At 36.8% G+C, this 121,896-nt stretch overlaps 4 protein-coding genes and 1 long non-coding RNA gene across 7 annotated transcripts; 4 read left to right on the top strand and 1 right to left on the bottom strand.

The window, feature by feature from the left end:
* Window positions 1-933: 933 nt before the first annotated feature.
* Window positions 934-22,858, top strand: LOC126812597 (transmembrane 9 superfamily member 3). The gene is made up of 15 exons (XM_050539065.2): window positions 934-1,131; window positions 3,890-4,085; window positions 7,087-7,209; window positions 7,638-7,798; window positions 9,932-10,009; window positions 10,737-10,868; window positions 11,305-11,471; window positions 14,609-14,703; window positions 15,202-15,332; window positions 16,553-16,692; window positions 17,216-17,284; window positions 17,955-18,101; window positions 18,475-18,558; window positions 18,730-18,806; window positions 19,624-22,858. The coding sequence occupies exons 1-15, from the start codon at window positions 1,051-1,053 to the stop codon at window positions 19,689-19,691; spliced, it is 1,749 nt and encodes a 582-aa protein (XP_050395022.1). The 5' UTR covers window positions 934-1,050; the 3' UTR covers window positions 19,692-22,858.
* Window positions 22,859-26,254: 3,396 nt separating this feature from the next.
* Window positions 26,255-32,544, bottom strand: LOC126812598 (deformed epidermal autoregulatory factor 1 homolog). 2 transcript variants are annotated; one of them, XM_050539066.2, is made up of 7 exons: window positions 31,917-32,544; window positions 31,172-31,377; window positions 30,683-30,830; window positions 29,830-29,973; window positions 29,245-29,345; window positions 28,598-28,729; window positions 26,255-28,288 (listed from the first exon to the last, which is right to left on the bottom strand). In XM_050539066.2, exons 1-7 carry the CDS (start codon window positions 32,347-32,349, stop codon window positions 28,016-28,018), a joined length of 1,437 nt encoding a protein of 478 aa, XP_050395023.1. In that variant the 5' UTR covers window positions 32,350-32,544; the 3' UTR covers window positions 26,255-28,015. The 2 variants fall into 2 exon arrangements, with proteins under 2 accessions (XP_050395023.1, XP_050395024.1); XM_050539067.2 differs by lacking the exons at window positions 30,683-30,830; window positions 31,172-31,377; window positions 31,917-32,544 and adding an exon at window positions 30,478-30,655.
* A 226-nt stretch (window positions 32,545-32,770) lies between these two features.
* LOC126811402 (protein PAT1 homolog 1) lies at window positions 32,771-61,962 on the top strand. 2 transcript variants are annotated; one of them, XM_050536989.2, is made up of 19 exons: window positions 32,771-32,855; window positions 36,585-36,699; window positions 37,822-37,955; window positions 38,688-38,789; window positions 39,338-39,499; window positions 41,310-41,588; window positions 44,139-44,271; window positions 45,871-46,008; window positions 46,932-47,025; window positions 48,007-48,078; window positions 48,652-48,838; window positions 49,337-49,463; window positions 50,254-50,414; window positions 51,510-51,577; window positions 52,116-52,263; window positions 55,113-55,184; window positions 56,552-56,686; window positions 57,573-57,670; window positions 58,414-61,962. In XM_050536989.2, the coding sequence occupies exons 1-19, from the start codon at window positions 32,817-32,819 to the stop codon at window positions 58,586-58,588; spliced, it is 2,439 nt and encodes an 812-aa protein (XP_050392946.2). In that variant the 5' UTR covers window positions 32,771-32,816; the 3' UTR covers window positions 58,589-61,962. The 2 variants fall into 2 exon arrangements, with proteins under 2 accessions (XP_050392946.2, XP_050392947.2); XM_050536990.2 differs by lacking the exon at window positions 45,871-46,008.
* A 2,153-nt stretch (window positions 61,963-64,115) lies between these two features.
* On the top strand, window positions 64,116-71,635 carry LOC126811403 (spermatogenesis-associated serine-rich protein 1). Its single transcript, XM_050536992.2, has 7 exons — window positions 64,116-64,289; window positions 66,086-66,239; window positions 66,612-66,724; window positions 67,716-67,865; window positions 68,531-68,654; window positions 69,218-69,283; window positions 70,128-71,635. The coding sequence occupies exons 1-7, from the start codon at window positions 64,247-64,249 to the stop codon at window positions 70,258-70,260; spliced, it is 783 nt and encodes a 260-aa protein (XP_050392949.1). The 5' UTR covers window positions 64,116-64,246; the 3' UTR covers window positions 70,261-71,635.
* Window positions 71,636-120,401: 48,766 nt separating this feature from the next.
* Window positions 120,402-121,674, top strand: LOC126811424 (uncharacterized). The gene is made up of 2 exons (XR_007675592.2): window positions 120,402-120,622; window positions 120,999-121,674. It is a non-coding gene; the product is annotated as an uncharacterized LOC126811424 (long non-coding RNA).
* The last annotated feature ends 222 nt before the right edge of the window (window positions 121,675-121,896 follow it).

The following is a 121,896-nucleotide window of genomic DNA, read 5'->3' as shown; positions in this document are numbered from 1 at the left end:
GCGCTATCCCAATGTTCTTCGCGAGCAAATGGGGAGCGCTTTAATTCTCCGATTCGGGGTCCGTTTTGGGAATAGGGCCAGAAAATGAACCTACATAACTTTACCTTGAAAAAATAACGGCAAGTAGCGTGTAGCGGAGCGAATTTTCTGGAACTGCAGTTTGAGTTTGAGAACTAGACACCCTGAATCAAAATCAGAATTGAGTGATTTTCTGAAACCCTGAACTCCGGTTGAGAATTGCATCACCCAACCCAATGGTCAGTAAAAGTCACGGAATTCAGGCACTTCATTTTGCAGGATGGATTGATTTTCATATTTTTCCTTTAATATCCAATAAATTTTTTTTTTTTTCATCATTTTGCCACTGTCCGAAAAATTGATGATCTACAAAACACGATTTCGTGTTGGTTGGATGCTGTCGCCTCCGTTATTACTCGCTTCTGTTTGTCGTTAAACAAAGGTTAAAATAACCCGTACCTGACGGCTATCGTAACGGGTCCGATACTTATATGGCTACATTGTACGTATATTTTTACCCGTTGAGAACGAATAACAATTACAAATGTGGATTTTTTTTTTATTTAGGAGTATATTATATGTCCGACCATATCTTTTGAAGTCATATGCTTATTGCTTCTTTGACATAACGATACCGGTACTTAATTATCATGTGGACGTCGATTGAAGTCTTAAAATGGGAATTTGAACGCTGTCTCTCACTGTAGTCCTACTTTTTGGTCGCTGTTGTGAACTTTGGCCCTGAAGGGAGAGCAAGAAAGATAAAGCACAGTTTATTATCTTTTTTCCGAACCCCTCCATTGCTATGGAAACCTAATTAGTAATTAACACGGCTTGGGGGATCGATTAACTTGTCCACACATGTCACTATAGAGCTACCTTTGGAAAGTGTATCGGAGTTGTCCCCCTTGAGATCGGTCTACGTGGCCAATGGAGGCAGCCATATTTGTTTATTTCTTGATTGAAGTTACCTTTTAAATCCGAATTTATCTCCCATCAAGAAGAACATCGTATATCCTAACGTACTTCAAAATGTTTTTGAAACATTTAAGCATATTTTTTATTCTTTTAGTGTCGTTCCAGACAGTAGGAGGCGATGAACACACGCATACAGTAAGTTGACTTGCGCTGAAGATTTCATTTTGAGATAAATTTATGACGTCCAGCTTGTTTATTATGATGTGGCAAGGGTGATTACCGTCTTGAAGTAATGATCATATATCAGTGATACAAAAGTGAATCTTAAATTTAGAATCAATAATTAGATATGTGTAAAATATATAGTTGATTGAGAGAGGGTGTCTAAGAGACATGAATGGCTATTCATTTTTGCTTTACAAAAATCTTTGTCAATCATCGATGTCGAAATGACATATTATAATTATGTTAACGAATATGCCATCCATAATGCCATTTCTTCATACATTCTATTTAGAATTCGGTTAGTACAATAATACACCAGGTCACGATACGATTTGCATCACGATTCATACCTCGGGATAAGATTAGCCAAACCCTTTTTTTAGGGGGCAATTTTCCCCAACTGCTGAGCTACTGTCACTGTGGGGAATTTATTTTAGTGCATCCATTTTCACCCGAGATCAAACCTAAAATCGTTATATCATCAATGCAACTATGTGCTAATAGCAGCTATCAAAAATCACGAAACTTGGTCAGACATATTCACATAATATATGCCTTTAACTTTAAGGGTTAAGCTTTTTCCGGTTTCCCCCCACTGCTAAAGACCCCTACGCTCAAGCGAATTATTGAAATAAAATTAAACCATATGTTAGTCCCGAAATGACCTAGTTTGTGTCGAGTGGACGTTAAACTCCATTTCTCTCTCTCTCTCTTTAAGCTTTTAAAAGACACCACAATACCTGCAAATGCAAAAACTTTGTAATTAGAACCATTTTACCCAGGTAAATACACTGTACAGGTGTGGCCAGGTAAAAATTATAAAGCAAGATAAATACAATTTTATTAATTTTAGTAAAAATTTGAAAACAAACATAATTGAATATCATGGGTGGAAATAGGGCCTACAGGTAAATTGAGGTGTAGGCCTACTGAGAAATACTTGACAGGCCTCTCATGTGACTAGTCTCAGGAATCCATACAGGACCAGATTCGGCAGTAAAATTGGGGGCCTGTCATTCTGCCTATAGGCCTAGATCCAAGTTATCTCTCCAAATGTCTTCTATCTAATTCTAATCGGTCTTCTGTAGCATTATTATCAACTTGATGTGCTAGTGAGCATACTGACAGTTTGACGTCACTGTCATTAAAGTTTGTTGCCGTGCATCATTGTTTTGTTTACATTTCATTCTTTCTAGACTCATAAATTTAGGAAGTTCATTAATATGAATGTCACTATAGTATTACTATTAGATGACCAATTGTCTTCATCACTATTAGATGACCAATTGTCTTCATCAGAAATATTTAACAAGTTAACAACACATTGTTTAAATTGAACGCATACTGGCGAGGATGCTTAGGGGTGTTCGTGGCAAACGTCATGCTGTTGATAGTCCCCAGCCCTCTGTTTATGTTATCGATTAGTAACAGTAATATCCGGCTTCAAAGCAAGACAATGAGAGTTACCGTTCTTACAAATTAGATCAAATATTCCTTTCACCTGTTAGTTGATAAAAATAGAATTATCTCATACAGCCAATGGTGTACATTGTTGCTTTGGCATGTGTGTAAGAAAACATTAATGTCATTATCCCCGTAAAAGGCATCTTAATAGAAGGCTTGATCTTTCTTTAACTCTGTATAACAAGCCCTGCACATTTCGGCACTAATTTCGATTGGCTACTGGGGGTCACGCTGGCTAAGTGGGTAAGACGCTGGCTCGCTAGCCTGGAGGTCAGGTGTTCGATCCCTGCATTGGCCGAGAAAGCTAATCCAGATTTTCCGGTGTGGTTCCCCCTTGTTAGTGATGCGTAAAAGGGTTAATATCGCGGTATACATGTAGGAAATAAATTTTAAAATTGTTAAATTTTACTTTAAACATAATATTATGACATTTTTCAAAGGTGTGCATAGTTTTAAATGTGTGTGATAAACCCTTTATCACATACATGTACTTGTATTTTACATATATTATAATAATTATTAACTTTGGCACAGGAATCTTCTCTACTTTCATTCTTTCAATAACAAAGTTCAAATCTTTGACTGTGAGAATTCGAAGGCTTATTTTTATGATTTACTTTAAATGATTATTGATTACTGGGTATATAGTGACGGTGTCGACTTCAATGTGTTGCTATGTACGTAGTGTTGCCAGTATATTTGATTTTTTGATACCGTGACATTGTTTGTATATTGTATTTTCTCGGTCAACTGAACGAATTTCATTGCTGTCATACTTAACCGGAAATCAAAAAAACCCTATTCAAGTGTGTTATTTGAAAGCAACTTAATACCACACAAACGACATTCAAACGATATTTAAACGACACAATATCGGTTTATTTTTGGATAGCGAATTGCGACACAGAACTTGGTTGTATCATGCATCAGCCCTATCGTTATCTGATATGGATCACATTTTTTTTATAGGAAGTTTCAGGTAGTCTAGCAACTGGAAGGCTAATTCATACACATACCGTGCAGTACTTAATGCAAATTTTACTCTTCGATTACTTGAATGTACATGTAGGTCGACAGAACAGAGAAGTATTTAAACTTGACAGTTAAGCCTGACCAAGTCGAGTCAACCCCTAGACGGTTCGTAAGAGCTTGATTCTAAAGCAACTCAACTCGCCTACTAGATATGTCGTACATTGCAATTGAAAAATTCTGAATCAATATTTTTTTCCACAAATCTAAGTTTTTTTATTTTGTTTATTTACAGTACGTTGATGCTGAAGAAGTAGTTCTGTGGATGAATACAGTCGGTCCTTATCACAACCGTCAAGAAACCTACGAATATTTTTCCCTACCGTTTTGCCGCGGTCCTAAAGAAAATATTGGCCATTACCATGAAACTCTTGGAGAGGCTCTATTGGGTGTTGAACTCGAATTCAGTGGTATTGATATCGACTTTAAAGGTGAGATTTTGTAAATTGTCACCATAATATTATTACAGATATCCATCTGTGGGGATTTGAGGATTTAAAGGACAATGTTGGTGTCCACCAATATTACAATATGTGATAAAACTGGTTAAAAGACATTCCACTCACAGGTCTTTGCTACAGTTAATCGGTAACAATGATTTAAAGAATCAGGAAATGACGCAAAAAAGGAAAACACAAGTTATCCTTACTGGCTGAAGTAGAGAGCGATACTGGTAACAGATTGTTGATTTTCAGCTGGGAGGTTACAAGTACTTTGCATTGACAGAGTTGTCCCAACAGATCTTACTGTAGGCCTACCTGTTTGCTCATTAAAAATGTGATCATTTAGATACATGTAGCTAAATTTCACTCAATAAGTTTTCTTCCAAGTGCTTTGAATTTCTTGTCTTGTGCAGCAACTGCATGTGATGGGCGACTCTTTTCTTACATGTGTGACATCCTGACTTACCCTCTAATCTTATGACATGCATTAAAGATACATTAGTTAAGAGTTTTATAAAGAGTTGGACATTCTTGCTATAATAATTCAAAAATAGATGATAAAAAAAAGAGAAAATGTTGAAAATTTCAGTCAAATTACTCTGTTCTGAACGGAATTGTCACTGGTGGAAATTTGGACTAGAAATAGGCATCAGTTGTGTCTGCACCGTCTGTGAGAATTGGTAATCGTTAGATTGACAGACGATAACTCCACCCACATATTCTCATTTGCTAGGGTAGCCTCTCTTGGCAGGCCTTTCATCACCAGTTTCCGGTAGTGACATCAGCGACTAATGGTAAACATTAGCTTTATCCGCCATTTAATGATTAAATTTTAAATGGACGACTGTTTAAATCCAAACTGTATCCATGCCATCCGTGGATCTACAGAGTTGATTTTGAGCTTGTCGTGTAAATAAAGGTCTAATTAATAATTCCTATATAACATCTGAAGCCTAAATAAAGACTTGCAAAAGGCAGATTTAGCTCAAGTGCATAATGTATGTTTAAGTTTCATAAAATTTTGGTTAATATCATTATTCAAGTAGACACAGTTTTAATAGATAAAGTTATTATAATGCAATGTTATTACAATGCGACATTTTTGTGTACAGTGACAGTGTAATATGTACATGTATTCATAAATATTAGAAAAATCGTTTCATGTAATACAATCTCTAGCTTATAACGATCCTCTGTATTGACTGATTTTACCAACAAATAATTTTAATGATTCAGCCTGCAGTCCATAAATATATTTATGTTGTTGTATGATACACCAGCTGCAGACTCTTCCTAAGTTGGATATTATAAATATAAATACGAGTTTTATTTTATATGATTGTACTATAACAAAATGATGATTAATCCTGTTTTTCTTGGGCTATACGTGTATCTGAAAGTGAAACTAATGATTCATTTTCTCAGCTGTTACTACATGTACATGTATGTACCATTTTTGCCATTTGCTGTATAAGTGAATTTGAGTTTTCTAACTAATTATACCGCCAGCAGGCCAAGAATTAATGGTTTATACCTAACAAAATTTCAGCCGCTAATATAGTACCTGACATTTTTTATCCCCCACCTAATTGGTGTAGGTGTGTACCAGGCAAGCCTGGATGTAATTCCAGAATTTGTGCCAGACATGACACAGATTGTGCCTGACAAACATATGGCAATGAAGTATGCAATATCTGGCCAGGTTGTGACTTGGAATTGTGTCAAAGATGTGCTTGTATCTTTAGAAAAATGTTCATTTACCTTTAAATGACATTGTGTTTCAGTGTGGACCATCAGATTTGACAAATGAAAGTTACATGAACTATTTATCCACCCGACCGAGAAGTCACGCCTGTATTTATTTTCTGCAATATGAGTATTTAAATTTGACACAAACTTTGTATTTTAAATGAAGTGACAGGACCCCTTTGTTCTTCAAATGATAACCATACATCAGTATCATACTTTTATATTTTCAAAGTGCGACTTTTATTAGAATTAGAAGAATGTCATTTAGTGAGACAACCTTGACCCTCAACCTCATGGTTTCACCTTTTAAAGAATTATCAGATGCACTGGCTATCAAATTATCGTTAGTTAAAGATCTAATTGGAAGCCCTACATATATCCTACATGTTTTTTGACAAAAGATATTTTTGGCAAAGTTGTATTAAAGTTGGGCTGTTCAATGTTCATATTAATACAAATGCATGGTGATTTAAGTGGAATTTACCGTCGCACTAGGCTAATAATAGTAACGAGGAATCACTGGCTGGGATGATCAAGGCATTGATTTTCAGGGTGTTTTCATATGAGCACATGGAACGAACGTTGAACTGGCTTAATGTACGTCAGTTACTGTAAAATAATGATCTGAATTTCTTTCAAAATTTTGTTTCGAACAAATGGACAGGCATAATACAATTTGGGCCTGACATGGCGTAAAATTGTTACGGACACATCCGTGTCCAATGGCTTGTGTTCAGGCTTGCTACCAGGTGAATGCCTTGACAGTGGTCAATGATGCACATTTTCCACAAAGGCTAAGCAGTTTAAATGCTTGATACTTTTCAAAAAGATGATTTGCAATTAATAGATATGTGTCATCGTGGGACATCAGCCTTACTTTTGGCTTGTTCAATTTGTGCCATACTTGAATAATTATATCAATATAATAAATAAAAAATCAGTGCCAGACATAATGACAGGTTTTATCTATAACACTATGACACTGACAGGAACCTTATTTCCAGGCTTGTACCAGTGCTAATACATGTATGAAGCGGTACAATTTTTGAATGATTTCATTTATTTTGGATAAACATGAAGCCATGGTTCTGTTTTTTTTGATTGATTTTGTTTTTCTGATATAGATATAACGTGAAGCCATTATTTTTGAATGGTTCTGGTTTTTTGTTTGATTTTGTTTATTTTCTAATATAGATAAAACGTGAAGCTATGATTTTTAAATGGTTGTGTTTATTTTCAGGTGATATGAGTAAAACAGAGTATTGTAGCGTTGATTTATCAGAAGAAAAATATCAAGCATTTGTTTATGCAGTTAAAAGCCATTACTGGTACCAGATGTATATTGATGATCTGCCAATTTGGGGTAAGTTTCTTTAGTCTAAGGGGGGTTATGGGTGGTGGTGGCTGACCAAATGGTTTAACACATGCGTTTAGATCATAAGGTCTGTCATAGTGATGTGATTTTGATTCCTAACTTCACTTGTTTGTGACCAGGAGTAGGGTCGTCTGTCCAACCTCGTGGGATTTTTGCAGGTTCTTGGGTTTCCTCCCACTGCTAAAGACCCATCTACGCAAGCAGGTCATTGAAAGAAAATTAAACTATTTCAACCATGTTAGTCCTGAAATGTCTCTCATCGCGTTGTCCAGGTAAAATTTCCCTCATAAAACAATTCATGGGGGTATACGAGTCTTCATTAGCCCTGTCGGTCCTGAACAGTAGGATGTTAAACCGTATTTCATCTCATTTATCAACAACTATATTATTAATTGTCTGCTGATGAATAATTTCAGGTATTGTGGGAGAAATTGATGAGCACGGTGATGGACATTATATCTGGACCCACAAGAAGTTTGATATTGGTTATAACGGTCAACAGATCGTTGATGTTAATTTGACAAGCGAGGCCAAGGTCAAACTGACGTCAGGAGCTAAACTATCTTTTACATATGAGGTAAGTTAAAATATTGGAACGCTTCTTTTTAAAATAATGGAACAGTATACGCCCACATTTTGATTTTGACGTATATTATTGTCGCCCCTGTCTGAACATCCGAAATGCAAAATTTATGTTAATTTCCGAAAGATCTTGGTTCCTTTTCATATTGACGCATGTCGGACCATAACGCTTCTTTTTAAAATAATGGAACAGCATACGCCCACATTTTGATTTGGATGTATATTATTGTCGCCCCTGTCTGAACATCCGAAATGCAAAATTTATGTTAATTTCCGAAAGATCTTGGTTCCTTTTCATATTGACGCATGTCGGACCATAACATCCTGGATTATGGCACCTTATTGTACAAAAATCAGTTTTTTTGGCTTGTTCTCTGTCCATCTCTTGCAAAATTTGGGCACATCTTGCATGGCAAACACTTGTTTAAATTCTGGAAGAAAACAGAAATTGCAAACATAAAGCTTAGTCAATCTGCATCAACCCTGGTTGGTTGCTCAGACAATTTGGCTGCTGTTGGTGCATATTTCGTTGCCTGGCAGCCTGTTTTTATACGCCCACATTCATCCAATTGTTTTAAAATTGATATATGTTGTTTACATTAGTGAAATGAAGAAGCCTATTTAATTTCAATAATTTTCGTTTATTACGTTTAGAGTTATGGCCCCTGTTTCACATTGTTGAACCTTTTGAACGCTCTACTGCCAAAAGTTAACATACGATCTTTGTGAAATTTATATGCAATATTTGAGTTAGTGAAACGAAGAAGCCTATTGAATTTCAACAATTTCTGTTTATTACATCTAGAGTTATGGCCCTTGTTACACTTTATTGAACCTTGTGAACGCTCTAACTCCAAAAGTTATCATCCGATCTTTCTGACATTTATATGCATTATTTAAATTAGTAAAACGAAGAAGCCTATTGAATTTCATCAATTTCTGTTTACTACATCTAGAGTTATGGCCCTTGTTTCACTTTACTGCACCTTGTGAACGCTGTTAACGCCAAAAGTCATCACCCAATCTTTGTAAAATTGATATGCATGATTTAAATTAGTGAAACGAAGAATCCTATTGAATTTCGGCAATTTCCGTTTATTACATCTAGAGTTATGGCCCTTGTTTCACTTTATTGAACCTTGTGAATGCTCTAACGCCAAAAGTTATCATCCGATCTTTCTGAAAATTATATGCATTATTTAAATTAGTGAGACGAAGAAGCCTATTGAATTTCAGCAATTTCCGTTCATTATGTCTAGAGTTATGGCCCTTGTTTCACTTTATTGAACCTTGTGAAAGCTCCAACCCCAAAAGTTATCACACAATCTTTCTGAAATTTATATGCATTAGATTAGTGAAACGAAGAAGCCTATTGAATTTCGACAATTTCCGTGTATTAGATTTAGAGTTATGGCCCTTGTTTCACTTTATTGATCCTTGTGAACGATCTAACGCCAAAAGTTATCACCCGATCTTTATGAAATTTATATGCATGATTTAAATTAGTGAAACGTAAAAGCCTATTGAATTTCAGCAATTTACAATAATTACTTCTAGAGTTATTTCCCTTGTTTCACTTTGTTAAACCTTGTTAATGCTCGATTGTTGACAGTTATCATCCGATATGTATGAAATTTATATGCATCATTTAAATTTGTGAAACAGGTCTATTGAATTTCTGCAATTTCCGTCAATAATTTCTAGAGTTATGGCGATTGTGAACGTTTGAATGACAAAAGTGATCATGTGATCTGTATGAAATGTATATGCATTATTTAAATTAGTAAAACCCATGTTGACCGCTCGGACGATTTAGCTGCTGTGGGCGTATGTTTTGTTGCCTGGCAGCCTACCTTTAAAATTCTGGAAGAAAAGAAAAATAACAGACGTAAAACCTACAGTCGCAACCAGTTCAAAAATATTGATTCACAACAGTGAATGTTATCTGTCTTTTTATACCTACCAGCCCAGTCTTCATAAATGTATATTTATACTCAAATATACACGATTACAGAATAACTGGAGTCGTTTATTTGAAATAGTACATATTTTTGTTGTCTATATATATGTGAGCGTCTGAATATTTTTAATGATTTAACTGTCATGTCTCTCTTGTATTAATTTTCAGGTGAAGTGGCATACATCCAAAGTCAAGTATGAAGATAGATTTGATAAATATTTAGATCCAAATTTCTTTCAACATAGGGTAGGTTATATTAAAATTTCTGGTTTTGTCAGACCTGCCCTTAGAGATGCTGTGGAAAAGATAAATCTCTATACAGCCAACTTGACGAGTGAAAGGTAATGTCAAGTATTCCAATACATGTGATGGATAATCTAGACTGTCTCTGGTCAAACTGATTAATCTGAAAATTAAATGATTAGTGTACTATTTTATGGGGATTTGGGTTGCCGAATGGTTAGCGTGTGTGTGCTGCATCATAAGGTCTGTCATTGATTCTACTGACATGATTTGATTCCCCGGTTGTACGTGACAAGAAGTAGTGTCGCCTGTCTAACATTGTGGGTTTTCTCCGGGTCCTCCGGTTTCCTTCCACTGCTAAAGACCCCTACACGCAAGCGAATTATTGAAATGAAATTGAACTATATTTTTGTCCCGAAACAACCAAGTTTGTGCCGAGTGGACGGTAAACCCAATTTCTCTATCTCTGTACTATTTTGTTATGCAGCATTACTCCATTTTAGGTCTTCATACACACAAAAACTAAACACTTTCAATTTCATTAAATATGAAAATGAAAGGAAAATAAGTATTTGAAGTTCTCGACTAAAGTCGACCATGTAAGAATTAGAATATTGGTCAGCCAGCTTCTTAGACAAACCCCAGTCTTGGCCCCGGGAATATCGTACTCTTGTATTTATCGGAATGAAAATAAAAAATAAAGTTAATTTCTGATGGATTTTAATTTCAGATTCACTGGTTTAGTATCTTCAACTCGTTTATGATGGTGATATTTTTAGTGGGTTTAGTCAGTATGATATTGATGAGAACTTTACGTAAAGATTACGCTAGATATAGTAAAGAAGAAGATCTTGATGATATGGTAAGATTCATTATAGCAGAACAATCAAACTGTAACTATTCTTAGTAGGGTTGCCTGTCCAACCTTGTAGGTTTTCTCCAGGTCCTCGGTTTCCTCCCACTGCTAAAGACCGCTACGCTCATGTGCGTTATCAAATAAAATTGAAGCATATGTTAGTCCTGTAATGACCCAGTTTGTGTCGAGTGGATGTTAAACCCCATTTCTCTTCTCTTTATCTCAAGATGTTGAGTTGTTCCCCCATAAAACAAATCCACAAATAAAATCCAATGGAATGGAATTGATAATGATGTTTAATTTTCTACAAAAACAAATCGCAAAATTCTTTTTCTATCTTTATATCAGGACGTAAAATTGACCCCACACAAAACAAATCAACATATAAAATCCATTAGTAATGATTCTCATTTTAAATTTTCTAAAACAATTTGTTTTACAGGAGAAAGACTTGGGAGATGAATATGGTTGGAAACAAGTCCATGGAGATGTATTCCGTCCTGCTTCACAACCGTTATTATTCTCAGCTCTTATCGGAACTGGTTATCATATTGGTATTGTATCACTATGTGTCATCCTGTTTGCTATAATTGGAGAACTTTACACTGAGTAAGTTATTGATGAATTGTTTGTAAAGATTGTAGGGGGGATTGGATGGGCCGAATGGTTAGCATGTGCACGCTGAATCATTAGGTCTGTCATTGAGTCAACTGGCGTGGTTTCTATTCCCCGGTTGTATGTGACAAGGAGTAAGGTCGTCTGTCCAACCTCGTGGGTTTCCTACCACTGCTAAAGACCCCTACGCGCAAGCAAATTATTGAAATAAAATAGTACTATATGTTAGTCTCGAAATGACCTAGTTTGTGTCGAGTGGACATTAATCCCTTGTGAACTACATGGCTAAATGAGTCATTAATCAGTTGGCCTTAAGGTAAGACGCGGGTCGAAAATGTCTAAAAATATTCCAAATTATGAGTTTTGACATTTTCTGATTTTCGGCAGGTTAAATATGTTTATTATCGTATTACGAAAAAATTAAATTGACAAAATAAAAAATAAGTACCTAATTTCATGTTTTAAAAATGCCTAGGTCAATTAAAATCAATTTTTTTGTAAAGAGAATCGCAAAATATGCCACCGTCTTCGGCTTGCGTGCCGTCGACAGCATTGTTATGGTCGCCATGTTTGATATATCGATGGAAAGAGGAAGTTCCGCTGCGTTTTATGGTCGTAAAATATTCTATTTATAACCGTTACATATTTGGCAATTGCCGGTTCTTTCCGTTAAAAAATATCACGGAAACTGCCTTTTATGGGTTTTTGAATACATAATAAGGGTCAATCGGTTGTGAACTTTTCTGGCGCATGCGCAGTACATTATAATCGAAACGTAGCCTAGTTACGGAGATGCGCGATCAAACACGACTCACCATTTAGTTACTATTACTTATAAATGACAATCGCGACTACCGGGACGTTCTTTTACTCATTTTTATATCCTAGTAAAAGTTTACGCATGTTTTACGGGGTTTTTTTAACGAACAAATTAATTATTTTCCATTACATATATATGGACATTATGGCTGCCAGGAACATTTCTAAGAAAAAATAAAGATTTTAAAAAAGCAACCAATTTTCGAAGGATTTTAGTAGTGAAACAAAAATAAAATCCATTAGTACTATTATACTATAGTAAGTAGTAGCAATACAAGTATTACTATCAGCACTGCTAATATAAATAAGACAAATAAGAGACACATTTTCTATTGATATTATGTATGGCTGCCTGTACAAAAAAAAAAAAATATAGACCTAATTTTATTTGATTTTTCTTATAGTAATTTTTTATTAGTTAACTAAATCACACCATGATAGATAGATGCTTAGTAGCTTGTTGTTACAATAACACCAAGTCAATAGAACAAGTTGCCCACTATTTTATTGATTTTAACTTAAAAGCAGAAATATTTTAAAACGAGTTTCAAAAAGAAATTGACACAGAATGTTTGTTGGAAATATTAAAGATGTGTTTGTTTCCAAAGACTGGTGTTGTAGTGATGGCCGTATAAAAACGGAATCAGAGAAGTGTGTGAAATGTTAACTATTGCTGCTATTCAGCCAAATAATCAATTCTATTAAAACTGTAGAAATTCAGCCAAATTAGGTTGCAAAAAAAAACAGACAAAGCATCAACAATTTTAACTAAAATGGGAGAGAAAGTCTCTGTCAATTTCCAAGATCGCTGATTAGGATGCGTGGTTGCACGAGTGGGTGGGCTACTGTATGATACAGGCACAGACAACATCAACCCTAGAAAATATCAGAATAAAGCCTACAATTATTACTACTAAGTTTTTATATGATTCTGTAAGTGTTTAGCACTATCTATAAGCCGGTCTTCTACGGATCGCATGTGTTTGTGTTGTTTTTATTTGAAGATCGCGACAAAATCGACGTTTTCTCAGAATGCATATTTTGCCCCTTAGGAAAGCCATAAAATGAAAACTATTATACCTAGAACAATGAAATTTGGCATGATATTAGCCCTATACTTACTGTACAGGAATATCTATAAATCATTTATGTATGTTATATTCATATTTCACAATTGGTCTTTGTAAAATGGAAAAAAGTGGAAATTTTCAAGTGATGAAGTCAACCAACACCCATTTGCTAAAATGAAGGTTGTAATTAATTTTGTATAGATAATCCTGTACAATGGTTCTTTTGGAATTCAGAAATAGGTTGTTTTATGATATATATTAGGTTTCCCGGGAAAACTACTTTTCCTAAAAATTGTATAATATTTCACCGTTTGCCTCCAATAAAATGTTCATAACTTAGTACCTAATATACCTAGGCATTTCATACTTTGCACATAAACTCATAATAACCATATCCAAACACCTGCCAAATTTCAATAAAATCCATACAGTAGTTTAGAAAATAGATTTTTCCTGCCACGTCTTACCTTAAATCGGTGTAACTTGTAAGTCTGGCAAAGCTAATCTACTTTACAAGTCTGTGTAAAATGCAGTTAAATTTGTTTTTTTGTATAAACATGTAATAATATATTCAGAAAAAATTGGATAATACTAAAAAATAGTTTTAAAAATGTATCTTGCTAACGTGTTGTAAACAAATTCGTCAAAAATAGAAAGTCCTGTTAAGTACCACAAGAAATATGTTTTTTACCCTTATTATTGAGGGAGCCATGGTGGCTAAGGTAAGGCCCTGTCTTGCTAGTCTGGAGGGTGCGTGTTCGCTCCCAGCGTTGGTCAAGAAAGTTCCTCGGGATTTTCCGACGTTGTTTCCCCTTGTCAGTGGTGCATGATGGGGGGCCTGATCACATGGACAGCCGTTTAGCCATTCAGATGAGATGAAAAACAGACACTGCCATATATACGAAATTAATCATACTTTTATTGGAAATATTATAACTGCGTTATACTTTCCTGGCAATGTATCTTCAGCTAGTGGTAAAATTTAGATTTCATTGATAATTAAACATTGAAATGCTGTATTTCGGATTATGAATTTTTCAAACTATTTTAATAATGAATAATACAGGAGGTCTTACGTTAACTGACTACCTGTGTTGATATTGCATAGTGAATAATGTAGGCAGTGGCTGGACTTCTCTGTTAAATAATTTAGTTCCTGTGAGGACCATTCGTTTTTATGTACAATGTTCTATTGTAGGAGGGGCTAATTATAAGTACATCTATGTCCGTCTTTTATTGTAGAAGGGGCTCATTATTAAGTACATCTATATTCGTATTTGCTGCTACTGCCCCTGTTAATGGTTATTTTGGCGGAGGATTGTATGCTAGAATGGGAGGTAAGTCAAATGGTTTAATGTTTTATGGTTGCTGTTGGCTATTGTGGTTAAAATTGAAATTCAAATTATTGCCACCATTAATTATAAGCATTCAGTAGTGTATTCTTTCTCTAATCTAGAAGCCATGGTAGGTCAGTGAGTAAAGCGCTGGCTCACTAAGAGGTCCTTGGTTTGATCCTAATAATAGCTGAGATAGTTCCTCTGGATTTTATAGCCTGGTCCCCACTTGTCAGTGGTGCAGGATAGGGAGCTAGGCTCGACAAGGAAAATGTCTGAGATACTTTGTACACATTGGTATTAAGACAATTGAACATAATGAAGATTTTGCCGAAATAAAGAGTAGGCTGTAGTGTGGCTGCCTTAGCAAAATTTCCCTCATAGCACACTAAATAATGTAAGCCCATTTTCATAAGCTGAGATGGTACAGAAAACTAAATGGTTTAACCCCACCCCATTTCATTTAATAATTTAGTGAAAGGTAAAAATTGATATTTTCAGGTAAACTGTGGATTAAACAGATGATGGCTAGTGCCTTCTTGTTGCCAGCTTTAACTTGTGGTCTTGCCTTCTTTATTAACTTTATAGCTATTTATTATCACGCTTCTAGAGCTATTCCATTTGGTACTATGGTGAGTACATTAATTTATTTACAAGTTTTCAAATTTTTCATACTGCCGATACAAGTTCAACAAGGAGTCTTACGTATAAGGTCTGTCATTTAGTCATGTGGTTTTGATCCCAAGTTTGTATGTGACAAGGATTAGGGTTGCCCTGCTATCAAGCAAATTATTGAAATCGCAAGATCTTGTTTGTGTTAAGTTAATGTCAGACCCCCATCTCTCTTTGGATTGGTTCTGTTAGAGTTTTGTCAATATTGACAGTTGGAATATTGAACAAGGGTCGGCATAAATAATGCTGCACAGGCAAAGTTCTCTCCCTCATAGAGATTACCATAATATGGTAATCTCTATGATCTTCTCCCTCATAGAGATTACCATAATATGGTAATCTCTATGAGGGAGAAGAACTTTGCCTGTGCAGCATGTTTGTTTCAAAATGACTGAAGTATATTGTCGCATAGTGCTTAATTCTGGTCCCCCTAGCCCCTCCCTTTTCTCATTTGCTGAGAAGACCATATTTTGGTGAGGACTGATGACACATTAAACCGTCTTCTGTTATTGAGGGGTTGGGTGACAATGGTTTTAAGTGTATGCATGGTTTTGTTTCCCCATTTGCATCAACGCCTGTCCAACCCTGTGTGTTTTCTCCGGTTCCATCTGGTTTCCTTTAACTGCTAAAGTCCCCTACGCGAAAGCGAATTATTATAAAAAGTTGAAAAATGTCTTAGTCTCAAAATTACCTAGTTTGTTTGTAGTGGACGTTAACCCCATTACGGATGCTGGCTCGCTAGCCTGGAGGTCAGGTGTTCGATCCCTGCATTGCCCGAGAAAAGTTCATCTGGATTTTCCGATGTGGTTTCCCCTTGTCAGTGGTGCAGAATGGAGGGCCTGACAAGGACAGCTGTCTAGTCCTTCGGATGAGACAAAAAACCGAGGTCCTGTGTATACATTGGAATGCACGTAAAAGATCCCTTGGCAGTTGGAATTCGATATAAGAGTAGGTGATAGTGCCGCTGCCCGGGCAAAATTTCCCTCATAGCACACTGTATGGCGTTTGCCCGTCTTCATTAGCCCAGTATAGGAGCAGAACAGTTGGACGTTAAACCCCATTTCATTTCAACTCCATTACTCTCTTTCACCTCATATATTTTGTATAATTTGTATAATTTCAAGACTTATGATTTCTTAAACCCTGTCCTTTCATCTCTATGTATTTTGTATTATTTCAGGTTGCTGTCACCTGTATTTGTATATTTGTTATATTACCACTGACCCTGGTTGGAACAGTATTAGGTAGAAATTTAGCCGGACAACCAAACTATCCATGTCGTATTAATGCTGTACCCAGACCTATTCCAGAGAAAAAATGGTAGGTTACCCTCCATAGATTCTATCTTGGGAATATTTTAAATAAATTTCAAAATATCTTCACAAAACTTACTGTTATAATTTATTCTGAAAATTGTGAAGATATCTACATATAACGCAGAAATCCAGAAATAAGTTTACTAAATTCTTGTATATTTCATTCAATTTATATTGGAAATCTTGATTTAAAATTGACATAAACCTAAAGCCGAGGACTGTCATTATGAAAGTTGAATCTCTAAAATCTTTCATTTCCATTCAGTATATTACAAAGATATGAATTTAAAATTATGCGTCATTGGGCTTCCTTTATAAGCCAGTGTAATCTACAAGTGTTGGATATAATCTTTTGATGGGCCTCTTTTTAATCCGATGGAATATAAGCCAAGAGATTACCTTTAAAACTTTGGTTTTGTTTTCTCAATTGGATGTCAAATGATCAGTTTGAATTATTCTACAGGATGTTTAGGCATCATAAAATGTAATCCTTTTACAGGAATCATATTTCTATTTTCTATTTATAGGTTTATGGAGCCTGCTGTGATTGTTGTTCTTGGTGGAATTCTACCGTTTGGTTCCATCTTCATTGAAATGTAAGTTAGGTTTAAGTGGGAAATTTCAGTTAGGTCCAAGAGCAGGACTAGTTGAGTCTGCAGTTTGGCTAGAAAGTCCTGTTAGTCAATCAAGGAGCAGGAATATAGAGGTAGTCCGAGTATAGAGCTTGGTCAGTCAATCCAGGAGCAGGGGTACTACTGGGATAGTCAATCCAGGAGCAGGGGTACTACTGGGATAGTCAATCCAGGAGCAGGGGTACTACTGGAATAGTCAGTCAGATAGTTTGGCTGATCATTTTATGGTCCAATTGGGAACCAGGGAGCTGGTCAATCCATCTTTCTGGAGAAGTTGTCTGGTTTTCCCCAAAACCTATCTTTGACCATCAGCATGTGTTCACATTTCTATGGAATACAATTACTGCTTATTACTGAGCAACGTTTAGTCTCGTCTTTTCTAGTCTTGATCATCATTGCTAGATATATACCAGAGAATCCCAGTAAATAACAGTAATTGTATTCCATAGATATTGTGACCTGTATAACTCAAATTCAATTACTAAATCTCATTGAAACAATTCATCACCAGAGGGACTAAGATCTTTCTGGGTTGTCCCACAATACAGAGATATGTTTTGTTTATATTTGAGGTGTCGGCTGTATTTTGTTTATATTTGTGGTATAATGAGATATATTTTGTTTTTAATTGTAGGTATTTTATATTCACATCGTTCTGGGCATACAAGATATATTATGTATATGGTTTCATGCTACTGGTGTTTGTAATATTGACTATTGTTACTGTGTGTGTAACTATTGTATGTACTTACTTCCTACTCAATGCAGAGGATTATAGATGGTAAGTTGCAATCATTTTCTTGTTTAGATGGGATGAATTACCAAGATATAGAGGAGGCGAATGGTTAGTGCGTGCGTGTTGTATCATAGGGTCTGTCATTGAGTCAACTCGCGTGGTTTCGATTCCCTGGTTGTACGTGACAAGGAGTAGGGTCGTCTGCCCAGTCTCGTGGGTTTTCTCTGGGTCCTCCCAATGCTAAAGACCCCTACGGGCAAGTAAATTATTGAAATAAAATTGAACCATATGTTAGTGCCGAAATGATCTAGTTTGTGTCAAGTGGATGTTAAACCCCATCTCTCCAATCCTAGAATTATTTTGACGATACTTGTATTGTACTGGTAAATGTTATAATATTTTTATATTTATTTTTCAGGCAATGGACTAGTTTCTTAGCTGCAGCTTCAACATCAGGCTATGTCTATCTCTATTCATTTTATTATTTCTTCTTCAAAACAAAGTAAGTTATCCAACATCAGATTGTCCCGGCTTCTAATTAAAATAGATATAGATGGAAATCAAGCTCTCTGGACATAATTATTTGCCCTGGCCATTATTCCTGCTGATAATATAGTTAGTTCTTCTGGTAGTTCATCCAGCAATAGTGATTATATTATTTGTTTCATTTCAGAATGTATGGCTTTTTCCAAACAACGTTTTACTTTGGTTATATGGCTTTATTTAGTGCAGCTTTGGGAATCATGTGTGGTAAGTCTCTCTTTTAAATTTTGTGTATTTTTACTCTTGTTCAAAGTAAACCATACAAGTCTCTGTGAAATGCAGTTAAATTTATGTTTTTTTGTATAAACATGTAATAATATATTAAGAAAAAATTGGATAATACTAAAAATAGTTTTAAAAATGTATGTTGCTAACGTGTTGTAAACAAATTCGTCAAAAATAGAAAGTCCTGGTAAGTGCCACAACAACAAATACAATTTTTGCCCCTTGTCAGTGGCACAAAACCCTGTGGGTCTAGCAATGATCAGTGTCCAGTTGTTTGGATGGGATGAAAAAATGAGTAGATTTTCAGACAAATTTTCCATATAGTGCACCGCTTGGTGTTGGCCCATTTTCATTAGCTCAGTCGGTGCAACAAATGAAAATCCTTAAAGTTAAAATTTCATATTTTTAAGTTATATTTTAAAAATGTATTAAAATAAAGCCCTAAAATAGATGGTATCTATAAACAGTCCTACCTTGTTAAAGAATAATCCTATTAATCCTATAATTCACTATTGCCAGTTGAGAAATTGGCAAAAATATCATTTTAAACTTCAAATTCAAACGTTTGAAGATAGCTATTCCATTGTGGGGAATAGGAAAACAAGGGAGGTAATTGTGTTATTATTTCCGGTGTGAAGATTTTTAAATGTGGGAAAGATAACCTATGATCGTATAATAGTGAGTTGACAACCTATTGAGCAAAAAACATAGAAATAATTATGTTTTGACTTTCTTAGAAAATATGAAATTGTAACTTTAAATATAACATACTTTAATTCATATAATAATTGTTTTTCAGGAACGTTTGGTTACATGGGAACTAGTCTGTTTATTCGTAAAATCTACTCCACAGTGAAAATTGATTGATGAATTGATATTGTGTGCAAGGGAGAGAGCGAGAGAGAACAGAAAGAGAAAAAATTCTGCTTTATAAATAACTTATGGTGAAAATATATGTCACTGTGGTGAAACTAAACTATAAAAACAGTTTGTTAAATATTGTTATATTTGTGATGGTGTGAATGAAAAAGTCGGAAGATAGATAATAGTTCAACTGGACCTGAGTTCTTATGATTTGTTACAGTTATCGAGAGAAGTGAACAAAATTAATTAAATGTGAAAAGTCGTACTTGAGGATGGATTGGTCAACATCTTTTACGTACGGAACTTGGTCAACGACTTTTGACTGAACTGTGGATATATTGTTTTTGTTTTCGTATATATATATTTTGGGATATTTCTTTATCATTTGTTCTTAGTTCATTGTTTCAGTTTAAAATTCACAATGAGCAAAACTCGTTTTAAATAAACGATTAGTTTAACAGATTTCCTCAAGAGCTCATTGTGAATGGTTGTCATGGTTACCTTTATTTCGATTCATCAACATCAGTTGGAGCACAGTTGTAAATGCATCACACCTTGATCTCTTGTTAAAATGGTACATGGAAACTCTTGCCTTGATCTTAAAAGGACTTAATCAAGATTTAGTCCAAGCTCCAATGTGTTCTTGAACAGTTTGTATCCGTGGAAATTACATCAATCAAGGACATAATGGATGGATATAAGCCATGTTCCTCGACTGGTCTAAAGCTGATAGAATAAAATAATTGATAATAGATGTCCTAGACTTCAGTAGATGGTTTGATAATAAATGAAATCCTTTGAATGGACACAATTTGCAATTGTTAAGCGGTAAGGATAAGAAAACCTTGTTCATTCATCTGCCACACCCCATTCTCAAACGATCGTTACCATGTAGGAATGGCAACAAGATCTTGAGACACCTACTGTTTCTGTTGACAAATCTACATTAAAATGTTTAAACCTGGAATTGACCTTATTCTTCTCGTTCTTGAGACAACGCTCTTCAAAAAGTGCCTGGCCCTAAGTTAACAAAGAATTTCTCAGTGTTAAGTTAATAATTTGATCAAAATTGTTCACCTTGTTTTAACTAAAATATAATCTTTTATAAAACTTTTCTTCTTTTAATGTATCAAATACATCAATATGAAACTATGTGCAAAGTTTTGTGTTTCTGGATCAAAGATATTTCTCATAAACAGTGATTAAAAGTTGAGTAAATTCCTAACTTATGTCTGAGAATGCTTTGTTGACTTGGGGTCTGAGGATTCGTTAATTTGTGTATGATTGATATGAAACTAAATATGTTCTGTGGACAATTTTGCATTGCTTGAAGGATTTTGATTTTTTTAAGTCGCAATTCCGAGATGACTGCGATGATGTCTTGGACCATAATTTTTTGGTTCCTGGTTCATGTAATGTTCATAATCTGCTGGTTTACGTGGAGAAGAGAATGATTGTTTCATATTGAGCTTGTAAATACTACCCTTCTCGAACATGCCCGCATTGACCACAAAGCTGTAAAAAAAATATTGTATTATGTAAAGCTAGTTCTGAAACTTAAGAGGGTATTAATTACATGACACAGTAAGTCCTCGTCTGAAATACAGATCATGCTGTTGTTTTGTAATAATTTAATTTAGTTCATACTACATTCTATAAAATCTAGGATATTATTCTTCATTCCTGAAGATTTTGTGTACATATATATATATATATATATAGATTATAAAAAGGACCACAAATATTGATGTCAGAAGTTGACCCTAATGAATAAAAACACCAAGCCTGTCAACATTTTTCAAATAATGCTGATCATCAGGCTTCCGAGATTCATATTGTTGCCATGAATATCGATGTCAGAAGTTAACCCCTATTTAATAAAAACACTAGCTTGCTAATCGGCAGGCTTCTTGGAAATTAAACAGAGAAGTCAGCAGATATCAACACTAGTACACGTTGATAACTGTTGATTATTTTAAAATGGCTTTATGGTAGGTGATGATACCCTGTATACATGTATTAATGGGGTTATTGCCCAGTACTTTTGTTATAGTATGTTGGCAACAGAAATTCGGTTTAAAATCGGCGTTACTTAAGGTCATGTTTAATTAGTTTCATCCTGTATATGACCTCTTGTGTTTTGGGTAAAAAAATTTAGTTGTTCACGTTTGATGTGTTGATTTGTTTTGTGAAGTAGGGATCTGATTACATTAAGATTTTATATCTGCAGATTAAGCCAATGTTGAGATAACTCTGATTAGATGTTGCAACAGGTGCTTATCACTATGGATACCTGTCATTTAACACAGGTGTTAATACGTCAGAAGTCATCAAGGTAGGAATACTACCAAGTTAGGGCTAGTTGGGTACTTTACACATCGCAAACGCATACACAGGGGCCGAGTTGTGAGTAGTATACACCTCCTGAAAGCTTGTGTCTACATAGACCGAGTCGTAGTACTCACAGGTAGGGTACATGTCTCAAGAGCATACATGTACTTAGTAGTGTACATGTCTGAAGAGCATACATGTACTTAGTGAGTAGTGTACCATCCTGAAGCATATTATCTACTTAACAGGGTTGATTCCATCAAATCTACATCTTGTTCTACCGAGAATGATTGTTGTATCCTCCTTTCACAGATGAAATCAACACATCAAATCAGTGTTAATTGAAGTGAATTTGCTCCTGAAGGCCACACCATTTTGATGATCTGTTCTTCTGGAACACGTTAACATTTGTTTTATTATTTCTGCAGGAAAAAGGCTAATTAAAAACCCCAAAAATACTTGGTTGCACTGTTTAAAAGCTTTTAGTTCTGAAAATGTAAACAAAACCTTTTTCACCTGATTCAAGTGGCTATTTAATTATCAAGACCCCTGTAGAACAGAAAATCAAATTAGTGTGGCCTAAATTTAAAGTTTGTACATGTATATATATATATATGACTTGAAGAAGTCAAAATTAATCCTTTGTACTTCAGTCAGTACTCTGCCTGTGATTGCTGGGTTTTTGTGTTACTATAAATATCTATATGGAGGGATAACGTATCGTTTGGGATAGTAAAATAGTTTTTATTTTAACTTATTATTTACATGTATTGTACATATATCATATTTTCACATGTATATTTATATGCAATCTGAATCTGATTAAAACGTTGAAAATATCCTCTTCTTAATTTCTATCTTATAAACTGGAGCCATGGCGGCTCAGTAAGGCACTGGCTCACTAACCAGACGGTCACGATATTTGCGGAGAAAATTTGTCTAGATGTTTCTAGCTAGGTTTCCACTTGTCAGTAGTGCTGGTCTGCGAACAGGCTAGGAACGGCGCCTTATTGTTAGGTTGACACTGGGTCATTGAAGACGATCATGATTAATGCACTGTTCTAGGAGGGAAATTTGGCCTTCACTTTTCATTGAATTCTAACTTAAATACACAGGATCTCGTTTCTGTCCCATCCACACAACTAGGAAATGTTGCTTGCAAGACTCCAGTCCTGCACCACCATCAATTGGGAAACCATACTGAAAAATCGTGAGGAACATCCTGGTTTGTAAGACAAGGACTTCCTCACGGAGCCACCTTTACTTTCACACTATTTGGGTGTAAAGTAGGGCTTTCACTTCAAAATTTTCATTGTTGGTCAATTTTAATAACGCACAAAACATTTGTAAATTGAATTTTCCATAGCCCTTGGTCTTGACCGGCATATACGTCCGCTAAGGAACCCATGGTGTAAAGATTGCAGTCAATCAGGACTAATGGTTTGTTGATTGTTCATCGGTTGGGTACATGTATCTTGGTTTTCTTACAAACTGTGGTAATAAGAAGTACTAGTGCATAGTATCTTCCAGTCGAATTAAGTTTATATTTATACCAATAGTTTGTTCTATTTAACTTTACGGTTATTTAATTCACTTCATCTCAATCTGAAGACACCTTCTTCCAGTACAGGTTGTGATTGTCCGACTCCACATCAACCTATCTATCGAAATCTGCCAGATCTTTTGAAAGACGAGCGCTGCAGTGACTCAGTGTGTTAGCCATTGGCCCACTAACCTGGAGGTCCTGTGTTAGATCCCGGTATGGGCCGAGAAAGTTCATCAGGATTTTCTGACGTGGCCCTTATCAGTGATACAGATTGGATGGGATGAAAAACCAAGGTCGCGTGTACACATTGGCATACATGTAAAAGAATCCCCTGACAGAAATCAAAATACGTGTAGGCTGTAGTGCCGCAGTCTGGGCAAATTTCCCTCATATCACAATGTATGGAATATGCCTAGTCGGTGAAGAACAGTAGGATGTTCAATTTATTATTTTTTTTTGAAAGACATGGATTATCCAGAGGTTTGGAGTGAACAACCAAATGCGAAGTGGAAAGGAGTTTATGGTCTATGGTTACCTGTGCAATGCTAGGAGCAGAATTTTGCCCAGATAGTGGTATTGTCCAGCCTTCTACATCAAATTCCAACTGCAAAGTGTTCATTTTACTATTTTCTCACTTCCGGAGAGAGAGAGAGAGAGAGAGAGAGAAATGGGGTTTTACGTCCACTTGACACAAACTAGGTCATTTAGGGACTAACATAATATGATTCAATTTTATTTCAATAATTTGCATGCGCGTATTGGTTTCAGCTCTGGGAGGGGTTCATGAGGTGGGACAGGCGACCCAACTCCTTGCCACTTCAAGCGAGGAGAGAGAGAGAGAGAGAGAGAGAGAGAAATGGGATTTAATGTCCACTCGACACAAACTAGTTCATTTCTGGACTAACATATGGGTTAATTTTGATTTCAATAATTCGCTTGCGCATAGGGGTCTTTAGCAGTGGGAGGAAACCGGAGGACCCGGAGAAGACCCACGAGGTTGGACAGGCGATTCAAGCGAGGAATTGAAACCATGTCACTTGACACACATGAGTTAAACCACTTGACACACATGAGTTAAACCACTAGACCCCCATCTCCGGGGTTCTTTTCAGCCCATATCAGGACTGAAACTTTAAGTCAATGGACCAGTGCACTCGAGCTTTGCTACTCCCCCAGCCCACACTGAGTGTCTTAAAGTATTCCACACAACTCTTTTTCTTCAATTATTATTGATTTAAATAGAAATTCTATTTAAAGATACAGATATATACAAATTGGTTTCATATTAAACTTTAAATTCAAATAACAGTTAGTGCTTTATCCAATCTGATTAAAATACAGATCTATATTTCGTTTCGTTTTTTTAATATACTTTCGATGGCCTACACTACATGAAGATCTGACCAGTTGTACTGGGGGGTCGCGTCTTAGGTCATCCGAGCGGCTTTTGACCCTATGACACCAAACATTGATTAATCAATCAATGTTGACGTTCCTAGGGGTTTACCCACAGTTCTGTACAGAGAACGCCAAGAACTCGCTGTAAAAGACTGTTTCATTGGCTAATTCATCACATCAACTAGAATACCTGTTATATAATAACTCTTCTAGATCCTAGTGTTGTGAAGACAAGTAAAATGAAATTTTGAACTATAAAAAAACGAAACGAAATAGGATCTGTGTTTTAATTAGATTGTGCTTAATCAGATTAGGTCATCCGAGCGGCTTTTGACCCTATGACACCAAACATTGATTAATCAATCAATGTTGACGTTCCTAGGGGTTTACCCACAGTTCTGTACAGAGAACGCCAAGAACTCGCTGTAAAAGACTGTTTCATTGGCTAATTCATCACATCAACTAGAATACCTGTTATATAATAACTCTTCTAGATCCTAGTGTTGTGAAGACAAGTAAAATGAAATTTTGAACTATAAAAAAACGAAACGAAATAGGATCTGTGTTTTAATTAGATTGTGCTTAATCAGATTTGGCACTTCTAAATTTTATGTGAAGTCTAAAAATTAAAGCATTAAGATATTAATACAATTCCCACTAGACCAAAAATCCAGACAAATGGGCTTGTCTGTCGCTAAAACCAAATCAGTCTGTGTTTTGTTAAGTCTATAGACAGGATAACCTGTTCTAAGAAGGCTGCCCAGTCTCAAGTCAGAAAAGTGTCTTGAGTCGGAACAAGCTGGATTTAATTAAGAGTAGGTTATCCAGTCTATTTAAGGCCAGTAACTTTATTTATCTTATCCTATATAAGTATATTGTTTAATATAAACAATATTGTATACATGCAATCTCTGTTATATATATGGTCTATAACAAACGTTTCCGACGTGGTTTCCCCTTGACAGTGGTGCAGGACGGAGGGCCTGACAAGAACAGTTGTCTAGTCGTTTGGATGGGACGAAAAACAGAGGTCCAGTGTATACATTGGCGTGCACGTAAAAGATCCCTTTGCAGTTGGAATTTGATATAACAGTAGGCCATAGTGCTGCTGCCCGAGCAAAATTTCCCTTATAGCACACTGTATGGCGTATACCCGTCTTCATTAGCCCAGTCTGAGCAGAATAGTAGGACGTTAAACCCCATTTCATATCATTTCATTTTATTTCTATAACAAACAAATCAATATGGACAACCCAGTTTGATCTCTACATGTGGTTCTTTGGAATCTTGGTAAATAGGCCCATGTGAGTGATTTTTTTTTCTTAAATTTTCAAATCTTTACATATTTGGAGCTATTGAAAACCAAGCACCTCTAGAAAAAAGAAGCTAAATTTCAACAGATCTTTTAGAAGAACTAAATCTCATTACTGATGACCATCATTTGAGAGATTTGACATTATCTTTTTAACCACCGAAAAAAAATTGAACCATATTGGGACTGCTATTCTTTTAAGAAATTTCAACTATTACAATATTGTATTTGCAAGGGATTCAAGATCAAGAGATGAGGGGGTGTGTGTGTGCGTGTGGGGTGGGGGGTGGGGGGTGGTGGATGTGGTGTTGGCCAAATGGTTAAGGCGTGCGCGTTGTATCATAAGGTGTCAATGAGTCAAATGGCGCGGTTTTGATTACCCACTTGTAGTGATAAGGATCGCCTGTCCAACCCCCACCCACTGTTAAATACCCCCTACGCATGGGAATTAATGAAATTCTCTAACTCTAAATTACCTAAAAACTAAAAAGGGTTGTACATGTAGCTTCCCAATGCAATGTATTAAAAATTGATAGTAGGTCAATTAAAATTTATTCTAAGTATGGCCTTGGTAGATGGGTATCACATTGCTACTTTGTCCTTTAATTAAAGTTTTTACAATTTTATACAAAGGCAAAAAAGAAAAGTTCATTATGTGTGCAAATTATGTATCTTCAGTGATTTAGTTATAGAAATTCACAATAGCAGTAGAGATATAGTAGGGTTCACTGACTAGAGTCGTTTAATGGTCGAAACAGAGAAATTAAGTAATATATTGATAATACACAAGGCCATTACATGTAGTCTGAGTGTTGTTTCAATATATTACGCTCAAGACAGTTAAACAACTTTAAATACAGACACTCCACTAACCTCTGGGTCCATCCATGGGAGAGACATAGTCAAATTATACTTCTGCTATTTTTATCATCCAATCGAGTGCTGAGTGGGCGAAGGGAAGTAACTCACATTTTATTGCAACTAAGATTATTGTGGTGAACGTAAACAATGACGACACCAAGACTGGTATGTAAACTGTTTGTTGATTGGTTCGTAAAATAACGCTACGATCAAGGGTAGATAATTTAGATTTGTGAAAACCCTGTGGATGGACCCAGAGGTTAGTGGAGTAAATGAAGGATACCGAAAATGACAAGACACTATCCTGCACATGCAGTTCAATGTAATCGTCACACGAGTCCGATGTTCCCTTTATCAAATATAAATAATGTACGATTAGCACGTTGTCGGTACCATTATTTAAAATAATGGTACACCAGCATCAAAGGATGATGTCACATCTGTATTTCAAAAACCCTTAATGTCACTTCTCAGGCACAAATTCATACTATATCAGGCATGCTTTCACTGATGCCTGTCATTCTGTCCGGAATATATTGATCTCCTTATTTTGTACTGATATTTATGATAAATCTGCAGCACAATGTTAAAATTTAAAAAATACAGGCTTGTACACAAGGGCTACACTATAAAGCTACACCCCCTCACCCTCCACATGTCTTATAGCAACGCTCGGTATAATAATGTTCCAATGTAAAAACTTTGTAATAATGAAGCTGAAATATTCATTATCTTAATGAAGCTGAAATATTCATTATCTTTGTCATTGTGTTCATTTTCTATGTCTTAATGAAAAATTCATTATCTCAAAACATCTCATCAAACATGATTGAAATTAAGGATGTCGCCTTGGTGACAAGTGAACTCCTTTCTGACATATTACTCCTTTTCTTTATCAGAGTCTGATTCTTCACCGTCCATGATTTTATCAATGGTTGTGTTCGTTTGATTATTCTGATGTGACCACGTCACATTGTAAGTCACTTTATCGTCAGAAACCACAGTCACCGATTCTACTTTATCCTGTAATTCCGAGCGAGCATGGGCCAACGCCTGCTGAATAGCAATGTCTCTCTGGGCACGCTCCTCCATCACGACTCGTGACAAGTTCATCTGGGCCTCGATACGCTGTGCATTTATAGCTTTGATAGCCTGTAAATAGAAGACAAAAATACATTTATATGGGTATAAGTAAAACGGGAGAGAAAGAGGGTTTAACAGATTGGACATTCAACCCCATTTCTCTCTGTCTCTCTTTCTGTGTTGTTAATTATCCCTTTAGTCCCTCCCAATTGTAAAATATTCCTCCAGTCCCTCCCAGTTGTAAAATATTACTCTAGTCCCTCCCAATTGTAAAATATCCCTCCAGTCCCTCCCAATTGTAAAATATTCCTCCAGTCCCTCCCAATTGTAAAATATTACTCTAGTCGTTCCCAGTTGTAAAATAACCCTCCAACTCACATCTTGTTTCTCCTTCTCCATCTGTAATCTCAGTTGTTGTAGTTGACTTTCTTTAGATATTAAACTCTGTTGTCTTACTTGTTCTATCATAGCCTTTAATTGTTGTACTTGTAACAACAGATTATTAGAGATCTAAATTACACAAATATAAATACTGGATAACAAAAAGAAAACAGCATTCATAGTAAATACTGGATAACAAAAGTAATTACTGGATAATAAAAAAAACACCAAAATTTAAAAAAGCTATAAGACAACAACTCAAATCTTTTTTCTTCATTAGCCCAGTTGCTGCAGAAAAGTAGGATTTTAAACCCTATTTCATTTCATCAGACATCTTTCTTTCGATAAATGATTAAAGGCCAGAATTTATCTAAATGAGGAAAACCTGAAGTTGTTGTTCATTGACCATACCACTTCCTACATTAATACAAGATCCTTATAAACATAGACTTCAAATAAATTGACACTTAATAGTCCATCTCATCAAATTAGTGGTTTAGATAGAATGAATAATTGATGTTGCAGGTATACCATTGCAGCACGTTAAATGTTCCCCCAGTAGTTGGATCTGCAGCGGTCAGGGCAAAATTTCCCTCATACTAGAAGTGTAACTAAGATGACAAACACCATTTCATTTCACTTACCTCTTCAAGTTGCCACCAGTTTTTCTGTTCTGTGACATCCATGGTGACTACAGTAGCTTTTGGAGCAGGGGCTAGGGCTATTGGTGTCATGACAACTGTATCTAAAATATCATTTTTTTTTTTTCAATGTAAAATATCTATCTTTTTGTTATTTAAAATATCTATCATTTTTTTTATTTAAAATATCTATCATTTTTTTATTCAAAATATCTATAGTTCTTTTACTTAAAGTATCTATCATTTTTTTCATTTAAATTATCTATAAAAAATTTCATTTAAAATATCTATAATTTTCTTATTTACAATATCTATATATTTTTTTATCTAAAATATCTATAATTTTTTATTTAAAATATCTATAATTTTGGATCTGTGTAAATCATTTATAATTCTTAAACTGAAATATCAGTAATTTTCTGTGTAAAATATCCACAATTTTCTATGTAAAATATCAATTCAGCTGGGAGATGAATATTTATTTATTTTTTTTTATAGTTAAATACTGAATCTTTTTTAATTTTAATGTTATTTAAACCAAGAAAAATTAATATGTCTCAGTGACTTTAATGTGTGTGAGTAATTTACCTCCGGCTACAAGGTTGCCTGCACTATCAGCTGTTACTATCTGTACAGTTTCACCCTCTTTATTAGATCCCATCTGCATATGATGACTAACAGCACATGTTCGTGTCATGGTGGAACTCACGCCATTCGCCATCGACACAATATCTATATAAATAAATCAAGATAGAAAAATGTAAAATACTATCTCTCCCATTAATTTCATTCGATGCAGCGTACAAAAGATGGGGAGAGAAATTCCGTTTCATTTCCACTCAATGCCAAACAGGTCATTTTATTTAAATAATTCACTTGAATGTACTAGGAAGAAAATTGGGTAGACGAACCTACACTGTTTCACGTCGTACATGCTTGGTATTGATACCACCACGGACCTTATGATGTCAAGTAGTGCTGCGTATTGCCACTGCAGTCATGATATGTATTGCGATTTAAGTGCTATGATACGATTCGCATCACAATTCATAAACAGGTCAATATTTACCAAGGTAACAGGATAAATGAATAATTGATATTTTTAGTTCTGCCGATGTTGAAGAAATAAAACTGTTTCATATCACGATATTAATTTGGATCAAAATAAGGACCAAAAGTGTTTGTGTACCTATTAATAATGTGTGACGTGGATAATTAAGATGACAGGTTACTTACTGAAGCAACAACAAAACCTCCATAAGTACGTGAATCATGAAAAGGTGAATCGTGGTAGATTGATTCAACGATATATCGAGCCAGCACTGGTGTCAAATGCATGCACACCTGCATGCCCCACCGATCGTATAAAGTGATGCAAGTCTAGAAAAGAATCTGCTGTGAACTGAAGCATTTTTATAACTTAGGCAATGGGTAACCTTACACTTTTCATCTTTAGTAAGTGGTGAAGTAGTTGTTTTAATGGAACCAATCCGTGATTTCTTTGACATAGAACCAGTTGGTGAAGGGGGACCACTCTCACTTTCTTTCTTTCTCCTTTTATATGGTACAAATAATCGAACTGGGCCAGTCTGCAAAATAATTAATTAAAGAGACACTATGTAAGATTTCGATAAAGAGCTGGTCATTCTTGTTACATGTATAACAGTTTAAAAATAGATAATACAAAATGAATAAAATACAAATTTCAGTCAAACTGCTTTATTCTGAGCAAAGTTATGAATGTTTGAAAGTTTGACAAGATTTAGCTTATGTAGACTTAATTGCCACGTTCCATTGCTATGATAATAAAAGGTCTTAAGACTAAAGACTCTATTAACAAGTCACTTGATAATCACAACCAAAGAGAGTTTTTTCGAACACATGAAGAATAATATAATCTGAGATTAGATCTGTAAAACAAACAACTCACCACACTTTCGTCATCACAACAAGAAGCACATGTACAAGAGGTAGCGTGCGCCATTAATAAACCATCCTCTAGAACACACTGTAACGTACGTCCTCCATATCTAATACTTCTCTTCCAATCTTTACTACTCGCTCGACCAGCTAATGATTCAAACTCGTTAGGTGTATACCAATTCTCTTCATATTTAATACATTTACCACGACCACCTGCCAATAAGTTCAAAAATAAAATAAAAATACATTTACCAAAATTATGCAGGATGGTTTAATCTTTCGAAATTCCAACTTTATTTTACATGCACGCTAACTTCTACATAGGGAATTGTTTTTTCATCCCATCCAAATGACTATACATTGTCCCTTGCCAAGCCCTCTGTCCTGCACCAATGACAAGAGGGAACCATCCTGATAAACTTTCCTAACCAAAACCGGGATCGAACAAGGGACCTCTGGGTTAGCGAGCCAACATCTTACTCATGGAGCCACCACGGTTCCCCTACGTTTCTGAATCAACCTGGCTAATTAAATAGACTAGCATACACATTTGTTTTAATTCAGCCAGGCTATCTAGACTATATAACTACATGTATAAGGTCGGAAATAAATCATATCTGGTTATTCTGATCACTGCGCGCTGCATTTTCCTCTCTTTTTGGCATTCGACTTGAACTTCAAGCACTTTTTAATGAATCAGACACCAATATCATAAAATACACCAATTCGACTGAATAATAGGCTATAATCACCTGAACCAAATCTATTTTTATGGAGCTCTCCATTTAAATTTTTACACCTAACTGGTAAAATCATCTGGTGTACGGAGGTGTCCCATTGATATTTAAAACCTCTTTCTTTACTGAGAGGTGTAGCTGGGGTAGGTGGGGGGAGGGGAGTGGTTGGTGTCTTCAGTCCCCCCGAATCGACTGTCGTCAGCGTGTTATCATGGATAACAATATGCGTCGTTTTTATTCCTGCTTCTCGAAGTTGGTCGGCAGATATAAGTCCCTGTGATGTTGCAACGAAAACTTGATCAGGGGTGATCGATTCGTGAACACTGTCAGCAATAACATGGTCTTGGGATTGGACATCGTGTTCTGTATCGGCTGCTTGTTGATGTTCATCCACGAAGGCCGAATCGTCTCCGTTCGGAATGTCCTCGGCAATGTCGACTTCGGCCATAACGGAATAAAATAACTGAGCACAAAACCACTAAAGTGTACGCTTCAAACACGGTGTTTTAACATAGCACACAAGTAAATATTTAGTTTGTTCGGTTTTTGGTTTAATTTGCCCCTTTTGCATTAAAATAAACCCGTAGAATCAAATCAAGCAATAAATATCGGCAATTTCCGTTCCTTTACGAATAATGGCGGAAAATCGACCGGAGAAATGTTTGGATCGATTATCCAGACTTAATTGTTCGCTAAAAACAATCACAATTGGAAATGTCTGGAAGACGTCGCCTATCAAAATTTTCGAGAAAACGCATAGAAAAGTTTACATAAAGAACATTAAAAATTATAAAAGTATTTAATTTCAGAATCCCCTCCTATAAGAAACCTTATATGAAATTTTTGATTAGATTCATTTTAAAACATTTCTTGAAATACATTAGCTGCGGAGATTGTTAGCGAATATGGCGTGAAATGACGAAGATGCAGGTTGTAGGAAAGTCGAGCTTTCCTGTAAGTTCACGCACTTCACCTACATTTGTATAAATAATTGCCAATATTAGATTAAACCACGTCTTTTCCATCTTTTGATCCCATATCTTACCCACCAATACTAATATCTCGAAATCAATAAACAAGCCCTTATTTTCGTCAAAGACTTTTTTTTAGGATTTTTCTTTTTTTTTTCACTAGACCTATTTAATTTTCAGTTTCACAACATGGTGATATTTCCACAATCATCAAATCGTTTGTGGGTTCAGGATTAGAATTAATCATAGATATTGTTCTTATTTCCTGGCCTCTGAGAGACGGATAACAAGGACTAAATATATATGTCCAGCTCTTCCAGGGACAGCAAAATGAGCAACAAAAATGTGCTCTTGTTTACTCTTGTTAGGTTGGCCTTGGGTGATATTCCAATCTTTCTTTGAGATCTCCTTTGGTGGTCGAGTAGTATGCCTGCCACATCCCTCTCATCTCAAGAATCTGGTTGTGACTTTTCAGAGGATGAAATCTGCTGCCTGGGCTGCCAAAGAAAATATGCCTGGTTGTTCAGATGGTACATGTATGAAAAAAAAAACTGAGTTCACACTCGTGATCACATATTTCTGTACACATACAGAAGTTAGAAAAGTAGGTCTATGTAGAAAAGCTGCCATCCAGGCAAAATTCTCACATTACACATGTAACAACTGAAATGAGAATAATCAAACATGTATGTTAGGCTCATAATGACTGATGTCAATATTGTGTTGACAAGACTAAAACCACATTCCAAGACAACAATCATGCACATATTGGAAATGCAGTAGGCCTATAATAATAATAATATTTCGGAGTCCGACCGAATGGAGTGTGATATACTGAGCGCCATGGAAAACGCATCACTTTTTTTCCCAAATATTTTATTACAAGGTTGTTTTATATGTATAATATTATGCAATACTATGAACTATTGTTTCACACAATGCTCCCAAACGCAAAAAATATCGACCCGTGTGCAAAAAATAAATTGCACGAGATGCACATGAAAAACCCAATATTCACGTGCAGCATTGTGTGTGAGCCCTTTAAAAGCATGTTTTCAACTTAATGTGCAGTACATGAACTGTGAAACGTCAATCTGTCGTAATTTGTTGTTGGACGTGTGAAGGAATCGAGCTAGAGATGCCAAGACTTACTGAAAATCAACGGAATGAAGCCGTGGGAATGTCCAGGGCTGGCATGTCTACACGTGCTATTGCCAGACACTTCGATTGTCATCAGTCCACTATTGTAAGGTTGGTTGAACATCCGGGTCACTCATCTGCGTGACAGATTCGCCAGCGACTCGAACAGGTGCAGCAGTCGTCGGAAGACAAGGACCAGTAAGTGCGAACACCGTAAGACGTCGTCTAAGAGAAGTAGGACTCCGTGCAGGAGGACCTTATGTTGGAGCTATCCTCAGGGATCATTGATATGGGCTCAAGGACACCAGACATGGAGAAGAGTAGACTGGCAAAGTGTGCTCTTGAGTGATGAGTCGCTTTCATCTTTATCACGCTGATGGCCGTCAACGTGTGTGGAGACTTCTTGGGGAACTACTTGTAGACTGCGGGGTGGGGGAAGTGTAATGGTGTGGGGAGGCTTCACATTTCATCACCGGACCGCCCTACACATTCGTTAATTCCATGCGACATCGCTGTACAGCGTGCGTAAGAGCCCGTGGAGGACACACGTGCTACTGACATCTGTGTCTTACTTTTGGTTTTGACCCCTCTGATTTTGTACCGTTGATTACAGATTAAACATCCATAAGTGTACAAATGTGTTGTTCTTGATGTGTTCCCATTTGAATATTGTTCACAATAAGAAGCAAAATAAATAAGATATGTTTACAGGATCATTTTGTTATACGAAAAACTAAGTGATGCGTTTTCCATGGCGCTCAGTATATATAACCTTTGGTGGATTGTCATAGTCCACATTGTAGATAGTTAAATGGGAGTTTCAACTGAAATAAGTTACATTGAACAATAAATAAACAGCACAATTATGTAGTTTTATTTTTCTATGCTTTATCTACATGTATACTAATAATTGTAACAGTCTGTTCAGGGTTGGCAGCTACACTAGGACTGTCCCAAAGTGGAAATTTGGTGTATAGGGGTAGCTCAGCCCCAGGGAGTATTTTTCAAGTTCTGCCTATGATATTTTTTTGTCGGTTCTCCACAGTTCTTTTGTTCTCCCCCTCTTTTGCATTCCTATTGGTGTCCATTTGTCTCTATCTTTTGTTAATTTTCCAAGTTCTAGCCATGATAAACATTGTTCTTTTTGTCCATTCTTCTGCACATTTCCTCCCCCCCCTCCCCCTTTCTTTCACTTTCCTGCTGGGGTCCATCTTTCCTTAAAGCATTGGGGGGTTGGATGACCGAATGGTTAGATGGTTAGCGTGTGCACGTTGCATCATAAGATCTGTCAATAGTGAACTGGCGTGGGTTCGATTCCCCGGTTGTACGTGACAAGGAGTTGGGTCGCCTGTTCAACCTCGTGGGTTTTCTCTAGGACATCCGGTTTCAAGCTTATTAATTATTGAAATAAAATTGAACCATGTCAGTCCAGAAATGACCTGGTTTGTGGATGTTAAACCCCATCTCTCCCTCTCTCTCTCTCTCTCCTTAAAGCATGTTCTATCAGGCAGGTTCCCTGGATCTGTTGGACTCTAAATGAAATTCTTTTAGTATCTAAATCTGTGTTATTTGATATTTTCTTGCTGTAAATACGCTTGGGTTAAGCTTGGTGTCATTCAGCTGGCCGAGCTTCCATGAATTATACACATTAATTACACAGTTCATTTTTTTTTTATCTCAATAAATAGATAGATGCAAGATTATTTTCTCAATTCATGGGCTATACCAACAGGGGAATGATTAAAACAATTTGGGCTAGAACACAGCCTGACATATAGATCTTCTAAAATTTAGGCCGTAGGTGATAATGGTTTTACTGGGGACCTTAGGCTTAGCATCAGACTTTATCTCAACTGTCACAGTTTATGGTTAGATCTAAATGCTGTTACTGATTCAGGGGAGTTGGGTGGTCTAGTGGTTTAATGCATGCACATGAAATCACAAAGTCCGTCATTTAGTCAAGTAGCGTGGTTTCAATTCCCTGCTTAAACGTGACAAGGAGTAAGGTTGCCTGTCCAACCTCGTTGGTTTTCTCCGGGTCTACCGGTGTCCTCCCACTGCTAAAGAACCCTACACACAAGCAAATTATTTAAAAATAAAATTGAACCATTTATTTGTTAGTCAAGAAATCACCTAGTTTGTGTTGAGTGGACGTTAAACCCCATTTCTCTCTCTTTCTTTCGGAAGAGATAGAAAACATCCCCTGTTAACTATTAGCAGCAAATACAAGATACCCTGACATTTGTAAGTCGAAATAAGAGTGGAATGCAGAACTGTCAATGCAAAATTTCTTTAGATCACACTGCATTGCGTATGCCTGTCTTCGTTAGCCTATTTGGTGCAGAAATGTAGACTACAGCCTACTCTTACACAGGACCTTGTTTTTTACCCATCCAAAGAACTAGACATTCTCCTTGCCAGTCCCTCCATCCTGCTGACCATAATTAAGGTCTGCTCTATTGAGTCTATTCAGACTGGTTGATTATGAAGATCCAGATATTGTGGCTTAAGATTCGAATTCATTGGATTTTACACTGTGAAGATTTTCTGAATATCTTTCAATATATTTTAGTTGCTGGGAGGCAAAGGAGAGTTACCGTCAACAAGTAGTGAATTAATGTCGGCACCAGAAGAAGAGGATGATTTCGATATTTTAAATGATGAAACATTTGGTGATGGCGTGGATGGTAAGCTATGATAATATTACCACAATACTGGTATCCAGCTATAATATTAGCATGTTTAACCTGTCAAGGTGGTGTCTGTAATAGTCAAACGGTCAGGGAATTGAACTAGAATCCCTGTGTTGGTCGAGATGAAACTTTCGGGGTTTCAATCCTGGGGGATCCACAGTGGCTTAGTGGATAGGACGTTGTCTCCGCTAACCTGGAGGCCCACTGTTCGATCCCTGCATTGACCGAGAAAGTGGTGCTGTACCGAGGGCCTGGCAAAGGACAACGTATAGTCTATTTGACAAAAAGTGGGGTCCCGTGTACACACTTGTGTGCACGTAAAAGATTAATGGGCATTCGATATTACAGTAGGCCTTAGTGCTACTGTCCAGGCAAAATTTCCCTTATAACACACAGTATGGCGTATGTCATTAGCCCAGTCGGAGCAGAACAGTAGGATGTTAAACCCCATTTCATTTCATTTCCAACTGCTAAAGAACTTAACGCACAAGCTGATTATAGAAATATTATTGAACAATGTCATATAGTTTCTCCCACTCTGATTAGCTATCACTGTAACCCAGGTATCATTTAATCTTGTGTATCTAGCACTAATTTCTTTCACATTCGTTTAATATCCAATCTTTGTTTAAAAATTCATAAAAAACTGTTTAAAATCACCATAAATCGTTTAATTTGTACTTCTGTCTAGTTTAAAGCTGACCATTCAATTTTGATAATGAGTGTCCAATTTACAAGTGCTTGATTTCTCAATCACTGTTAAAAAATAAACAACTTAATTGATTAATGATCAAAAATGATTAATTTTTGAACAGTGGTCAGGAAATTAAATACTTGTAAATTGGACACTCATTAGCAAAATTAATCAGTCATCTTTACACTGGACACAAGCACAAATTAGATGATTTTTAGTGATTTTAAACAATTTTTATGAATTTTACGAATTTTTAAACAAAGATTTGATATTAAATCAATGAATGTGAAAGAAATTAGTGCTAGATACACAAAATTAAGTGATACCTGGGTTACAGTTTATCATGCTAAATCAAGAGCATCATTGGTGATTATATTGATTTCATTTCAATTAAAACTATAATTTATTGAATCTTGTTTTAGAGCATTTCGACTGGGAGGAGGAACATGAACGCATGGCAGAAGAACTGGATTCTTTCTCCGATTCCAGACAAAATGGCAACAAGACAAAAGATTCAGGTTTTGACACGGCAGAGAAAAGTTACAGGTCCCAAGAGGTATAAATCTATAATTCACTGATAATCACAAGGGAAAATGGAACAGGAATTAGCAGTTTAGATCTGTAACAATGTGGTGATCTCAGTCCCATTGGTTCTCGATTCTATGCTAGTATATGAGAAGGGGAAGGGTCTCCTGTCCAACCTCATGGGTTTTCTCTGGGTACTCCAGTTTCCTTCCACAGCTAAAGACTCCTATATACAAGCAAATTATTGAAATAAAATTGAACATGTCATTCCCCAAATAGTTTGTGTTGAGTGAATGTTACTCCATGTGTCCCTCTTTGTGGGAAATCTCGCTGGTCATGTTTCTGTCTGAATTTGGTTCCGAAGCTCCTCTCCCAGTGGCTCCTGATTGGCTGGATTTATTTGACTGAAATGCTGCTGATTTCTCGACAAATAGGCATCGGTTCGTTGCATGAGTTACATATTGATGATCCTTGGAATATTTTCCACATTTTGACATCAAAATTTCATTCAAAAACGAGTGATTTGATGATTTGCCGGGAACTATTTTTAGTGCGCAATGTTGAGTGATTCAGCGATATGAGCGTAAAATACACAAAATTTCTGAAGAAACAAGAGTTAGTGCTGCCATCTTAGATCTTTATGAAGCGAAAGGCTGAAGGACATATCACGTGACATTCAAAATGACCGATGTATGGCCGGTGCGATTCCCCAGAGAGAAACGTACAATGAATTTATTGATTGATTGTTTTTGTTTATTATCAGGAATATTTAGAACAGAGTATATCCCAACTGGTGGTTGATGACGAAGAAGATCTGGAAGATCCAGCTATATTAAATGCCTCCAGAAATAGACCCATACCTCAGGTAATTTGATAAACTTTACTCAACAAGGCAGACTTGGAAATAATGCATTTTGAAATTTGTGCTGTAACATTTTGTTAATATCATTAAAAACACTGGGAGCGAACTTGGCTAAGTGAGTAAGATTTTAGCTCACTAGACTGGAGGTTGCCGGTTTGTTATCGCGGTTTTTCGGAGTGGTTTCCCATTGTCAGTGGTGCAGTACAAAGCCTAACAAGGACAGCTGTCTAGTCATTCAGATGGAATTAAAAACCGAGGTCCTGTGTACATATTGGCATGCATGTCAAAGATCCCTTGACACTTTGAATTTGATAGCCCGACTCCATTAGCAGAACAATAGGATTTTAAATCCTATTTCATTTTCGTTAAAGACACAATAACCATTTAAACATCAATAGAAAAATAGACTGAAAAGGTAAACGACGAGAAGCCATTACATTTTTTTGAATCCAAAATAGGTTACCTATATATTTTTATCGAAACATATTTTCAAAGCATTAATTATAGTTGGGACATGTATATATATATTTATATCATATTTAATGATTTAGAGTCATAAAGCAAGATTAGAAGATTTATTTGGGCCTTCATCCCCTCCAGCCTTCCTGGATACAGAGCACCTTGTATCACCATCCAGTAAAGATATCTGGAGATATTCACGAGCTGAAGAAGCCTTGAATAAACAGAGAAATAATAAACAGTCTAACTATAAGGTAAGATTTCTAGCCTATACACCGGGGTGTGGTGGGGGGCACACTTGGGTGTCGGGGGGGTGTATTGTGGGGGATGCGGGGGGGGGGGGCATACTAGAGTGTAGTTTGGGGAGGGGGGGAGGCACACTGGGGTGTACTGGAGGTCACAGTGTGTAACCAGAAGGACTTTGGTATGATCTTATGGTTGGCGGAAAACTTTTGTTGTGATTTTCCAGCATGGTGCAGCGCAGTGAGCCTGGTAAGCAACCAGGTCTAATTGAAAATCTCAGATATTCTCAGCCGAAAGCAGAATTCAAACCTGTGACACTTTAATTGAGCGTCCAATAACATTACACCTAAACCATTGTGGTCCTGTGCGCGTGAAATTAGTCAGTCATTGAATTAAGTGGCACAATTTTGATTCACCGCTTGTACGTGACAAGGAGTAGGGTCGTCTGTCCATCCTTGTGGGTTTTCTTGTGTCCTCCTACAGCTAAAGACCACCATGCGCAAGCAAATTATTGAATTATAATTGAACCATATGTTAGTCACAAAATGGCCTAATCTGGGTTGAGTGGGCGTTAAACCGAATTTCTCTATCTGTCTCTCATGGTCCTGTTCATAAAAATGAATTATTTGAAGTCATTATTGACAATCTTTGTGACATCATAATCATAAGGTTGCTATGGGTAACAGAGATATTGTGATGTCATAGTATTATTATAATGTAATGTCGACAGGAAGTTAACAATATGTGGATTATACAAACTGGACAAATATATAATTTGGTTAGAATTTATTTCAGTTTTATCTCATTTCATATAGTGTTCAGTATTGGTAACTTTGTGGTTTGAGCAAAATCTGTTTAATTACACTGCTTGTTATTGAATTTATTTCTATGTCAATATCATTGAGGCGAGGGAATAGGATTTGCTATCTGAATGTTTCGGGTTCAAATCCATTCATTGGACAAAAAGAATCTCCGATTTATTCAAGCTCATTTAACACTTGGTGGCAAGAAATTGGTTTTGTTGGGATGAAAAAATGAAGTCAATCTGTTTTCAAATTACCATGTCAAAAACCATGATTGATGGAATTACGAGTAGGTGAAAATACCACCGCCGCGGCTAAATTCTCCTCCCTAGCATTGCACTCATGACCAATAGAAAAACAAAATTAAATTATGCAATGAAATGTGTGTCTACATCAATTATCATGACATTCGAGGAATTTTTAATGAGTCACCATTGGTACTTGTATGTGTATCGGCCGATATGGTTTACCATCAACATCTGATTCTGGTAAAACTGATAGTAGTCATATCAGCACATTCACTACTCATAAACAATAGAGAAAACAAATTAACTTAATACTTGTGTCAAGATGACTGAAGTTGTGTGTTAGCGAGACAGTAAACTTCATAATAGTAGACTTTTATTGGAAATTTTGCCCTGGCAGCTGCGTTTCTGCCTACTTTTCATCAGATTCCAACTTCCAATGTGCCCACAGGACCTCAATTTTTTAAATCCCATCCAAACTACTAGATTGTAGCTTGCCACGTCCTTCATAATGTACCACTGACAAGAGGATACTATGCTGAAGAATCCCTAGGTACTTTCTCGTGAGATCACACAACGACCAGGGAAAAAGATTTGGACCAGAGGAAGGGTATGTCTGTCTTCATTAGCCCAGTCCGGGCAGAACAGTAGAACATTAAACCCCATTTCATTTCATTTCACCTCTAAGTCAAGTGATACATCAAAGGGGGATAATAACTCATTAATGACTATTGTAAACACTAATCATTTATAAATTTATTTCTGTTTGACAGATTCCTACCATCATTGAGAGAAGAAACATCATTCCCCAATCTCCCATGATCCCTCCACAAGCTCACACCCTGGAAGAGATTGAGAAACGGATGATGTCCAAACCTCGAGTTGTTACTGCTGAAGAATTAGAACGACAGATGAGGGGTGAGACGACTCCATCGGCTAAAGCAAGTGCTATGATGATGCAAGGTCAACGATATACAACACCTGTACAGATTCCTCCACAGCCAATCATATCCCCTCTATCTCATGCTTCACCCTATCATAGACATGTCCAGGTAAAACTCGTTTTTTTAAGATGCTTGGTGAGCTCGAGCAGAGTTGAGCATCTGGATCTTTAATGATGAGTAAAATGAAACTATGTGCCCTGATAATTGCATACCTCTGCTTTTAATAATGGGCCCTTAAAATCACAAGCCCAGCATTTGATAAGAACATCCAGACCCAAGCTTGGACATAAGACACCAGTGACCAGTCACAGACAGTGTCAGACACCAATTATCACACAACGTATATGTTATAATACCAAAAACTAGACAAGATTGTAGTAGATGGCAGTTGATAGAGGGCATTGTGCCCATGCGTCCTGGAATTAAATCTCTACTACTCTACTGCAGTCTTGTCTGGGGGGATTATATGTTTTTGGTATTTTTTAAAAGGAGCTCTTCCTTTTCTCCCCTACAGTATCACTGAGATCCTCGCTGACCTGTACCGTTCCAGGGATTCTTCCACCCATTAATAAATACTTTTGTAAGGAGTTCATTCCTTGCAGTGTTGCAATTATTTTATATATCATAATTATATATACTATTCAAAAAAAGTAGGGGATATTTGATTTTTAAGTGTTATTAAAGTCACCTAATGAAACTGACGAAGAAACAAATGACAAAATGAAATGAAGTTCACATTCATCGATTTATTCCAAATGATCGTTAGACTAAGTAAGGCACAGACTGACCATTATAAGGGTAAAATGATACCCGGGGTCAAACAGCAAAGTTACCACAGCATCACAACCAAGTCAGTAACGGGTAAATCCTCCTCTGTTTGCCAAACAAGCATTGATCCGACGTGGCATACTCCTAATGAGACGTCTAAGGTCATTTTGGTCCAGATTGTCCCATTCCTGTTGCAACGCAGCAGCAAGTTCTTGGACATTGGCAGGACGTTGTTGACGTTGACGTAACCTCTGTCCAAGCATGTCCCAGACATGCTCGATGGGGGAGAGGTCGGGACTCAGTGCTGGCCAAGGTAATGTGGTGATGTTCTGTTGTTGGAGGTAACCTGTAACGATCCTGGCCCTGTGACATCTTGCGTTGTCATCCTGGAAGATGAAACGGCGGCCATGACGTCGTGCGAACGGCACAACATGGACTGCCAAGATGTTGTCCCGGTAGTACTGTCCTGTAACACGCCCTGCAACAACATGTAAAGCCGTTCTTCCAGCAACAGTGATGCCTCCCCACACCATAACAGAACCACCCCCAAATCGATCATGTCTGATGACGTTAACGTCTTGGAAGCGCTCGTTTCGACGACGCCACACCCTCCTACGTCTGTCCAAAAAATCAACAGTGAACCTTGACTCATCTGAAAACATCACATTGCTCCAGCGTCGATTATCCCAGTGTTGACGATCCCTACACCAACGACGTCTTGCCTGAATGTGATGATCTCTCAAACAAGGGATCACGCAAGGACGTCGGGCGCGAAGGTGACCCCTATGCAGTCGATTCCGAATCGTCTGGCCACTCACTCTCACACCAGTGTCTGTTTGAAGACGAGCGCTGATCTGATTTGCTGTGATGACACGATTTCTCAAGGCCAAGGTACGGATAAATCGATCCTGGGCTTGAGTTGTCGCCCTTGGTCGACCTGAGCGTGGTCTGTCCTGTACAGATTGTGTATCACGGTATCTGGACCATAGCCTGCTTATGACAGACTGAGAAAAATTCATCGTCCGCGCCACAACCGCCTGTGTTGTGCCGATCTATAGCATGCCAAGGGCACGTAACCTTTCATTTTGGGTAAGCCGACGCATATCAAAATTTGTTTTCTGGTCACTAAAACAATTAAACTGATGTTTCCACCCTGGAATTCAATGCCACAATGACTGTAACATTCAAAGTCAGAGTCGTGCAAATCTTGGGTTGGACCCCCATGATGATCCCAAGCATCACCTGCACTCCATGCGGTAGCTATTGGTGCGTTTGGGCGTCACATGTAACTGGAAATGTTTCTTCTGTTAGGTTCTATAGTGACTTTTTTCGTAGTCATTTGCATATTTTAGTATTATGCCCCCAAAATCAAATATCCCCTACTTTTTTTGAATAGTATATGTTGTGTGATAATTTGTGCATGAAAAAGTCTGTCACTGGTGCCTTATATCCAGACTTGATTCAGACAGAAGTATGGCGTTGGATTGTAATAGACAAGGTTATCAAGTGTGGATGCATCAGCTAATGTTATGTTTATCAGTTGTTACTAGATAGTGTGTTTGGGTGACCGAATGCCTAAACAAGTGGCATGGTTTCCACACCCTGCTTGTATGTGACAAGGAGTAGGGTTGTCTGTACCCCTTGGTTTTTTTCCGACTCCTCTGGTTTCCTCTCACAGCTAAAGACCCCTATGTGCAAGTGTAATTGAACCATATGTTAGTCCTGAAATGATCTAGTTTGTTTTGAGTGGACGTTAAACCCATTTCTCTCTAGAAACTTTTTTATTTAAAATAAACTAGAGGTTCACATGCTGGGATATCCAAAAATCATGTGTTACATTATGTGTTCACTAATTTTGAATGTTTATAGTTTTATTATGTTCTATTTTAGGCCCCGCATGGGTTTAGTCCAATAACTCAAATGTATCCAGACGGACGCAATTCCCCTTTACATCAGATATTAGCAAGTGGGCGGATAACTCCGACTGGTAACATGTCACCAATACCTCATAGACAATCACCAGGTTAGTTAATTACATATAAGACAAATGTTTTTCAACTCCACGGTAGCAGCTGTGCTGGTGTATGCCAAGAAAAATTGGCCCATAATATTAATGTAACATAAACAGTTTATAAATGCATCATTTAAAAAGGAATGCATGACTCATTTTTATTTCAAACAATATAAACAGTTGCATCAATTACCTCACGTAAATATATTTCCCCAGTTACAGGAAGGATCGTTATAAAAAAAATGTGGGGTAATTTCATTTATCAAGTTTGGAACTCTGATAAATGTTACTGACTATAATAAATGATACAGGATCAGAGGTCGCAGTCACGCAAAAATCTGGGTTTTTCACACAATTTCTTCAAAATCAATGCAAATATTGACGGATGCTGCATAATTTATACCCAGAAAATTTTCTGACAAGAGAATAATTAGGTTATGTTTAGATAACCGATAAAATTATTATATCTTTGTTTACACACTGCTACTGTACTCGGTAGGTTTTTAAATTTCTTCTGATTTGATTCATAATCTTTAAGTTCATGGCAGTAAGTCTTCTATATGTAGCTATTCTTAGACACCCCCTCATTTGCCGCACTGAAAGCAATAAAGCACATTTCATACAAGACTTTTATTGGCTAATATACACGATAAACTGTTAAATTCAGCCAATCAAATATTGGCTTGCGTAGAAATAGTTTGTTCTTTACTTTCTATCGAAGTGAAAGATTGAAATGACTGTGCAATGATATTGCTTCAACCTCTAGTCTTCATTAAACTAAATACAGTATCAATAAAATAAGGGCACTTAACTTGCTTCTATTGAGTACTTTGAGAAACTCGTTAAGTCACCCAGATGTAGAGGGCAAGAAGGCAATATTTTAGAATGTCTGCATATTTTTACGCAGCTCGAAATTGATCTACTGCAATCTCTGTAAAGGATAATCATACATTCCTATAAACAATGTGAGATAAATGTAGGGCCTTGAAATGTGATGTTTATGAGAAGTCATTTAGCCTAAGAAGACAGTAATGACCTTGACAATAAAAACACGGGGGGGGTGGGGAATCTCCCTCCTACATCAGATTTTAGGTAAGGATTGTCGAAGAGCCAGATATTTTTTCTGTGACCTTAGTAATTATTGTTCTAGATAAGTATATATGTTCTTGTTTATTCCTTGATCCAGTTAATTAAAGATACATTATGAAAAATTAGATAAAGAGTTGACGCTGTAATAGTTAAAAAAATAGATAATGTAAAAGAAATATGCTGAAAATTTCAATCAAAATACTTCACTGTAGCGTTGATTGTCATTATTACCGCTGTCGTGATAATTAACAAAGTCTCGATTATCCATTGTTGTGTTTAATCATCAATGGGGCGTTGAACGGCAGATCGGATTCAAATCCAATGAAAATCAGAAGCATCAGACGACATTGAGGGTTGATCATGGTCTTGTCATGTTAACAAATGTCTAATTAATAGTTTATATAACATTTCAGGCCTGCAATAGGCAGATTTAGCTCTTGCATAATGTATGTTTAATGATTCACCCTTTCTTGCTTTACAGTAATACTATAATAACCTGTGAACCTTTTTTGTTTATTTTAGTTTTTGGCATGACATCAAATTCCCCACTAGGAAGATCAATCACTCCTCCACATCCCTTGAGAATGTCGCCACTGTCACACTCCCCGCTTCAGAACCATATCATGACTAATATTAACCAACATCAATCTGTCATGTTAGGTACGGTAGGTCATGTCAACATCATGCATGTTTTCATATCTTATATTTCATTTCATTTTTTAAAAGGCATTATTTAAGATAAAGAGCTGGCCATTCTGGTTCAGTGAGGTGCTGGGTTTGCTGCATGTGCTGGCATTACGCAAGATTAACATAAAGAGCTGACCATCTAGCTTACAATCAGATTAAAACACAGATCCTATTTCGTTTCGTTTTTTATAGTTCAAAATTTCGTTTTACTTGTGTTTACTACACTAGGATCTGGAAGAGTTGTTATCATTGACATGTTCTGGATGATGTGAGGGATTAGCCAATGAAACGGTCTGTTACGGTGAGCTTTTGGCATGAGGTTCACAGAACTGTGGGTAATCCATTAGAAATATCAATGCTGATTGGTTAATCAAATGTCCTACATCATAGGGTCAAAAGCCGATTGTATGACCTCTGACGTGACCTTGAAAAACAACTGATCAGATCTTCTAGTGGTGTAGGCCATCGAAAGTATAAAAAACAAAATGAAATATAGATCTGTATTTTTATCACATTATTCTAGCTTAGTAAGGTGCTGGCTCGCTAACCAGGATGTCATGGGTTCACTGCAGGTGTTGGCATTGAAATTTCCTCTAGATTTTCTGGCATGATTTCCAATAGTACATGATTGAGGGCCTGGCAAGGAACAGTGTCTAGTCATTAGAATGGGACCAAAAAACTGAGATCCCGTGTTTACAATGGCATTCATGTGAAAGAAACCTTTACAGTTGGAATTCGAAATAATGTAGAGTAGAGCCGCTGTTCGGGCAAAATTCCCCTCATAGCACACTGCATGGCATATGCCCGTCTTAATTAGCCCTCTTGGTATAGAAAAGTAGGATGTTAAACCCCATTACAGGACTGGAAATAACGCTTTATTTTTTTTTTTAATTCAGCCAATGCTATGACTCAGAATCGGAACTTCAGTAATACAGGGAATGTACCTCAGGTTAGAGGTCAAGGACAATATGGAAGTCAAAATGGTCCCAGGTAAATCATAGCTTTATTTACTATTTTTAGGCCACATGCCGAGTTCAGAGATCACAGAATTCAGTTTCATACCAACTGTTCTGATCAAGAAACTTTGGTATTTTTAAGCTGTTCGGGAATTGCAGACTTGAATAGAATTATTTCTTTGGTGCCCTCTTTTGAGGATTTTGTTTCATACTTAACTGTTCTGATCAAGGTGCTGCTGTAGTGAAGCTGTTGGGGGGGGGGGGACTGCAGTCTTTTGGGGGTTATGTATCATACTTTACTGTGGTAGTCGAAGTCGAGCTCTTTAGGGAAGTATAATGATGTCCCTTGATCTTCTTATGGAGGTAATGACTTTGTGTGTATTTATTTCAATGAGGGGGAGCCACATTAGTTTGGTGAGAGTGACTGTGGCTCACCAACCAGGAGGCCCTGTGTCTGACTCCAGAGTTGGCAGAGAAAATGCCTTAGGATTTTCCAGCTTGGCTCCCTTTGTCAAAAGGGCCTGGCATACATAAGGTCATACGGATAGGGGGGATCACGTGGCTAAGTGGGTAAGACGCTAGCTCGCTAGCCTGGAGGTCGGATGTTCGATCCCTGCATTGGCCGAGAAAGTTCATCCAGATTTTCCGGCGTGGTTCTTCCTTGTCAGTGATGCAGGACGGAGGGGCTGACAAGGAAAGCTGTCTAGTCGTTCGGATGGGACGAAAAACCGAGGTCCCGTGTACACATTGGCGTGCACGTAAAAGATCCCTTGGCAGTTGGAATTCGATATAAGAGTAGGCTGTAGTGCCGCTGTCTTGGCAAAATTTCCCTCATAGCACACTGTATGGCGTATGCCTGTCTTCATTAGCCCAGGTTAGGAGCAGAACAGTAGGACGTTAAACCCCATTTCATTTCATTTCATTTCATACGGATAGGAGGAAAAACCAAAGGCATATGTTTACCATTGTCAATATTAAAAGAACGCTTAACTCTATTGAATTTGAATAATTTCAGAGGAAACCATCCATACCCTGATCGCTATGGTAACCAATCAAGTCCAGCTAGGCCTTACAATAAAAATCATCAGTAAGTTATATTGTTAGGAATTCACTTGTCAAACTTTTGCTTGTGAATGAAATGAAACAGCATAATGATTCCCCCTATTAAATGTTTATTGAAATATAGGCAAGCAATTGATGATAATAAGTGTATATTTTCATTAGCAAACCAGAGCCAGTTTCTGAAACCTGCCTTTGCTATACTAAACTGAACTGTTAATTTTTGGGGCAGAGACAAATTAGCTTGTTCAAACTTCATTTGCCCATTACGAGGCTCCATACAAACATGGCAGTAAACACATGAATACTCGTGGCAATGACAAAATGACAAGAACAGTTGTCTAGTCTTTTGGAAGGGATGAAAAACTAAGGTCCCGTGTATGTAAAAGAACCCTTGACAGTTAGATTTGAAATATGTGTAGACCTGAGCACCACTGTCCGTTTAAAATTGCCCTCATAGCACACTGTATGGCGTAAATCCGACCTCACTAGTCCAGTAGGTGCAGAAGAGTGTTACTGTAAAACCACATTTCTTTGCTTTGATATCAGTTGAGAAAAATTAAATTTAATGACAAACTCATGTCACTATTTATATTAACAGAAGATTTCAAGGTCCAAGTTATAATCGTGACTATTACTATAGACCGTCCCATGAACAGCCCCGTGATGGACGTTCAACTGATGATTTCGCAGGTCTCATGACACAGAAGGAGAAAGACTGGATAATAAAGATACAGTTGATGCAGCTGCAAACAGAAAATCCTTACATAGATGATTACTATTATACGGTACGTCTGGATAATCTTTAAAGAAATAATAACTCATCTAAATAAATGGCCCCCATTACTGACAAGAGAATAAATATGCGACAACCCTTTAGCTGTTGTTGGTCCCCCCTTGTCAGTGCTGCAGGACGAAGGGCCTGACAAGGACAGCTGTCTAGTCCTTCGGATGATACGGGAAACCGATGTCCAGTGTATACATTGGAATGCACGTAAAAGATCCCTTGGCAGTTGGAATTCGATATAAGAGTAGGCGATAGTGCCGCTGCCCGGGCAAAATTTCTCTCATAGCACACTTTATGGCGTATGCCCGTCTTCATTAGCCCAGTATAGAAGCAGAACAGTAGGACGTCAAACCTCATTTCATTTAGCTGTTGTGGGTGTATGTTTTGTTGCCTGGCAACCTATCTTTGTTCACAGTAATTCAACATCTGCATGGTATAGTATCAAAGTGGTTTGATAATAAGATTTTGTTTTTTTCATGGGTTTAAACTTTCTTTGCAGAATTTTACGATCAATAAAAAGAATAAAGAATTACGTCGTCAACAGGAAGTGAATGGTGTAACAACAGAAGAACAACAGTTATTGATACCTCACTTGGTTAAAATAGAACAGAAGACATACTCTCCAGGTTAGATGGAATTCATTGGTTAAATGTAAAATAAAATGAAATAGGGTTTAACATCCTACTGTTCTGCTCCTATACTGGGCTAATGAAGATGGGCATACACCATACAGTGTGTTATGGGGGAAATTTTGCCTGGGCATGGGCACTATGGCCTACTCTTATATCAAATTCCAACTTCCAAGGGATCTTTTACGTACACGCGAAAGTTTACACAGGACCTCAGTTTTTCGTCCCATCCGAATGACAAGACAGCTTTTCTTATCAGGCCCTCCGTCCTGCACCACTGACAATTCTGATGAACTTTCTCAACCAATACAGGGATTGAACTCGCGACCTCCCAGCTAGCAAGCCAGCTTCTTACCCACCGTGGCTCCCATTGGTTAAATATCCTCCGTTATCTATCAGAGCCATGGTGGTTAATTGAGTAAGATGTTGTTCCATGCTCAGTCCTTTTGTTCATCAGGATTTTCCGGCATGGTTCAGTTGGAATTTGTTGTAAGAATACACTGTATGGCACATGCCTGTCTTCAATTGCCCAGGCGGAGCAGAACAGTAGGACATTAAACCCCATTTCATTTCCAGTTAGTGAAAAAAAGTAGAAGCATTTATGTAACGTTTGTTTTTAATTAAGGTTTTGTATTTGTTTTTAATTAAGGTTTTATATTTGTTTTTAATTAAGGTTTTGTATTTGTTTTTAATTAAGGTTTTGTATTTGTTTTTAATTAAGGTTTTGTATTTGTTTTTAATTAAGGTTTTGTATTTGTTCTTAATTGCGGATTTGGTGTTTTTTTAGCTCAGTTTGAAGGTTCTTTAGGAAGACTAACAACAGCCAGTGTTCACAATCCACGACAGATAATTAACATTACAAGACGAGCATCTATTGGTGGGGAGGAAGGTCAGAATGTCAGTAAGGAATTACGCAAGATTCGTCAGTTGCTCATGGATATAGAAAAGGTTTGTATTCCCACATGACTAAATATCATTGATCTATAAAGCAAGAGAGTTGCGGTGTTGGATGAGAAAGTTCCCCAGAATTCTCCAGCATGGATTCCTCATCTCAGTGGTGCAGGAAAGAGAGCCTTCCAAGAGACAACGTATAGTTTTTCAGATAGTACAGAAAAAAAACGAGGTCCCGTGTTCACATTGGCATGCATGTAAAAGAATCCTTGGCATTTGGTTAGACTCTCTCGTGGCCCAATCTGTTGACTGAGAAAATTCATCGTGACGTTGGGGCCTGACAAGGAGGACAGCTGTCTAGTCATTCGCATAGTTTGTAAAACCTAGTTGCCTGGTACACATTGGCATGCACGTAAAAGATCCCTAAAGATATATAGATAGAACTCGATGACCATTGAATACCCCTCGGTTCACACGAGTGTATCCCTGCGCAAGTATTCCATTTTATTTCATTAGCCCAGTCGGTGCAGAACAATACTGTCTGATCATTTGTATTTTGTGGACAAAGCGAATCGTAAGAATGGAAATCGCGATGCCCCGATTTAACGATATATCTTGCCAGCCCTTCTACAATATGTAATACGTTGGCTCATCATTTGGGTACGATGCATTATAAGATGTATGTTTTTTTTCTAATCTTTTAGCGCATTAATGGAGCCACGTTAGCGAAGTATGTAAGACGCTGGCTCGCTAGCCTGGAAGTCATGTGTTCGATACATCGTGTTCGTGTGTTTGATCAGGATTTTCCAGCGTGTTTTCCCCTTGTCAGTGGTGCAGGATGGATGGACTGACAAGGACAGCTGTCTAGTCGTTTGGATGGGACGAAAAACTGAGGTCCTGTGTATACATTGGCATGCACGTAAATGATCCCTTGGCAGTTGGAATTCAATATAAGAGTAGGCCATAGTGCTGCTGTCCAGGAAAAATTTCCAAATTACCACACAGTATGGCTTATGCCTATCTTCATTAGCCGAGTAGGATGTTAAATCCCATTTCATTTATAATGCATTCTTATGGAAAAACAGCTACTAATTGATATGGGTGACCCTAAATTATTTTATTAGATGTATATTACTGTTGTTATATTTTCAGGGTTATAATATTCTATTAGATATAGATGATCTAGAGAAACAGGTACTAGCTTTAACTCCAGAGAGCAGGTTAGTTCAAATATATCACACTTTCTTTAATAACACATGTCTATTATAACCACATAGAATGACAAGCGGTTGAAGTGGCATATAAATAAGATCAGATATAAAGATATATGGAACAAAATGAACTATCCCCCACCAATGGAATTTATCTGTACCATGAAAAGGAACAAGATGATGTGTCTAAAACGTAACAAAAGTCTTTTCAGCGTGCTCCTCTTTGTTATTGGTGCAGGACTGAGGGGGCTGGTAAGGAGAATGTCTAGTCGTTGGGATGGGTTGGTAAACTGAGGTCCTGTGTACACGTTTGCAGGCACGTAAAACAACCCTTGACAGTTTAAATTCATTATAAGAGTAGGCAGTAGTGCAGCTGTACGTGCAAAATTGCCCTCATAGCACACTGTGTGGCGTATGCCCGACTTCATTAGCCCAGTTGGTGCAGAACAGGACATTAAACCCCATTTCATTTGATTTTGTACCTTTATTACATAATCTCACAGATGAATGTTATTTAAAAGATATTTTCATTTTGTTCCCCCCACAGGAAGCCATTGAATGAAGCAAGAAAGGAGAAAATTGTCAATTTATTAGAATATTTTACACACAGTGATAACCCAGATAACTTTCTACAGATTATTTCTGTGAGAAAAGGAAGGAAGTTATTGTCCAGAGTTTTACCTCTCCTTGATACGGTGAGTTAATAGATTTTTAAATAATAACTTGTAACATGTCAAATCTATATTAAAGATGCATTATGTAAGATTTAGATGAAGAGCTGGAAGTTCTTGCTATAATAATAAATTCTTTCAAATTACTTTATTCTGAGTAATGATGTAGCGTAGATTGTTTATTAGTTTCGCTTATCCGTTTTATCGTTAAATTTTTATATGCCCACATTTAAGTTGATTCAGGACTTAAAATGTTAGTCAACTAACTAAGTGTCTGTTCACAAGCGGAGCTTGTTGTAGACAGACAGGGTAAGTTTAGTATGTGTCTCCCTGTCACATTTTACATGTAACCATTGAAACGAAAATTATTATATGTCAGTCTTAAAATTTGAAGTATATTGCTGAACAAGACCTAAAAAGAAAATGTGACAAAACCTACAGCATGTACTTCAATCAAGGGTAGGGTGGTAACTGTTCAACTCAAAAATGATGGCTTAATCCAGCAGTGTAGATTTATTGTCCGTCACACTTTTTGGGACACAATAACTCTCTTCCTAATTGAGCTAGAATGTTCAAACTTGGTGTATGTGTTTATTAGGTCAATGCCTTGATGGAGTTCAAAGATGAGCATTTTCCGCTTAGGGTAAGCAGAGATAAGCAATTTGATTGGTTGATGCTTTGGGACACGATAACTCTCTTCCTAATTGGGCTAGAATGTTCAAACTTGGTGTATGTGTTGATTAGGTCAATGCCTTGATGGAGTTCGAAGATGAGCATTTTCCGCTTAGGGTAAGCAGAGATAAGCAATTTGATTGGTTGATGCTTTGGGACACGATAACTTTTAATTGAGCTAGAATGTTCAAACTTGGTGTATGTGTTTATTAGGTCAATGCCTTGATGGAGTTCGAAGATGAGCATTTTCCGCTTAGGGTAAGCAGAGATAAGCAATTTGATTGGTTGATACTTTGGGGCACGATAACTCTCTTCCTAATTGAGCTAGAATGTTCAAACTTGGTGTATGTGTTGATTAGGTCAATGCCTTGATGGAGTTCGAAGATGAGCATTTTCCGCTTAGGGTAAGCAGAGATAAGCAATTTGATTGGTTGATGCTTTGGGACACGATAACTTTAGTTCTAATTAAGTGAGATTGATGAAACTTGGTGTATAGTTTCATTACAGTAATACCTTGACTAAGTTTGATGAGCATTTTCTGCTCAGGGTAAGCAGAGCGATACGCAATTCGATTGGTCGAGACTTTGGAAAACAATAACTCTCCTACTTTGATTGTCCCCCGCCTAGTTCGAAGATGAGCATTTTCCGCTTAGGGTAAGCAGAGATAAGCAATTTGATTGGTTGATACTTTGGGGCACGATAACTCTCTTCCTAATTGAGCTAGAATGTTCAAACTTGGTGTATGTGTTGATTAGGTCAATGCCTTGATGGAGTTCGAAGATGAGCATTTTCCGCTTAGGGTAAGCAGAGCCGTAAAACGGTGTCGTCTGCTAGAAAGACAAAACGTGATTTATCATCACCCAGTTGTGCAAACGAAACGTCTTTATACAAACTTTTCCTTTTTATAAGCTCGTTTATATAGTTTATGCTTTAGTTCTTGAAGAAGCTTTCCAATGTATTACCCCTGTAATTCCTCCTCTTTTATCTGTACAATATTTTCGAAAAAAATGAAACGAAATCCACTTATGTATACATTTAGGTTACATTATAGCCTACATGTCCCGACTCAACGTGCCACATTACATGTCATAATATTATAACCAGGTATTGATAAAAGCATCAATTGAGCAATTCCAATACAATCCAATACAATGAAAATAGGCAAGGTAAATAAACAAATAAATGGAAAAAACAAATTGAAAAAGAAACTATTATAAATTAATTAAATATGTAGTATGCAATAATGAATTGACATTTAATGACAGAAAGAAAACAGTGAACTTTGCACAACTTGCAGCAAGATGGAAAATAGACCCGTTGATACAACCAAACTCTAGATCTGTAGGCATAGAGCATGTTTTCCCCTTAATATGCTATAATTATTCCATCAAAAACATTGTATGCTTAGACTATAAGTAAAGATATACTGTTTGATTGTTCAATACTTTGTAAAAGATAATTTGTGATAAATTTATATGTGTCCTCTAATTATTTTCCTATTTCGGCGGGGGACATCAGCCTCACTGTTGGCTTGTTTAACAAAATCCTGTGAGTAGTAGTGTGGTAATGGAGTAGGTCAGGAATGAAATTAATATTACCCTATATATGTGACCCCCTCCCACAAAACCAGGCTCTTGGTCATTTTTATAAAAATAGAGTTGGCAGTATATTTGAATAGTCCACAATCTAAGCTTTCCAAAAATGCAATTCTTTTTAAATTTGGAGTTGAGTTCGGCTCATTCACAGCAACAAGAAAACATACAGTTTATGCTTTCGTGCCTGGGGGGTTGGATGGCCAAATGGTTAGCACGTGCATGCTTTATCATAAGGTCTGTCATTGAGTCAACTGGCATGGATGGTTTCGATTCCCCGGTTGTATGTGACAAGGAGTAGGGTCGCCTGTCCAACCTTGTGGGTTTTCTCCTGGTCCTCCGGTTTCCTCCCACTGCTAAAGACCCCTATTTATTGAAATACAATTGAACCATGTGTTAGTCCCATGTGTTAGTTTGTGTTGAGTGTACGTTAAACCCCATTTCTCTCTTTCTCTGCCTTTGTACCCGTAATACAAATGGAAGTTGTGGGACAAGCGTCTGGTTTCGTGGGAGCAGGGCACACATACAGCACAAAGCTCTGCTGAATGTATGTTATCATGATGCGTGTGCAGTCTGACATCCATGTTTTAATGGTTATTCTAATTTCAGAGTCAAACAGAAGTTTTGATGTCTATAATTTTATCATACTTACCAAACCTGGCCAAAAAAGATTCTGAAGAGGTAAGGAACAAGTAGAATGAGATCCTAGATATATGTCAATGAATCAAGTTTTTTTAATTGTGTGCGAAAGATTCTTAGAACTCTTTCATTTAGCAACAATAACTGTCCAAAGTTTTAGGGTAGAGCCCAGATTAAACGAAGGGCTGTCATGTTGCTTTATTTGGGATAGATTTGATTGAATGGGAAGAATAGACACACTCCCTCAAAAGCTCAAGTATCAGAAGCCAATCCAGCAATGGCCAGAGAGGGATTTCTCGAGCCATTGCTTCAGGAATATGGTAAAAATCCCTTGGCAGTTGGAATTCGATATAAGAGTAAGCCATAGTCCTGCTGCCCAGACAAAATTTCCCTCATAACACACTGTATGGCATATGTCTGTCTTCATTAGCCCAATCACAGTAGGACGTTAAACCCAGTTTCATTTCATTTAATGGGTGTGAAAGCAATCGCAGACAAAATTTCTCAATAACATTTTTTAAAACTTGTTCTGAAATTGTATAGTTTTCTCCCAATTTACATTTTTATACGTCCACATTCATAATGTGGACATATATTGCCGTCGCCCCTGTCTGTGTGTGTGTGTGTGTGTGTGTGTGGGGGTCTGTGTGTCGCCTACAGGCCACAATTCTTAAGTGATCATCATCCCTTACATTTATTTATTTGTTTGTCATCTACAGATCGCATTTCTTATCGTATCACCTTGAAACTTAGCATACATATTCCTTCTATCCTAAGGAACATCCCTATTATTTGTGGTGAATACCCAACCCCCAGGGGTAGAGCTACGCCCATTTTCTTTTTTTATGTCTGTGTGTCACTTGCAGACTGCATTTCTTAATCGATCATCTTGAAAACTTTTTTATACTTATTCCTTATAACCTAAGGCTACTTTTTTATACTTATTCCTTAATCCTAAGGCTGACCTCTTATTATTTTTGGTGCATGCTCGACCCCTTGGGACAGAGCCATGACTAATGTTTGTGTGTCTTGTGTTTTGCCTACAGGCCGCAATTCTTAACAGATCCTTTTGAAACTTTGCATACCTATTCGAAACGTCATGCATTTAGAATAAAGACATCGATTGTTTTAAAATAAAAATTTAATGTAAAAGAAATGTTAAACTGATAGCAGTCCTACAACCCAGTTTTATTTCACAGACCCTCAGTGCAAACTGGACCATATCAAACAAAACAGGAATGTGGACGTATATTGCTGCGTTAGCGATGCTCTTGTAATTTTAGTAATCTTTTGAAGGCAGTACAGAATATTTTATGGAATATTTTAAAAAAAACAGCCTATATTGGACTGCCTGTGATGTTTTTTTTCAGTTGAGTAGTTAGTACAATCCTTTCTGATTTATTATACAGGGTACAGGGCAGTTATGTGAATCAATAACAAGAGCCATAGCTACCTGCAATCTGAATATGTTGGTTAAATTTGCTGGACAGATACAGAAAGAATATCATGAAGAACAGTCATTAAAACTTGTCTTTCAGAGTAAGGTAAGAAGTTCGAAGTCATGGAACAAACCCCACAAACCATATGATGTTGTTAGTGGTGCTAATATGTTTGCTATAACACAGAGTAAATCATTCATTATCAAGAAAACATCTCCACCCTTTTTCCGCAGAAAAAGTGGTCTGTTTCGATAATTCTATCCAAAGTATGTTATTAAAATCATACTGACATTTTGTTTTGTATCGGGCTTAAACAGAATGTACTAGGTGGACTTGGATCTGTAGACCAATTAGAACTCATGATACAGATTGCACATTCATCTGTCTACAATAATGCCGTAGGGTTTATAAACAAAGCATATTGTTAAACAAACAACCAGAATTGATTATATATATTTGTGGTACTACATTAGTTTCAATTAATCGTACTCCAATTTAGTGAACTATTAGTTTTAAAATTAATCATACACCAATTTGCTGATTCAAGTTTCAAGTTAATCATACACCAATTTGACAAACTATTAGTTTTAATTTATCATACACCAATTTGCCATACATTATTAGTTTTAATTTATCATACACCAATTTGCTGATATTAGTTTAAAATTTATCATACACCAATTTGTTGATATTAGTTTAAAATTTATCATACACCAAATTGCGGAACTATTAGTTTTGAATTAATCATACACCAATTTGCCAATATTAGTTTAAAATTGATCATAACCAATTTAGCGATATTAGTTATAAATTAATCATAAAACAGTTTGGTATTGGGTTAATCATACACCAATAACTGATGTTAGGGTTATGTTAATAATTCACCAATTTGTCGATTTGCTGATATTAGTTTTAAGTTAATCATACACCAATCTACCGAACTACATTAGTTTAAATTAATTGTATGTTATTCTCTTTCCTTGTTTTATAGTTGGGCTGTACATTATTATGTTGTATGCTGAAACAAGGGGAAGTAATTTATCAAAATACATCACCTGTAGATATGGATAACCAGTTGCAGACCTCATGGTAAGACAGTCACTGACTCAAATTATAGTCTTATTATATCTTTACGATCATGCTTGTATCAGTTTTTGATGATAGATTGAAATGGAATTAATTGGTGTTAGCAAGTTACTTTGCTGAACTAAATGGTCTGTTGATGATGGGAATGTGCTGTGCAGTGTGCTATTAGGGAAATTGTGCCAGATCAACGGCACTACGTTTTACTCTTATTTCGAAACGATCTTTTACATGCACCCCAACACGAACTTGGAACCTCAGTTTTATGTCCCATCCATGTGGTTCCCCCTTGTCAGTGATGCAGGACGGAGGGCCTGACAAGGACAGCTGTCTAGTCATTCGGATAGAACGAAAAACCAAGGTCCCGTGTACACATTGCCGTGCACGTAAAAGATCCCTTGACAGTTGGAATTCGATACAAGAGTAGTCCGTAGTGCCGCTGTCCAGGCAAAATTTCAATCATAGCACACTGTATGCCGTATGCCCATCTTCATTCACCCAGTTCGGAGCAGAACAGTAGGACGTTAAACCCCATTTCCTTTCATTTCACGTCCCATCCAATCAACCATATACTGTTCATAGCCAGACTGGAAATTCCTGCAGGACTTTGATGATGGGTTGTATCATAGCCCAATCGGTGCAGAAAAGTAGTACGTTAACACCATTTCACTTCATTTGGATTACTCGGACATTAATGAAATGGTTAATGGGAATGTTTAATTCTATAAAATGAAACTTTTTTTTTTCAGGTGTAATTTTGTGGAAAAGTTTGTAGAGAGTTTAGCCTCAGTCAGTGTGGAATCCATTGCTACTCCAATTTGTCTGCAACCAAATCTAGCCAAACATTTAGATCGCTTTATCAACAAAAAACTTGTCGCTAGTGTGGAAGATAAACTCAGCTTATTCACTACAGGCCAATCCTAGCCAATCACAAAGTCTCATAAATCTTATCAACCAATCAGAGTATATGTTGTATAAAATACAACTTTGTGTATACTTCAACTTCATATTTATTAACCCATTTTGATACCTTTCTAAATTCAAGCTGCAGAATTTTGTTTATTTCTGCTTCAACACTTCTTGACAGTCAGATATAAATACAAACTGGCTAAAAGAAATTCTATTCGCTGACTACCAGGATACTGTCATGCCAGTTAGGGAGGTCAGAAAGTATCGAAATTTTCCAAGGATATATTGACCAATCAGATGTTTATTTATACTGCTGAACTTGTGGATAGCTGTTTTACTCGGTCATTACAAGAATGTCTTCTAAAATAAGTATTTGCTGGTATCCTTCCTACCTTTCTTCCTTGGTTAGGGTTAGGATTAGATGTACAAATGACCTCCCCAGCCGACCTGACAGACTCTACTGTAACATTTCAGGAGGTTATCATTACTTTTTATGAAATAATCTACAGAATTAATATATATTTATACTTTTAATGATTGCTATGGATATGGATATTAATGTTACAAATTAGATTCAGTTAAATTGAAGATAATTGATCACAGGGCTCTTGTTGAACTCATATTTGTCAGATTAGTGGTGAAAATTGACTGGAGAATTTAACTGTTGGCTAACATGCCATGAGATTAGAATTTAACCTTAAAAAAGAATTAATACATTTAAAATTTATACTGTTTATATGTAAATATATTAAATTTGGTATAATGCTAAATAATTATCACTTTTTTTTTTAATTAATTGACCGGTTAATAAGATTTTGAAGTGGAAGCCCTGGATGATGGCAAAGTATAGTCTTGGTTAACACATTAGGAAAAATGTACAAAATGACCTGTTGCTAATTATATATTAAATAAGTTCACAACAATTATGATAATTGTATCTTTTTTGAAACTAACTCTGCTTGATAATCAGACGTAGTTCTTAAACCATCCGGTCATATCTAGACTTGTCATTTCGCATTTAAACACTTGCTGGAAATTAGAAAGTTTAAAATATTAACACCTGTTGGAAAGTTAAAATATGGTTGTTATGGACTGTTTTTACTACAGAACCTTTTTGGATCTCAACCTTCTCCTTTTTTTGTAAAATCAAAATCACAATTTGGCCAGTATTTAATTGATATTCATAATGCTAAATTTGACGAAAATGATTGTAATTTGCATTTATTAAATGAATTTATTTGTTTTTGTATGCCGGGAATATTCCTAAAATAAAATTATGTATGTGCAACTCCTCGAAGCAAAGAAGTTAGTTTTCACATTGAAACTGATTGAGTCTTTCAAAGGCAAGAGTTTTGGGAATTTTATCATATGCATGTTTAAAAAATTCTTTATTACAGAAACAATCGACAATCTGACAGAAGTCCTAGCTTTTGTTGTTGGTTTGTTTGAATAAAATATAATAGATAATTTATTAATAATTGCTTTCTAATTGTCATTATAATCATTGCAAATTTAATCATTGATTAATACTAAATAATATACATGTATCTGCTAATTATGTCATTGTGTTCAGAGGTGGGAAAAGTAATTATCACCTACAATCAGGATACAAAGCAAGAGTCCTTCAAATAGTTTGTCAAAGTTTCAAAATTCACAATCATACAAAGAGCAATGGTTGAGTTTTGTAGTAAAAATAGGGGAAACATTGACCTAGGAGGAAAATCTTATCGGGATGGTTAAAAACTGTCATTGGTTACATAAATGAATATATACCAACCAGCAGTAGCGGATTATCAGTGAGGCTGATGAGGCTGCAGCCTCAGGCCCAAAGATTTTGTAAAAAAAAATATTTTAGACTTGTCTGATACGATTAAAAACGCATAGACAATGAATGTTAGGGGGGTGAGGTTTAGGCCCAACGGGAATCAACATAGGCCCTGACCCGAAATTAATTAGGCCCATGCCATTTTAAATAGGCCCTATTGTTTGGAGATCTGATCTTATTTTTTAAACGTAGGCCTACAATGTCTTGCTTAATATATCTAGCAAAAGATCTTGCGCTAGTTTTGATGTAAACACCCCATCATGAGGAAATATTATCCTTGAAAATAGGTGTATGTACAGTTGGTTTCCGGTGACGTTTCTGCTGTCAAAGCATTTTGTACGACAAATTTCAATAGTTATAACTAATATTTTAATAATATTATAACCTCAGTAAAGAATCCCGTTTTTAATGTTAGCAACTACCTTGGCTCTAACTTTAAAAACTAAATAGGCCCTCCAGCAACTGCCACCTCAGGCCTTGGTGGAGCTTAATCCGCCACTGCCAACCAGGATATATTTGTCTCAGACTTTTCACTAGATATCTAATAATATTATCCTGTAATCAAATGGGTTTGAAACAAGAAATTATAATCGTAGCCGTGACATACATAGTAATGTTTAACAACCGTTATTGGTATGTACCTGGATGGTTACACTTTAAGACTATTGGGCTATTTATTAATTTAAAACTGTATGGTTAATAATAACAATGTTTGAATGGCTATAAAAGTTGTCTTAAGCTTTAGAATTGACTTAAACATGAATGGAAAACTTAATTATTATGAGTACTTATATTTGTACATTTGATTTCTGTTATTTTCATGTATGGTTTTTTTTTAAGACCAGTTTCATCAGCAGGTTTGAAGTATTACTCTCTTAAAATAAGTTTAATAATCTCTGATTCTGTTTGTATTAAGAATATCAATTTCACTGCCCATTTAGAATTGATCTTGTTTAAGAATTTTATATAACACCAATTCACCTCTTTTGCACATTATGTATGACTAAACGGTTGTATTAAAATATTTTAGTACATGTGGCAAAATGTCCAGTTAGGAAGGTGTTTCACAAAAATGACTCTTTGTGTCTGAATTGAGAAAAAGGCCGGCAGCCCAAGAGTAAAGCAATAGCTTATATAGAGGCTTTTCGGTGCCCCAATAACAGCATTAACCTATATAATTTGATAACTTTAAAGAGATGAAGTAATAGTGAAATTGGATACAAAAGAATATAAGAGGGTATGTAATAAAACTAAAAAGCTGAATTAATACTAGAATTGGAATATATTTATACAATATTGTTAATAGAATATGAGACTAATTGATTTAATGGTATAGTAATTAAAGGATATTTTTTTGTCTTGATCAACAAGTGCTTTTTGTGTAGACTAGATTGTCATTGTATATAGTTTATGTAATGATGTTATGTTATTTAGTGGGGCGACATTTGTTATGCCCAGATGGAAAATTTTCTATCTTAAAACACAAAATATTGTCGGCAGTCTTGTCTTTGTATCTGATCGACATTTCAGTAAATAAATCGACAGAAACTTTATAATCTTTAAATTGTGTTTAGTGTATATTTTTTTTAAAAATGAGGATGACTTAGCAAGGTAGATTGATCTGTTCACCTCTTCCATTACCTGCATTAACCATTGATAAATGGAAATCCATGAAAAGTAGGCGGAAATGCTGTTGTCGGGACAAAATTTCCTTGTAGCATATGCCGGTCTTCATTACCGAGGTGGATTAATGAGTAAGACGTTTGCTCGTTAACCTGGAGGTCCCGTGTTCGATCCCTGCAGTGGCGAAGAAAGTTAATCTGGATTTTCCAGTGTGGTTCCTCCTTTTAGTGGCGGGGGGGGGGGGGGATGGCTGAATGGTTAGCTTGCGTGCGCTGTATCATAAAGTCTGTCATTGAGTCGACTGGCATGGTTAAGAATCCCCGGTTGTATGTGACAAGGTGTAGGGTCGCCTGTCCAACCTCGTGGTTTTTCTCCGGGTCCTCCGGTTTCCTCCCACTGCTAAAGGCCCCTATGCGCAAGCGAATTGAAATAAAATTAAACAATATGTTAGTCCGAAATGACCTAGTTTGTGTCGAGTGGACAATAAACCCCATTTCTCTCTTTCGTTTTCAGTGGTGCCTGGCAAGGAACATCATATAGTCATATGGATGGGACGAAAAACTGAGGTCGTGTGTACACATTGGGGTGAAAGTAAAAGATCTTTTTGCAGTTCGAATTCGATATAAGAGTAGGCCAAAGCGCCACTGTCAAGGCAAAATTTCCCTCATGATAGTACACTGTATGGCATGTGCCCGTCTTCATTAGTCCAGTCAGAGCAGGACATTAAACCTCATTTCATTTCATTACCAAGGTTGGTGCAGAAAAGTAGGACGATTAATCCCATATCATACAGCCTTTGATCATTGTGGGTGGACGTGGTGTAACCTTCATTTTGTAAAAGAAGAGGCTTGAGCGAAGAACGTAATCTCTTATTTTCTGTATTCCTGGTCAAGACTATTGAACACCTTTCTGAGGAGGGGGTGTCCGAGAGAGAGGAATGGATTTTAATGTCCACTCGACACAAACTAGATCATTTCAGGACTAACATGATTCAATTTTATTTCAAAAATTCACTTGGGAGTGGGGGGTCTCTAGCAGTGGGAGGACCCGGAGAAAACCCACGAGGTTGGACAGGCGATCCTATTCCTTGTCACTTACAATACAACTGGGGAATCGAAATCACTCCTATTGACTCTATGAGGTGATGTTTGACAGGTCTATCACCATATCTGGCGGGGTTATATGGGATCAGGGCATTACTTAAAGATGCATTATTCAAGAGCTAAATCTGCCAATGGCAGGATTTTATTTTGGCTTCAAATGTTATATAAATTATTATGTAGACATTTTTTCGCATAAGTTTATAATCAACTCTCTAGAACATCAGATGGCAGAGAATTAAAAAGATTGAAATGAAATCACCATTTAATGATTTAATTTAAAAATGGAGAAAGGAGGCGGAATCTCGATAAACAAGTAACATAGCTACAGTAATAAACAATATTTACCACATCTTGTCAAAACTTCAAACACTGATATCTTGGATCAGAATTAAAGTAATTTTAATGAAATTTTCAATACATAAATTTTGAATGATCTATTTTTGAACTATTATTACAGCAAGAACGCCAGCTCTTTATCTAAATCTTACATAATAAATCTTTTTTAAGAAATACTTTTGGGCTGTGTGTCAGAAAGTTAAGTGGTGGATTAATTGATCTTGAAATTCTCTAAAATAAAAGTTAATCCAATTGCCAATTGCCCAGAAAGGAGAGTATCCAAATAATATGCAACATTCTGTAGGCCTTGCATGTACGGAACTGCTCAGGCGGCTTACTTCGTCTTTCAGAACCAGAATTGCTTTTGGGATTCCAACAGTAGATGACTGAATGTTAATACAAATACAGGAAATAACTTTGCATAAAATGTTAAATTTGGTTGTGTTTTTCTCCCTTCCCGACATGAGATATAAAAACTAATATAATCCCAAACTAACACAACCCGTTAACCATATGTGGATAATTTCCAATGGTGTTTATAAATTTGTACACCGTCCAGACAAAAATCATATACACAGACGGAAGTGAGCAGGTGCGTGTAATATCATTGGCTGTTCCATAGCGACGTTTACACCACGTGACAAAAATGGCTTCTTGTAAACAAATTAAATTAATTCAAGTGGATATGTTTCGGTTTTTGTGCATTTAACATGAATTAAGATCGATAATATAAACTTATTGGGTTTTTTTTTTTAATTAGTCAAATAATTTAGAAATACAAACAAAATGCTTCATCTTACAACAGAAATAGGAAAACCTGGCAAAAGAGGTAAGTTTTCGATAGCATTAATTAACAATCGAATTTTCATTTATTAATTCCAATTTGATGTATCCTTTTATCATTGCATCCAGACGCATATACCTGAAATTCGTTCTGCATAAATGTAGGTTTTGAAATTTCCAATTTGGAACCATAAATATGTTCGGTGATTGGTGAAATACAGGATAAGTCCAAACTCAACGGCGGTCATTTTCGCCTGCTTAGACCATTCTACACATAGCTCAGCTCTGAACGTAGGTCTCATTACACTCGCAGCTGTGAGACATACGTTCAGAGCTGAACTAAACACAACACGGATTATTTTGTCTTGTGAATCTGCAATTTTAAGTTACTTCTGCATAATCTTTTAGGATATTTTTTTTCTTTGTTCATTACAAATGGCACACAAAACCATACATGTAGAGATGAGCTACACGACACTTAGAAATGTTTCCACTACTGATGTCTTCCGCCTTACTCCAGCCACAGTAGTGGCTCGTCCTACAGAGTTCCTTTGCGCAAGTTTTTTAGTGAAATCACTACAAAAAGGTTACTGGCCTATAGCTCCCTTAATTTACACATAAACTGACCCAAAACAGTACTGCGCCTAGCTTAACATATAATAAATCATTTCCTATTGAAATAAAGGTGTAGCCTTACCGCATAATTATATGATTTGATGAAACCCAACTGCTACGCGAAATTTCAACTGGCTGGTGTCATGGCGGCTTGTGTGTAATACGTCATTACAAGAAACATCGCTATGCAAATGTTGAACGCATAACCACAAAGAAAAACTGTTCGGTAACTATTTTAGTGGTCCAGTCTTCACTATTTGTCATAGAATTACTTATTCCAATACAAACTGTAATGATATGTGTTGACAATTGTGCGTTTCAACCTATTTGAACTTGTGTAAGGATTCTTAGACTGTATCAATTGTAACGTTAAACACACAGTTTAACGTTACAAGTATAGTAACTACACGACACTGTGTACTGATTTTGAAATTTTCATTTAGTGTCTTAAATGTTTGATATAAGGATCCATGTTTAGATGGTAAGAAAACAACATCAATATCGATTGAAATAAACTAATATGAATTCTAGTTCGTGTTTTTAATTAGGAATATTATGGATAATATTGAATTAAAGGTTTAGTTCCCTTAAACCTCTTAAATTTGTTAAAAGGGTGTTTTGCTCTATTCTTTGAAACCTTAATATAGATGAAAATGGCTCTAAAAGCAAATGTAATATGAATGTATATAAAGTGATTTATGTTCAATTTTTAACAAATTTATTGTAATTTCTAATTAATTACGTTCGGTAAAATACATGAAAAGTCCAAATTGAATGGCAGTCGTTTAAGTCTGCCTTGTCCATTCTACAGGTTTTTTTATTATAATTTTGTCATTTGTGAGTCAGCCATTACTATTTACTTCTGCATTGTCTTGTAGGATATGTTTTTGTTTGTTCATTACAGATATACTTATTATAAAATATTTATTGTGTCTTAATATTGGATATTAGGATCCCATATTTTCATGGCAAGATAACAACATCAATATTGATTGCTATGGACCAATAATAAATCTTAATTCATAATTTTTAATTTCGAATATTACCATAAGGAAAGTATTTGGGTTAGCGGTTTAACTCAATTAAAACATAATGGCAGACAAAAGAAAACTATCACTTTACTAAATTGCACTTTAGAGGTTTAGCTCCTTTAACCAAGTTGTATTTGAATTGGTGCCGTTGTATTCAGTCGGTCATAGTTCTGAAAGTCTATTTTTTGTTTGACAGAAAGAGAAAGAAGACATTTTCCTGATCTTGAAAATTTAAGAGGTGTAACTAAATATGTACCGAGGGGACGAAGATATTTACCTCATAATACAGATTTATCTGGTGACGGGGAATGGACGCCTCACAATCAGAGTTTAAACATAGAATATACCAAGTAAGTTGATGTTTAATAAGGCTGTAATTGTTAAACTAAACACAACAGTTCTATTGAAACAATTACTGTATTTTAATTGGGGCTACGTTGACTGATATTTATATAAGCATGATTTAATGCTTGCAAATCAGATCATAAGGTCTGTCATTTAAACAAGTGGTGTGGGTTCGATTCCCCGCTTGTATGTGACAAGGAGTGATGTCGCTTGTTCAAACTCGTGGGTTTTCTCTGGGTTCTCCGATTTCTGCCCACCGCTAAAGACCCCTAAGCGGAAGCGAATTGTTGAAATAAAGTTGAACTATATGTTAGTCCCAAAATGACCTAGCTTGTGTCAAGTGGATATAACTATTTTATGTCTCTTTATTGTTAAAGATGTGGTCCAGATTGGGATTCAAGACTCCGCTATATTCCACCACCTAAAAGCTCTGATTATCCTGCAGCTGAGATCTGGCCCAATAATTGGAAGAGCATGAGACCCTATCCATGTAAGTATTTCTTTTTATATTAAACATAATCCTTGGGATCACAATCACTAGGCTCCAAAAAAGCACATGCCGGTAATCCTCTAGAAATGGTTCTACTACTGATGTCTTCCGACCTTGCCTCCAGCTACAGTAGTGGAATGTTCTATGACTTCAGTGTTCATGACTTCATAATTTTAAGAATCACAACCCAAGAATCCAAGATGTCTGCATCTCAAAACAATTTCAGTCCTGATGACTTTAAAATTTTAAGAAAGCCTATTGTGACATCATCTGATTGTGAACTGTATGTAGTGTGGTATATTTTATTACAGGTATTTTCATAAGAAAGTCTATTTTGTTATAGGTATTTTCATAAGAAAGTCTATTTTGTTATATGTATTTTCATAAGAAAGTCTATCTTGTTATAGATATTTTCATATAAAGTTTGTTTTGTTATATGTGTTTTCATAAGAAGGTCTATTTTGTTATAGGTATTTTTGATGAGGTTATCTTGAATATGAATATAATCATATTTATTTTCTTGATATTGCTATCTATTCATTTTCTTTTTTATACTTCCAATAACACTCTACTCAGATATGACCGGCTCATGGTGGATGTCAATTTGACAGGAACATAGATTATCTATAAATCAGTGCACAACTCTTCCAGATCTTACTGTGGTGAAGACAAATAAATGAAATTTGAACCATGAAAACAAACACAAAATTATCTGAATATCTGATTGTTGGTTATTTTGACTCTTTATTGACTTTTATATTTTAAATTTAGGAGGTTTAACATCCTACTGTTCTCCTCCGACTGGGCCATACATTGTGCTGTGAGGGAAATTTTTCCGGAACAATGGCGCTAAGGCCTGCTCTTATATCGAATTCCAACTGCCAAAGGATCTTTTACGTGTACACCAGTGTGTACACAGGACGAAGAGTAGGTGGAAATGCATTATAAAAAAAAAAACTCATTTCATTTTATGCTTTTAATTTATTTTTAGTTACATATAGAAGAAGTGATACAGAGTGGTTATTGGATCCAGATCATCATCGTATCGGATTACGCTGCTATTTTAACGGCAATCATCAAGCCACTATGACATCATCACGAGAACTAACACATTCCATGTTATTAGGAAAAAACAGAAAAGGTGAGCAGTATTTGACAGAATTGTTTATATCATCTGCAGTTGTTACCAAATGTTGCCGAAATTTTATAATCATCATATTTTTGTAAATACTGAATGGTACTTAACCATTTTTTTGTAGTCATCCTCGGTATCCCCAGTGGCAGCTTCTTTTTTACTCCACTAACCTCTTGGGTCCATTCACAAATTCAAATTATCTACCCATAATGATTTCATTGGCCATGTAGGTTTATTCTACGAACCAATCAAAAACAGTTTACATCTTAGCCCCATTGTTTACGTTCACCACATTATAGCAGCTTGTATGCTCGAATATCAGAAAGTTTGGAAGAAATGTATTATCAAAGAACTGATGTCCTAAAATATTTTGACAATGTTTACAACAATGATTCAGCAATCTTGGTTGCAACAAAATGCGAGTTACTTCCCTTTGCCCACTCGCTTTTTATTTATGGAATATTTTGACAGCATGAATCTGAAGGGTGGATAATTTAAATATTTGTCTCCCCCCGTGAATGGACCCAGGGGTTAATAGAGTTGAAGGAACGATGCCACTTGGTGAGTGTCACATGTCAAATAACAATCAGCATATTCCTGAAGCAATGGCCCGGTCTAATCAGACGAAACAATCAGCAGCTTTCAATAATTGCCTGTGAATTTGTTTACAGAAGATAGAATACAAAGACGTAATACAATCCCTGAGGCGGCACCTGGAGATAAAATTTATCAAGCTGTTGAATATTCTCCTGGTTTTCATGCTGCCGGTTCCACAAGACCTATTGTACAGTTCGGGTATGTAAAGTAGATTGTTTAAACAGCTATATAGTAACTGTTTGAGAATAACACATGACACAATTAAATGCAATTAAGTTAATTAGAAGTTTATTTCTGGCGATGTTTCGACAAGGGTAAATTTTCTTTTCTTTATTAAGCAAAGAACCCTCGTCGATTTCGCCAGAAATAAAATTCTAATTGTTTCACATGTAAAGTAGATTTAATTTTCTTGCCTGACTCCATGATTCACTTTCTTTAGTGGTTATTACTCTGATCTCGGTACACAGAATATACTGACGCCCAAAAAATTTGATTTTTTGTTCTTCGGGGTGTTGATAAATGACTAACCATGACAAAAGGACAGATATGGCAAAATGTCACAGTACATATGGACCAAACCCTTTACTGTAACCCAATGATAAATCTGCCATTTTATCCCCTGGCATTATGTCCATATCCCAGATTTGACACTAAGTCAGAATGAGGGTTAAAAATGCAGTCATAAATCTGGCTTACTGAGGTGTAAAGTAAAGTCCATTTAGAATTTATTTACTTTATTTTATCTTATTTTTTTTTTTTAGAAATCCTTCATCTGCAAACAAACCTGATACATTTATTCCACTACAGTCATTACCACCCATAGAATGGTAAGTAGTTCCAGTCATGGAATAATTACACTCACAAACAAGAACAATCAGAGAGAGAAATGGGGTTTAATATCCACTCGATACCAACTAGGTCATTCCGGGACTAAGATATCGTTCAATTAAATTTCAGTAATTCGTTTGCACACACAGGTCTTTAACAGCATGAGGAAACCGGAGGACCTGGAGAAAACTCACCCTACTCCTTGTCACGTACAAGCGGGGAATTGAAACCATACTTGATTTAAAGACAAACATTTTGATTCAACGTGCACGCTTTAACCAACAAAATGTTGGTGGGATTATTACATAGCGAGCAGCATAGATCGATGAAATTTCAATGTAAATACAGAATGGAATTGATTCATTTTTGAATGGCCTGGCAAGGAACAGGGTCTAGTTGTTCTGATGGGATGGAAAAACAAAAAAACAAGGTCATGTTATATGTCGACGTGCAAGTAAAGCATCTTTGAGATTCAATGAAGAATAGACAGTAATGATGCTATTCTGGGAGGAAATTTCCATTATAGCTCACTTCAGAAAATTAGGACTTTAAACCCCATTTTATTTTATACTAGGCGTTGATCCAGCATAGCATGGGTATACCCATGAAACGGAAGTAGCATAACTCTGATAATGAAAGTTGAAGGCTATTGCCACCTAGCCTATGTTACTCCCCGGTCTTAGCTACCCCTATACAACAAATTTCAGCCTCAGGACAGTCCTAGTGTAGCCGCCAACCCTGAACAGACAGACACACGACGGTCACAAATTTTATATTAGTATAGATGATGATACTTTGACATAAACACCTACATTATTTATGAATGTGTTTTTGTTTGTTTAGTGAAAGTTTTCGAAGCAAAGAGAGAAATAATATTTTAAGAGAAGAAATAAATTGCGTGGAGAAATTGGATTCCTGGAAACCAGCCACACCCTTACATTTAACTCTTCCTCAAGAAGAACCAAAAAAACATTAAAATCAAAACTCCAGTGAAATTTCAGTATCAGAAAACTTAAACTAAAATATTTAAAGGATTTAGCCTTTTCATTGGCTGGAATTAAATACTTTAAGGATTTAGCCTTTTCATTGGCTGGAATTTAAAATTTTATGGTTTTAAGGATTTAGCCTTTTCATTGGCTGGAATTTAAAATCTTAGTACAAATTTTAGCTGCATTCTAAAAATATTTTGGTTTTGGAGAATTCGTCCCCTGGTATTTTACTGTTTGGATGCAATGTCAAGTGGATGCAATATGTAGATTTTTAGTTATGTAAATCAGGATGTGGGGTAAGGGAAGTGTGAGGGATTATGACCACATGTCTCTACTTATAAAAGAAATGGGTCTATGCTTTGAAATAGTCTTGAGATAGATGGTAATAAGATAAGTGAATGTTGATCATTCCTTTTAACAAATTCCTTGAAAGTACATTAAAAATTTGCAATTAAAATTTATTTGGATGATAATTATATATGATTGGTACTGTCAGTTCCTTTTGATAAGCAGTGAAAGAAAGTCTTAAAATAACTTAAAATTTTGTATCTGAGTTCCTCAGTATTTGTATTAGAATTGTGTCCTGTGTTTATCCAGTTCCGTTGCTAAATGCGACTGAATCAGTTCCATTCTGTTTGTTCATTTTCCAATTTCTTTTATAAAGATGTTCTTATTTTGATAGTTTATCTACCTACCGGTATATATAATGATTTTTACATGATTTAATCATTTTTTCAAGTTACTGATATTGTATACAAATTTTAATGGGTTTATATTAATATTTTTAACCATGATTTTCTGAAAGTTTTACCATATTATAATAAATGTGACATTGTATTGTTAAATGTTCACATGTTTGATAAAGATTTTGATATGTTTTATAGAGTTTATTATTGTAAGCATTTAATTCTGTTCTATTAATTACTGATTTATGTTTTGTTTCTGAAGTTTCCGTCTTCATTAGCCCAGTCTCTTCATTAACCCACTCGGAGCAGAACAGTAGGACGTTAAACCTCATTTCATTTTATTTGTTTCTGAATTTTGTTTGCTTGACTAATGTCAATAAAATTTCTAAAAGCATATCGCTGTATGCTTGGATTAAACTTCTAATGTGCGATATGTTATCATGAACCTTATAAATATGAAAATGTCTATGGTTGTATTTTTCTAAGTGATATTTCAGGATGAACATATCAGACTGAATAATATAATTCCAGGGACCGTACAATATAAAAACATTTATATTTTCATAAAATTTTGTCATTTCACATAAAATTATCATAAAATGGAGAAAAAAATCATAAAAAATATAAAATTTCACTATTTCTCATAATTTGAGACGAAAAATTTTCAACCAATAAATCGCTACCCCCAATAATAAATTTCTATACTAGTAAATCTGGACGTGAATAAGAAAATCATCAAGGCATTTTATGACCCCAAGCTTGCTGCTCTTTCATTTTCTATTTGACAGTGTTATGTGGGTATGCTATATGAACATAGGAAAAGATGACTGTGACCATTAATACCACCAGTGCTACTGGTGGGGACATTCTTATCTGCATAACACTGGCTGAACACTACTTAATGGACCATGGATAAGTTATTACTGTTAGTAAATATTTGATAATGGTAAAAACATAAAAAAAAAGTCATAAATTGTGATGGAAACATAGTAAAAATATCATACAATTTGATAAAAACATCATAAAATTTGATTTAAAAAAATTCCTAAAAATCATAAGATTCCATGATAGAAGCTTTCGTAAAATATAAATTTTTGACAAAAAATGTGTGCAGTCCCTGTTATTACATTATATGAATGATATAAACATTGTAATCGGCAAGGATTAGCACATGGTTTCCCTTTAAAATAGTTACTTTGATGAGGACTTTAGTAAAATTCTACACCTATCTATAATATTGGTAAGAATGAAAATTTGCACTCTAGTGTCTTTAAGCCATATAGGAGGCAGACCACCATTAAATTTCACCATCTCAGTACCCAGTTCGTCTATTTATAGCAATTTTCTCTCTGTCTTTTTTCCCCATTTGCATGCCCATTTTTGTTGATTTTTTGGTCTAGAATGGACGAAGAGGGTTTGAATTAACATTTTCTGTCAGGTTTTGGTAAATATTCATGATTTTGAGGCGGAAGAATAACAGGGTTATCAGGTTTTCTACGGTGATATGCACGGCAACTAGTTACATGTTTTTAGTATTCTTCAAGTTTGTGTATCTCAAAATTTTGGTGGTCAACCTCATACAAATTTTAGTGCAAAGACATGACCATTTGTTCCTCTGTCTGTAGTGAAAAGCATTCAGCCCAACGAAAATTTTGGGAAAAGTTGGAGGTGGGCAAAGAGGCCAGAATTAACATTGAAGTCAATGGGGGAAGTTAATGGTGGTCTACCTCCAGATACCTGTTTATTCTTGGTTATTCCCCCTTAATCAAAATCACATACCTGCTCAGTATAAAATTATCTTGCTCAATTTACTGTACTGTAACATTTTTCTCAATGTACAAGTACTAATTATATAATATATATTGTTTTATTTCTTATATTTTCTTACATGTATCTGCTCAATTCAATATCAGATTTTCATATTGTTGGCCTATTAATTTTTTGAAATTGTATTATGTGTTGTTGGCTTATTATTACCTGATGTTATATTTTTTGACATATTATTACTTATTGTTGGCTAATTACTTCTGTGATGTATATTTACTTAAATGACTGTCTGCTCAATTTGATGTTATATGTAGTGATTATATTAAACCTAATTTAATTTTTGAAACATTCTTTGCCTTCTGTTATAAAATGTGACTAACCCTTCCAACATGCAATTCCTTCTGGTATAAAATGTGATTAACCTTTAAACATGCAATTCCTTCAGGTATAAAATGTCTTTTACCTTATTACTTATTGTTGGCTTAATAATTCTGTAATGTATATTTATTACTTACATAGAGGCCTGTCTGCTCAATTTGATTTGATGTGTTGATTGTGTTACTCTTAATGACCGTTTGATACATTCACCACCTTCTGGTATTAAATGTACCCTTTGAAAATGTTACTCTTTCTATTATGAAATGTGATTAACCCTTTGAACATGCCATTTCTTAGGTATAAGAAAAAATTAACCTTTTGAACTTGAAAATCCCAAAGTTATAAAATGTTGATCAGTACCAGTTTGTTAGATCCCTAATGGTGGGAATGAACGTTAACCTCCTGCTATATATACATAGGATTTGTAGAAATAATGATATTTCAATTTCTAGTGATAATTAATCTGTGATAATTATATGAATTTCATTAATAAATTGTGGTTATAAATATTTGTTTTTAAATGTTTGTAAATATTATTACAGATATAAAGGTGATATTATCTCTATAATGTTTTATTTTTGATCTGAATGAAACAATAAAATTGGGTTTAACTACTGTTTTTCTGCACTAACCGGTGTGACGTGATAGATCCAATGTGTATTGTGTGTGGAATAGCTTTATTTAACGTCCGCTTCCACCGAAGTGATATCGCAGACAAGTGTGTGTTGCTCGGTTAACGTTACTTAAGGGTAGAATAAAGTAGACTCTATCACCCAGAAAAATATTCTATGAATATTAGTCTGGATGTGTTGTCAACATTTGAGGATAATAGGTCATCGGCTAGATTATCTGGTCTTTCACATTATCAAGGCAAAATCTAAGGGAGGTAACTAGTCCTAAAACAAGATGTTGACCCCCATGAAATTAATTTAAAAATGCCATTTCAAAAAATCCATTTGATTGCATTGCCAGTTCAATATCCAACACTCTTAATTTTTTTTATTGTAAAATTTCTCTCTTCATGGGTCATATTGTGTGTTTTAAATTAATACTAATTTGTTGTCACGATTTATGTTTGTTGATATTTATGCAAGAATTATGGGATTTATTGTGGGAAGGTGCATATCTAACTCTTACTTGACTTGGCCAAAGATATTGTATAATCAACCACATCAAAAACCGAACTCCCTGTTACGCATGGGCAATGGACTTTACGTTGAAGACTAGGAGGTTCTGGGTGACCGAGACTAGGAATAAAGGGGTTAGATTATGCGAATTGCATTCAGTTCATAATCAAATTCCGCACCGTGTAAAACTGTGAATCAGCTGATGGTAAAAGTCTCATTCAGTCGCGAGATTAAAATCACAAAATAACTGTGGAAAAATCTTGCAAGATAAAGGCAAGTGGCGCCTAGTGGGTCGAATTTTCTGGAACTGCAGTTTGAGTTAGAGAACCAAAAATGAGCATTGTGTTTTTAAAGGTTCCAGATTTTCTTGCAATTCATTTTGCGGGATAAAATATTTTTCATATTGTTCGCTTTATACCACTAAAATTTAGAATTCGAAGGAGCCTAGGGGGACAATTTAAGCCACTGTTCATGGGCCAAAATTGTCCTTTGTCGTACTGCACGAGACCACGGAAAATATGGTTCCTTCTATCCACCCACCCCATGCCCCCTACTAAAAGTTTCACAGGCTGGCCCATAACAGATTCATTTCCTTAATCAACTAACTAAATCAAAACTGGTACGTATTTCCCTTAAAGATACGTTATGGGAGATTAGATAAAGAGCCGGCAGATAATGTAAAGGGTATTTGGTGAAAATTTCAGTCAAATTGATCCACTCTGAACCGAGAATTTAGCAATTCAATTTTCGGCCTAACCTAGCTCGATCATCATTACTAAAGTCGGTACGACAAAAACATAGTCTCGATTATCGATTTCATGAGCAGCAAATCGGATTCTAATCCTGTAAATATCGCAGGCTAGCGATGACATCGATAGTTGATTATGGTCTGGATAAGTTAATAATGTCTAATTAATAATTTAGATAACATTTCAGGGCCCTTATTCACGAAAACGTAAACTAAGTTACAACCGAAATTTTAAGAAATACTGCAATTCGATTGGCTGACCAGTAAAATTAATTTGCATATATCCAATGAAGTTGCAGTATTTCTGAAAATTTCGGTTGTATCTTAGTTTAAGTTTTCGTGAATAAGGGCCCTGGCCTAAAGAAAGGCCTGCAATAGGCAGATTTATCTCTTGCATAATGTATGTTAAATATTTGTTGATTATTTGTTATACCAAATTTGGGAAATGCAAATGAACTTTCTCGGCCAATGCAGGAATCGAACACTGGACCTCCCACACTGATACGCAGTGAATATTCGCTAGGCCGCGAGAAGACTTTCGTAATACTCTGTGAAACAGATTGTGGACCTCCACGTTAGCGAATATGGGAATGGCTCACAAAGTGTATGAATCTAAATTGTCTGTATATAAGATGGGAAAAACAGTTTTTACTGGGATTAAACACAGAACCAGACAAATTGATGTTACAATCATTATTTTATTGTTATTTCAAAACAATGAAACAAATAATTTGATACTCGTCATCTGAAATTAGAAAAAATATATCCATGGTTAGAATTTGCTGTATGGATATAAGTTTTTTTTAAATCTAAATTAAAAGGCGATATAGGTTTTCTTTTTTAAAATCTAAATTAAAAGGCCAATCTCGATTATATTTTGGAGAATAAATCTGCTTAATTTTGTGTGAAATATTCCCTACCTTACGGCCGAGCAATTAACTCAATATATGTGATACGTTTTCAAACAGCTTAACCGGTCATTCTTCATCTGGAAATGGAGACAGGTGTCCCAAACTACATTATACAGTGTTTGGATAAAACCTGACTTTTATTTTATAAAAATAACGTGTAGGCGAAATTTACCTTTCGTTATCAAATACAGTACGTGGGTCATACACAATTTAGACCTCTAAAGGAACGGCAATAAATTATCAGGTCACCCAACGAAAAAATTGACCCAAGATCTTAAAAGGCTTACGTGTCGGGATAAGCGGTTTTGACGTTCACATCCAAACATCTCAATATTTTGAGCTGAAATTTTTAGACAAGGTATATACACCATTCCTCTATATTTTGGCGCAGACTTTTATTTCTGAGACTTTGTTAAAATTGGGATGGGCCCTTTAAGTTCAAATTGGTCGTTTAATTGAGATATTAACATTATATGCGGTGTTTTTATCTTTAGTTCGAAGGTCCGATAATATATGAGGGGTTGGATGGCTGAATGGTTAACGTGCGCGCACTGTATCATAAAGTCTGTCATTGAGTCGACTGGCGTGGTTTCGAATCCCCGGTTGTACGTGACAAGGAGTGGGCTCGCCTGTCCAACCTCATGGGTTTTCTCCGGGTCCTCCGGTTTCCACCCACTGCTAAAGACCCCTATGCGCAAGCGAATTATTGAAATTAAATTAAACCATATGTTAGTCCCGAAATGACCTAGTTTGTGTCGAGTGGACGTTAAACCCCATTTCTCTCTCTCTCTCTCTCTCTCTCTCCCCGATAATATATAATATTCAAATAACAACTGTGGAAATGGGTTGGTATCCAACTTACACATCGATACAAACTGCTGTGTACCTTGCGCACGTACACTTCAAGCATGTGGTCATTGAAGGTTATAATATTGTTGTTTCAATATATTACGCAATGTCTTAAAGGGCTAATCCCGATAATTTTTTGGAGAATAAAACTGTTTAATTTTGTTTTAAAATCCCCTAAAATCCTCTACCTAAGGGCCGAGCAACTAACTCAATATTTGTGATAAGTTTTCAAATAACTGAAACCCGTCAGTCTCCATCTGGAAATGGAGACCGGTGTCCCAAGCTGTATTATTCGGTGTCTAGATAAAACCAGACATTTTTTTGTATAAAAATAATGTGTAGGTGAAATTTACCTTTCATTAACAGGTACAGCATTTGGGTCATTCACTGTATAGACCTCTCAATGAACGGGAATCGATTATCAGGTCTCCCAACGAAAAAATTGACCCGAAATCTTAAAAGGGTTACGTGTCCGGGTAAGCAGTTTTGACGGTCACGTCCAAACGACTCAATATTTTGAGCTGAAATTTTGAGAAACGGTCAATACACTATTCCTCTATATTTTGGCGTTTAAATTTCATACATACTCAAGACTTTTATTTTTGAGACTCTGTTCAAATAAGGGATAGTCCCTTTAAACTCTAGATCGTTAAACAACTTAAAAAACAGACACTCACATAATGTACTAGCATAAATAATGTATGCTTGGCACATTTTCCCGTACCATTTAAAATAATGGTACGCCAACATCAAATGATGACGTCACATCTGTATTTTAATATCTCATACCACCCGCTAAAGACCACATAGAGAGAGAGAGAGAGAGAGAGAGAGAGAGAAATGGGGTTTAACGTCCACTCGACACAAACTAGGTCATTTCGGGACTAACATATGGTTCAATTTTATTTCCATAATACGTGTAGGGGTCTTTAGCAGTGGGAGGAAAACCCGAGGTCCCGTGTATACATTGGCGTACATGTAAAAGATCCCTTGGCAGTTGAAATCCGATATAAGAGTAGGCTATAGTGCCGCTGCCCGGGCAAAATTTTCTTCATAGCACACTGTATGGCGTATGTCCGTCTTCATTTGCCCAGTCGGAGCAGAACAGTAGGGCGTCAAACCCCATTTCATTTCATTTCATTTTACATAGAAGGTTGGTGCGAGGAATAGCCACCCTTAAAACATCGACAGTTGTTATGGGAGATATAGCCTTGAGGTGTGTAATAGTATAACATGCCGTTTAGAACTCGGTGGTAGACAATTACAGATGACCATAATTAACCTTATATTATTGCTGGTGAAATGATTAAGCTGCATATTGGGGAAACACATTCAGTGTGATCTATTTACTATATAATAGAGACGGGTATCAAAACTCATTTAAACTTGATAGCATAATTATATGGATGCCACCTTATTTACTATATATATTACTGGGGACAGATACAGCATTATCAGTGCAGTGAAATATATACAGTGTACAGGTAACATTAATATTCTATAGACCTTTTTTTCAAACTTTAATTTTTAGGAATTATTTTGTAGGGGAGCCACGATGGCTAATTGAGTAAGATGCTGGCTCGCTAAATTACGCATTATGGTACACGATTCGTGTACCAATGGTAAACTGTTAATATTGTCTTGAATATTGGATATCAGAAGCCCACCTTTTCGCTGTAAGATCACAAGACCAATGTTGATTTGAATTGACAAATTATTCGTGTTTTCAATGTCGAAATTTTTTGATGATATTGAGTTAGAGACTTAGTCGGAGCAGAAAAGTAGAACATTAAACCCCATTTTATTTCATTTCATTATTTTGTCGTACTGTAAAAATAAATATTTCACCCATTTTCAAAATTGTGCAAACCGGTTTGCAGAGACACAGCTATAAAATGAAATCCCCAAGTAATTCTGTTTCAGAGAGGCATACAATCTTCGGAGGTCTTTGCTGTGCGATAAAATAATAATTTTTGATATATATTCAGAAACTGAGATAGATACCTTGTCGTCCTGTTTCTTGGAAAAGCGAGGAGCAATTAAAATTTTTATTTGCTTTTGTTAGTGGAATAATGTTTGTTCTTTTCCCCCCATTTCCAAATAACGCTGTGCACGGAAGTGTATTATTTACATTTTGAAGAGGAGCCGCTTTGGTTCAATGAGTAAGACGTTTGCTAGCTAACCACAATCCCGGTGTTAAGCCAGCAGGTTCTTCGGGATTTTCCAGCGTGCTTTCTTCCTGTCGGTGATGCAGAACGGAATACCTGTCAAGGACAGTGTCTAGTCGCTCGGTTGGGACAAAAAAAAAACGAGACCCCGCGTACACGTTGGCATGCACGTAAAAGAACACGCGACAGTTGGAATTTGATGTAAGAGTATGACGCTGTCTGGACGAAATGTCCCTCACATCTCACATGCCCATCTTGATTAGCCCAGTCGGTGCAAAAAAGTAAGTCTTTAAACCCCATTTCATTGAATTTCTATATTTTGTAGGATAAAATATGTTTTAATATATTGTAGAAGGAAACTAGGTTAATTCCACGCTACTCAACTTGATATTCATCTTCATAATTTACAAGATGGGGCGATGACGCCATGCTCGATTTACGGGCCGTACTATCTAATCTTACTCATTATGTCAATGAGTCGCTTGCTCGCAGATGTCATAATGAAATAAAGTATTTTAAATATTGATCGAAAAGTATCACTAAACCTTTCTAGAATGGGTGGGGGTGGTGGGGGTCTTGGTTATTGGGTGACAAGGAGTAGAGTCACCTGTCCAACCATGTGGGGTTTCTCCGTGTCCTCCGGTTTCATTCCACTGCTAAAGACCCCTACGCACAAGCGAGTTATTGGAATGGAATTAAATGGGTCTAACATCCTACTGTTCTGCTCTAACGTCCTACTGTTCTGCTCCGACTGGGCTAATGAAGATGTGAGAATTTAAATGAACCATATATTAGTCCCGAAATGCATTTATGGCAAGGTTTGGGGGCATTTATGTCAAGTGGACGTTAAACCCCATCCCCACCCCTCTCTCTCTTTTCCAGAATGAAGTGTGTTATTGTAGTTGTTCTTGTCGCCGTATTGTTGGTTCCACAAGGAGTATGCAGTTGGAGAATAGGGCGTGCTATATCTAGAGCAGCGAGTGCTTTTGAGAATAGTCCTACTGGTCGAGTCATCGCAAGATTAGGCGCGGCATCATTAGGCGGCAAAAAACGACATACTGAAATAGATCTAGAAGCAGGTAAGTATTTATAATATAATTACAAGTACAGTGCATAACAAAACCTTTGTTCCTGAAACTGTACCACAGTCGCTACTTACCTTCTTGTTCTTGGAGGCGGCGCTCTTCTAAAAAAATTCTTAAACCTAACCCATAATTCACACATGACGTCATAAAATATGTAGGACCGTCTCTGATCTAGCGTTCGCTGGTAAATGTACTTGTTTTACTTACATAATAAAACAAACAAAAATGAAAATAAGGAAACGAAATTTATGTAAGATTTACAAATCAGTCAGGCTATGAAATCTTAATCAATGAATAATAATATTGTTGTACACAAAAAATAATATAAACGGATGTTTGATTATTTCAGCAGATGAACTTGTCGAATAATCGGATATATTCCTAATTCCATTAGGAACATTTGGACTCAATAAAGATTATCAAACCTGATGCCTTCCTTAAATTTTTGCTTTCTTATTTCTACAAACAACCCAAACTTGTTTAACCCATAGGAGAAAATGAAAAATTTTATAAATTAGATAGGGGGATACTAGAAAAATCTGCATAGTTATTGTCAGCCTTTTTATTTATATTTTATATTATGAAAAAGGTTTTTCGCAATCACACTAGAGTTGGGTAAGGGTAATCCTGATAAAGATTAACAGGGTATCCTGCTAGTATTTTATATTATAAAAGAAGTTATTCGCAACCACATTAGAGTTGGGTTAGGGTAATCCGTATAAAGATTAACTCTTGGTTAGGGGTATTGAAGGTTTAAGGTCAAGGTCGTCTTAAAGTGGGTATGTTTTTAATTTTATCTAACACTTACATTTTTATTCCTGTGACTGGTTTGTGTAGGGGGTGGGATGGTTAGTGCATTACTTTGTCCAGAGGCCTATGATACTGTTAAGCCGGTCCTGGTTTAGATTCATTATGTCAATCCGTCCCTCAGACTCGGTGTAACATTGAACGCATCACATGTTTTGGGTACTTTCTTTTACTACGCCTACATTTAATGTGGATGGATATTGTCATCACTGGCGTATGTCCACAAGTTCTTGTCAAAAAGTCAGAATTGAGTAGTACAATGCGTTGGGGCTATCAAGAATCTGATTCAAGATACATCTGGCTTACCTTCTAGAAATGTGTCCCTTCACGAACTGCTGCTTACGATCTGGTTAAATAGATTTAGCTTGACTTAACTTGTATGCAAAAGGATTAGAAGATAGTTATTACACTAATTACACTATAACAAAAATTAATTTTATTTCGCCAAATAAGACACCCTGTCTAAATACTCGAATAAAGTCAATTCCTCCTTTTAATTCCTGGAGCTGTCTTTGGATTTGAGCATATTTATATCTCTTCCTTGGTGGTTCCTGTCCCCCAGCATACTGAACGATTCTAATCGCATTAATATTTTGTTCTTGTTGTAAAAATGTGATCATTTCAAAAACATTCGGATGGGCTTTTCTAACTAGCTTCTAGATTCTTGCATGCCATCCTTCCAGAGTGTTGTTGGTTCTGTGCTTCTCTGTGTCGTAGTGGTTCCACTGAGGAGGTGCAAATTCACCCTCGAACCATTGATTTGCTATGTAGTCGGCCAATTCGGTAACTTTTGGATTGGCTGGTATTTCTGCTATAATGTAAAGGTAGGCATCTTCAACCTGCAAGTAAAATATGCTTGGTAAATAAATTTGATAACAAATACGAATGTGACGACCGCGGTGGTCAAAACGTTCCACGTCTACTCCACTAAGAGAAGTCGAAGGCCATTATATTTATTATAATCATAATCAAATAAATATTTTGATGAATGAAGAATAACCAGGTGCCAGTATTGTTTTATGAAAGAAGAATTACCTAAAAAAGTCTAAGTGCCAGTATAAGACCACGGGTGTTTGCTGAATCACATAGAATGCGGAACATTCGTCTGTATGTCACTTGACGTTTATCTGGCAGGAAGAAAAATTCCGTGGGAATAAGTTGGCCATTGATGTTCCCATGGATTGATACAGTTGGTAAAATATTCTTGGAGTTATCTGACTCACAAAGATAGCTGAAATTGGTGGGGGTAACAAAACCAATAATCCTATCATCGGCACCATCATTGATTAGATAAAATGGTTACCACCAATGGTATTTCTTAAATTATCTGGTATTTCAAGTTCACGTTTTGTTGCTGGTATTTTGTGATATATTGATCGTCTGGCGAGATACAGGCTATTTTTTTTAGATGCAAAAGTTGGAAAGTACCATTTTAGAATCATCTGCCCATTCACCGCCACGAAGCTTACTCAGTTCTTCATCAAATAAAGAAGGAATTGGTTTTATTGAAGATTTTACGATTTCCTTGAGGTTTGAAAGTGTAGTTGTAACCTGAATAAATAAGAACACAATTATTATATACACGATAAACAAACAAATATTATGATATATGTTAAGAAGTTTAACTCAAAATTAATACTATTATTAGTATAACTGCAGAGAAAGGAACTGAGGTGTTGTGAAATAGCTGTTTTTTTACGTCCGCTTCCACCAGAGTAATATTGCAGACAAAGGAAATGAGGAATTATTCCTCGGGAACTGAGGAATTTTTCCCCAGGAACTGAGGGATTATGACTTACCTTTATATCATGCGTCACAGGTTCATGATTGTGGTTATTGTTTAACTTCACAAGAATGTCGTTCACGGTTATCGCTGTATTACAATTCTTGGTGCCGCATTTCCAAATAGTAGTTGCATCTATTTTTCGTTTACTTACACGGTACATATAACCACCGGAGCAAAGATATCGTCCTCCGCGAGTTGTAGGTACAAAGCTGAATTCAAGTTGTGCGTTTGCCACTGTAGAATATTATCTGAATTTCGGATAGTGTGACGGGATTTTATACATCTTCAAAAATGGCACAGATTGAGAATAAGCGAATAGGTGAACAATACTTGGGTGATTTGATGATATTCATCATTAGTTGCCAATTGGTGATTAAAATTCACATTGAATACTTGGATAATTTGATGATTTTAATCATTAGTTGCCAATTGATGAATAAAATTCAGAATAAAACATAAATTCATAAAATCTTTAACGCCGTTAATTTGGCCCTAATAGCAACATCCCTCTCTTCAAACGAAAACCGACAAGTCCATATCTCCGCCTTCGTGGGAAGGATTAATTTTGGTCACGCTCTGTAACTGTTCCTTCGTGGGAATACACCAAATGGGGTATAACACCCTACTGTTCTGCACCGACTGGGCTAATGAACACGGGCATACGTCATACTTATAAACCTATAACTGTAAATCTTTGGGGTATATTCAAGCCAGGAAATAAGGCACATGTCGCAGACAATGTCAGGCACAGATTCAGGCTTTGTCAGGCACTAAATCTCTGGTGCCTGTCATTTTGTTCAGCGCTGATTTGACTTTTTTTTCAGGCACTAAATCTCTGGTGCCTGTCATTTTGTTCAGCGCTGATTTGACTTTTTTTTCTTGATATTATTAATACATGTCCGGCACTAAGTTGAAATTGTCAGAAAAAACCCTCGAAAGAAAAACATCGACCTGCCGGCCTCAGTTTTACTATAACCCCAGTCTCGTGCTTTATCCTATACCCGTATCATTTAGAATAATGGTATGCAAACATCAAATGATGACGTCACATTCGTATTTTAATATCTCTTACCAACCGCTAAAGACTACATCGAAGGTTTGGCTAAGTGGGTACGATCCCTGTATTGGCCGAGAAAGTTCATCGTGATTTTCCCCTTGTCAGCCTTCTAGTCGTTCAGATAGACAAAAAACCGAGGTCCGGTGTATACATTGGCGTGCACGTAAAAGATCCCTTGGCTGTTTGAATTCGATATAAGAGTAGGCCATAGTGCCGCTGCTCGGGCAAAATATCCCGTAGGGCGTTACACCCCATTTCATTTCATTTTACATATAATAGAAGGTAGATACGAGGAATAGACACCTTTAAAACATCAACAGTTGTTATGGGAGATATAGCTTTGTGGTGTGTAATAGAGTTTAACATGTTGTTTTAGAACTGGGTGTTAGACAATTACAGATGACCCGAATTAACCTTATATTATTGCCGGTGAAATGATTAAACAGCATATTGGGGAAACACATTCAGTGTGATCTATTTACTATATAATAGAGACGGGTATCAAAACTCATTTAAACTTGATAGAATAATTATATGGATGCCGCCTTATTTAGTATATATATTACTGGGGACAGATACAGCATTATCAGTGCAGTGAAATATATACAGTGTACAGGTAATATTAATATTCTATAGACCTTTTTTTCAAACTTTAATTTTTAGGAATTATTTTGTAGGGGAGCCACGGTGGCTTAGTGAGTAAGATGCTGGCTCGCCAACCTGAAGCTCGCAGGACAGTGCATCTCTGTGTTATGTCCAACAGGTGTGATTTCACTTCCTGGCTTAAACAGATGATGTGTCAGATATTACATATATGTATATTAGCTAATCCTACCCACATTCGACCCATTTAAAGGTTTGGGGGGAGGGGGGCAGCTTATGTCGACTTTGCAACTCAAAGCAACTAGTTCCAGTCAGCCGTAAGTTTGCTTAAGTCGATCTTATCAGGAACTGCCAGCAACTAAATTCTGAGTGCTCATGTCGACTCGAAACTGATAGCGATTACAATTACTTGATATTAATATGAATTCTGCTTTCATATAGGTGTATTACTTATTATATTTTATGCAATTATCCAGCTGAATAATACCTATCTGTTCCTAAATTGAGAGTTATTTCATTTTTTAAACGTTTTGGCGTTGTCGTATCTGGATTATCACCCTTTGTATTGTTGTTTGTTTTATATTTTAACTTATGAAGTCATTTGGCAAATGACACACACCAGGTCATTTCGGGACTAATATACTATTCAAAAAAAGTAGGGGATATTTGATTTTTAAGTGTTATTAAAGTCACCTAATGAAACTGACGAAGAAACAAATGACAAAATGAAATGAAGTTCACATTCATCGATTTATTCCAAATGATCGTTAGACTAAGTAAGGCACAGACTGACCATTATAAGGGTAAACTGATACCCGGGGTCAAACAGCAAAGTTACCACGGCATCACAACCAAGTCAGTAACGGGTAAATCCTCCTCTGTTTGCCAAACAAGCATTGATCCGACGTGGCATACTCCTAATGAGACGTCTAAGGTCATTTTGGTCCAGATTGTCCCATTCCTGTTGCAACGCAGCAGCAAGTTCTTGGACATTGGCAGGACGTTGTTGACGTTGACGTAACCTCTGTCCAAGCATGTCCCAGACATGCTCGATGGGGGAGAGGTCGGGACTCAGTGCTGGCCAAGGTAATGTGGTGATGTTCTGTTGTTGGAGGTAACCTGTAACGATCCTGGCCCTGTGACATCTTGCGTTGTCATCCTGGAAGATGAAACGGCGGCCATGACGTCGTGCGAACGGCACAACATGGGCTGCCAAGATGTTGTCCCGGTAGTACTGGCCTGTAACACGCCCTGCAACAACATGTAAAGCCGTTCTTCCAGCAACAGTGATGCCTCCCCACACCATAACAGAACCACCCCCAAATCGATCATGTCTGATGACGTTAACGTCTTGGAAGCGCTCGTTTCGACGACGCCACACCCTCCTACGTCTGTCCAAAAAATCAACAGTGAACCTTGACTCATCTGAAAACATCACATTGCTCCAGCGTCGATTATCCCAGTGTTGACGATCCCTACACCAACGACGTCTTGCCTGAATGTGATGATCCCAAGCATCACCTGCATTCCATGCGGTAGCTATTGGTGCGTTTGGCCGTCACATGTAACTGGAAATGTTTCTTCTGTTAGGTTCTATAGTGACTTTTTTCGTAGTCATTTGCATATTTTAGTATTATGCCCCCAAAATCAAATATCCCCTACTTTTTTTGAATAGTATATTTTCAGATGGTTGTACCTACCTGTTGTCAATATATCTCACGCAACTTCGCGTTACTACCTACCTACTACCAATATCCGACTAGGAAATGGTATAATAACTTCATCATAATCCAAAAACTTCCTGGATTATGGCCCCTGATTGTACGAAAAATCGCATATTTTTAGCTTGTGCAACCTCTAGAGGTCACAATTGTATTTGATTTAAAAAAAAAATGCTTGACAGAATGGTTGCTACGTGTACGCAAATAGTGTAAAAGTATGTAATATCAAGGATGTGGACCCCCTAAAAGTCACAGTTTTTATCCGATCTTTTATCAGTTCCTTTCGATATTCGCACATATCGGATCATAATTTCCAGGATTATTCTGATTCTATATAAAAAAAAATCGCATCTTATACACCCACATTTTCATGTGGACATATACTGTCGTCGCCCCTCTTCGTCCGTCCACAATGTGTTTGTGGATACTCTACAGGTCAAAATTTTAAACCGATTTTGACGAAACTTTAAATATAGGTCCAAAGATCTCGGTTCCTTTTGACATTGGCACGTATCGGGCCGTAACATCATGGATTATCGCCCCTGATTGTGTCAAAAATCACATTTACAGCCTGTGGACACTCAAGAGGTCACAATTTTGGGTTTATAACCCAAAGATCTTGGTTCACGCATACCGGATCGTAACTTCCTGAATTATGGCCCTTGATTGTACAAAAAATCCCGTTTTTAGCTTGTGGCCCTTTTAAAGGTCACAACTTTTCTCCTATTTAAAAAAAAAGTTTGAAAATATCACCGTTACACCCTAATGATGGTTGAGTTCGAATTTCGTAAAAACTGCCGGACAAAATGGCCGCCCCTTGTATGTAAATATATGGTATATCAAGGTTGTGGATCCTCTCGAGGACACGATTTTGACGAAACTTTAAATTTATGTTTCTTTCACGAAGATCTTGGTTCCTGTCGAAAATCGCGCATATCAGAACGTAACTACCTGGTTCATGGTCCCTGATTGTTCGAAAAATCACATTTTTAGCTCGTGGACCCCCTAGAAGTCGCAATTGGTATTCAATTAAAAATAAAAAGTTTAAATATATCACCGTAATACATCATTGAAGGTTAGTTTCACATTTCGTAAAAATCTGACCCAAACTACCGGACAAACTGACCGCTCCTTGTACGCAAATAGTGTAAAAGTATGCATTACCAAGGTTGTGGACACTATTTTTTATCCAATTTCGATGAAACTGGAGGGTCTAGAGAACAAGTGATCTAACTAAAAAAATCCTGTTTTTATAAAATTGACCTCAAAGTCTAAAACCTGTGCATTTCGCACCACAATTGGTGCCCAATTTAAATTATTACTGAATATTATAGACGTTGAGGGCTCTCTCTGTTCATGTGTCCACCTCAGTGTGACTTTCACGAAAAAGCTGAAGGTTTTTTAATTTCAGATAGATCTTTGAACACAAGCAAATTATCCAACTTATATTAAAAATTGTAGTTAAATCAATTGTCACAAATCAATTTTATTTTGTAATTGTCACTATATTTCAGTAGCCTTATCAGATCATATTTCTCTTTTTTTTCAAAGGAATCTGGTTTGGATATGCTTGTGGAACCTCAATATGTAATATAGTTTGGACTGCCGTATCCGATGCCCGTAGGTTCCGTAGAAAATCAACTGTTTTGAAATTTCCATCATCTAAGTTTTCACGATACAACATGCTTAGCGAACCTTTTACAAATTACATCCATTTTATGTCTTAACCAGCGTACAGCGTCGCCATCTTCATTCTTTTTTTCATTTACCATTATTGTATCTAGTGTCTTCCAATCTTTAAAATCTGATCTATATTTATGTACAACCATAATATTCATGATGAATCGGTGGGATGTATTTCAGTAGCTTCATCAGATCGCACTTCTCTTTTTTCAAAGGAATCTGGTTTGGATATGCTTGTGGAACCTCATTATGTAATTTGGTGACATCGCTGTTAAATATTAAAATCCGTATGCACAACATGCATATTATTTTCGCTTGAAATTTTTTATTTAAAAGGCCCACTTTCTGTTATGTACGAAAATGGAAAGGAACCAAGATATTTGGGTTATCAATATGCATTTCAAGTTTCATCAAAATTAGATGATAATTGTGACCTACCGAGGGTCCACAACCCCGATACACAATATTTTGACACTTGTTTGCGAACGAGGGGCGGCCATTTTGTCCGTCAGTTTCGGTCCGATTTTAACGAAATTCGAACTCACCCCCCCCCCCCCAAAAAAAAAAGCCGCGTAAAATTATTCAAACAAAAATTATCGCTGAATGGAAACTCATGAAAAGCAAATAACTTTCACTTCAATCGGAACACCGCTTCACATTTGGCATGATTCGGTTCAAATCTACCGTTTCCGTGATCAGCTATAACGGCATTCTGGTTGGTCAAAACGTGTCGGTTATTCTCGCTACAATATCATTGCTTCGAGGCTGTCGCTATTTTTATCTATTCATATGTAAACCATAGAAATATATACAGTACATATTTCTATGTGTAAATGAAGAACTGACGAATCACGTGCGCGAGAGATAGATAGTGGATATAAAAATAAATGAAGATGGGACTTGCTCGATTTGACGAAAGATAGTGGGAAAAAGTTTGCTTGAATGAATTTGTGTGTAAAATTGAACTGCCGGTAAATGCATGTTGTCTTTGGTGTAATGAAGAAATCTTAACTACGGAGGAAGAGGATTCACGAGCTTCGTTCGTCATTGTCAAAGTGATCAAAACACGCGAATGCTGCACAGTGTCGTTTGACTAACTATTCGCTTTCGTCAGTGTTTGTTGGTGGATTCAAATAAATGAATGATTAACTCTTGTCACTTTTCCTATTAAATGTGACAGTAAAAATCTTACCACTTATTACCAGTGTCAGTTCAATTTCTCAAACATTTCAATTATATTTAGCCCCCGAGACAGGGTAAATGTGTGGTATAATTGTCAAGTGAAAATGGGCCAAAAACACTTGAAATGGCTTAAAACAATGCCTTGATACAGCGCGTACGTGCTAACAATTTAGCCATCCAACCCCCCAGCTGTAAAAATAGAAGCTGCAGGTGGAAGACGCACAGAATATGGTGTCACAGTAGTCGAAGCTACCCGATCACTATATTTAGACCTTAGCTCTCGAAAGAGAGACTTAAACACCGTGGAGCTAGTATCTTTCTTTTTATGTTGTGTTAGATCGAAATCGATCTTAGGTGGTGTATAACCCAAGGTGGAGTCCTAAAGAAAGGGGTTGTAATGCGAATACCAAATGATGGAATAACTTTAGGTTTAAGCATATATAAATACTCGTGGTAGGGTCTAAAGATGGTGTTATATGAAATATAATTAGGGAGTTATGCAATTTTAGTAGCATACTGCAGTGCTAGTTTATCACGTCTGTCGTGCAATGAGGGCTCGTGCGCCTCGACGTATAAACTATGCACTGGAGATGGTCTTGGTTGTGTATGGTGTCAAACTCTTTGAGATAGGACTCGCGGGCCGATCCATACACAATACACCCATTATCGAGTTTGGATCTTATTAATGGCTGATGAAGAAAGCCAAATTGACACGTGTTAGATGCAGACAGAAATATTCTCCAAAAGAACCCTTGACAGTTGGAATTCGAAATAAGAGTAGGTAGTAGTGATTAACCGTACATGCACAATAACATTTAAGATGTGTGTGTGTATAATATTTAATAAAGAGGCCTTTTCAACATATCTTTTTTAAAAATAATTTACAATGTATATCCCAGTGGTTCTCAACCTTTTTGTGCCAACGACACACCTTGGAACACATGAAAAAATGGCGGCACACCTGGCTAAATATACTCTTCAAAAAAAAGTAGGGGATATTGAAATGCAAAAACCTATGCAGGTTGTGATATGATAAATAGTCATGGACACTTGACATGCTTCGAGAGTATGTTCACAGATGTAGAACTTATTGTCCCAACAGAACCACTCGGCTGCATGTGCGACACGCAATAGCGCCATACACATGGGAGGGGTTCATTGTCAAATTTGACACTTCAAGGAAGGGTTGATGACAACTGCCGCTTGCTGGTTTATTCTACCCATGGTTGCTTTCAAACGGTTCTTGCATAAGATTTACTATTTAGCGTATCTTTGATTTAGTGTGTTACGTTTAATTTGATCGGGAGACGTGTTCGTCAACGTCAACCGACAACACTGCAAGATTTGGCGTGGCACTGCAAGATGAGTGGGCCAGATTGCCCCAAATCGTGATTGGACGGTTGATTAGGAGCATGCCACGACGAATGGCTGAATGTCTGAGGATTGGGGGAGCAATTACTAAGACAAAAGTCAAAAACGTTCATTTTCACTTTTGACAGTGTATCTCTTTGCGAGTGAAATGGGGCCGTCAGATAAGCCGCCCATATGAACTGTTTACGTTCATGTGTAGGCTATTCGCCTGTTATTAGCATACACTAGTTACCTCTAATAAAAATGTGAAGTGCATTTCCGCAGTTTTGTATTGTTTCTGAATGTCCCCTACTTTTTTTGAAGAGGATATATATGAAATATATTTGAATTTTGCAAAATAAAAACAGGGCAAGTCATAGACGGCATACAACCGTATGCACATACTTGTCCTAGACACATACAATGACTCAAATTAAAAAAGATACACACAGCTATGAACTTAACTTTATTGTAGTGTTTCGAATTTTATCAGTCAAATAGCTGGCTTCTTTAGTGAGAAATTTTCTTAGTGTGCTATTCAAAATTTCGCGGCACACTTAGGAAGATCTTGCGGCACACTGGTTGAGAATCACTGGTATATCCACTATAAATCCATCGACTGCAGAGGTATGACCTAACGCATCTTAACTTTTCAGATATGCAGTCAGTATACTCATGAGTATTAAATGCAATATTACCACATGCTGTATGAATTATTTAACTTAGAGATGCGTTAGAGCTTGAACTAACAGCTAGAATAATGTAGGTTCCAATACTTTCATTTTCACTTGTTTGGGTTGATAAGACAAGTGTGTCTACTTTATTCCGACAATTTGATAAACCAGTTTTCAATTGGTAGATCATGTGCAGATCCATTGACTGATCTGGCTATTCTTACATTTAACATGAACTGTAACAATAGAAAAACGGAAAAGGTCCTTAAATCTCCTTGTCGTTATGTTATTGCATACACAGCATGTTTCAATAAGAGGTTTCATTTTATTTTGAAGGTCGTTGTCAACTTTTTGTATTCTAATTTCCTTGGAAACAACTGATGCCACAGTTGACACACATTTATAATAATTCCACTCTGTTTTCAAGTAACATTTTTGCGATAAAAAACATACACAAAATACGGTTGAACTGATCAGCCCCGAACGTGCGCAGGCGCTTTTTTTTTATTATATCGCTAAATTCTACTTGAGAATAGTATTGAACATTATAAATTTGAGTCAGATATGGTGAGAAAGTATGCCTTTTAGCGAAAAATAAAGAATCACGGTTAATAATGGACGATAAGGTTCCAAATTAGACTTTGAACAGGGGTGGGAAAGAGCGGTATTTTACCGTATTTTCATATTGCAGCTATAGGGGCGGATAGAGTCCGATCAGAGACAGTTCTTTAGGGAACTATGAAAAACTGTGGTACCAGACTGGTATCCAAATGTAATAATTCCAATCGGGCTAGGGTATTTGTGCATTACATAGCCAATGTTCTTACCTACTTTTCTTTACCCAACGGATGGATATCAGACACGAAAGACATTTAGTAAGGAATGGCATTTGTCAAAGTTGTCCATGAGGGTAATCCGTCCTTTTTGTGTACTGCACTGCGCAACATAGATGATATCTCCCTAAAGAATCTCGGTAAGGATGATTATGGGTGAAAATTAATAAGAGACCTCGCCTCTGTCAATACAGGTATTAATATTGGTCTCAAAAACAGATGATGGATGAAAACAGGAACTGGTTAACTGTGTTCTTAATAGACTTGAATTATCAGTAAAAGATTCATTAATGACAAAAAGGGAATTTAGTGGCCTGTGGTTTTAATTTAATACCAGTTTAAAAGATCGGGAAAGCTCATTAGTAAATAAAAGTGAATTTAGTTTAAAAGATCGGGAAAGCTCTTGAGACATTTTAAGAAAATGGCTGAGTTCTACACTGAAAGAGTGCTAAATTTTTAAAGGTGCATGGCGCAAGATTCATTTAAGTCACCAGCTTCGTAGACTGAAAATACTACTCGAGTATTGGGTAATTTTAGACTTGGCATTAGGAGTCTATCAAAACTAACAAATGTGTCAAGACCACAGGCATTTAAAAAAAAACCTTAAAGATCATTCATTTCTGTGTTCATGTGTGAACAATTATAATATTATTAAACCTTTGTCAGCTCTTTCTTTGTGTTTGGAGAAAGGAGATGTTATTGTGACTGAGGTGATGCCTTCATTAGAGAGAAAATTAAGTAAATTCTAGATAATCAGAATAGAGGTTGTGAAAAGAGACGGTTTCATTTGAATTCATAGGTATCAGCCTTTGGTAATTTTCTTTTTATACGCCCACATTTTCATGTGGATGTATATTGTCGTCGACGTCCGGACGTCCACAATTGTTTGTGGGCACTCTACAGGTCACAATTCTTATCCGATTTTGACGAAACTTGAAATATAGGTTTATCTCCCAAAGATCTCGGTTGCTTTCGATATTGGCACGTATCGGATCGACACTTTATGGATTATGGCCCTGATTGTACGAAAAATCACGTTTTTAGCTTGTGGATCCTATAGAGGTCACAATTTTAAACCGATTTTGATGAAACTTGAAATGCATGTTTATAACCCAAAGATAATGGTTCCTGTCGGTATTTGCGCATATCGGATCGTAACTTCCTGAATTATGACCCCTGATGAAAAATCGCCTTTTTATGCGCCCACATTTTGGAACATAACAACTCTCTGCTTTTAATTGATGTAGATGTTTATTAGGTGAAGGGGGGTGGATGGCCGAATGGTTAGCACGTGCGTGCTGTATCATACGGCCTATCATTGAGTAAACTGGCATGGTTTCGAATCCCCGGTTGTACGTGACAAGGAGTAGGGTCGCCTGTCCAACCTCGTGGGTTTTCTCCGGGTCCTCCAGTTTTCTCCCACTGCTAAAGACCCCTACGCGCAAGCGAATTATTGAAATAAAATTAAACCATGTTAGTCCCGAAATGACATAGTTTGTGTCGAGTGGACGTTAAACCCCATTTCTCTCTCTCATTAGGTGAATGTCTTGACTGAGTTCGTGTCATCTATTTATTTTAGGATTTCGGTGGGGACATCAGCCTTACTGTTAGCTTGTTAAAATATTGTTGAGCTTTTGCTACACTGGAACTTTTAACAACTGATATCTTGATATTTCTGCGATCAGGGGAATCTAAGTGGGTAAGACGCTGGCTCGCTAGCCTGGAGGTCAGGTGTTCGATCCCTGCATTGGCCGAGAAAGTTCATCCAGATTTTACGGCGTGGTTTCTCCTTGTCAGTGATGCAGGACAAGGACAGCTGTCTAGTGGTTCGGATGGGACGAAAAACCAAGGTTCCGTGTACATATTGGCGTGCACGTAAAAGATCCCCTGACTGTTGGAATTCGATATAAGAGTAGGCCGTAGAGCCGCTGTCCGGGCAAAATTTCCCTCAAAACACTGTATGGCGTATGCCCGTCTTCCTTAGCCCAGTTCGGAGCAGAACAGGACGTTAAACCCCATTTCAATTGATTTCTGTCTAGACTGTGCACTCTCTTTGCCGCCCCCCCCCACCTTTTTATCCCTCTCTCTTTCCTCTATTATCCACGTTCTCTTCTTTCTCGGCGTCTAAATTTGATGTCAAGCCATTGGTTGAAAAGAAACGTGTCATACTCTGCGTGCTCCTCCGAACCAAACCTCATGTTACTCCTCTTTACCAACTTCATGTGGGTGCTGTCTCTGGTATAGATTCCGTTCCATTCTCGACAATGCCGAACCTGGAGGTGTCGCATCACATGTGTCTTCCTTGAAAAATCTGTCTTCTATCCACATAATTTGCATCTATATCGGTCAATCTGAAGACTTGACAAAAATTAACTGTAGTTTATATTGCATCTCTCGTCTTGATTTATAGTGATTAATCCTTATTTATTATATTTATTACCATCTATTTGTGTTCCAACTTTTTATAAGCCCCCCCCCCACCCCTTTGAAAGAATTTGATTGTAAATTATTAATTTGCTAGGCAAAGCAATAAATGGCTGAAGATTCTCAACTTTTCAAAGATTTCAATTTTTTTCTCCCAGGCTAACCTAAATTTCGTTTCATCTTATATGACTGAGTTCGTAAATTTGTGCGTTACCCTTTCAATGAAGTCCGCCAAGTCGGTTAGAAGACGGAGACGTATTTTTTAACAGCGTGTTGTGTCGCTCATACTGGTTCTGGCGAGGTAAGCAAAGTCTTATTTTCTCACTAAGATGTTCATTTATATTGTTCAGGCGTTCACGCAGGGACTGACACGTGATCGTTTAGCAGTAAAAATTTGCCCAGTAAAATTGACTGGTAAGCGATTTCAGTTTCGCCAAGGATTGAATAGGACAATTCCTGAACGTACGTTCAGAGCTGAACTACATCTTTACTGAATTTGGCTTCCGTTCTTAGCATACTGCATTTTTTCGGATTTATTTTTAGGTTTACACTTAGAAGTCTTTGAAATACTAGCTCTAATCTTTCCAGATGTTCCGGGAAAGTTCTTGAGAATACAATTATGTCATCTAAATATGCCAAACATATATTCCAGTTTCATTTTGAGAGTACCTGGCTGACCAGTCGAACGAATAATGCAGGTCCATTGCATAGGCCAAATGGAAGGGACAAAAATTGCCAAAGTCCACTGCCTTGGGTAGCAAAAGAAGTTTTTACATCTTCCGGGGCTATGCGACATTGCCAATACCCGGACTTCATCCCAGAAAGGGCATCGAGAGTGCTGTCTATACGTGGTATGGGATGACTGTCCTTAATTGTAACTTCATTTAACCGTCGATAGTCAATACAGAATCCGAGTGAGTTGTCTTTCTTTCGGGCTAAAACTACAGGGGAACACCAAGGGTTTTCTGAAGGCTCAATTACCCTCTTTTTCTCAACTTCCTTAATAGATGCTAAGGGAACTCGTCGGGGTGGCTGTCGGATTGGAGGGGCGTCCCCAGTATTTATACGGTGCTCCACAAGGTCAGTCATTCCGAGGTCATCCTCAGACTGCGAAAAACTGTTCTTATATTTTATTATTAAATTTTTCAGTGCTTCCTGTTGTTCGGTGTCAAAGCCTAGACTCGATTCCTGCACCATGTACAGTAAGCATTGAGGTAAATGGTGATTGTCATTGTTACATGGGGTTTCTATGCCCAATTTATTTAGGCCTACATCATGGGGTTCTGCAATGCATTCGTTTATTTCCGCTAAAGTGGCAACAATGGTATTTTTGTACATTTTATGCTCTTTATCAAATAGGTTCAACAGTCTTACAGGGACTAGTCCAATGTGAGGGTCCACTACTGTCCTAGCTAGTAATATGTCATGTCGGCTTCCCAAATTTTCTATAGGCTCCATAATTGTGCTGGTTTGGCAGGATAAAGGATCTATTATTCTTCCCGGGATAATGACCTCACTGTTTGCGGGATCACAACATCCTGATCTAAGGCGACGCGACTGCAGACTGGGTGGCCAATTTCTTGATATTGGAAACAGGGCACCTCCTCCCCATTTATTTTCAGACAATTTTTATTTCAGAGTATATTAGCCGACAATTTTGTTAAAAAGTCTATGGCGAGTATGCCATCTTGTGTTATATCTGCGATGAAAAAGTCATGGACCAAGAATTGCTTTCCTATTTTTACCTTGACCTCAACTTTCCCTAAAAAAAAAGGTCTCTTGTCACCGTTATCAAGTTTAGATTTACTTGAGCAATAAATAATTTTTTTCAGGGTTTCATGTCTTTGTAGGAATTTTCCACTTAAAATGGAGATTGTGGTGCCTTTATCGATCAGCATAGGTAAATGGTGAGTCTCAAGTTTGGCATGCACAAATAATCGATGTTTTTCATCGCTGATACTACTTCTAATGATATCCCTAGGTCTCTCCCCTTTTAAATCTTTCACGGACTTCTGACCGTCGAACTCGGTCTGTATTAGTTTCCCGAGGAAGCAGGCCTTGGATGGGCTGGGGGGAGGTTAGTAGAATTTTCTTGATGAAAGCTATTTCCCCTTGATCCGTTGTTATAGTGGAACGGACTAGACTGAAAATTGTGGTTATCTCCCCTATTACTGTAGGACGGTTCAGCATAATTAGTTTGCATTCCATTCCAGTTATTGGACCTACCAGACCTAGCTCTAAATTGACCTTGATAATGAACATTTTCTGCTGAGTGTAAGCAGAATGATAAACAATTTGATTGGTCGAGACTTTAGAACACAATAACTCTTCTTCTAATTCAGGTAGAATGTTCAAACTTGGCGTAGGTGTCTATTAGGTGAATGTTTAAACTTGATGTAGATGTTTATTAGGTGAATGTCTTGACTGAGTTCAATGATTAACATTTCGAGCTGAAGCTAAGCAGATCTAATAAATTTCATTTGTCGATGGTTTGGGACAAGATAATCTTGATTCTATCTGATAGAGAGTGGTGAACTTTTGTGAAAAAAATAAATGTCGATTAATTAAAGTTGCAATTTCAAATTATTAAATTATATTTTTAAAATGTATTAAAATAAAGCCTTAAAATAGATGGTATCCATAAACAGTCCTACCTTGTTAAAGAATAATCCTATTAATCCACTATTGCCAGCTGAGAAATTGGCAAAAATATCATTTTCAACTTTAAATTCCACCGTTGTAACATGGCTGCCCATGTTGTCAATGGGAAAACATGGGAGGTAATTGTGTTCTTATTTCCGGTGTCAACTATTTTTAAGGGTGGGAAATATTGCCCGGGTCATATAATAGTGAGTTAATAACCTATTGAGCAAAAGACATAGAAATAATTATGTTTTGACTTTCTAAGAAAATGTGAAATTCTCGCTTTTATATGTGTCATCTATTTATTTTGCAATTTCGGCGGCGGACATCCGCCACACTGTTGGCTTGTTTTCATAATTTTCTGAGGAGGGCACTTTACAACTTTCTCAGAATTTGGTCCACTTGATATGGAATGACCCTTACACAAGTTTAAATTGTAAAAGTAAAAACACAAATTGAAGGAAGGCATCAGGTTTGAAAATCTTTATTGATTTCAAATATTCCTAATTGAACTAGGAAAATATCCGATTATTCGACAAGTTCATCTGCTGAAATAATCAAACATCCGTTTATATTATTTTTTGTGTACAACCATATTATTATTCATTGACTAAGATTTCATAGCCTGACTGATTTGTAAATCTTAAATAAATTTTGTTTCCTTATTTTCATTTTTGTTTTATTATGTAAATAAAACAAGTATGTCGTCATCACCGTCATCTTAGAATTATTGTGACATATCAAAATCAATCGATGCGCAATTGACCTAGAAAGAAGAATGCCATCGGCAGATTTCGTCAAGGTCACGTGATGTAAACAGGTCTAGCGCTAACCCCAGCCCTTGCCCTAACCGACAATCTCGTCAACAATCACGTGGCCTAATCCTTTTTAAATCTCGCAACCTTGGTATTTAGACCTAACCATTTACAAAGGCGGTCCGCAAGAACAAGAAGATAAGCAGCCGTTATGGCCGAGTTCCAGGACCAAAAATTTGAAATATAAATGTTAAGGTTTTGTTATGACTCGTACTTATATTATATATACTTACCTGTTTCTGGGTCTATTTCAGAATATCGTTTAATAATATGGCCCCCGTATGCCTCGCCAATTCTTGACAGGACTCTACCAGTAGGAGTTCTCGCAAAATCACTCAATCTTCTAGACAGGGTACGCGCTGCACTTCTCCAGAAACCACATTCTCCTTGTGGAACCAACAATACGGCGACAAGAAGAAATATAATAACACACTTCATTCTGGAATAGAGACTGAGAGAGAGAAAACGAAAATGGTTTAACGTCCACTCGACACAAACTAGGAAATTTCGGGAATAACACATGGTTCAATATTACTTCAATAATTCGCTTGCGCGTAAGAGTCTTTTAGCATTGGGTGGAATCAGAGGACCCGAAGAAAACCCACCAGGTTGGACAAACGATCCTAGTCCTTGTCATGTACAAGCGGGGACTCGGAACCATGCAATTTGACTCAATGACAGACCTTATGATCCAAAACGCACGTGTTAACCATTCGGCAAGCAATCCACTCATTGAAATAACAGGCACTGTAAAATAGTAGTATATGGCCCGTGAACTGAGTATGGCGTCATCGCCGCCATCTTGTAATTGTAAAGAAGAATAACAAGTTGAGTAGCGTGAAATTAACCTAGTTTCGTTCTACAATTTAGCAATGGTTAGGTCTAAATATTAAAGGAGTTATTCGTTATTATATGGCACCTAGAAATGGACACAAATGGGTCGCAACGCATATAATAATATAATATGAATTTATATAAATTGTTTCATATTCAATTGTTTCTGTTTTCACTGTAATTTCTAATCAGTTATTTTCTGCCAAATACGCGAACAGTGCAAATTGAAAGGCAGTCTTTGACGTCTGGTTATTCCAGTCTACTCCGTAGTCTTCCCTTGTGGGATACCTTTAGCCTCGTTCATCCAGTAATTCCATTACAAATGGCGCCCGAAAACATTTTTAAAAATTTTCACTATGTTTCATGATCAATTATTTTATACCAGACAGAAGCCCATCTTCTCACGGTAAGATAACAACACGAATGTTGATTTAAATTGTTCAATACGTTTTGTTTGTGTGGAGTATAGGTCTGTCCATTTACGATTAAAGGGAGATAACAAGCTTTGTGTAAAATGACGTAACACCGTGGATGCTATTGTGTGAACCCCAGAGTTGAGGTTCGCCATGAATGTAAATGTTGTAAATAAAACGTGGTTCAGATAAATGAGGTAATATATGTGTGTTATGGAGCTAAACACCCCCAGAACTGGTCAATTCCTTGACCCGTGGCGTACAAAGAAACGTCACATATGGTGGAGTATCAGTATGCCTAATCCGTTGTAATTGTGAAAATATGTCGCTGTGATGAGTTTTGTTAATTTAGTCCTGATTTTAGTCCTGGTTTGCCGGTCTTCATTGAAGTTTCCAACCTGGTCATGAATTCCTCCGTTCGATTGGAAAGTTTTTCCGGCCAACCATCAGAAGATCCGTTTACTTGGCTCTCACGATTTCAAGCATGAGCACAGTTGCAGAGATTGAGAGATGAACAAATTGGCCCAGCATTTATGCTCAATTGTTAAGGCGCCGCACTGCAGTGGTTCAAGCGTTTGCCTGTCGCTGTACAACAAAATCCTACAAGACTTTATCATCATTTTAATGAACATTTTTCAAATCAACCAACATGGTTATTAGAACAAGATTTATGGAAACGTCAAATGAATTCTGTGGTGTCTTGATGTATTATTATTATGTAATGGTGTAAGGGAGGTAACTACAATTATTATTAGTGACTGTATACCGGTTGTGACGTAATGAGGATAGTATGATGGCTCCAACATGTATGAATGTTATACGTCGAAGAATAAACATAATCTGTATTAATGTCGTCTGTATTTTACTCATCCATACCATATTTGGCGACGAGGAGAAACTAAATAATCAACTTAATGGCTGAGAATGAAAATCTTCCCGTTCCAGCGGCAATTCCAGCCCAATTTTCATCGATTTCACAGCCTCCAGCTTTTCAAGCCAATCCCGGCAATTTGGTTATGCCTTGGGTACAGTGGGAAAGATTGTTTTCAAATTACATGGTAGCCTCCGGATCCGATACCCTAAATTCTGAACGTAAGCAAGCAATTTTATTACATTCTATTGGTGCCGAAGCTCAGAGAATATTTTACACCTTGCCAGATTTTCCAGGCGACCATCAAAGTTTTAATGCAGACGTCTTCATACATAGCCTCAACAAATTACGTCATTACTTCCGACCTAGAATCAACATTGTAGCTGAACGTTATCGTTTCCGCAACCGAGCTCAACTGCCCGGTGAGTCCGTTCTTGCATATGTTGCTACACTTCGTGACCTTTCATCCAACTGCTTATTTGGTGCACAGTGTGATGAAAACATACGAGACCAGTTAGTAGAGAAAACAAATTCCTCACGTATCCGTGAACGTCTATTCATGGAGTTTGATGTTCAGCTTCCAAGGGCGATAGAACTAGCTACACAAGTTGAGACAGCGGTGCGTGAAGCTAAATCTTTTAATCGTTCAACTCAACAATACATTCCACAGTTTCAACCAAATTGTGCCAAGATAGATAGGAGAGTGAAGAAATCTACAGAATTTCAACATAAATCTAGACAGCTTCCATCGGCTCCTGTTCAATATACTCCACATAGTAAATCCGAATCTTCCAGTACTTTTTGTTATCGGTGTGGTTCCCCACAACACCTTGCAAATTACCCAAAGTGTCAAGGCAAGACTGCTACTTGTCAACGGTGTAATCGAAAAGGACATTACGCCAACGTATGTAAACATCCCCGTGTCAACATGATACAGATTGATGACCCTACCGTTTCATCTACTACTGAAGATGGAATTCAGGTTCTGTCTACTGATTCCAATAGCTCCGAGAAACGCAGTGTTGAGTGTACAGTATTTATCAACTCAATTCCTCATCAAATGACCGCAGACACTGCTTCCGATGTTTCTATAATGAATTTGAATACGTTTGACAAGTCTTATATTAGACAATCTATCGAATCTTGTGCTGCAACCTCTATTAGAAGTTACACTTCACATTCCATTAAAATTCTTGGTATTTTTCGCACAATTATAGAATATAATAGTAAAAGTTCAGAATGTTTATTTTATATTGTCGAGAATGGTACAAATTTGCTAGGCAAAGATATTATCCAAGCTTTAGGTATTAATATTGATGGTTCTACGTTAACATGTAATTGTACTACCCAGTCTTCTAAAAGTCCAAATACTGTTATTGACATGAGTACAGTTATAACAGATGTTATTCCTATCGAAGATAAGCGTAACGTGGTTGACAATTGTAATGTTTTTGAAAATTGTACATCTACTTATCCAAATGTTATTGTTTTTCCCGAATTGTTTAGTAATAACTTGGGTAATGTTAAAGATTTTGTACATAAGGTTAAGGTTAAACCTGATGTTAAACCTGTTCAGCAAAAGCTACGTCGCTTGCCATTTGCTGTTCGTGAAGCTGTTTCGCAACGTATTCGTGAACTATAACGTGCCGATATTATTGAACGTATCGACGCATCTGAATGGATTTCGCCCATTGTAGTCGCCTATCGTAAATCAGGTGACATTCGCGTTTGTGTTGACCTACGGAAACCAAACGAATCTATCGTTGTCGATAAGCATCCACTTCCCAACATTGACGAAATTATAAGCGAAATGCATGGTGCTACGGTGTTTTCGCGCATTGATCTTAAAAGTGCCTATCATCAGTTAAGTTTACATGAAGATAGTCGTGATTTAACATGACGGTTTATTTCGTTTCAAACGAGTATGTTTTGGTTTGGCGTCCGCGCCCGCTTATTTTCAGAAAACGATGTCATTGATTTTACGCGATTTAAAGGGAGTAATTTCTTTCATCGATGATATCATTGTATTCGGTCGCACACAAGCCGAACACGATACTAGTCTCCGCAAAGTTTTAACTAAACTCCGAAATTCAGGAATTACATTAAACAATAAATGCCAATTTAACGTTTCTAAATCACATGTTCTTGGATACGTCAATGATGCCCAGGGTATTCGTCCTAACCCTGAACTTGTTCAAGCCATTCGCGACGCACCGGTTCCTACTTCATCCGAACAATGCCGTTCATTTCTCGGTTTAGCCGGATATTATTCCAAATTCGTAAAAAATTTCGCCATGGTTATTCAACCAGTACGCGCAGTTATGCAACTTGATAAATTTACTTGGACTACCGAAGCTCATCGTGCATTTACAGATGTCAAAAATCAGATTATCTCGAGTCCAGTATTGGCCTTATTTGATCCATTACTTCCAGTCGTCACTGTACTACTGGTGAATCTCCATCTATTGTATTACATGGTAGACATATGAGAACTTTATTAGATATTCCATTTGTTACACAACCTCCTACTCCTTTGTCTGATTATGAAATTAATAATAGAGTTAGTCATAAGCAAAACCTAAGAAAAACTTACACTGATAAACGTAAAGGTGTTCTTACAAGAAATTTCAAAATAGGTGACATTGTTCGCATAAAGAAACCTTGGTATGTTCCAAAAGGTCATTCTAAATATACAGATCCAGTTCGTATCCGATCTAGGATAGGTTCTTACACATATATTTTAGATAATGGTCAAAAATGGAATGTTAAATATATATCACCTTTCTATGGGAATTATTTTGAAACAGAGGGGGGAAAATGGTGTTGATATGTATTTTGATACACCTAATAATGCTATTAATAGAAATAATGTTAATCCGAATAATGTACCATTTGTTCCACGCAATGTTCCAAACGACTCATTTGTTAATAACCCATCAAGAGTTAGATCTAGTACAAGAGTAAGATCAAACCCTGTTTGGTTTAAGGATTATGTTGTTCATAAGGAATAGTACACTGTCTTATTTGCATGTCGGAAAAAAGCATTTCTTCAGGAGAGGGGAAATGTGGTGTCTTGATGTATTATTATTATGTAATGGTGTAAGGGAGGTAACTACAATTATTATTAGTGACTGTATACCGGCTGTGACGTAATGAGGATAGTATGATGGCTCCAACATGTATGAATGTTATACGTCGAAGAATAAACATAATCTGTATTAATGTCGTCTGTATTTTACTCATCCATACCATAAATTCTTTCGAAAATATTGAACATTATATCGGTGACATTGAAAGTAAGTGTGTCAGGCTTAATAAGACTGATCAGGAGAAACTGTCAATTTTTATTAGGGGACTGACCCCCAACATTCGCGAAACTGTTATCCAGCATTGTCCTCAAACATTCCAAGATGCCGTACATCTGGCAAGTGGTTCAGTTCTCACCGCTCTCAACAGTCTTCAATAACAAGTTGACAAGTTGTCGGTTAGTAATTCTGTTACGTCAGCCCGTGTCGAAGATATTGGCGGTCCTCAGGGTAAATGTCAACTATGAAATAAATATGGACACATTGCTCGCCAGTGTTATCAGTTTAAAAACAAAGTCAGTAGTAGTTATGGAAATCGTAATAATTCTCAACAATTTCAACGAAGTGAACCGAATCACGTACAGTGGGGGGGGGGGGGCAGATAATCGTGTACAACATGTAAACCAGGATCAAGTACCACGCGCATCACTGAATCGAGCCCCACGGGTAAGACCTAGTTACGATCGCGAACCAATTATCTGTTACAAGTGTGTTGGGCCTAATCACTTTGCTAGAAATTGTTTGTCCGGATGGAAAACTGACGAATTCCTATAAAGTTTCTCTGTTTGTTGGAAGAGTGTCTAAAGGAGAAGAATTAAAACTAGACACATTGAACTGTGAACTGTTAGGTAATTATATTCGGGTGAAAATAAATAATTGCGGGACACTTGCTTTATTAGACAGTGGTGCAGATTTTTGTGTCTTGGACTTTGAACTTGTTTTAATGCATTCTGCCAGATTGTTACCGCTTAAAGAGAAGAAATTTATTACAACTGCTAATAATGAACGCACTTCAATCTTAGGTCAGGTCCATCTACAGCTACAAATTTTTTGTTATAAAGAATTTGCACCCTAAAATAATATTAGGCCTTGATTTTTTGAATGCGCACAGTGTTAAAATAGACTTTAATAATAAATCGGTTTCTATTGATCCTAGAAGACAATTAGTTAGCACTGAGGAAATCATTGTACCTCCCAAGTCACAAGTCATCACTCTTGTGCGAATTAAGGGTCCAGACTCGGAGTGTTTACCGCACGGTGTGCTTGGATTAGTGACATGTTCTAACACTTTAGTATCTACAGGACTTCTACCGGCAAAATCACTTTGTAGGTTATCCCAGAAGTCTGTTTACCAAGGAATTTGTAATTTCAACGATGAGCCCGTTTCGATTCCTAAAGGAACAGTCATTGGTAAATTTGTATGTATTTCAAAGAAAGACATTTGCGTTGATGTTTCCGAAAACATACAGGTTAACAATGATTTAACGGTAGCTTCCCAAACATTTTGTACTGATGCGAATAAAAAGTGTGACAGTGTTTCAACTAATGTTTCTCGTGAATTGTCGTTAGACCAGTCAAATGAAGTACAAACTTTGATTAATGAATATTCGGATATTTTTGTTGGCGATGATAATCTCCGTCAACGCGCCTATAAATTGGGATCGAAACAGAAGATTGCTATGGAAAACGCCATTCAAGATTTATTACACCACGGGGTTATTGAAGAATCGACGAGTCCATTTGCTGCCCCATGTTTACTAATTTCAAAGAAAAACTCGCAGTCATACCGTTTCGTCGTTGATTTTCGTCGCTTAAATGAATGTACGACGTTACATGCACACCCTTTACCAACCACCGAGGACGCCCTTGAGGGTGTTGGAGTCGATAATCCTTCTTTCTTTACAACATTAGACTTAAAGTCAGGATATCATCAGATTTCAATCCATCCTGATTCTAAGAAATATACAGCTTTCCGTTGTCACCTTGGGCTATATCAATATCGTCGCTTACCTATGGGTCTCTCAAGAACTCACCAGTCACCTTCCAACGAGTTAAGGAAGCTGTTATGTGGGGATTATCCTGGAAAATATGCCTAATATATTTAGATGACTGCATTGTGTTTAGTCGAGATTTTCCATCCCACATTCGACACATACGAGAAGTATTTAACCGACTACGATCCGCCAATCTTCGTTTACATCCTGGGAAGTGTTTTTTTGGACACACCAAGATACATTATTTAGGCCATGTTGTTAGTTCCAGTGGTATTTCTCCAGATCCAGTGCAAACATTCTGCGGTTTCGTCATATCTGGTGCCAACCAATTTAAAGTCTCTTCGCGCGTTTCTGGGCTTAACTGGTTATTATAGAAAGTTTATCGCAAATTATGCTCGAAACGCTACCCCATTATATAATCTAACCAATAAAGGCGTTGAATTTAATTGGACACATTCCTGTCAAGAATCCTTCAAAGAATTAAAAACTTTGTTAATATCAGCACCCATATTAGGATACCCAATCCCTAATCATCCTTAAGTGGTTTATACAGACGCTAATTCTTTTGCTCTCGGGGCTGTGTTATGTCAGACGCAAACCGACAAGGTTGAACGCGTGATTGCTTACATAGGACGATCACTTTCTCCTGCGGAACGGAATTACGGAATAACCGAGAAAGAATGTTTAGCGTTGGTGTTTGCCGTCACTCGTTTAGATAGCTGGGGCATTCCACGTCAAGTGTACACACCTCATTGACACCATGGTAACAGATTCTTTTCAATTTTTCTCCAAAAGTTAGCCCCACCGAGAAAACAATTTATGTGAAGTTTCAGGTTTGAAAACCTAATGGGTCAGTTTTTTGGGCTGACTCAATTTTGGGCAAATCTGATGGGTCAAAAACCTTCCAACAGCTATAATTTTCCTCCTAACAGTCTGATTTTCATAAAGTTGCTACCAAAATGATCAGGAAATCAAGACCTTTCATTTGACGTATTACACGATGTTATCAGATAATGTTTTCCAATTTTCTTTTTATTTCTTTGACCTTGACCCTGTCCGGGCAGAAAATCCGATGACCCCAATTTTTTCTCAAAATCATTTTCTATATATATATATCATCCATTTGTTTGCCAAAAATGAAAATGGGATCTCTATGGGATCATGCCCAAAAATACTTTCGAAAAATGCCACCTGGGTTGAGTCGGCCCAAAAAACGTCAATTTGGGGTCGATTCGCCTGAAATTTGGTTTTTACACCTTTTTCATCCCACCCCACCATGAGACATCAAATGAACGAAATCTGAGATGTCTTGTCATTTTTCGGTCGGAAAGTTTGTACACTTGAGGTGGAATGCCCCAGCTACATCCGGTATAACAAATTTACTGCTGTTGTAGATCACTCCGCACTCAAATGGCTATTTCAGATGAAAGAACCCGTAGGAAAATTAGCTCGATGGATTGCTATTCTCTCATCATTTTCATTTGATATAGTTTATAGAAAAGGTTCAATTCACTCGAACGCTGATGGTTTAAGTCGTCGCGAATATGATATATCAGATGGACACGAAGAATCTATTTTAGATGAGCTACCTTCCTATGATGTTATTCCCGATCAACCTATACGACCAGCAACTATTAATCTTAACGAAGTCTATAAAATTAGCTAAAATTGACTCACTTCAATCGGAGGTCTCAGAAATTTCACGTGACATATTTAATAGTTCATGGAATAAAGACAGCTTAGTTAAGTCGCAAAGAAACGATGTGTGGTACAAGGACATCTATTCCTATCATCATGATAGTGTATTACCTGATAATTATAAGCAGTCAAAAGTCGCTTTAAATTTGTATGCTGATTACTTCATTACGGATGATGTTTTGTATCTGTTGGAAAAGGAAAAGGACATCGCGAAGAACGTTTACCAGTTCAAGTTGCGGTACCAAAAACCTTTATTAAAACTGTTTTAGAACATTGTCATCAAAGGCTCCATCGTACCATCAGTAAAGTGCGACAATGATTCTTTTGGCCGAAAATGTACTCTGATATTATCGAGTGGGTAAAATCATGCACAATTTGTTGTCAAAGAAAGGCACCTGTTAACCTCACAAAAACGAAAGTCACGCCAATGCCCGTTGCTAGTGAACTATTCCAGAGGCTTAGTACCGATATTATGGGACCATTGCCGAAATGCAAGGAATCAGGAAATCAATACATCATTATTTTCATGTGGACGTATATTGTCGTCGCCCCTGTCCGCCCACAATTTGTTTGTGGACTCTCTACAGGTCACAATTCTTGTCCGATTTTGACGAAACTTGAAATATAGGTTTATCCCCAAAGGATCTCGGCTGCTTTCGATATTGGCATGTATCGGATCGAAACTTCATGGATTATGGCCCCTGTTTGTACGAAAAATCACGTTTTTAACTTGATCCAAAGCGCACGCGTTAACCATTCGGCCACCATCCTCAATGTGGAAAAGGTTAGTGATACAATCTGTTCAATGATGTTTAAAATACTACATTTCTTTGCGACCTCTGCAAGCAAGCGACCCGTTAAAAAAAAAAGTACCATAATATAGTAGTATATAGCCCGTGAACCGAGCATGACGTCATCGCCGCCATCTTGTAATTGTAAAGAAGAATAACAAGTTGGGTAGCGTGAAATTAACCTAGTTTAGTTCCACAATATAGCAACGGTTAGGTATAAATATTAAAGGAGTTAATCGTTATTCTATGCCATCTAGAAATGGATACAAATGGGTAACAACGCATATCATAATGTAATATGAATTTAAATGAACTGTTTTATATTCAGTCGTTTCACTTTTTACTAATCAGTTATGTTCGGCGCAATACGCGAAAAGTGCAAGGTGAAAGGCAGTCTTTGACGTCTGGTTATTCCAGTCTACTCCGGTAGTCTTCCCGTATTGTGGGTTACGTTTAGCCTCGTTCATCCAGTTATTTCATTACAAATGGCGTCCAAAAGCAAGTTTAAAATTGTCACTATGTCTTAAATATTGGATACCAGAAGCCCATCTTCTCATGGTAAGATAACAACATCAATTTAGATTTAAATTGACCAATAAGTTTTGTTTGCCATGTCGAAGACCATGGATGATACTGAGTTAAAGACTTAGCTACTTTAAGGCAAGATGGGTGACAGTTCGGACTGGACTATACTTAGGTACCCATCATTATTCTACAACTTTCTTAGACTAACTCACTGACAGTTCCTGCCATTTTCTATGTCTTGCCAGTGGGTTACTATTGTCACGTTTCGTTAACAATGATATCCTATTACTTTAATGAGCATAAATCTGGTCAGAGGTTGGCTTAATTGGTAGTCTCGGTCACCCAGAACCTCCTAGTCTTCAACGTACAGAGGGTCTGGGACTGCTGTCAATATTTGACGTAAAGTCCATTGCCCATGCGTAACCGGGAGTTTGGTTTTTAATGTGGTCGATTATCCAGTATCTTCTGGTCAAGTAAGAGTTGAGCCCCTTCCCGCAATAAATCCCATAATTCTTGCATTAATATAAACAAACATGAATCGTGACGACGAATTAAAATTGATTTAAAAAAAAAACAGATATAGCCCATGAAGAGAGAAATTTTACAATAAAAAACATTAAGAGTGTTGGATATTGTACTGGCATGCAATCAAATGGATTAATCCTCTAACAAAAACATGAAAATTTTAATTACCCCCTCCCCAGCTTTACGAAGATAAGAGAATGACTAGGTTTTAATTTAACTAAATTTGAAATCCTCTACGTCTCAAACAAAGAATTAATTCAATATAACAGTTGTCTAAATTTTTGAATGCAAAAATTATTATTTACCGCAAGGCAAAGACCCCGAAAGCTCGTATGCCTCTTTAAAACAGAATTACCAGGGGATGTTTTTTTTATGTATCTCGGCAAAGGGCTTTGCACAGTTGGAATATGTGTCAAATATTAATTTTTACAGTACGGCAAAGATGCGCGGCCCTTGAAATTTCTAGTTATCGTTACAAAATAATTCCTAAAAATTGAAGTTTAAATTAATGTTACCTGTACACTGTATATATTTCACTGCACTGATAATTCTGTATCTGTTCCCAGTAATATATATAGTAAATAAGGTGGCATCCATATAATTATTCTATCAAGTTTAAATGAGTTTTGATACCCGTGTCCATTATATAGTAAATAGATCACACTGAACATGTTTCCCCAATATGCAGCTTAATCATTTCACCAACAATAATATAAGGTTAATTCGGGTCATCTGTAATTGTCTACCAACGAGTTCTAAAACAACATGTTATACTCTATTACACACCTCAAGGCTATGTCTTCCATAACAATTGTTGATGTTTTAAAGGAGCTAAATATCTAAATCGGTATTGTCCATAATATAATATTCGAAATTAATAACACGAAATGCAATTTAATATTAGGCCATTTCAACCAATATTGATGCTGTCATCTTGCCGCGAAAATATGGGCTCATAACATCAAATATTTACGACAAAATGAACATTTTAAAATTAGTACACAAGTCGTGTGTACCCCATGGTTTCGGGCGCCATTTGTAATAAGGAAAGACAAACATATCCTACAAGACAATGCTGAAGTTATTATTAATGTCTGATTAATAAACGACAAAATAATAAAATAAAAAAAACCGTGTAGAATGGACTTTGTAGACGCAAAAGGTGGCCGTTTAATTTGGACTGTTCGCTTATTTCACCGAACCATAATTGATTAGAAATTACTATAAAAAGATTAGATCCCATCGCCCTTTAATGTGGCTATTTGCCGTATCAACACTGTATGAAGTCAGTAGCGGTTGCTACTGAGGTAATATTAACCTTCAATATCCACATGCTTTGAAGTGTACGTGCGGATTGTAACCAACGGTTGATACTTGGCGATAATCTTGTTAGTTAGTGTCGGTGCTCTGGTTAATATATTGGAGTGGTTAAGCAAATGAGTGACAACGAGAAAGGGGCTAAGTAGGTATTTTGCAAGATTCCTAGCATCAACAATTGACGTAAAACTGTGCCCATTAGAAACACTTTAACAAAAATGGCAATTGCCCCGCCCTAATAGCTGGCACATCTATTACTTTCTATACAAGAAAGAGCGGGGAACATCATACCCACAGCCTCCTCGGCTTAGAGGCTAGGATGAAGACATTATTTAGTATTCTCAGGAAATTTGCTTACCTGTTTCTGAAATACCTTACCTACTGGTATGATATACTAACACTGAGATTACCAAAATTATCATTCATTAGTAGGGTGACCCACCATAAATAAATATCTCGACAATTACACCACAATATCTTTATATACACCAAGCCTTAAATCAGTTTCAAACTTTTAAAGTCACTAAATAAACGGTCATGCTGTACTTAATAATCTATGACCATTTAATCATCCATAAATAATACACTGAAAGATGGTTCCGAGTGTCGCCCATAACATCCGAGCACGTGTGAGTAAAAATAGGTTTACGTGCTCTTGTTTTGAAAGTATTCTCGCTTAACCAGCCTACTGATCATTCTACGTTTGATTAATAGGCCGGGATAATCAAGACTACTTTTTTTACGAAACATGACAGAAAGCTAGAACAATAAATTGAATTTAGAAACACGCACGTTGGGAAACTCAACAATTGTTTTAAGAACCCTGTAAAAGTAAAATGAAACAACTGCTAGTATTATGTTCTTGCCCAACGCAAGTATTTCAGAGATATTATTTGTACTAAACCAAAAGATGCAGCTCCTAATGGTACAGGTTCGTTTATTTTTTAAGCTGCTGTAATAACCAATAAGCTAAATATTACTGCTATTCAGAATCGTCAACAATAGATTTTTTACGGCTGTAATAGTTGATAGAAGTGTAGAGAATTGCACGTGCGATGGCTATTTAAAGTATCATAGACTCTACCGCTGATTGCGTAGTGTATGCGAGAAATCACTTCAAGATAAGACACCGAAGCGTGTACATTCGCCGTGCCGAGACCAACCGTTTGTACGGTGCACGGGCCACCCTATCAGACCGGGGTGGCGTCCTTACTGCGCTGCTCTGACCGTACGGCGACCAGAAAATGTACAAGGTCGCCGGCAAACGTGAACACAACATAAGAAAATGTCCCAAAATATTACAAACTTGAAAAAAGTCGCATTCTTATATAGTCGCATTCTTATATAGCTTTCCAGTTCAGATCGCAGAACCTTGGCGTTTGTTTTGAACATGCTCAAAACAGACGCCGTGACTCGACGATCATTTGCGACCATGGAGACCACCGCACGATAACTGGCTTTTCTACCACGCTTATGACGATCTTGACGCGCTCGAAAACCAAATTCCAACGCCGTAGCAGCGCAGTAAGGACGCCACCCCGGTCTGACGGGGGTATTATTAGGTGAAACTTAGGTCGGGTGTTCGATCCCTGCATTGGCCGAGAAAGTTCATCCCGATTTTCCGGCGTGGTTCCCCCTTGTCAGTGTTGCAGGACGGAGGGCCTGACAAGGACAACTGTCTAGTCGTTAGGTTTTTGACAAAAAAAACCCTGGTCCCGTGTACACATTGGCGTGCACGTAAAAGATCCCTTGACAATTGGAATTTGATATAAGAGTAGGTCGTAGTGTAGCTGTCCGGGTAAATTTCCCTCATAGCACACTGTATGGCGTATGTCCGTCTTCATTAGCCCAGATCGGAGCAGAGCAGAGGTGACGTTAAACCCTATTTCATTTCATTTTACGTTTGTCGTTCTCAAGATGCAGGGAGACAAATAAAAAAATATAATTACCAAAGGCTGATACCGATGAATTCAAATGAAATCATCCCTCTTCACAACCTTCTTTCTGATTATCCATTTGATTTTCTCGACTAAACTAGAATTTACTTACTGTTCTTTCTAATGAAGGCATCACCTCGATCAGTCACAATAACCTAACCTTTCTCCAAACACGAAGAAATGGCTTACAAAGAGTTAACAATATTATAATTGTTCACACATGAAATGAATGATCCGTGGTCTTGGCATATTTGTTAGTTTTGATACAGTCTCCTTATGTCAAGTCTAAAATTACCTAATTTCCGTGTAGTATGTTTAGTCCACGAAGCTGGTGCCTTATATGAATCGTGTCCCATGCAACTTTTTTTAACACTCTTGCTTTGTAGAACTCAGACATTTAATTAAAATATCTCGTGAGCTTTCCCGATCTCTTAAACTGTTAATAAATTAAAACAACACGCCACTAAATTCCCTTTTTTCATTAATGAATTTTTTTTTTTACAGATAATTCAAGTCTTTGTAGAACACAGTGTATGTCAATTAACCAGTTCCTGTTTTCATCCATCTGTTATATGAGACCATCATTATTAATACCTGTATTAACAGAGGTATCGTCACTTATTAATTTTCATCCATAGTCATCCTTACCTAGATTCCAGTCTTTAGGAAGATATTTTATCTATCTTATGCAGTGCAGCTCACAAAAAGGTAGGTTTGTCCTCATGATCATGAATAAGTTGGACAAACGCTAGTTCTTTACTACATGTCTTTCGTGTATGATAACCATTTGTTGGTAAAGAAAAGCCGGTAAAAACATTGACTATGTGATACACAAATACCTTAGCCAGATTGGAAATATTATATTTGGATTTCTGTCTAGTACCACAGTTTTTCGAAGTTCCTTAAGGAACTGTCTCTGATCGGACGCTATCCGCCCTTTTGGAAAATACGGTAAAATACCGCTCTTCCCCTGTTCAATGGCTATTTTGGAACCTTACCGTCTATTTTTCACCGCGATTATTTATTTTTCACCAAAAGGCATAATTTCTCACCATATCTGACACAAATTTATAATAGTTCAATGCTTTTTTCAAGTAGAATTTAGCGATTAAATAAAGATGCCGCCTACGCATGTTCGAGCCTCGTAATTGCTGATCAGTTGTGTATGTTTTTAATCGCAAAATATTACTTGAAAATATGAGTTGAATTATTATAAATGTGTGTCAGCTGTGGTATCAGTTGTTTAGAAACAAATTAGAATAAAATAGTTGACAACGACCTTAAAAATAAAATGAAACCTCTTATTGAAACATGCTGTGTATGCAATAACATAATGGCAAGGAGATTTAAGGACCTTTTCGGTTTTTCTATTGTTACAGTTCATGTTAAATGTAGGAATAGCCAAGCTTGCCTGGACAGTACCATTCCTGACTACTCTTTTCTAAGGTCAAAAGATCTGCACATGATCTACCAATTGATAACTGGTTTAATATATTGTAACACAAACGGGGAAAGAAAAAGTAATATGTTATTTTAGTAAAGCATTGAGCCGATCTGAACATAAACATTTTGTGACGTTGAAGGAATTGCTGGCAGTGGCTGCCTCCATCTAACATTTTCATCACTATCTTTACGGGGTCGTTATTTCAGAGTTGGGACGGATCATGGTATACCGAAGGTAAATTGCTCGTTGGTTCGAATTTCTTTCCTCATACAAGTATAAAACAGAACTCCGAGCGGGAATAATTCACCAAAATGCTAATGTACTTTCCCGACGACCACGCATTCCAGAATGCCGACACTGCAGTACCGCGAAAACATCTAAATGATCATGATTCCAAGGATGGCAGACAGTAGATGGAAGTGGATTGTCCTTACCACATTGATGCATCCAACTGTGACACCGATTGAAATTTCCGAAATCTGAACACAAACCCACTTAATGTCCCCGAACCTGAAATTAAGAGAGGGACACCGCGCCAGGAAATGAACTCTGACTATTAAAAATCTCCAACAAAATGACAAATGAAGTGAAATGGGGTTTAACGAACTGGGCTAATGAAGACGGGCATGCGCCATACAGTGTGCTATGAGGGAAATTTTGCCCGGACAGCGGCATACGGCCTACTCTTATATCGAATTCCGGGGGTTGGATGGCCGAATAGTTAACACGTGCGTGCTGTATCATACGACCAGTCATTGAGTCAACTGGCGTGGTTTCGAATCCTCGGTTGTACGTGACAAGGAGTAGGGTCGCCTGTACACCTTCATGGGTTTTTTCCGGGTCCCCCCACTGCTAAAGACCCCTACGCGCAAGCGAAGTATTGAAATAAAATTGAACCATGTTTTAGTTCCAAAATAACCTAGTTTATGTCGAGTGGACGTTAAATCCCAACACTCTTGTGAAAGTTTAATAGACGATATGCAATTTCGAAACCAACATACCAACAGGTAGCGTGCGTAGAAGCGACTTCATAAATCGTCAAAATTTAAAGCTTTTATTTTGCCATCTTCAATTGCTCTTAAATTATCTAATTATTTTATTTGTCTAGCTCCCTTTTCCTCTGTACGCGATTTTCATACTCTGCTTTCTTCACTTCATGTTCAATTGCCGGGACTTTATTAAAGGAATCGCATGCTTTCAAGATACTTTTTCTTACTATCCTTCCGACAATAATGAGATTCTGCGAGAAATGTGTTCTAATGAAATTTCTATCATTATCTTTAATTTTAATTGATTTATTCTTTTGATGTCCACGATTACCTCAGATCGTATGATATTAGTTCTGTTAATGGTATATAAAATAGTTTTCTCTTCTGTGGCAAGGTTTAGTGTTCCCATAAAAAAAAAGATTTACAAACTTTAACTTTGCCTTGTCCTGTTGTAAATTTTTGGTAGTAGTTCTTTTCTTTGGTATTGCATCTATACAAGAGCGAATATAACCCCGTTGTGTACCATAATTCCCAGTCCAGTACGCATTAAATAGTATCCGTTGACCATTTTCACTCGAGATCAGGTAACGTTGTTTTGATAACTGAACTTGCATTTACATTCTCGCAACCACTTTTCGAGATGTGGAAGTATATTCCAACCCAAAGTTACCTCTCCTCTTTCGAATAATTTTCCTCCACACTTCAGGATTTCTGGATCTTTGTCTTGAAATCCTAGGCTGTTTCAGAACAGAAGGTTCAGATGTAGATTCTTCAGCACCAGGAGACTCTATATCCGATATTGGTACTTCAATTAGTAGATTCAGTTTCTAGTTCTATTTTATGGCTTACTTCTGGCTCCTGAAATATGCCCATGAATAATTGCAATAAAACACAAGTATTCTCCTCTGACCTGTTAACTACTATGACGCCAGACTCGGTAGTATTTTTCTGGAATTAGTTGCACTTTATTGCTTTCTTGTCTTAAATACTTAGATAATGGTTCGTCATTATTGTCACTGGTATTAGCTGACACATGATCGACACAGCAGTTCTTTGCCTTTTATAAGCACACATTTTCATTTGGATTTATATTGTCATCGTCCATATCCGTCCGTTCACATTTGTTTGTGGGCACACTTGCGAGTTTTAGTCAAGTTCTTGATGGTCAGATGAAGAAACTAAGTAACATGGGCCAGGTAAAGTTCGTCGTCCGAATCGTTGAATAACATTATACAAAAAAAGTGGATCAAATGTTAAAAGAAAGAATTTGAATCCTTTTTTCATTTCAGAGTCCGTAAACCTGTTGTGGCGTCGTCAGAGGGTGATATCGTACCTAGGGTCGATATCAGATATCCTTTTGATATTTGCGCATATCGGACCGTAACTGCATAGCCTTTGTTTGTACGGAAAATCGCGATTCTAGCTTGTAGGCCCTCTAGAAGACTCAATATTTATCCAATTTTAAAAAATGTTTAAATCTATCACCGTTACACCATAGTGACGGGTGAATTCAAATTTCGTAAAATCGGATCAAAACTGCCTGACGAAATGGCGGCCCCTTGTACGCAAATACTGTAAAAGTATGTCATACCAAGATTGTGGACCCTCTAGAAGCCACAATTGTTATCAGATTGTTATCAGATTTTGATGAAACATAAAAAAATATGTTAATATGTACAAAAGATCTCGGTTCCTGCCGCTATTTCCGACCGTAACTTTCTGGATTATGGCTCCTGATGAAAACTCGTTTTTTTTTAGCTTCTGAACCCTCGAGAAGTCACAATTGTTATCAGATTTTGATGAAACTTAAAACATATGTTTATGTACCAAAGATCTCAGTTCCTTCCGCTATTTGCGCATATCAGACTGTAACTTCCTGGATTATGGCCCCTGATTGTACGGAAAATAATCGTGGTTTTTCGCTACTGGATTTTCTAGAGGTCACAATTTTTTTTATCCGATTTTAAAAACCTTTTAAATATATCGCAATTACATCATACTGAAGGTTGAATTCGAATTTCGGGAAAATTGAAACGAAGTTGTCGGACAAAATGCCCGCTCTTTGTACGCAAATTGTGTATAATTATGTAATACGAAAGTTGTGGACCCTCTAGAGGTCACAATTTTTATACGATTTTGATGAAACTTATGTCCCAAAGATCTCAGTCCCTTTCCATATTTGCGCACTTCAGACCATAACTTTCTGGAGTATGGCCTCTGATTGTACGAAAGCTCACTTTTGTATATAGCTTGTTCTATATCCATCACTTGCAAAATGTGGGCGTATCTTGCCTGGCAACCGCTTAATTAGTCATTTGTATAAGTTAATCCTTGTCGCGACTGGACCCGTCAGAATCCATGACGAATATTCTTCAAAAGCTGAAACACGGAAAACGACATGCTTAAAGGCTACTAAGTTCCAAAAGGGTCATTCCATAAAAGTGGACCAAATTCTGAGAAAGTTGTAAAGCGACCCCTTCAGAAAATTATGAAAAAAATATATGTAATAGTACATACAGTCTTATGAAAAACTGCAAAGTTACATTATTGTAGCATTAATATTGACATAAATTAATGCATTTGGAAATTGAGCAAATTAACAGTTTTTAAAATAAAATTTGTAAAGGGTATATTACAGATACGCATACACTTAATTGACCCACAGGTATTATACATAGGCCCCCTTAGAATCACATTTCCCATACACAGGCATAGGAAAAACTGTAGTCTATTTTCCGTTTGCCAAAATACAACAGATTCCTCCGAAAATATGCTTCCCTCGATTTTTTGTTTAAATGTGCGCAAGATTGTTGAATCTAGATTTATTTTTTTCAGTAGGCTATATACCTCGGTCATTGTTTGTGGTTATAGCTTTTATTTACTTTTACAAAAAATATACACGGTAAAAAGGACATGTGTAGACTTGAAGGGTTTAGATAATTATATAAAATCCAGACCATTAAAAATCAAATCGAACTCTTAAAGTATGAAAATACACACGAATAAACTAGAGAGCAAGCGATATCCAATGGACTTTCAAGTGCAACTACTTCCTGTCCTGCGTACGCGAAAGTACTCAATAATTGGATGTCAAGTTGAACAGAAAATCATTTAATTTAAATATTTCAGCGAGTACAGATAACGACACACATATACAAAGAATATAAAGAACCAATTTGTTAACAGATTCATATCTCGCCGACATACATTAAAGAGTTGGGTTGGCTTAGAAGTCTATATTTTTACTAAAAGTAAGCTCTTTGTTACAGAACAATTCTTCCCAGATTCGTATCTCGTCAGCACCTGTCAACTATTTCTTTCGCGCACGGTCAAATCTTTACCGCGCGAACGTTGTTAGGGCCTATCGGTGAGTATACTCGATTCATAATATAAGGTCAGATAACTAAAAAGAAATTACACACACGCACATAATCACTTTTTACCGGGGGGAGGGGTAGTAACACATAAAAATACGTTATGAATTTGAACGGATAAAAAGTAACCACCACGGTGGAAGTAAGCATGTTAATGACATCATCTGGTCTGACCATGCGCATCTCGCTTGTTTTCTAAGACTACTTCATGCATCATATAGTGGCGATACAATTAATCCCATCGGTAAAGGGGGGGTGGGGGTGGATGGCCGAATGGTTAGCACGCGCGCGCTGTATCATACAGTCTGTCATTGAGTCAACTGGCGGGGTTTCGATTCCCCGGTTGTTCGTGACAAGGAGTAGGGTCGCCTGTCCAACCTCGTGAGTTTTCATCCGGGTCCTCCGGTTTCCTCCCACTGCTAAAGACCCCTACGCGCAATCGAATTATTGAAATAAAAATGAAACCATATGTTAGTCCCGAAATGACCTAGTTTGTGTCGAGTGGACGTTAAATCCCATTTCTCTCTCTCTCTCCATCGGTAAAGCTTAGAATATTTGCGCCATTATTGGCCCTTACCTCTCTTTGGAATAGCATACAATTGCAGTCTGTTCCTCGTCATATTCACTTTATGAACTAGGAAAAATTACAACTTAAATATACATTATGCAAGAGCTATATCTGCCTACTGCAGGTCTTTCGTTAGGCCTGAAATGTTATGTAAACTATTAATTACACATTTATTAACATGGCATCGAATACTCGAGATTTTAACTAGATTAGAACGGTTCGCCATTTAAAAATTTAATTTAAAAATGGGAAAGCGAGGCTTAGTCGCGAATATACCAATGCCGTGGTTACAACAATGCACACATCTTGTGCACACAGTGATAACTTGGCCCAGAATGAAGTAATTTGAAAAATAATTTGAGCTATTATAGCAAGAATTATATTTTCCTTATCTAAGTCTTAGATAATGTATCTTTCAGCCCTGAAAAACTGTTGATTCATTCTTTAATAACCACTATATTATGGAAGATCAAATTTGAACAGTTTGAAGGTTTTATATACGAAGCAATATTTTAAACTAATGATTGTTGTTTCTGCATTCTTATATCAACATTTATAAACATGCGTACATAAAACGACAAATTAAAGATAAAGAGTGCCTGTAATGTCCAAAAGAATGAGAAGCTAACAGGGTTACGCCGTTGCGGTGATGTAAAAATGCAGAAAAGCAAAATAGTATATAGACAGGAACGTATCCAGAGAACCTTTGCTGCACCGAGCCTCCAGATGTATACCTTTATATTATGTTATGTCATTGGTGGTGCGTCACAGACCTGGAACTATTGAAAATCCAATTCGTGAGGCAACATATAATAATACATAGTTCTGTGTTTTCTAGGAATATTAGCGAGAGTGAGAGGAATCTTCAACCGGAATAACACAACTGTGAAGCATGAGGTAGAAGAAGCAGGGCCCGGGGCAAGCAACTCGGTGAGGGGATTTGGGGTCTCTCCACTCGGGCTCGAAAATTTTGACGTATATCTGGGGTAATTGGAGCTCACTGAGTACGATTTAGTTTTACTGATGTAATAATAATCAGATGAACTAGATTTTGACAGGACATTTTAAGCAAGACAAACTTAAAAACAAAAACCGTGACCATCAGACGCCAAAATATCAAAAAGAAAATTTTTTCATAACATAAACTTCGTTAATTTTGTTCCATACCCCAAATGATGTTGAACTGAATTCAAACGGATGGGGGTACGGATAATCTGACGGTGACGAGAGCCTCAAGTGAAGCGAGGATGGACCGGGTTACACGGCGCGAAGGCCCGGGCATGTGGCGTACAGTTTTTAATACATCTATTTTTCCAAAAAAGGTTGACTGACAGAATCTGATTCTAATCCTACCCACGCGAATAGGTATCCACATTCAGAAAAATCACAGGTTTTCATCTACTTTACGATCAAGTAATAATGTATTTTTTATATATATATATATATATATTTATACAATTTTTTTAAACACATTACTCGGCATACACATGAGCCCGCTAGACTCTGGGCACCTGGACAAGTGTCCCAGCTGTAGAAGAATGCAACCCGTGGATCCTTAATTTGTGGTTATACGTCATTATTTATTTTGATTTTACGTCTCTAAGTTAAGATTTAACGTTATGCTCCGATATTGCCTTATAGCATCTAGAAATAAAGACCCGTTTTAATAACTTAATACTTTCCATATTAAATGGTCAAAAATGCGGAAGGAAAATAATGGAGTTTTACACTATGTGCGAAGTCCTAATACAATTGATGAGAATTTCCCTTCGAAAGAAAAATGAAAAGTAGTAAATGGTCAAAAATGCGGAAGGAAAATATTGGAGTTTTACACTATGTGCGAAGTCCTAATACAATTGATGAGAATTTCCCTTCGAAAGAAAAATGAAGTCTATTTCTGTTGACTATGTAAACCTTGTTCGATCTATTATGCACAAGCTTTTGTTAACCGTTAATTTGCGTTTGTCAATAGTTTATTCAACCAGGATGTTCTATATAGGCAATTTCCCGTGTCATATTTACGTTAGTCGTTTTACTAAATATAAAGATATGTGGGTAGTGTAAATGATCCTTTATCGTCTCTTTTTCTAAATATATAGATTTGTGGGTGGTAGAATTAATGATCCTTTATTAAGATCTGTTTTTAATAGTACCTACAACCAGGATGTTGCGTATAGATAATTACCCATGTATTAGTGGCGTTAATCTGTTATTAATTGTGGGTCGAAAAAAAATCTATTGTTGAGACTTTAGCCACTATATATTACTTCTGTTTTTCAAGTCCTCCTACAACCAGTATATTGTATATAGGTAATTTCCCGTGTTATATTTCCGATATCATTTGGATTGTAGTCAGTTTATATTGTTAAGATTTCTTTTTCAATAGTTCAAACAGTTAGTATACTGTATATAAATAATTTGCCATGTAAGAGTGACATAGTCTGTTACTAAATATACATATTTGTGGGCAGTATAAATTACCCTCCGTTGGTATCACCAGAACTAAAAGGTTACAGTTAAGTTAATATAGGTACAACATGTATACATATCGGTATTAGATGGTTACCTGTAGAAGTTTTATCATATAAGTAAAGCATGTCTACATTACTGTTATTCTTGTTATTTGTGTCATTAGTTTTAATGAACACTGTGATACTTGGTCAAGACTCGGCAGTGGAAAAGATAGGTGAGTTAATTTTTAGTCCCAATGATCCTGGTGCAATTATAGGACAATTTTTGTCGTTCGGATAGGAAGATCCCATGTACACATTGGCATGTACGTAAAATGCCCCTTGGCAGTTGGAATTCGATATAAGAGCTGGTTGCAGTGCCGTTGTCCGGGCAAAATTTATCTCATACCATGATGATATGTCATATGTCCGTCTTCATTAGCCCAGTCGGAGCAAAACAGCAGGACGTTAAACCCCATTTCATTTTTGTATTTATAGGTGAGCAACTGGTTTCGGCCAAATCCATTCGTCTAGAACTTATTACCCTTGTCAGATTTTGAAATTTACCCAAGACTTTTTGTCCAGTTAAATCTTGTATTTTCACCATTTCAGCCAGGATGCCAAGAATCAGACAGAAAAGGAGAGGGTGGTCAACAGGCACATCCTTTATTGGAAAAGCTTGGTGCAAATTTTACATTTACACAGCGAAGAAGTATCCCACATATTGTTTCACACATATATGGGGGGGATGGAGATGAATTTTCTCCGTTTGTGTTTCTTTTTCAAGACTCACCACACCATTGCCACAGCGTAGATATTTAACATTTTGCCAAATAATAGCCTGTGTATCTTGAAGAAAGATGTTCATTGGAAATTGATGATGTAGAAGAGACGACCCTTTAACTTTGCAAGTGAACATTTGTTTATTGTGTATCGTATTAGTAAAACGAGGAGAAATAGATATGAAAGACATGTGTCTAAAGGGTGTATAACTCTATTCTTTTGAACCTTAAAATAGGTATAAAATCGCATATTGATGTAATATGAATGTATATAAAATATATGTATAAAGTTCTGTATGTTAATAATTTTCAACTGTGTACATGTATTTACATATATACATCATAATAAACAGCTTAAAACGTAAAGAGACAATGAAATGGAGTTTGACGCTCTACTGTTGTGCTCCGACTGTGCTAATGAAGATGGTCATACGCTATGAGAGGAATTTTGCCCGGACATCGGCGCTAATTCCTATTATCAGTTTAAATAAATTTATATTCAGTTTTGTGTAATCACTATTATGGTTTGAGGAAAAAAATATTAAATAATCAACTGGAATCTACCCCCCCCCCCTCACGCCCGGGATTTAATTTCATTGTGAACACTACCAGACGTTGTTCGTGTGTATAGTGAAGGGGGCGTGGGCACAACCCCACCCAACAAATTGATCATTTGGAGGCTTGACAATATGAGGGGCTCGCTCCAGCAAGATGCGTTTGATATTTTG

The sequence above is a fragment of the Patella vulgata genome, chromosome 2 (assembly GCF_932274485.2).
Source record: "Patella vulgata chromosome 2, xgPatVulg1.2, whole genome shotgun sequence".
Lineage (NCBI taxonomy): Eukaryota > Metazoa > Mollusca > Gastropoda > Patellidae > Patella > Patella vulgata.
Note: the sequence above shows the minus strand (reverse complement) of the source record. Positions and strands in the feature narration are given on the sequence as shown.

What these genes read in the sequence shown, in the direction of transcription:
- LOC126812597 (XM_050539065.2), top strand. Translation starts at nt 1,051, where the DNA reads ATGTTTTTGAAACATTTAAGCATATTTTTTATTCTTTTAGTGTCGTTC. An exon ending in AACTATCTTTTACATATGAG is followed by an intron (nt 7,799 to 9,931) that starts GTAAGTTAAAAT and finishes ATTAATTTTCAG; the next exon opens with GTGAAGTGGCATACATCCAA. An exon ending in AAGAAGATCTTGATGATATG is followed by an intron (nt 10,869 to 11,304) that starts GTAAGATTCATT and finishes TTTGTTTTACAG; the next exon opens with GAGAAAGACTTGGGAGATGA.
- LOC126812598 (XM_050539066.2), bottom strand. Translation starts at nt 32,349, where the DNA reads ATGGCCGAAGTCGACATTGCCGAGGACATTCCGAACGGAGACGATTCG. An exon ending in ACTTACTAAAGATGAAAAGT is followed by an intron (nt 29,974 to 30,682) that starts GTAAGGTTACCC and finishes TTATTTATATAG; the next exon opens with ATATTGTGTCGATGGCGAAT. An exon ending in AGGCAACCTTGTAGCCGGAG is followed by an intron (nt 29,346 to 29,829) that starts GTAAATTACTCA and finishes ATGATATTTTAG; the next exon opens with ATACAGTTGTCATGACACCA.
- LOC126811402 (XM_050536989.2), top strand. Translation starts at nt 32,817, where the DNA reads ATGACGAAGATGCAGGTTGTAGGAAAGTCGAGCTTTCCT. An exon ending in GAAATAGACCCATACCTCAG is followed by an intron (nt 38,790 to 39,337) that starts GTAATTTGATAA and finishes TTAATGATTTAG; the next exon opens with AGTCATAAAGCAAGATTAGA. An exon ending in CCTTACAATAAAAATCATCA is followed by an intron (nt 48,079 to 48,651) that starts GTAAGTTATATT and finishes TTATATTAACAG; the next exon opens with AAGATTTCAAGGTCCAAGTT.
- LOC126811403 (XM_050536992.2), top strand. Translation starts at nt 64,247, where the DNA reads ATGCTTCATCTTACAACAGAAATAGGAAAACCTGGCAAAAGAG. An exon ending in AGGAAAACCTGGCAAAAGAG is followed by an intron (nt 64,290 to 66,085) that starts GTAAGTTTTCGA and finishes TTTGTTTGACAG; the next exon opens with AAAGAGAAAGAAGACATTTT. An exon ending in TCATTACCACCCATAGAATG is followed by an intron (nt 69,284 to 70,127) that starts GTAAGTAGTTCC and finishes TTGTTTGTTTAG; the next exon opens with TGAAAGTTTTCGAAGCAAAG.